Genomic DNA, 118,312 nt, shown 5'->3' on the forward strand with positions numbered 1-118,312 from the left:
TCCTGGGATCAAGCCCCATGTCAGGCTCCCTGCTCAGCGGGGAGCCTGCTTCTCCCTCTCCTCCCTGCTCATGCTTTCTCTCACTATCTCTCTCTCTCTCAAATAAATGAATAAAACCTTAAAAAAAAAAAAACAATAACCCACCCTCAAAGAAGAAGAAGAAGAAAACTAGGGAAGTTAAAGAATATTCCAAACTGAATGGAAACATGAAGGGTTAGAAAGAATTTGGAGGAAGTGGAGCATTTAGTCGTTGTTGGTGGGGATGTAACATGGTACAACTACTTTGGAGAAAGGGGTTGGCATGACTTTATAAAGTTAAACATATAGTTTTCCACATGGTCCTACAATCCCACTCCTAGGTATTTACCCAAGAGATGTAAAAATACATACACACACAAAGACTTGTTCACGAATGTTCACAGCAGCTTTATTCACGACATCCAAAGACTTGAAACAGTCCAAATATTCAACAACAAGTGAACAGATAGATAAATGAATTTTGGTAAATTCATGCAATGGAGTACACTCAGCAATAAAAAGAAGAAAGTCTGGACCCATGCAAGAAAGAAACAGTGACTGGGTGGCTCAGTTGGTTAAGCATCTGACTCTTGTTTTTGGCTCAGGTCTTGATCTCAGGGTTGTGAGATGGAGCCCCATGTTCGGCTCCACCCTCAGCAAGGCGTCTGCTTGTCCCTCTCCCTCTGTTCCTCCCCCTGCTCATGCTCTTCCTCTCTCTCTCTCTCAAAAATATAAATCTTTTTTAAAAAGAAAGAAACAGGACACAAAAAATGAGATAATGTACTAGTCCATTTTAAATCAGGAAAAATCACTCTTTAGTAACAGAATACAGACAAGGGGTTGTCTGAGGTAATGGGTGGGGTTGGGAGACCGATTGCAACAAAGCATGAAGACCCTTTTTAGGGTAATAGAAAAGTTCTGTATTTTGACTGAGGGTTATGGTTATATGGATGTATGTATCTGTCAAAACTCACTTTGACTATACATCATGCACACAAAATGGGCACATATCATAAAATGTGATATGTAAATTTTAGTTCAATAAAGTTGATTAGAAAAATATGGAGAGGACATGGGACACGTGAGTGGCTCAGTTGATTGTCTGACACTCAGTCCGACCTGAGTGTCGGCTCAGGTCATGATCTCAGGGTCGTGAGATCAGGCTCCGTGATCAGCGGGGAGTGTGCTTGAAGAGTCTCTCCCTCTGCTCCTCCTCCCACTCTTTCTCTTTCTCTCTCAAATAAATAAATAAATCTTTTTTTTAAAAAAGAACAATATGGAGAGGACAAAATCAAAGGATAAAAAAATGGCCTTTAAATCCAACTTTATTGAATAACAAAGATAATAATGGCACAGACTTTTTTTTTTTAAGATTTTATTTATTTATTTGACAGAGAGAGAGTGCTCAAGCAAGGGGAGTGGGAGAAGGAGAAGCAGGCTTCCCACTGAGCAGGGAGCCCGATGTGGGACTCGATCCCAGGATCCTGGGATCATGACCTGAGCCAAAGGCAGCCGCTTAACTGACTGAGCCACCCAAGCACCCCAATGGCACAGACTTTTAAATCATGTTGATGTTGATATTAGCTCAGAAGGTTGTTCGGGAATCAAGTGTGTTTATATATAAGGTGATTAGAACTGCTAGTGATACATAAGTGTTAGTAATTATTATTATCAAGTTACATTCTAGTTTTTGCTTTCTGATAAACAATGGGCCAAATTCCCATGGACACCAAAACTTAATTAAATTTATTACACTAACCAAGATTGTGTATGAGATTTTAATACATGTGAGTTGGTGCATGAAAATCACATGAAAAAAAAGCTGAAAGCAGGGACTCGGGGGATAACAGTGACGATGAGAACAAAAATCCACTGTGACTCAGAAATTTAAAGTGCACCAAGAGGGGGGCATCTGGGTGGCTCTGTTGGTTAAGTGTCCGACTCTTGATCACAGCTCAGGTCTTGATCTTGGGGTCATGAGTTCCAGCCCCGTGTTGGGCTCCACACTGGGTGTGCAGCCTACTTAAAAAAAAAAAGTGCAATAAGAGACAGAAAGAGAGAAGAACAAAGGTGGAGTCCAAAGAAAGCCAGGTATAGTCTTAAAATTAAGACCAAGATTTCTGCCCCGCTGTGGGACTGTTTCACATTTTCCCTCTAAGTATGCACACAGTCCATGTGAACACAGAAGTGTCATCAGAAACAAAAATCCCATTCACCATAACATTTTTAAAGTCCCTCAAACTCTTGCAACAGATGGGAATAACCCTCATCACCTTGATCTCTGGGGATAAACTATCCTCCCCTGATCTTCGCTAGAGGCTCCATATGAAAAGGAAATTTCCTTGCTACTTCCAGTTAGAAGAACAACAACCCCCCCCCCAAAAAAACAAACAAACAACAACCACAACAAAAACCTCAGTGGATGATGTTCACTGGTCCAGCACTGGTCGCATGACCACCTAGACCAATTGCTAGAGACAAAATGTGGGGCATTCTGAAGGCTCCTGTTTATTCACAAACCATCATCCCTTTTCAGGAAAGTGGGATCTGTCACCAGCAAAAGGGAAAGGTTGTAGTTGTAGAAACATGGGCACTAAAGGACTTGTGAGCCAGCCAGCCACACAAATCAGTGTCAAAGGCAGGCTGGTTTTTTTCAGACCTCTGCAGCACTGCGCCCTGGTATCCACAGCCTGCTTGGAATCTGGATTGATGCCACGTTGCACATTCTGCTGGACAGGACGGCCATTCCTGTCCAGTCATTAGTTGATTCACAAGTCGATATCAGGTATCAACACTGGCAACCCGCTCTGACCCCGTGGGAGATGTAGAAACAGACAAGATGTTGCACTACGGCATGCTCTCAGGATGCCAGGGGATATCGGCTACCAGGAACTACCATCTCCGAGCTAACAGAGCACAGAGGGTGGGGTCGCAAACATGGCACGGCTTCAGGGAAGGGCCTTTCTACAACTATTTTTTTGATTTTTTTTTTTTTAAGATTTTATTTATCCATTTGTCAGAGAGAGAGAGAGAGAGCACAAGCAGGGGAAGCGGCAGAGGGAGAAGCAGGCTTCCCGCTGAGCAGGGAGCCTGATGCGGGGCTCGATCCCAGGACCCCGGGATCATAGCCTGAGCCGAAGGCAGATGCTTAACCAACTGAGCCACCCAGGCATCCTTATTTTTTTGATCTTTTGATACTCACATAGTTCTGGGAGGTGTGTAAGCTTAAGAAAAGACAATTTTTTATAACAAGAGATGGTGACAGGGGAAGCTGGAAGACAGGAGGTAATTTCAGGAAAGGCACAAAAATTACTCAGGGAGCATAAACAAGGTGCACGTTTCCTCCTCAGGTTAATGCCAATTGATTGGTAGAGTCTATTGAGTGCTGTCTTCAGGGGAATTCTCCAATTCCAGCCACACTCAGTGTGATAGGGTTCTGGGATCCATTAACTATGTCTTTTATGGACAAGGTTTTTTTTTTTTTTTTTTTAAGATTTTATTTATTTATTTGAGAGAGAGAGAATGAGAGAGAACACATGAGAAGGGATAGGGTCAGAGGGCAAAGCAGACTCCCTGCCGAGCAGGGAGCCCGATGCGGGACTCGATCCAGGGACTCCAGGATCATGACCTGAGCTGAAGGCAGTCGCTTAACCAACTGAGCCACCCAGGCACCCTATGGACAAGGTTTTTAAGGATGATGCCAGAAAATAGGAGAGGGATAGTAGTAATAAATGTGGGTGGAAGGGTAAGCAGAAGCCAGAATATTAAATGTCAGAGAGTCTAGAAAGTTGATTAGACATTGTTTTCTCTAGTTGTCAGAGGTACCAAAAAAAAAAAAAATCCTATTCATTTGGGTGACACCAAATTGTGGGACCGGTCCATTCAAGTGTGTGAGACCCTTGCATCTCTAACAAGTAAAATGAAAAGTCAGGACCGTTTTCACAACCACTGTACCCCTCTGGTTATTCTCTCTGCTCCCCCTCCTGGAAAATCAGAGGTTCCGCCTCATAGCAAGTGTGTGAAGAATGACTGTACTTGTCCCACAGCCACATGACCGCAGTCCTGACACCCCAGGAAGGTGTTTTCTTCTCCTTGCCACTCTCTGGGGTACTCCATAAGCAGAGGGTGGAACAGCCCAGCCTCGGGTCCTCGCTGTAAATGTTGACCCACACAACCGCCCTGACAGAGATAGGATCGATTGTTTCAGTCATGCTCCCCTAGGAAGACAACTTGAAACTACCTAAAAAGTCGCAGCCACAACAGTCCTCAGAATAGTACTGACTTGTGCAGAGTCATCCCAGACTGAAGAATACTGTCAACAAATGGCAACTGGCGCCCAAGACTCCTCCCCTCCCTCCATGGTCTCGGCTTCACCCCCCAGGGAACAATACATCCTTCAGATCGCTGGCAGGGCAAACCACTACCATTTTATAAAGACAGATCCACAGTCTTTAGTTGAAACCCTTGGAGCCAAATATGATCCCATATGAAAGATCAAATGTGCCTCCGTGGCAGCTTGGTGAGAGCCCCCTCCCCACCCAAGCAGAGCCCAGCTAAGCCATGCCCTGACTCCTGACCCCCAGAAACTCTGAGACAATAAATGTGTGCTGATTGAAGCCTCTAAATGAGTGGTAATTTGCTATGCAGCAATGGATAGGCTAATTCGACAGGAAACTAGTTATAGGAGTCTGGAACTCAGAGGTTCCAGTGGAGATGGAAATTTGGAAATCATCAGTATATAGATGGCTGTGCTGGGTACTGTCTACGTACCCCCACCTCAACCAGTTCTCCACCCTTCTCCGCCTTTCTCTGTGCCCCTAGGAGGCTCCCTTCCAACACCTGGGCTTCCTTGGTTCAGCCAATAGGAGGCGACCAGCAGGAGATCAGAGAGTGGTTAGAATATGTCTTACCCTGCCACAGCCCTTACACTTGGATCAGAGTGGCCCCGGGTAGGCCAGCCGTGCCATCTGGGTGGAGCTTCACCTTCCAACCTCCTACTCTTACCACACGTGGCTGGCCTTAGTAGGAATAGTGACAGTAGAGAAGGGATGGTTCACCTACAGTAACAGAAGGGAGGAGGAGGTACATAGTTAAAGATTCAGGTGGGTGACAGATATGGAGGTGGAACTTTGGGGAATGTCTCTTCTGATCGTTTCCATTGTCTTTGTTGAGGTCATCAGCTGACAGTGAGGATGATGGCAAAGGTATCAGAGGCTTAAGGAAAGAAGAGGTCGTGGAACAGTCGTGGAGTAGAACCAGAGTTGAATGGACGGGGGAAATGTCCCCAGTCCTGGGGAAATGAGCAGATTCAGAGTTACCTATGGTTGAAGCCTGTCCAGGTGTAGCAGACACTGCTGGTGACCTGTCCAGATCCCTGAAACTCTTTTTGTTGCTTTGGTTCCATCTGTCCGTCCACCAACGGGCACAAGTGCCACTGTTAATAGCTCATATCTGCGACCTTCTCCAGAGGCTGGTCCTTGGGTAAATGGAGCTAGCTCACCCTGAGATGCCTGGTCAAGGGGGATCAAAGTGACAAAAACCCCTCCTTCTTGCCTCAAGCTAGGACGGACTCCACGTTACTTAAGGTCAAGACGAGACTTGATTTTACCTGAAACCATTTCCATGCTTAGCTCTGCCCCTTCCCCATTCCACTCCCCTCACTCTCTCACAGGTTTCTCATGAGAACACTCCATTATCTCATCACTTGTGCAAGAACGCCCAGTTCAGGCTCTGCACCTCAGAACAGCCCAGAGGACACTACCTCTACCAAGGTGAAAAGGAATGAATGAGGAGGAGGGTGTCAGCACGGTGGAGAAGCTCCGTGGAGGCCGTCCTCTGCAGGCTAAAACTGGCAGCAGGAGATGCTATTACGAAGCTGGGCTCTCTGGTTTCAAAAGGGATGATAGCATTCTGGAGTAGTAGAGGCCAGATGGCAGCATTAATCATCAACGACAAGATGACTTTAATCCCCACAATGGGTGACAGTATCAGAATAGCAGCCAGGCGGCCTGACCTGGAGGAATCTGTGGAGATGGAAAGTGGAGCACGGTATTCATCGGGGCAATAAATGTTTGCCGGCATCGATCACTTAATATATATAATCAAGAGACATCAAGAATGAATGAGCCCAAGGTTGAGGTCAGCCATCTCAACAGAGTGTCATGATGCTTTACCCAGTTTCCAGACCTGAGCCAGGTCTCAGACCTAACACCCATCAATCGAAAGGGAGGCTGACAAGCCAGTGCCAGGAGGACATCAGAGCAGGGGGGTGAGGAGACGAGCACAGCAGGATCAGGGCCTGCATGAGGAGGGCGTCCAAGCAGAATGCTGGCCTAGCGTGGTCAGGTTATTGGTCATATGCAGGGGAGGATTCAGCAATAAATATATTGAGCATAATGGGAGCCAGATTTCTCACAGTTGGAAAAGGCAAATACAGGGAAAGCTATATCCAATCCAAACCAATTGTTGGATTGGTGCTGAATTGGAATTAGAGGTATAGGTGTAAGCTAATGGTTTTCAATATGTATATAGATACAGAAATATCTATATTAATGTCTATGTATAAACACACACAGATACATATACATATATACACACATACGTATATTCTAGCTCTGACAACTGGTGGTGTGGGGTCAGGGCTCTAAACAGCAATACTCCAATAGATTTTAGTTTCTACATACCATTCCCCATTTAAAGAAAGGAAGTCTCCTTGAAAAAAATGGCTGATCCCAGGACAGATGCAGGAAAAAAGCCAAAGATGAACTTGGAAAAATTGTATTATTCGAGAAAGTAAGGAAGCACTCAAAGAATGCTGGAGACATAGAAAACAAACACAGATGGGTGCCTGAGTGGCTCAGTCAGTAAGCGTCCAACTCTTGATTTTGGCTCAGGTCATGATCTCTGGGTCGTGATATTGAGCCCTGTGTCGGGCTCCACACTCAGTGGGGAGTCTGCTTGAGATTCTCTCTCTCCCTCTGCCCTTCCCCATGGTCACGCATGTGTGCGCACACTCTCTCTCTCACTCTGAAATAAATAAATAAATCTTAAAAACAAACAAACACAGAAACCAGCTTAAAGGGACTCTTATTGGAAAAATCTGGGACAATATGAGCACCAAAGTAAATGCTGATAGTACCAGATTATAACTCATGAAACAATGGGAATCAGTGAGTCCATGATGACAAAAATGTATAAATGGAAAAATAAATGGGGAACAGAAAAAGTGTTTCCTTATAGTAGAATGCCAACTGAAGATTGATGGAATTAGGAAATCAACATTTGGCAACCATTGAAGTAATAATTAATTCAGGCAAGAAATTTCAATGGATGCTAAAACTAGAGGATTAAAATGAGACGAGGAATTTAATATAGCTTCAAAGTATTTCCCCTACAAAATTCATACTATTTTACAAGGGGGAAAAAAGTAACTATAGTGGAGAACCACGGCAGACACCATCTTGATCAAGTGATCAAATTAATACCGCAAATCCACATTATGTAGGATTGCAATGAGAAGGATGCAGCATTAGCATCATTTCTGTGGTATTCTGACCAAACTGTATAACCCAGGGCTAATCATGAGAAAATCCTGGACACAGCCATGTTGAAGAACATTCTACAACATGACTGGCCAGGTGATCTTCATAGCCATGTACAAGTCATGAAAGTTGCAGATTTTTTTTTAAAGATTTTATTTATTTATTTGACAGATAGATACATAGCGAGAGAGGGAAGACAAGCAGGGGGAGTGGGAGAGGGAGAAGCAGGCTTCCCGCGGAGCAGGGAGCCCGATGCGGGGCTCGATCCCAGGACCCCGGGGTGATGACCTGAGCCGAAGGCAGACGCTTAACGACTGAGCCACCCAGGCACCCCTGAAAGTTGCAGATTGAAGGAGACCACTGAGACACGGCATGTGAACCTGGACCAGATGCCAAAAAGGACATTCTTTTTTTTTTCTTTCTTTTGTAAGAGAGAGAGGGGGGATGGGGCAGAGGGAAGGAGAGAAAATCTTAAGCAGGCTTCATGCTCAGTGTAGAGCCAGCCCAACGTGGAGCTCGATCTCACAACCCTGAGATCATGACCTGAGCTGAAATCAGGAGTCAGATGCTTAACCAACTGAGCCACCCAGGCACCCCTCATAAAGGACATTCTTGATGAAACTTGAATGGGGCTTCTGGGAGAGAGCATACAATATTTTTTTGTGCTATTCTTGCAACTTTTGGTAAGCTTGAAATTTTTCAAAATATAAACCTTTTAATAATTTTTTATTTTTTTTAAAAGATTTTTTATTTTATTTTATTGAGAGAGACAGAGAGAGAGCATGAGAGAGAGGAGGGTCAGAGAGAGAAGCAGACCCTCTGCTGAGCAGGGAGCCCGATGCGGGACTCGATCCAGGGACTCCAGGATCATGACCTGAGCTGAAGGCAGTCACTTAACCAACTGAGCCACCTAGGCGCCCCCAAAATTTTTTATTTTTTAAAGAAAGAAAGACTGAGTCCCCTTGAGGAAGTGCCTTGAAATACCACAGTAAGTATATATAGTAGTGATTTCTCCAGTCCTTCCCCAAAGTATTCGGGTAACTGCCAGGATTTAGGATAATACAATGTCTGGGGAAGGGGAATGCCTAGATCTTTTGAGGGCTATTATATACAAGTCTGAGTTGACCCAGAAACCCAGGGAACCAAAGTGCTATACTTGTCCCCTGAAACTATACCCTTTCTAGACAAAATAATAAATTTTTTAAAAGTTGCATTCCAGGGGAAATGGCAGAGATTGGTACCACCTTCAAAAATTTTAATGATTCAGAAGTGATTGTCTTGATCATATGTGCATTTAATTCATATTTTGCCCCTGTAAAAAGCAGATGAATATGGCAGATGACAGGGGATTACTGACATCTACCAAATGCAGCTGTTGTGCTATATTTCCTATCTTTACCAGAACATAGTAACATGGCCTCTGATATATGGTGTTGCTTTTGATCTGGCAGATGCATTATTTTTAATACCCATCAGGAATTAAAGTCAGAAGAAATTTGCTTCAGGTGGGAAGCACATGAGTGTACAACAATTATGCCCTCTGTTGCAAAATATTCTAAAGAGACATTCCAGAAAATACCATATTGGTCCATTATATTGATGCCATCATATTTATTTGACCTGATGATCAAGAAGTGACAAGTACTCTGGATATCTAGGAGATAAATATTTAAAAATTCAGGGCCCTGCCTGCCTTATCTGTGAAGTTTTAAGGGTTCGGTGGTTTTTACGCATGCTGGCACAAAGAAAAAGATAAGATATTGTAAAAGTAAAAGATAAGATGTTGTAACTTACAATCCTGCTACCAAGAAAGAAGTGCAAGGCTTGTTAAGCCTCTTTGGGTCTTGGAAGCAGCACGTTTCCCCCTGGGGGATACTGCTCAGACCCAGAGTGATGAGGAAGGATGCCAGTTTTGAGGGTAAGAAGCAAGAAAGGACACTGTAGCAATTTCAGTCTGCAGTATGTGTAACCCTGCCACTTGGGCCATATGGCCCACGGATCCCATGGTACTAGAGGTATCTGTGGCAGGAAAAGAGGAACGCTCATGCATTGCTGGAGGGAATGTAAAATGGTGCAGCCACCATGGAAAAGTTTGGCAGTTCCTCCAAATGATAAGCACAGAGTTACCATCTGACCCAGCAATTCCACTCTCAGGTATATACCCAAGAGAAATGAAAATAAATATCTCCTCAAAAACTTGTGCACAAACATTACTCAACAGCAAAAAAATGGAAACAACCTAAACATGCATCAATTGATGAATGGATAAACAAAATGTATATCCATACAGTGGCCTATCATTTGGCAACAAAATTAAGGAAGTACTAAAACATGCTACAACATGGATGAATCTTGAAAATATTACATTCAGTGAAAGAAACCAGACACAAAAGAGCACACATATTCTATGATTCCATTTATGTGAAATGCCCAGAAGAGACAAATTCATAGAGACAGAAAGTAGATGAGTGGTTGCCTGGGGCCAGGGCAGCAGGGAGGGGGAGAAGAACAGAAATGGGGAATAAGAGCTCAAGAGTACAGGGTTTCTTTCTGGGGTGATGAAATGTTCTAAAATTGGATTGTAGTGACATTTGCCCAACTCTGTGAATATACTAAAAACCACTAACTGTATGCTTTGTATCACACATAAATGCCCAGCAGAGGACATCCTCTGCAGAAGTGGCATGAAAACAACCAAGAGGACAGGATCCATTAGATGTCAGCCAGCCCCTGTCCTTGGACACCTTAGTGTTGGTGAAATGGGATCATGAGTGGAACAGCTATGGTGACAGAGATGGGGGGTATGCCTGGGTCCTGCAGCACCGTTTCTTCTCACCAAGATTGATCTGGCTACGGACGCTTCTCATGTCCAACCCGTCAGCAGCAAAGACCAACATTCAGACCCCCAAGGAGGCCAACGAGCAACCTACTGACATGTGAGCTATAACTGGAAGCTTCCATCCTGGAAATGGCAGCAATTCATGCTGACTAAGATTGACACATATTCTAGGTATTTCGGCTTGCCTTTCCTGCCTGGAGTGCCTCCACCAGCGCCGTAATCCGAGGGCTCACAGCGTCAGGGTCAGGACCAAGGTGAGGCAGGTGAGGCATCTGGAGTACCAAAGAGTGAGTGTCATCTTCAAGTCTGCATCCTAGGCACCTCACTCGCCTCACCCCAGTCCCCTCCCTGCACAGTATCTCATTTCCCAACGTGAAACTACAGATAGCATTGCTTTGGACCAAGGAACCTTATCAATGGCGAAAGAGCAAAGCAATGGGCACGTGGACTCCATTGCTCTTATCACATATCACGTTATTCCCAAAGCTGCTACCCTGATAGTGGTGAATGTGCCTCTTAAAGATGTAGCTGAAGAGCCAGGTGTTCTCAAACCAATGGCCACTATAGGTGGAATGTCCTCCATGGGTAGAATACTTGGGTCCGGGAATGAAGAGATTAAAGTAAGAGGGGCCCCACTTACCTTTACTCCCAGTGACCCACTTAGGGAATCTGTGCTTCCCTTGCCTACAACTCTGGACTCTGGGAATCTAGAGGTCCCGGTCCCCAGAAGGAGCATGCTTACACCAGGGAGTAAAATAAGTAGCTCACTGAATTTAAAACGCTGGCTTCCTCCTTAGACATTTCATGCTCTCCGTGCCAGCACACCACCAGTCAAAGAAAGGCACCACCATACTTCCAGGAGTAATTGGTCCTTATCATGAGGACATAGAGTTGCTACCACATATTGGGGGTAGGGAGGAATATGTTTACCATTGGGTAACCTAAAGCAACTGTTGGACCATTGGAGTGTCCCTTCTTACTCTCATGTCAAGTTTAACTGTAAATGGGAAAAAATATAGTAACCATGGCCTAATAAGAACATGATAAAAAGGGGTCCAGACCCCCTGAGTGTCTAGGTCATTCCACCATCAAGCCACCTAGACCAGAAATGCTAGCAGAGGTGAAGAGAAGCTGTCATGGCTGGTACAGAAAGGAGACGATGAGCATCCGCTGCAGCCTTGGGGCCAGCCACAGAACTGGGGGCTGCAACTCATCCCATATCCTTCTCTTATAGCTTTCGCTATAGACCGTGGCCATCCAGAATCCCGGAGAAGCTGAGACAAGGTGGAGTGAATTCAACACGAGAAGCAAGTGGATCTAAGTAGTGCCAGAGCTGGACCAGAGCAGACGCTGTTGGCGCCCCGGGGATCCCTTTCCCCAATCTGCTACACTCACCCCCCGCTGCCAACTGAATTCCTGCTAACAGCTCACACTTGCTACTCCACCAGCAAGTTGTCCTTGGCTGACTGGAGCCACCTCACAGCTTATATCACCCGCAGTCCAGGCTGCCTGTGATGAATGACTGCCCATCATTGGGGGGTGTACAGAAGCCCAGCTCCCTTGGCTCAAGGTGGGACAACTCTGGGCTGCCATTCCCACTCCAGAGCTCCCTGCAAGATCATGCTGAGGCTAGACTTTGCTGACATCATCCTCTGGCTCGGCTGCTTCTTCTTCCCTGTCCGACTTACCCTTGTTCCCTTACAGGTTTCTCCGGAGAGCACGCCTTAGCACATCACATGCACCTGGATCCTCACCTTGGATTCTACTTCGAGAGAACCCGATCTGAAAATGCAAAAGTGATTTCAATTTCAAGGTGAACACAAAATTTAAACGAAACTTAAATTGAATGACAAAGGCAGTTTGAAGTCATCCTCTTGACCAGTGATTCCCAGACCTGGGATTGAAATCACATGGCAGATTTCTTCAAATGCCTTTTGCTAGGTCCTGTACGAGGCCTCCTTCACCAAAACTCCACAGGTGTGACTGAGAAGTCTCACTTTTTGTAAAGTTCTCCTGGTATTACTGGTTATTAAGGTTTCGGAATCCATTAGTTTAGACAATTCATGTGTATTGGATGGTTTTGACATATCTCTATATGAACTTGTAGAATGTGCCAGATGCAAGTGTGAGGCCCCTCCCAATAGTCCAAGTCTGCAATTCGGTAAACTAGTCATTACACATCAATATTCCTTAATTGAAAAAAAATTATCTCGATTTTAAATCAAACTTAGGTTGACTATTCACTACAAATATACCTTAATGTGAAATCTGACAAACATTTCTGAATATTGTACATTTCGTTGATTACATTTTACAAAATGATGATGATTCTTTTTACTTTATAAGTTGATACGTATCGCTGTACTGTTCGCTCGCTGTAGACTAGGAAATGCTGGGGTAACAAGCACCACCAAAATCTCAGTGACATCACAGGGGAAAAGGGTATTTCCCTTTCATACAAAGTCCACAGCATGTCTGGGCCCCTGTTCAGAGCGGCTGCCCTCCAGGCCCAGCCCCCGGCAGTGCAGGAAACTTCCAGCTTAAGGTACTCCCATCTCAACGTGAGGCTTAGAGTTCACTGCTGCTGGGGAGGTTCATGCTGGAAATTGAACGCTGTATCCCTCAGGCTCCATTGACCGCACAGGTCATAACCTATTGGGCAGAATAAGGAATACAAGAAGTGCAAGGGCCACCAAGGGAGAGTAATCCCCAAGAAAGGGGAATCCTGCTGTATGCCCAGAATAAGGGAGGAACGGCATATTGGGAAGACCAGCGATGTCTACAACAGTTATTAAATAAAATGCAGAAGATTCATGAAAGTAGAAAAAAGAAATATATATATATGTATGTATGTATGTACGTGTATATATACATATATGTATATATATGTATATATATATTCCACCACTGCTATCGGATTTTGGTTTATTTCCCTTGAATCATTGAAAATACAAGTTCTTTTGAATAATGTTTATTTTTATTTTACATTTACTCAGTCTTGCTGTGGAATATTTTGAAAGTATATCAATGTATGCCCAAAAAATTAAAACCCTTATGATCCCACCTCTAAAATATAACCACATGTGATTTTTAATCAAAATTGGAATCATAATATTTACTCTTATTTATATTTGTTCTCCTTATCAATTTATACAAATTCAACTTTTAATCCCACTGTGCTAATGATCATTAATTGTGATTTCAGGCCAGGACCTCAGTTACTCTGTCTCTAAAATGGGGGTATTACAGGAGATCACCTCTAAGATGATCTTCCAGCTCTGTTGATTTGTGACTATATGCAACTCCTGGTGTTTGTATACCTTCCTCTTTCTCTTCTCCTCTCATCCACAGGCTCTTCCTCAGACTAATCATACCTGGGAGAATGAAGACCTTAAACCAGCCTCCTTCAGATTCCACTTTCAGGACCCAGAATAGCTTCACGGGGTAGGGCTTCTGTCTGTCAGCGTGATGCCCTGAGACCTCAGTTGTTTTCAGCCTGCTACACTAAATCTCCTTAGGGCCCCCAGTCCCTGACCAAATCATTGTCACAAATTTTTGCCAAACCAGACGACCATTACTTGCAATTGATGAATCTTAGCATCTCTGATTAGAAAAGAATATTGGGGCTTGTTCCCCTCATCAATAAAATGTAAGCTCATAAAACAAGGTCTTTGTTTTGTTCACAACTTGTACACCTGTCACATAGGAAGTTTCTGGAACATAGTAGGTGCTCAGTATTTGAACATTTGAATAAGTGATTCTAACATTATCCCTACCCTTTTCTAGCAGTACAAAGAAGGACTCCTGCAACATGCGTTTCTATCTCTCCAACAGCTGAGAACTGATTATGTTCCTGAATAACCAGTCCCACTGCTGCACTGAGAAGCAGGACTAACTGGAGGATGGCTGTGTGGGGCTCAACACACCCACTACCCCAACTGTTAAGTCAAGAACTGAGGAGCCTTGGGGGTGGACATGTCACATGGGCAAATGTTGGCTCTGGGAGTGGACATACAACCTTCATAAACAATAACTTTCCTATTTGTAGGCTGTATAATACTTATTAGGACTTTTATGCCCTTTCCAAAAATCCTACCTTGAGGGTTAGGCAGAGGCAGGATTTAAATTCAGCATTTGTTGAACTGAGCCTTTCTGCAATTTTTACATTGGTCACGAGGGGGTGCACTTGTTGCTTAAATCGTCTCCATCATCCTTGTGGCTGGGGACCTGCAGTCTGAGGGCAATATGGAATTTGAAGAATTAATTACAGACATTTAGATCCTACAACAAAGGGATGATGCTAAAAGTAAGATTACCCAGTGAGACAGATACTGGGGGCACATCACATCTACTGAGAAGGATAGAAATCCTTCCTTCACCACTGATTAAATAACCAGGGAAGGGGTGGGGGTTACCTAGCTGGCTCAGTCAGAGGAGCATGAGACTCTTGATCTTTGGTCGTGAGTTCGAGCCCCATGTTGGGTGTAGAGATTACTTAAATAAAAACAAACAACAGGGCGCCTGGGTGGCTCAGTTGGTTGAGCGACTGCCTTTGGCTCAGGTCATGATCCGGGAGTCCCGGATCGAGTCCCGCATCGGGCTCCCTGCTCGGCAGGGAGCCTGCTTCTGCCTCTGACCCTCCCCCCTCTCATGTGCTCTCTCTCTCTCATTCTCTCTGTCTCAAATAAATAAATAAAACTCTTTACAAAAAATTAAAATAAAAACAAACAACAAACAAACAAAAAACTTGGAGAGCCAGAGGAGAGAAAGCCAAAGACGTTCTGCTGACTATTATAGTTTCAAGGTGAAGCGATCTCGGGGTCTTGCTGACCCTGAAGGAGAGTCACAGAGACATTACCTGCTGGTGCTACCTTATTCTCTAAATCTCCGGCAGTCTCCTAAAATGTTAGGGCCATAAGGAAATGCAAGAGCATCTAAGCATTTCCTCCAACCTTCCATTTTATAGACGGGGAAACCAAAGCCCAGAGAAAAATAAATTACTTGCCCAAGATGAACCGACCATCTAACGGCAGAGCCAGAATTAAAACTCAAGAGTTCATTTCACTGAGTATTTGATAGTTTGGCTGGGGAGGGGGTGGTCTTTAGAAATAACCCTTTGGATTCAGGGCAGCCTAAACTCTATTGGTAATAAGACTGGTCTTTTTAGAAGAGGTTTTTGATTATGACATCTTTGCTCAAAAGAGAAAAGAGAGAGAGAAGAGAGAGAAGGATGGGGGAAGGGATGGGAAAGGAAAGGAAGGGAGGGAAAGAGAGGGGAGAGGAAGAGAGGGGAGGGGAGGAGAGGGGAGGGGAGGGGAGGAGAGGGGAGGGGAGGGGAGGGGAGGGGAGGGGAGGGGAGGAGAGAGGAAGGGAAGAGAAAGGGAGACTAGAGTTTTCTGCTGGCTTGTCTCCAGGCAGCCTCTGGTACTGCACTCTTCCTAACAACTGCAGCTACACTGCATTGTTTGAAGTACTCATCTTTTTTTCAAAATCAAAAGATGAAGGATAAACTCCCAAAACAAAAGGCATTTTTCTTCCAAGGGCTTAGACAAATCATAATTCAAGGACAAAAGAGTCAAGGGTGAGCAATCCCTCAAAAACCATCTGCAGAACAATTACGCATTGTCAATAGCACGACTCATTTCTGAAGTGCAGACTTGGAGGGCCTTGGAGTCATCGGATTCAAATGCCTCGCTTTAAAAAGAGGAATGTGTGGTTCACAGAGGGGAAGGGGTAGGGTCCTAACTCAAATGCTTTCAGAAGCCAGGGAAATGAAGCAAGCTGGGGACAGATAAGAGATATTTTAGTTATGATACCAAAAATATGTGACTTTGCTCTTTAAGGAAAACAACAGAGCAAGCCTGCTGACAAATGGCAAATAGCACACGCCCCCGGTGACGGGGAAAAGAGTGGGGACTGTGGCAAACTGAACACGTCCCGCTTCAAGGGGACAGCTACTATGCAGCGTCGCTGGTCACTGTCATGTAGGCATGTGAGCCTGAAGTTGCCAGATCTTCTGTTATCTTTTTTTTTAAATATGGATTTGTACTTGAAATGTCCTAATCTTTTTTTTAATGAAGACAACTAGTTTGAATTAGTTGCAGGCCAGACAGAGTCCTTCTGGAGTCTGGCTTCGGCTGCAAGTGTCTGGTGCGTGACCTCTGGACGAGGGTCCTGTAGGATGGTAGGGAAGGGGACTTCCGGGAAGCCCTATGTTCTGGTTTTAGTTCAACCATCCACTTGCTGTGTGACCTTCCAGGAACCACATTTCTCTGGCCTGTTTTCTCATCTGAAATGGGAGGGCGATGAAGTAGGGGGTCTCTCAGGTTTATCTGACAGTTTCTGAGTGTTCCTCAGAGATGGAGACTCTCAATTAGCAAGGCATTCTGGGAAGATCACAGGGTCTGGAGGCAAAAGGTCTACAAACTTCTATATCCCTCCCTGTCGCTGTCGTACTGGAACTTCAAACACCACATGGCCAAAACTGAGCTGTCATCTCCCACACCCAAATGGTTCCTCAGCTAGCCTTCACCCCCAATATAGGGCACCACACCTCACCTAGTTGCCCAAGTCAAAAACCCTGGGCTCATCCTAAAACCCGCCCTCACCCCCCACCCTCGGCCAACCAGCAAGTCCTGTCAATTCCAGTTTTTACCTGTCAACTCTGTTCACTTCCTTCCATCTCCGGTGCCAACATCCTAATCCAGGCAGCCATGCTTTCTCACCTGAATTACCCCACAACTGTCTCCCTACCTTCGTTCTTACCCCTCTAATCCATTTTTCATACTGCAGAGTCATCTTCATAAGGCACACATTCCCAGCTTAAAATCCTTCTGCTGTTGCCCTCAAGACAAAATCCAAGCTCCTTAACACGAGGCCCTTGGTTTTGTTTTGTTTTGTTTTGTTTTGTTTTGTTTCTGGGCCAGCCTCATGTTCTAGACTCTTCTCTTCCCACTGCCACAAACATTCTACCTGGGGTTAGTGAACTCCTGGAGAGAAGAAACTGCAGCTTGTTAACCAATGAATTCCCAGAACCTGACAGCTGCTTGCTGCTTGATAAATGAATGGATGGATGGATGGATGGATGGATGGATGGATGGATGGATGGATGGATGAGTGGCTGAATGAATGAGTGGATGGATGGATGGATGGATGGATGGATGGATGGATGGATGGATGGATGAATGAATGAGTGAATGGATGGATGGATGGATGAGTGGCTGAATGAATGAGTGAATGTATGAATCCAAGGACTCCCCTTCTTACTAACTAGATTCTACAGCATGTGCACGCTCACTTTCTCCACCTGTAAAAATGCCTGTCCTTACAGGTTAAAAATGAGGAGTGAACTAGGCAACAGGTGTAAATGACCTTTGGAATCTGTAAAAGCAGAATCTAGACATTAGTTTCTACATACCTTCTCTGTGCTTCAGTTTCCAAGCTCAGTACCTACTTCAGTATCTGCCTCATAGCCTTAAAGTATGAGTTAGATTAGCTCATATATGTTCCATGCTTTGAATAGTACGTGGCCCACTGTAAATAAGGAAGCGTTCTATGATGATGGTAACAATGATAGTGATGAGTGATCTTTACAACCCCCTGAGGTGCCACAGGTAGTGAGCCTTTGTGGTTGCTCTTTTGGTGACAGAACCCTGGTTTCCTTTTGGATGAAGTCTTGAATGAAGTCTGAATAGGACTGTCAATCAGGGTGTGCCCTCCACTAGCCAATGGGGTGAGTCCACAATCAGAACCCAGCCAATCGGTCTCTCGCTGTCCCAGAACTTTTGAGTCGAGTGGCAGGAAGGAAGAAAACCAAGTTAGGTGCTCATGCATCTCTGTGGGGACACCTGGATGGGACAATGGAGATGCTCCAACTCTGCAAACCCACAAACCTGACTCCCACCTTTCCAAGTATGGTTCTTCAGCCTTCCCTTCCAACCACAAGCTGCCCCCATGACCTGCCAATAAATTCCCTCTTGCCTACGTTAGCCAATAGTCACCCCTGTGGCTTGTTGCCAGACACCCCTGGCCATCAGTGCTCCAGGGTCAGGAGACACCCTGTGGCCTCAGACAAGGCAGTTCTCCTTCTTGCACCTCCGCATACTTCCCCTAAAGTGGGGACCTTGACCACTGGTTGTTCCCAGCCAATCAGCAGCAGCATCTTAAGATAGAGCTTCGCCTTGATCCTACTGAGTCAGACTTTCTGGAGCGTGGGGGGACCCTGAGAATCTATATTTTTTAAATAGTTCCCCCCAATGATTCTGAGATGCAGCCGGCTTAGGAAGCACCAGACGGGACATCTTCTGGGGGCCCTTTGGGAACGGAGGGCTGGGATTCTTGTGCTTCCCTGTTACTGCCGCTCTCTAGGATGCCGTGTTCAAGTCAAGCCCCATCACATTCCCCACAGAGAAACTTCCTATAGCTTCCCAGCACACTAGAAGGAAATCCAAACTCCCCCAGCCTCCTCTCCCACCTCATCTCTCCCCTCCCACCTCATCTCTCCCTGGCCTTCCTGCTCTGCCTAGAGGAGAAAGTTCTGCCTGCTAAGCTCTTCCCTACTCTGCATGGCCATTTTCTTCTTATAACTCAAGTCTCTGCTCAAATGTTACCGCCTCCGAGAGGCCCTCCCTGAACACCCAGGCAGAAGCAGCCTCCCTCCACCTTTACTCTCCATCACCCAGCTCTCTTTTCTTTTCCTTCACTGCACTTACCACTGTCTGAAATTATCCTTTGATTCATTATTTTAACCTGGTTCCTTGGCAGTGTGCCCCCCCTAGAATGTATGTTGCATGAGAGCAGGGAAGCTGACCGTCTTGTTTTTTAATGTGTACCCAGCTTCTGGAACAGTGGCCTGCTCAGAGGAGGCCCTCCATAAAATATTTGTTGAGTGAATCTGCTTCATAGGATCCTAGAGGAGTGATCAAAGTTCTGACTCCCACTCCTCCTGAGACAGTGTTTCAGATGTTTCTCCCTAGGATTGGCAGCCAGGTGCCCTTGGCCTTCACCTTGAGTTGACAGGCTGGTGTCCGTGGCTCTCAGAGGCTTGGCCCAGATCTGAGGCCAGCTCCTACAAAAAGATCACATCACACCCCCAACCCGCATCCACCTGAGCAATTGGTCTCAGCTCAGCTTCTCCTCTGACAAATGTTGTTAATGTCCTTGGCTTTTCACTCTTTAGGCTTACAGCCAGGAAATATGACTCCGGAGGGGAGCTCTTAGGAACACAAAGATGTCCTCTCCTTTTAAGTCAATTATTTCACATAAATGCTCTGCTTTTAATTTTCCCATCTCCATCCCCACAGCATCTGCTCCAAATTCCAAGTGCTTGGAAAAGGTACTTGGACACTATTCCTAGACCCCTAAACTAAATTACCTTTGCCAATTTAGCTGTGGGATAATGCCCAGCTTGTCTTGAGAGACCTCACCAAAATCAGCTTCATGAATCCCATTTATGCATTTGCTATAACAATGACACTAAGGTCACTGGCCACGGGGACCCTAAGAGACTACCATCCAAAAAAGCCTCCTGAAGCTGTGCTCTGAGAGCTAAGTGCTAGAGCTGCCTCAAATTCTTTACGGAAAATTCTTTTTGGATAAACGAAGAAAAGAAAGCAGAAAGGAAAGAAAGAAAATACAAGCTAGCAAAAAAAAGGTGACCTACTTTAGACATATTGGTCTGTTTCTTCCTCGCTGAAATAATCATTTAAGCAAGCAACAAAAATTTATTGAGCACCTACTACATACCAGGCATTGTCTGTGACACCTGGGATATATCCATGATCCAAACGGATGACAATGTCTGCCCGTGTGATTCCTGTATTCTAGTGGGAGAAGACGGACACTGAAACAGTGACCATATCAAACACATAAGTTAATTTAAAATTTACAAATAAAGGTATGAATAAAGAATATGTTAAAGAGGGGCGCCTGGGTGGCTCAGTCATTAAGCGGCTGCCTTCGGCTCAGGTCATGATCCCAGGGTCCTGGGATCGAGCCCCACATCGGGCTCCCTGCTCCGCGGGAAGCCTGTTTCTCCCTCTCCCACTCCCCCTGCTTGTGTTCCCTCTCTCGCTGTGTCTCTCTCTGGCAAATAAATAAATAAAATCTTCAAAAAAAAAAAAAAGAATATGTTAAAGGGTGCCTTATGTTACAACCAATATACAATATAGCTTATATATTACCCGATATGTTAGAAGGTAAAATGTGCCATCATAAAAGAAAAGGTAAAGGGGGACTGGGCAGCAGCAGGGACGAGGCAGAGGCAGCCTCCACTATTAAGAGGAGTAGTCAGGGTGGGCCTCATTGAGGAGGTGACCTTGAGCAAAGACTTGAACGGTGTGAGGGAATGAGTTTCATGTGTTATTTCCCTCTCTTTTTGACATCCAAGAAGATCAGAACTAAATTTGAGGCTCAAGCCCAGTGCTCTGGAGGCCCCTGTGGTCTGCATATTTGTGGTCTTTTGTCCATTGGAGAGGCAGGGCAGGACAGCGGTGAAGGGTGTGAGTTCCAAAACCAAACCAAATATTGATTCTACTCCTCAGCAGCTACGTGACTTTGGGCATCATAGTTCATCTCTCTCGCCCTGGGTTCCCTATGCCTCAAAATGGAAATGATAATAGCACCTACCTCACAGGGCTCTTTTTACGGATTAAATAAAATAATGTACACAAATTCCTTGGCAATCAGGAAGAACTCGATAAAAATCCGCTGTAATTGTCAAGCCTTGGTCTTGTCTCTCAAAGTTTATTTACATCTTCCTTGGTCCTGATTCTCTCCCCTTATTGATATTTTAACATTGTTTTATGGTTTCTGATCCTGTGGTAAGCTACCTCAAATCCTCTGTGGATTGGGGTGGGTTATAAATAAGTAAGTAAATAAATAAAATCTGGATAGGGGAACATTTTCACTGAAGCAGAACATTTCATTATCAGTAGAGTGAATTCCAAGTGAGACCAAAGCAAGAAATATTGACTCTAATCTCTAAGAGCCCATCAAAAACCACCAGCAAGACGCTCTCTGGTTGATCAGGCCCTCTTTCTCTCCCCCGCTCCTCCTCTTTCCCAAACCCCTCTTCCTCCCTTCCTCAAGAAAGGGTACATGAGTCACAGAAAGTGGCCCAGTAAGCCTAAACCCTCCCAACCCCCCAAGGACAACTTCATTGCCATGGGACTCACAGAATTCTCCTTCTTCCCCATCAGAGGAGAGAAAGGAAATTGGGCTCACTCTGCATGCTGACAGGGTGAAGAGATGGGTGCTGCTCAGGGCACTGAGTCAGACACAAGTCAGAATCTCATTCCTGCCGTTCATTAGGGAGTACGGTGGCCATGGGAAAGCCATGGCCACAGTACTGGGCCTCAGTTTCCTCTTCGTTAATAACAGTGCCTCCCTCCTAATGTACCCATGCAGATGAAAGGAGAGAATACAGGGAAGCAACATGGATAGCTTGTTTCTAAAGCCCTTCATAAACGTTAGACTTTCCTTCCTTAACTGCGCCCCACAGTAACACTTACTGGACAATGGGAATCTGAAATTCTTTAATAAGAGGATGTACAGGGCAGAAACCCTATGGGACAGAAATGCCCTACAAGAAGCAAAGGAGACAGATCGTTTTTTGAGCCTCTCCTACTTTGTAGGTATAGTCATGCAGGTATATTACTGTATATATCAGCACAGATCCTTACTGTAACCCTTTGAGATGAACGTTGTTAATCACATCTGACAGCTGGGGCTGGGTTTGGAACCCAGAGCACACAGCTAGGAATGTCTGTGAGGCAGTGCTGGCCTTCTGGTATTTTCACGAAGGGCGACAACTCGCCTCCACCACAGGACGTCCCAGGCATCACTGACAGAAACCTGTGAGGCCCCAGACCCACCGGAGTGCCAAGCCTCTGTGACTCCTGAGCTGGGTTCCAAAAGAATCTGGGCCAGGCTGACCTTGCCCAGGCTCTCTGAGCCCTCCACCCCTCCCCTTCCTCAGCCTCCAGGGCCTTCACCAGTAAGGCACCCCTGCTCTATGAACTCGGGCTTTGGAATTAGCTAGACCTGAATCTGAAACACACACCCCTCGCATATCAACTGTAGGACCTTAAATAAGTCGCTTATTCTTTCTGGTTTCTGTTCTGAAAATGCGGATATCAAAATGCCTGCCTCCCAAAGTTATCATGAAGATGAACTAAAGCAGTGTGTTGAAAATACACGAAACTGTGCCTGAAGCATACTAAATGTTCATTTATGGTCGCTGCTGTTGTTACATTGACGCCATCAGGGAAAATCAACCTTATGCTGAAGGACAGAGATGATGCTCTCCAGGAGGGAGGGCAAGTCCTTGAGCACCAATGGACATATCTACGCATGCTTCTGTGCAGACCAAGCAGCATGGCCTTGTTATCTGATATTGGATCCACAGGCAACTACTTGAGAAGAACAAGACCTACTTGGGCTCTGTGCCCCTCCTAGGGAAAAAAAGACTAATCAAGATCCAGGCCTTCCAAATCACTGCCCTTGATCCATAGGCATGTCCTGATGGTCCCTTCCGTGCTGGAAACTGGGGAGAGATAAGAGACCCAGCCCTACCGCAGGAGTTTATAGTGCACTTGGAAGAAAAAAAAAAAAAGAAAGAAAGAAAGAAAAAAAGAACCTGCTATCACGGCAGACAGAAAGGAATGAGTACTGAGTATCCCCGGGGATATGAGTGAAGACCCCATGGAGAAGGATGTATCTGAACTGGACCTTACAAACGAGGTAAAACATAGGGGCATGGCTTTCCAGGCAGAAAGCACAGGATGAACGAAGGATAGAAATGGGAAAAATACAGTTTGTTTAGAGAACAAAATTTTGGTGAGCCTGGAGGACTGGAATGCCTGAGGACTGAGGTGAGAGCTGATAGAGAAGGGCCAATATGAGGAAACACAAAATAAAGGTCATGATTACCATGGAGAAAATAGGGGGAGTGGGTCTCCAATTTAAAATAGGATGGTCACAGGGGTGCCTGGGCGGTTCAGTTGTTAAGCGTCTGCCTTCAGTTCAGGTCATGATCCGGTCCTGGGATCGAGCCCCACATCGGGCTCCCTGCTCCACGGGGAAGCCTGCTTCTCCTTCTCCCACTCCCCCTGCTTGTGTTCCTTCTCTTGCTGTGTCTCTGTCAAATAAATAAATAAAATCTTTAAAAAATAAAATAGGATGGTCACAGAAGACCTCTTTGAGGTGACACATTTAAGAGGTAAAGGCGTCCGCTAGGCATGTGACTGGGGGAAGTTTCCAGGCAGAGCCTTGCAAAGGTCCTGAGGCCACAGGGTGGCTGCCATGTTGGTGATGCATTAAAAGAGACCAGTGTGACTAGAGTGGTAGGGAGTGAGGTTAGAGAGTTCAAAGGTAGCCAGCTCAGGAGAGGCCTTGCAGGCTGTTATTCGGCTTTAGCTTTCACTTGTCTGAAATGAAGAGCCATTGTAGGATTGCCAGTGAAGAAGACGACTTACGTTTTAAAAGGATCTCTGACTGCTGTATGGAGAATCAACTGCAGGGGGCCAAGGTTGGAAGCAGGGAGACCAGTCTGGTGGCTACTGCAGAAATCCAGGTGAAAGACATGGTGGCTGGAACCAGGGTGGTAGCTGTGTGGTGTTGCGCCTCGGTTGCCCCATGTAACAATGGAGCTCAGGATCCCCGCTGTGTGTGCAGCCTGATGCCTCAAAAAGCCCCCCATCAGGAATATCAGGAACCTCCGGCTAGCAGGGTGCCATCCTGGGAAATGTGGGATTGTGGGGCGCATGGGCAGCTCCTTGCGCGTCTCGGCCCCCAGTGCCCAGGAGAAAGCCAAGACAGGTGCGCGCCCCAGGGCGAGCGTCAGGCAGGAGAGACCTGGCGGAGTGAGGTCTTGCTCCCCAGAAACTGAAGAGCGACGAGTGGGAAGGCGGGTGCCTCCTCCGAGCCCTGGAGCAGGTCCTGGGCACCCGGCACTGTGTGCGCTCGGATATGCAACCACTCCGTGCAGATGTTGGCATCTTGCGGCCAACATCGGGGAGCGGCACAGCACCCTCTCCGTGCACACTCCCCGCCGCCCAGCACTGACCTCTTTGTCTCGCTCTCTCCTCTACCCCCATCTGTCTGCCTGTACGTCCCGCACTGGCTTCGGCGCGCACGGCCCCGCTGGGGTCCCTCTGGCGGTCGCCGTATCGGCGCAGCCCGGGCCCGGGGCTCCCGTGAAGAGAAAATCATGAATGAAATGCATGCGGTTCTCCCGCTCCCCCGCCCTCCCTGGCCAGGCAACCTCCGCGCGGGGGCGGCGCACGCGGGGACTCCGAGCAGAGTAGGGGGGAGGGGGCGCCTGAGATCCGGTCAGGGACTAAGGGTCCGAGATCCAGCCCCGCTCGGGCCCTGCGCGCTGCCGGAGCTCCCGCGCCCCGCCCGCCAGCCCCGCGGGCCCTGCGCAATTCCCGGGGAGCGGCGCCGGGCCGCCCGGGGGCGGGGCGGAGCCGGGGCTGGGGGTGCCGAGCCGACCCGGAGGCTGCGCCCGCGACTCCGCAGCCCAAGCGCATTCGGCGGGGCGGCCGGGCGAGGGAGCGCGCACGGAGCGCGGGACGGAGCGCCGAGCGGACGGACCGACGGACGGACGCCCCCGCACACGCAGACGCACAGAGCTCGGCGCGGCCCCCGTCACACATACACACACACACTCGCGCAGACACACACAGGAACGCACGCAGACACACGCGCACTCGCGCGCGCACATCCTCCCGCCAGCCTGCCTGCCCGCCCGCCCGCCCGCTCGCCGGCGCCCGGAGCCCGCTCTGGCCGGTAAGTGCGGCGCCTCTGTGGGCGCCTTTGTGTGGGGAGCCGGTAGGTGGAAGGCGCGGGGTCCCTCCCGGGGCGGCCCCGCGACTGAGACCTCCTCCAACCCCCGGGGCCGAGAAGCGGGAGCCCGCCACCGCCACGCCCCCATGGGGCTCCCTGCGCCCCCGGACTGGGGGAGGGGGCCCCCGCGCCGGGGAGGGGGCTCGGCGCTGGGTGCCGGGGAGAGAGCAGCAGCCACTCCCCACGAAGCCCGTGCACGGTTCCGGGGAAGGATGGAGACGGTGGTCCCGGGTCCGAGCCTCCGCGAGCGAGGCTGGTGCGCGGCTCTTGGCTGCGTCGCCGCCTTTCCGGGGTCTGAAGCTCCGGAGCGAGGCAGGAGATCGCCGCTAGCCTGCTGGCCTGTAAAACGCGGCTCCCAGCCTTCCCTTCGCTTCGCCTCCCCCGGACCGACCGTGTAGCTTAAACAACCCGCCACCCACCCACCCCCAAAATAAGAGCCCAGCGCATTCCCCTCCCCCAGCATGCCCCTTTTTCCTAGATGAGGCCCAGGCCGCTGCAAAATCCGGAGATTGTCCCGGTCAGAGCCCTGAGGGGCTTACCTTACCAAGGATCACGTGGCTTGGAAGGTCAGGACCAGAGGAGCCCTTGGAACTCATTTAACCCCCTCACTTTACAAATGGGGAAACTGAGGTCCAGTGAGGTGGCTTGACCAAGGTCACCAGAGTTAGTGACAAAGCCTGCATTAGAATCTAGGGTCTCTGGCTTTCCTATTCATTTTTCTCCTACATAATTCGGTCCTATACCCACTGAAGCCCCAGAACCCCCAAATTCATCTGAGTGTACCAGGGAAGTCTGTAATTCCAGCCCTGCCCCCACTTGGAGCGGCAGGTGCCATTCATTTGTTACCATCCTTACTGGGGGCGGGGGGTGGGGGGGTGGAAAGGGTGGCCTTTAGTTTGCCTCAGTCAGCCTCAGAGGAGAGCTCTCTTATGCAAGCAAGCACTCCAGGTTTGGGGATTTAATTTGCAAGAATGAAGCAGCTCTGGGCAGGAGATCAGATTCTAGGGTGTTGGGCTCTCCCAGGAGTCATTGAGCCTGTCCTGTGTCCTCAGTTGGACCAGTTGGTGTGGCTTTCAAGAGTCATCCCCTTCCCTCACCTTGACCTGACTATATGCCTTCCAGGTCATGCTCCCCTCCTCCTTAATGGCCTGGGTCTTCTAATCTAACCAGGCCCCTTGCATCATCCCTTTGTGGAGGTCCCCCAAGTCCTTCATGTCAGGCCAGCCCTTCCTCCTTGATGTATGTTGAGTACAGTCTCTGGCTGTTGCTGACAAAGCTGCTGGGGAAGCTTGAATTACAGCCTCCCCAGGCTCAGGTGGTAGCTCAGGGTAAGGCTCCCTCAAGGGCAGCTGGGTGTCCCCAGAGCTGAGCCCGATGCCTGGCGCAGACAGGGTGCCCCGAGAGGTATGTCAAAGGAGTGCAAGCTGGGTGGTGAATGCATGAAGTCAGTCACTCTTGAGGAGACTCCGTTGGATGAGATAGTAGTTGGCAAGGAGGGCAATGTTCAGTCTCTAGGGGCCTGAGGCTCTTGTCTCAAGAGCTTCCTTCTTGAGTGGGGTGAGCCGCCTGGCAAGGTGACTAGGTGTCATAACTCCAGGGACCACCACTCACACCGTATGTGGTCCACAGAAATGGCATTGCACTCCAGGAGCGCCATTTACATGGACTTCCTGATGCGTAGTGCCCCCTGGCTTTTTGCGGAGCAGAGGCTCCCACACTGAAAGTGAAGAGATCTGGGTTCCAGGCCCAGTCTCCTCCTCACTGGCTGGACAGTTTCAGTGAATGCTCATAACCTCTCTGGGTCTGTTTCTTCATCTGAAAAATAAGATCATTGGATTGGAAATTTTCAGGGTATCTTTCAGGTCTGAACTGTGGGGAGGGGGGAAGGGAGCACTTATTTATATAATTGCTGTGGGTCTGATTTTCCTCTTCTACTACTCTGTGAGGGAATAAAATGAGATGAAATAATTTATATAGGGTACTTAGCCCAGTGCCTGGGGCATAGAAAGAGCTCCAGAATAGGTAACTATTAATACCATTAGAGCCCCAGCTTTGTCGGTATACTCCACGTCTTCCCTCTTCAGATAGCCCAAGAACATGGGATTTTAGGGCCTCGGAGTCCCTCTCCCTCAAAAAATCTCTTTCCCACTGGACTTCGCACTCAGCCGGCATAAGACATCCATGAAGCCTCCCTGGGACAAGGAACGCTTCGGTTTATCAGTTGTTTCACAGCTAATCATGACTGAATTTAGTAACTGATAGAGTGTCAAAATATTTCTTACACTGTCGCTTGCATTTAATTCTCCTAAGACACCCATGATAGCCACAGTGTTATCATTCCCATTTTATAAATGGGGAAGTTAAGACTTGGAGTTGAACTTATCTAAGGGTGCATACTTTAAAAGTCTCAGAGCCAGGGAGCTGTGCCTTGAGCTCAGATCATCTGAATCCAGATTCTGAACTCTTTCTTCTACATCATGTTGCCTGTCCTTTCCCAACGCCTGCCCTAAGAGAGAGACGGATGACCTTTGGGAAAGAGCTGAGAAGAAGGATGGATTTTATTCTTCTGGAAAATCAGGAATCGCTTCTTGGAGAAGCTCTGTAGCATTTGAGTTGGGTCTACATGATTAGTACAGTAGAAGAAAGAAAGGAAATTATTTCAAGTATTAGAGGCAACATGAGCAGAGAACAGGCATTGGGGCCTTCTTGGGCGTGTGTAGAAACTGGGAAGTGTATCATTCCAACTGGAGCAGAAAGGATAACAGAGGAGTTGTGAGAGGGAAGACTAGGTAGGAAGGTGGAGGTAGTTTCTGGGAGCATTGAATGCCAAGCTAAGAGATGGGTCTTTAGTTTCTGAGTAGGGAAGAGACCGATCCAGTCTGGCCAATAGGAAACTCATCCTGGCTGCCCTGTGGAGAACAGATTGGAGGGGAGGACCCACTGGCAGGGAGGCCAGGTGAGAAACAATGACAGAGGTCTAAGTGAGAGAGAAGGAGTGGGGGTGGTCAAAGAACGAAGAGAGAAAGGAGTTGATGCAGGGGGCCAGAGTGTCACCAAAATGGGCAGGGGTTTGGATGTAGGTGCTAGAGGGAGGGAGGAATGAGAAGTGGTGGCAAGGTTTTGAGCCTGAGTGGCTAAGGATGCCATTCACAGAGAGAGCCCAACGGGGGTGGGGGTGGGGAGGCCTGCCAGTGGGGGCCATGGATCTGACAGGGCACCATAATGACTCCTGCAAAGCTGGCTCACTGAGCACCCCGAACTGTCAAGAGCCAGTTTGCTCATTCATTCATTCAATCTCCAGATACATATAAACATCTGTTATGTGCCAGGTTGTTCTGGGCTCTGGGGATACATTGCTGAAAAAGATGAACTTCCTGCCCAAGCTCTACCAAGGGAGACAGAAAATAAAACATAAGCAGAGATATGACATTTCAAGGGGTGAGAAGTGCTCTGGAGAAAAATAAAACAGGGGTGGGGAGCGGGGAGAGTGAAGGAAGAGATTTGCCTTTAAATAGAATTGCCTTTGAGGAGGTGAGAGTTGAGCAAAGACCTAAATGAAGTGAGGAGACCAGAGAGAATAGCATTCTAAGAAGAGGAGACCACCAGTGCAAAGGCCCTGGGGTAAGAATCCCTTGGTGTTTTCAGGGACTAGCAAGTGTGGCTGTAAGAGATAGGCAGAGAAGAATGGTGGTAAGGGAAAAGGTAGGAGAGAGGGGCAGGGCCAGATCATGTAGGTGTTTATAGGCCTAAGGAATAAGAAATCACAGTGTTAATGAGTCCCAAGAGAACCAGAGTCCTATTCTTCTTGTATTCTTAGTGACTAGCAAACCAAACCTGACATTCAGCACTGGCTCACTAAATAGTTGTTGAATGACTGAATGTTAGAAATGACCATTTATGTATGAAGCTGCATACCTTGGAATTATATGAACCACTAAATAAAGATATTACGGCATAGTAAGGTGTCATATGGTCAAAATGGTAAAGCTCAGATGATTTGAATGTGTTGTCATTCAAGTATGAAAAGTCCACAGTTTGCAGATTTGTTAGAGAACAAGGCTCTCGGTGAGAATGTCTAACTTTGGGCTAATGTAAGGGGTAAACCATTCGTGGCCAAAGCTCTCGGTCACTGTGATAGTAAAATGAAGACCCTACATTGTCCTTCCTTTGCATGGTGAGGTGGTTGGTTGAAGTCATTAGAGAGGCTTCAAGTCAAAATGTTCCCCTCTCCCAGAACTCTCTGGAAGTCACTCAGAGGGATTTGTGGACTTCAGTGATGGGCAGCATGTGGGTGTCTAGAGTCAGCTCCAAAGATTGTACATTTCATCATCAGCCAAAGGGTGTTGCCTGGCCTTAAAAAATAAATTGCATTGTAAAAATGACATGACCACACTATAAAGCAAATGTAAGATTAACCATGATATTGAACATCCTGTTCTATTTCTTCTGAAAATCTTTTTTTCTTCCTGCAGTTTTTTTTTAATTTTTTTATTTGAATTCCAGTTAGTTAACATACAGTGTAATGTTAGTTTCAGGTGTACAATATAGTGATTCAACACTTCCATGTATCACCTGGTGCTCATCACAATAAGTGGACTCCTTAATCCCCATCCCCTATCTCCCCCATCCCCCTACCTACCTCCCCTCTGGCAACCATCAATTTGTTCTCTGTATTAAGAGTCTGTTTCTTGGTTGCCTCTAAAAGCTTGTATTTTTTAATGGATGAAATCAGTCCACATCTAGCTTTAGTACCTTGCATTTTTCACTTAACATTTTATTGTGACTTCTGTGTCCCATCATGATCTTTTTATCCTTAGTGGCTTTGCTATATTTTGTTTAACCATTTCTTTGTTGGTGGATATAGTAGTGAACATCCTCAAGCACAGCTTTTACATCTCGGATTCTCAAGGCATCCGTTTTAAGCATCCTCAAGAGGGTATGATGGGGCCATGGAGAGGTTAAAGAGGGGCCCAAGGGACAGAAAGGAGTGACTGTGGACAGAGGCAGGTTGATTTCGTGGACCTAAATGATGTGGCCCTGGGTCCTGGGGGAGAAAGAGAACAGGGGACACTGGAGCAAGAACCAAGGAGAGGATGGACAGAGATCACAGATCAGGAGGCCAGAGGCAAAAGAGCACTAAGGGTATGCCAGAGTGGTGGTAACCAGCTCTGTTCGATTCGGGATGAGGTCCCTCCAGCATTTTCTTGGTTCTGTTGGGGTGCTTTTTTAAAATTGGGAAGTACATGAAATTTGCTATTTTACCCATTTCTAAGGAATACAGTTCAGCGACATTAAGTACGTTCGTAACGTTGCACCACCATCACCACCTTCCACCCATAGAACTCTCTTCTTCCTGCAAAACTGAAACTCTGTATTCATTAAACAATAATCCCTCATTCCCGCCCAGCCTCTGGTAGCCTGTATTCCACTTTCTTTCTCTGTGAATTCACCTGTTCTAGGCCCCTTGTATATACACTATTTGCCTTTTAGTGGCTGGCCTATTTCACTTAGCAGAGTGTTCTTCAAGATGCATCCGTGTTGTTGCATGGGTCAGAAGTCCCTTCCTTTTTCAGGCTGAGTAATACTGCGTTGTCCAAACGACCACATTTGGTTTATCCATTCATCCATTGATGCGCACTTGGGTTGCTTCCAGCTTTGGGCTGTTGTGGACGTTGTTCCTGTGTTACATATTGATGTACATATCTGAGCCCCTGCTTTCAGTTTTTTTGGATCTAGGAGTGGAATTGCTGGATCATAGGGTCATTCTGTGTTTAACGTCATGAGGAACAACTGGGGCTTTTTTTAAAAAAGATTTTTGTGGGCCCAGCATGAAAAAGGCCACTGAATGAAGTCTTCGGAGTTTGGAGTCTGGGAAGAAGCCATTAATTTAAAAAAATAGATGCTCAGGGCACCTGGGTGGCTCAGTCGGTTAAGTGACCAACTCTTGGTTTCAGCTCAGGTCGTAATCTCACGGTCATGAGACCGAGCCCTGCATTGTGCTCCACGCTCAGCACAGAGTCTGTTCCAGATTCTCTCTTCCTCTTCCTCCAGCTCACGTGCTTTCTCTCTCTTGCTCAAATAAATAAAATTTTTTGAAAAATAAAAAAGTAGAAGCTCGTGGCTTCTTCGTGGCCTTGGAGGTAATAGAGAGGAGAGAAGAGAGACCAGAGTAAAAGTGAATCCAGCCTCCATTTCTGAAGAATTATTGTGATTTAGAGGCCTTGTGGGTAGAAAAAGAAAGCTCTCTGGAGAGGTCTTAGTGGATGCAGTTCATTTATGCATGCAAGTGTTTACTGTGCCAGGAAATCCACGTGGCCACAAGGCCCCTGCCCACAAGGAGCTTACGTCTCTTGGGGGTGCCAGACGAGTAACCCAGCAACAGTGCTCCATCCTGACATGTGTTCTGATAATGATAATAACAAGTACTGACTTCTTCTGGGTGCTTATGACATTATCTCCTTATCCTCATGACAGGTCAGTACAGAAGGTGTTTATTGTCCTCAGTTTACAGACTCAGAGGGCTTGAGGAACTTGCCAAGAACACACAGCACGGGAGTGGCAGAGCCAGATTCAGACCTAGGCAGTAACCGTCCTCTGGTGCTGGGCCGAGGGCTGTGGGAACGCAGGAGAGACACCGGCACAGCATGGAAATCCGGGAAGGCTTCCTGCAGGAAGAGGTGGGCCAGCGTTTTAGCATAAGTCAGCTGTGTTCTGCTTTTGCCTGTGGTTTCAGAAAAGGGTTTTCTGTAGCAGCAGCAACAGCCTCCAGCCCTCCTGCTAGGGACTCTGACCTCCCAGGGCCACCCCACCTCACCGAGACTCCATTCAGAGCAGAATAATCATTCATCATCACTGGTGCTCATCATGAGGCCAGGCGGGGGGCGTTTCCTTTTCCCTCTGACTCCCCTACCTGGCCTCCTTCCAGCCTCTCCTGGGGTACCACAGAGGGACATCTAGGGCTCCTCCTGGGTCCGAGCAGCTTCAGGACAGCGGGCTGGAATTGACCGAGGACAAAGCCCAGGAGTGGCCATGGAGGTCCCGTGTCCACCTTCTGCGTCACTTCGCTGCCCCAAGATGCCCGGACCTTGTGGGCTCCCATCATGGCCAAAGCCCCATCTTCCCCAAACCCAGATGTAGCCAGTCCCCTCTGCTCCTTCATCCCCTGGTGTGGCCTGCAGCACTGCTTCCCACCAGGGACCCTCTTAGCCTTTGAGTGGGAGAGCTCTTCGTCGCGAAAGCCTCCCCGGCCCCATCCCCTAAATATGGCCAGCGCACCTTTAGTCGTGACCACCAAGAACGAAGTACCTGCCCTCTGAGGTAACCATGGTTCCTGGTCCTGTCATTCTGGATGTTTCGTCCATTCTTAATCTTCACAGGAATGGCATCAGAACATGGGGTCTTTGTGGCATGAGGCAGTTCGGGGGATCCATCCGTGTTGTGCCCCCAGCCACACTGGCACAGATTTCTACATGCCAGCTAGAGTGAAAGCAGCCTCCAAGTTCAAGGCAGGATGACTTGGCCTGCTGCACCAAGCCGGCTGCCATGCCGCGGGGGTCCCCTCTCCTGCCCCCTCTGCAGCTGCACCCACATGTCCTCTTTCTCCCACTCCCCGGCTCCTTCCTCTCTCTGGCTCTTTGCCCCAGCGCTGTCCTCTGCCTGGAATGCTCTCCCCACTGTCTGCTGAACTCCTGCTTGTCCCAGAGATGCTCATCATCTCTCTGTGCAACTTCCCAGCCCCTCCCATTGTGCCCTCCTAGGCATTCCCATAAGATGGCCTCAGGTGATATTTAGCACATTTCTTTCTTTTTTTATTAGTTTCAGAGGTAGATTTAGTGATTCATCAGTTGCGTATAACACCCAGTGCTCATGACATCACGTGCCCTCCTTAATGTCCATCACCCTGTTACCCCATCCCCGCACCCACCTCCCCTCCAGCAACCCTCTGTTTGTTTCCTAGAGTTCACTGTCTCTCATGGTTTGCCTCCCTCTCAATTTTCGTCTTATTTTATTTTTCCTTCCCTTCCCCTGTGTTCATCTGCTTTGTTTCTTAAATTCCACATATGAGTGAGATCATATGATACTTGTCTTTCTCTGACTTATTTCGCTTCACATAATACCCTCTAGTTCCATCCACGTCGTTGCAAATGGCAAGATTTCATTCTTTTTGATGGCTGAGTAATATTCCTCTGTGTGTGTGTGTGTGTGTATCACCTCTTCTTTATCTACTCATCTCGTTGATGGACATCTGGGCTCTTTCCATATTTTGGCCATTTAGCACATTTCTGACTCTATGCACTAAGCTGGACCCTGGCTGAGGGCAGGGACTGGGTCCTGGGCCCAACGGAGCCTGATAGTAAAGAATCATATAAGATTATAAAACAATAGCAGACCTTGTCTCCAGATTGTCTTGGAAGCAAACGATTTAAAACAACCATTCAAAATAAATCTCACCCACCCTCTGAAACTGATAAAAGAGACAGTGTGAGATATCTCTGACTACAGATGATCAATGTAAAGTGAAACTCGCCGCCAGTGAAGCAGAGACCTCCAGCCCTACCCCAGAGGACCCAGCATCATGGAAATGGCATCAGAGAGTACAGAGTAGTACAGCTCAGGGAGCCAGGGAAGAGACCCGAGTCAATCAGGAAAGGCTGCCTGGAAGAGGTCAAGTTCCAAATGTTTTCAAAGAGGAGTCTATTAAACCAGGGAGTTACATAATCAGGGGGTAATTCACAGAAAGCCTTAACGCATGATCCAAAGCAGCCTGGATCTGTCCTCTTATGACCCTGATCCTGAGTCTCACATGGCTGCCCTTCCCTTTCAATTCTTTTCACTCACTTCTTTCTTCTTTTTTTTTTCCCACTTAGTCACTCCTTCCTATCTTCTTTTCAAATCCGAGGGTACGGGAAAATGCTGGAAGCACATTGCCCTGCCTCCCATCCCTCTTCCTCTGCACGGGGCTCCCTGTTGTGGGCCATATAGGAGGAGGCCCATCCTTTGCCCCTTCTCAGCCTGGGCAGCTCACAGAAGCCCAGGTTATGAACGGGATAGCCAGGGAGCAGCCCAGGGTGCGGTGCAGTCTGTTGCCAGATTCCGAGTCACAAATCAAATGCTGGGAGAAGAATTCAGCCAGAGGTGTGGTCACCGTGCACTGGGCTCACTGGAAAGGCTTCCTGGAGGAGGCATGGTGCTGAGGTAGGGGTCCTGAGGGCAGAAGGGCCCGAGGCCACAGCTCAGAAAGGAGGAACAAGGAGGCCTATGCGGGAAGGAAGAACAGGGGAGCCAAAGGCCGAGAATCAAAAATGAGTGTGGCTGGAAGATGAGGCAGTGTTCATGGTGCAGGAGGGTTTGGGGAATCCCAGGAAGTCAGGTTTCCAGTTCTTTGGCCCACCTTCCTAAGGGCTCCGGGTCTGACGAGGGAGACCTGGAAACAGCCCAGGGCTCTCCAGATGGAAGAAGAGTCTGTTCTGCTGAGGAGGCCCTGCACTGTTCTCATTAGCTCCAGGAACACCTGACTGAGCCTGAGGGAAAAGGAAACAGACCTTTGGAGCTGATGGCCCTGCCTGGTCCAAAGAGCAGAAGCATCTCTGGTGTGGGGTTGACTTCGAGGGAAGCTTTGGGCCAGGTCAGCTGTAAGAAGGAGGAGGCCGTCTGCCTCAGGTTGCCTGGTACTTTCTTTACTGCAGTCACTTCCAGAGCCTGTAAGTTCCATAACCCTGCCATGGGCAGCTGTGTTGCTCCTGCAGCCCAGAGAAAGAAACTGAGGTTCAGAGAGGTCCAGACACTGGCCAGGGACCCCATGGGGACAATGTGGCAAAGCACAGTGTTTCAACCAGGTCTCTCTGCCTCTAAATCCATCCTTTTTCCAGAGTACTATGGTGGCCTTGAGGTGCGTGACCTTAGAATGGTCAGCTGTCATGTTTTGAGGGATTCTGCCCATAACCGAGGACCTCTGTTGACAACCTGCCCTGGGCCCCAGGTTTCCAGCTGTACAGTAGCATGAGGCATTGAGAGGACCATCTGTCCTTGGCCCGGGACCTAGCTCTGTACTGTCTTCTCCATGGGCCACCTGAGCAGGACAAGAGTGACACTTACCTGGGCTCATGCCAGGCTCTAATCCCTCCAAGTGCCTATTAGCTCCTAGACAAAGTGAGCTAATGATGTCTTTTTCACAAGGTTGCCGCAAGGGTCTAATTAAATAAGGCATTGGAAAGCATGGGGCACATAGTAGGTATGCAGCTGATATTACATTTGAATACAGGAGGTCAGACCCATTTAAACCTTGACTCTGGTCCCGTCTGGTTTGTTTGTTTGTTTGTTTTCCTTCCCATTCCATATGACACTCTATTGTGTCTCCTGGCAAAGGAGCCTCAGACCCAACCAAGGTTTCCAAATGTAGCCTCTGTCTTGCCTCTCCCAGGCTCTGCCTGACTCAGTTTGTCTGAGTCTTTCACCAAATCCTAAAGTGCCAGCGTCTTCCCAGCCTATGCTGGCACTGCCTGGGCCAGGCCTGAGCACAGAAGGGTTAAATGAGAGGCAGAGGTTGGGGACTCTGGCCGGGACTAGACCTCATGATGGGTGTGGCAGGAGCTAGAGCTCTCCCTGGCTGCAGGGGGAGCAACCATAGCTCTGAGCCCCGGCTCTCCCCTCTGTAGTGCGTACAAGCCCTATGAGAAGTGGTTTCATAAGCGTGAAGAGCAGAGCAGATGCCAAATGGGACCATCATGGACGATCCAGAGCAAGGCAGAGGCACAGGTAGTCCAGGCCAGCGGGTGGCATCAGGGACATCTAGGGCTGAAACCAGAGACCTATAGACACCAGCAGCATGAAACCATTTGTGATCAGGGTGAGTATGTGACCAACACAGGCCAAGTCAGAATTCTCGTTCCACGTGGATTGGGGAGAGCTGCAAGAGTGGACAAGGCCTCAGTCCTAAAGGCAAATGACCAAGACAGAGACTCTGCCAGGGGCATCAGGCGAAAAGCCAGGTGCTGGGGTTGGGCCAGTGTCGGAGCCAGACAAGCAACAGTGAGACTGAGTGTTGTTACAACTCTCAACAACCGTCATATGAGCTAACTCTTACATAATGTACTCTGGCCAAGCATTCCTCTAGGAGCTGGATGTTTACTCATCCCAACAATGTGATTTTAAAGATGAGAAAACTGAGGCACAGAGAGTTGGAGTAAAACTCCTGATCTCCAAGACAGGCAGCCTGACCCCTCACATTCATAGCTCGAAATCAGCCATCGTGGGACCATTTACACCATGGAAATCGGCAGATGCCACTAATCAGGGCTTTTAAATTTATTTATTTATTGTTCTGAGAACCAATTTATTAGTACATCATAAGAGTCATCCTAGAGTCTCCATGGACCTTATCTGTGTGGGGAAAGAAGAGCTGTATTAACTGAGAAACAGGCAACACCTGACATACAAAATAATGTATGTATACAAAATAACATATGTATACAAGATAAACAGCTAACGTTTTTAGGGTTTTTTTTTTAAGATTTTATCTGAGCACATGTGCATGAGCAGAGGGGGAGGGGCAGAGGGAGAGGGAGAAGATGAGTCCCCGCTGAGCAGGGATCCCAGAATCATGATCTGAGCCAAAGGCAGATGCTTACCGACTGAGCCACCCAGGCTCCTCTCGCTTAATATCCTTAAGAATCCTTTGCTGTGTAGATGGTTATTTTCATTTCACAAGTAAGCAAACTGAGGCATAGAGAATTCAAGTATCTTGTGCAAGATTGGGTAACCACTGGGGGAATCCTTTATTCATACTCGGGCAGCCCAATCCCACAGCCTGTGCTTTGTGGTTTTTAATGAGCCATTTATTCATACTCAGTCTCTAGCCTGCTTTTAATTTGTCTTTTCAAGAAATATGTCTTGAATCTATCTGCCAGGTGTCAGAGTGTAGGCATGGAAAACAGGAAGGTCCATGTCAGAAGCTGTACACTTCGTGGTTTAAATAAAGCCTGAGTTGAAAGCCTGGTTCTGCCACTTACCAACTCTGTGACCTTGAACAATGACTCAGTCCCTCCAAGTCCCAATCTCTGCGTGTGTAGGAGGAGGATGATCACTGTGTTCAGTTGATAGGGTTATAGTGAGAGATGAATGATGGAGAACATGCCCAGCAGTTGGCATGGTCTCCAGCACACAGGCAGCACTCAATCCAAGGGGGCTGCGGGAATTCTAGACCCCAGGTTTGTGTACAGGTGCCCCAAGGGAATTGGGGTTACAGGCATCAATAGATCATTTCTGAACAGAGAGGTAAGAAAGGAAGAGGGAGTACCCAGTTCTTCCCAAGGGAGTCAGGGACGGTTCTGCCGAAGAGGTGACATTTGAATAGGATCTGAAAAGGGTTTTCGAGAGTTTTCCAAGCTGGGAAGGGGAAAGGGGAGCTTTTCCAGCGAAGGGAAAGTATATTCCAAGGTATTCTCGGTAGGAGTGGGCATCTAACCCAAGGGACATACCAGAATACCCTCACAAGAGGTGTGATCATACCTTCACGTTTGTGAGTGTTTTCTCCTCGTACACCAAACTCTGTACCTGGGTCTTGGGGGGCGTGTTGAGAGAGGGAGCAGAACGAGTGTTTTCAGAGTGTTGGAAAACAGGGTTGAACCAGATGACCTTTGAACTCTGAAATCCTGCTCTTCGATTGATCTTATGGGGGGCTAGCCAGACAAGTAGGACTGTCTGCCGCAGATCGTGAACATGGCCTCTGTCAGTAACTGGCTGGGGTGGGAGCCGCCCTACACACTTGAAGATCCAGCGGCCTCTGCCAGGCGGGCTCCGTGGACCAAAGCCTTGGTTCCCTGCCACTCCACCACCATCCGCCTCATGAAATCCACCTTGACCTCCCCGAAGTTGGGGCTTGACCTTAAGGAAAGGCCCTTAAAAGTCATTAAGTTCGATTCCCTTGATTTTAGTTGGCGCTGCTGAGACGCAGGTTAGAGGAAACGGCCGGCCCAAAGTCACAAGATGGCCTGGGACAAAAGTGCTGGGCTGCTGGGTCCTTGGCCTGGGGAGAGCACACAAAGCTAATGGCCGTACAGCAAGGAGGTCCTTCGGGGCCCTGGGCAGGAGGACAGGCACGCTTGAGTCCGCCTCTGGCTCCTTCACCAGTTTGCCCACTGTGTGAGCCTGGCAGAATCCCTTCGCCCCCAAGCCTTAGTTTCTTCATCTGTAAAATGGGATGCAGCCTAATAGACCTAAAACGAGGATTTTTTTTTTTTAAAAGAACAGATACAGCACAGCTGCTGTAGTCTGCTGATTCATTCATGCTCACTCTCTTCCTACCTTCAGAGCACTCTTTTCAACAAAGGTGGAAAGCCAGAAGAGAAGAGGGCTTAGGAGCATGGGCGGTGAGGGGCAGATCTGTCATTACAGGTGTGTGGCGTGGGGCAGGTCACTTCACGTCTCTGAATCTCCATCTTTTCATCTAGAAAACACAGGAAATGAAAGTATGTTCCTCCTAGGGCTATTTGAAGAATAAGGTCTGCCTCACCTTGGGAGGGAGGGGAGGGAGATGGAAAACAAGAAGGAAGAGTGTCACAAACGAGCATCTCCATCAGTGTCCCTGTCCCGCATCATGTTGCCTTTTCACCTTCCCCTCGTCACACTGAATTTCTTCCCATCTCTTGAACGTGCCCTGTTTTCTCTTAGCTTCAGGCCCGTTCACATGCCCTCCTTCTGCCTAGAACAGCCCACCCGCCCCTCTGTCATTCCGTAGCTGCTGAGCCCGGCTCCTCATTCATGGCACATCATAGATTTCCTTCCCGGGAACATTTCCTGAGGTCTCTGCCTCCTTAGGAACCTCAGCGGTGCCCCCACAGCACCCTGCACTTCTCCTTCAGACTGGCAGATCGTGTCACCGTTGCCTTTTGCTGGCCTGCATTCCCCCATTAGGCCGTGAACTAGAGTTCAGCCGTGGCCTGCACATAGGAGCTGTTTAGTAAACACTAGTTGAGCAAACGAATGTTCCAGTCCCTGGGTCTGACTCACATGGAAGATGGGAAACTTTGTGTTGCCTGAAGCCCTCTGCAGGCTGGGCCTCTCCAGCATCTTTCCACCTTCCCTTCCATTGGGTCTCGGCCACATCCACACCCCAGTCTCCCACCAACAGAGCAGGATGGAGAAGTCATCATTTATCTGGGCACATCCCAAGCAGAGAACACTCAGACCCTGTGTCTGGGATCCAGAACACTCCAAGTTTGCAGTCTGCTCAGACGTGGGGACATGGCTGGACAGTGGACAGCTGGGCAGGGAGGGTAGGCAGCTTGGCAAGGTGGAAATAGCTGTGAACTAAGCATTGGGAGCTTGGGGCTCAGAGCCTGTCTGCTCCCCAACTTTGCTGCACACATCAGTCTGAGTTCTCTGGTAACCAGCAACAGAAACAGACTCTGAGTCATTTAGGCAGAAAGGTATAACACAGAGTAACAGGGAATAGACCTGTGGTCTTGGGCCTTCCCTGTGGCAACAGACAAGTTGGGCACCCAGAGAAGAGAGAGTTGACTCCCAAAGGAAATTTGGATTTTGTTAACTGCCTGAAAACCGCTGTCCGTGCTGTGTGACGTGAGGCAAGGCCCACCTGACCTCTCTTGCCTGAGTCTCCCATCTGCGTGTTCTAAAGCTGGCCTCTCTCCATTCACATCTCCAGTGTGCTTTTTGCTGAGAAGCTTCCTGCCCTGGCCCCCGATGGCGCCTTTCCCCATCCGGACACCTTGGGAATGAATTATGAGGGAGCCAGGTGAGTAGTGTGTGTGGGCTTCCCTCCCGCTCACCCCACTGAGGAGGCCAAGCCCTCTCCATGTGCATGCGCAGGGACACATGACTCATTTGCATGAGGTAGTCAGCCTCATCCTTTGTCTTCCATGAAACCAGCATGTCCTTGGCCCCTGCATGCTGAATACGCTGCTGAAAGTTGAGCCGGCATTATGGGCCTCTTTCTGGTCGTGGTCTGGCATCTTCCCTAGGTTGGGAAGCTCCTAGCTAGAGTCTGTCCTCCCAGAGACCCCCAGAGCCACTAACTCTAAGACCCTGCCACTGTCTTCCACTTGAACTCTACCGTGTATCAGCAAGCTCGGGTCTTGAACACCTGGGATGCAGAGGTGGCTGAGGGGGCGGGGATGCTCTCAAGTGACTGGAAACCTGATAGGGGAGGCAGGTGCATAAACAGCTAACTATAGCAGCAGAACAAAGTAAGAGACCGAAGTAGTGAGCCAGGAGTGTGTGGGGAGCCCCGGGATGGGAGAGTTTGATTCTCCCCAGGAGATCAGGGAGTGCTCCACGGAAGAGGAAATGTTGAGGATGAGTAAGATTTGGCAGGAGGGAGAAAGGAAATTTCAGGCTGAGGTAGCAGCGTGAACAAAGGCCTAGAAGTAGGAGTATATGGGTTTGATTCAGGGAATAGTGATGTCTGGTGGGATCAGAGCTCTGGGAGGGTGGTGGGCGCTCCATGGTGACAGTGAGGGGTGTCTCAGTGGCCCCAGAACCCCAGGAGCATGAAGCCCGAGGTAGAGGGCATGTCTGCCTGGGGTTGGGTCAGGAGGTTGCTGGGGGTTCAGGCTCCCACCCAGAGTAAGGCTTCAGTATCCTAGTTCCTCCTAGCCCCTCACCTACCCAGGAAGAGGGTACAGGCTCCTCAGCCTCCCTCCCCAAAGCTGTCAGCTATTTCTCTACACTAGTCCTGGGCAAAACTGGCATTGCCTCCTAACATCACCCACCTGTCCTCCTTCCCACCCCCCAGAGAGCGGTGAGGTGCTCCCAGCCCATCCCAGACAGGCCTCTGCTAGAATGCTGATTCACCCAGCCCACAGCAGGTACCTGTCCTGTGTCTCCTCCACTCGCCATGAGTTCTGGGAAGGTGAGGCAGGCTGGTCCAGGTCTAGTGTCCAGCAGCCAGCAATGCGGGGGTCCCCATTGCCTTCACACCTGTGCACGCGTGCGCACACACACACACACACGTGGACAAGTGATAGTGATGCCATTCAGGCTGCCAGGGGTCTGACCATCTTATCTGATAGATGAGGCTTCAGGGGCCCAGGGTGAGAGAAGAGTACCCAGGCATCAGCAGGTTGGGAGCAGAGTTTAAAGGAGAGGTTTGGTTGGTGCAACACTGTTCATAATCGCCAGAAGGTGGAAGCAACCCAGATGTCCGTGGCTTGATGAATGGCTAAATAAAATGTAGTATATCCACACAGCCGAGTGTTGTTCAGCCATAAAAAGGAACAGAGCACTGCTCTGTGCTCCAGCCTGGATGAGCCTAGAAAACACTGTGCTAAGTGAAAGAAGCCAGACACAAAAGACCACATAATGTATGATTCCATTTATATGAAATAGCTAGAACAGGCGAATCCATGGGGACAGGAAGCAGATTAATGATTGCCAGAGGTGGGGGGGGGAGAATGAGGGGAGGGGAGTTCCCTCATGGGTCCGAGGTTTCCTTTCGGGTGATGAAAGTGCTCTGGGTCCCGAGAGTGGTGGCCGTTGTGCAACATGGTGAATGTGTTAAATGCCACGAGATTGTACACTCTCAAAACGGTTAAAGTAGTGAATTTTTCTCTTAGGTGAATTTTACCACAATTTAGAAAAAGGAGTGGTTTGGGACCAGATCAAATGCCACTGGCCAGGTCTAATGTCCATTCCTCAGACACATGCTCCTGGCCCCCCATCCATTATAGACCTCCCCCGCCCAGGCCAAGGGTGGGGGCACCTGTGACATCTCAGTTCAAGGCCAGCCCCATGGTCAAGTGGAAGAAAGCTGCCCCGCTGAAAAGCCAGGATTCCTGGCAGTGAGGCCTTGCTGACGTGCCTCTGACTGAGGCCTAGTCCCCATCGCTTCCCATCCCGCTGACCAGCCTGCCCCCTCCAGTTGGTGCCAAATACATCTCAGACATCTACATTGCTCTTGCTGTCTGCACCGTGACGGAGGTTCTTTCCCCTGTGACCCGTCATCCGTCTAGAAACATGTTTAAGAACCAGCTCTTATCTTCCCCTTGCAGAAGATTCCCCCCCCCCGCCCCCTCACCACAATCTGAGCTGAGCTCCCCAAGGCATCGCGTGAAGACGTCGATTGAAGCAGGTGTGGGAGCAGTCGTGTTTGTGTGTCTTCCCGAAATGACTGGGAGCTGTGCAGGGAGGGGCCTGGTGGTTCCTCATTGTATTCCTAGGACAGCTCCGTGCCTTGCTCACAGGCGGTGCTCAGCAAACGCTTGTTGAATGAGGCAGTGGCTTTGGGAAGGTTCTGTCCCCGCCCAGATATTCTCCATCAGTGAGGGAGGGACAGGCTGGGTGATCTCCAAGTCCTTTTATCTCTGGGGTTCTCTGGTTCTAAGAGCATCGGGGTGGGGGGGGCGAGGGGACCAGCCCAGCAGGTTGCTGGGTTTTCTGCTCCTGTTGCCCAGCTCCTAGAAATCGAGGAGAAAGAAGGAGCCTGCAGTAACCCACTGCAAGCAGCTATTTCTGCTCTTGGCGGCGAGGAGAGAGGGCAGGGTCCAGAGACTGGGCTTCTCCATCCAGCCTGAATGGACCATCTCTTCTCTTCGGAAATCTAATTAAAACCCTCCCCTGAACAGCCTAGCCATGCAGGTTTTGGCTCAGGTTGCCCAGAGTCCTTCAACTACAAGGCCAAGCAGCGAACTCTTGCTCCATTTTCCTCTACAGATGAGAGGTGCTACTCTTTCTGCTTTTCTGATTATGAAATTAGTCATTTTCTAGGAAGCTTATTTATAGAGTCCGCTGCACACATGCAGCGCTGAGCTATTCTGAACACGGCTTAGGGCCTGGGAGGCTTAAGGTGTGAAAGCAGCTGTGAGTCACACATGGGTCCCCTTCCAGAGGTATCTGGATACCTTGGTTACCTTTCTGCACCCAGCCAGGAGCCAGCCCTCATGGGCTGCCCTCCAGCTAGGGTGCTCTTTACAGTAGAGAGGAAAAGCTCAGCATCCCAATCCCCATGGCTACCAGCTCAACAGAGTACCTGGAGCAGGTCCGATCTCCATTCTGTGCCCCTTTTTCCTCCTCTCCTAATTGAGGGGCGTTCCGGATGTGTGATTCTGTGCCTGCTCTGGACAACAGCTGTGGAGGAGGGTTCCAGGTGGCTTCACAAAGACCTGCCCGTGAGGCAGCTCAGATGGTGGCCATGTTTGAGGTTCCTGATGTTTCTTTCAAGAAGGTCAGGGCCACATTCACGGATTCAACGAGTATTTACTTATTTATTTATTTATTGAACACCTACTATGAACCAGGCACTATGCAAGGCTTTGAAGATACAATGGTGAATAAAACAGAAATGGAGCTTGTAGTCTAATGTTGATCAAACAATGGCATATACGAAAATGAAATTTCAAACTGTGTCGAGTGTGTGAGTAAAAAGTAGTAGGAAGTAGAGCTGGAGGGGCTCTCTAGGCAGAGAGAAAAGCATGTGCAGAGGCACTGTGGAGAAAAGAACCTGTCCAGTGTAGCTAGAGTGCTGAGTGCAAAGGGAAAGGGGTATGAAATAAGGTCGGAGGGATATACTGGGTGAGATCATGCAAGACCTAGTAAAGCATGTTAAAGCATTTCTGTCTTTGTTCTAAGTGCAATAGGATGCCACTTAAAGTATCTTAAAGTATTTTTTTAAGAAGGTTATATGATAAATGTTGAATTTTGAAATAGTCCTCTCTAGCTCAGGCCTGCCCCATCCAGTTGTGCAGGTTATAAACTGCACAACCTATGAAGCCATATGTGTTGGAACCAGATGGAGAATGTTTTAGGGGCAGCCTGAGTGAATGCCAGAGACCAATTAAAAGACTGCCAAAGTAATCTAGGCAAGAGAGGCTGGCGTGGACCAAGATGTAGGTGGCGGAGAGGGAGAAAAGTGGAGGGATTCGGGAGACATTTAAAGGGCCTTGAAGATAGCAGCCTTCTCTCTGCAGGAGAGCTAGGCTCCAAGGTTTGGGATTCTCAGAGCCCCTGCCAGTTGGAGTGAGGAAAAGATAAAATAATGCAATGCCAGCTTAGAGCAGAAGATATCAGAATGAAAAGGGTCACCCTTAACTCCGCCTGTCTATCCTTAACTGTTTCAGGTCTGCAGCTGGGCCTAACACGGGCCTCGGGACCAGTCTGAGAGGTAGGATGGCAGAAATAGTGGGCAGAGAGGTAGTTGACCTCTTGAAGTTCGTGGAAGTATTATGCTGGCAGTGCTGTATTCAGGTTTCTTTCAGCTGCTAATTTCAGAAATCAGATTCCACTGGCTTAAGCTAAAATGTTGGAATTTATTGGAAGGATCCTGGAGCATCTCATGGCTTTGATAGACAGACTCAAGACTCAGGATGGGCAGGAATGAAGCAGACCCAAGGCCCATAGCAGCAGATGTTTTTGGACCTTCTCTCCAGGACACTGTGGCTACCATGATTTAGAGCCAGCAACCGCAGACTGCAGGCCCTCCAGGATGCATTTGAAAAGTGCAGGGGAGAGGATCCGCTTGCCTCAGCCTGGTTGGTGTGTCTAGCCCTTGATCGGTCAGCTACTGCCAGGGGTCAGAACATGAAGGGCAGGCAGAGTCGCTGGAACCCATATTTGCATATCAGGCCATTTCCAGAGTAGGGGAACCCCTGTGAGCTGCACAGTTGCCCCCAGGGTGTGTCTACTCTGCTGACACTTCATGGGGTCTAGCTGATCTCCTGCAACCTTCTTCCAGCTTACAGGGTAAAGGAGAAAAGCTGGACTCCCGTACAGTCCAGGAAAGTGCCCTTATTGGCTAGAGAGGGGGTTTTCTTTCTTTTTTTTTTTTTTTAAAGATTTTATTTATTTATTTGACAGAGAGAGACAGCGAGAGAGGGAACACAAGCAGGGGGAGTGGGAGAGGGAGAAGCAGACTTCCCGCTGAGCAGGGAGCCTGATGCGGGGCTCGATCCCAGGACTCTGGGACCATGACCTGAGCCGAAGGCAGACGCTTAACGACTGAGCCACCCAGGTGCCCCGAGAGGGGGTTTTCTGATGCCAGAAAGAAATAGAACATTTAGAATACACCAAAAATACATATACCTACATTTTCTAACTCTTTCTGGAGGAGAGTTTTGCATGCCACTTTCCACTGCCTGAGGCACAAGGTGCTTGCAGGCCTTGAGGAGCTGGGCATAGACGGTGTGTGACCCAGACCTCTCTTTGCTCACCTGTGATTCAAACCTACAGGAACTAGGAGGCAGAACAATAAACACAACAGTGAGCCTGGAGTCCTAGACTGTAATTTCATACCCAGCTCCACCCTAATGAGCTGTGTGACCTTGGGCAAGTTACTTAACTCCTCTGAGCCTGTTGATCAATCCCTAATTGGGGGGTCACGATGAAGACTTAGTGTGATGAAGTTTGTAAGTGCTTTGCACACAGTAAGCCCTCCCTCCGTGGCAGAGGGGATGGGGGTGACGACGGTTGTAGGGCATTTGCTGCTCATTATTGCACAGTGAAAACGCCTGCAGAATTCTGCTCCCGCCTCTGCAGCTTGACCCTTCTGCAGGTTGGTCCTCCTCCTCGCCCCCTCCCCCACCACGGGGTAGGGTTATTCAAAGGGACACAGTTCGAGCAAGAAGCCTTTTTATCCTTGTTCAGGGTTCTGCCTTGATCCCAGCTGCACGGCGTCATCTGGCATTTTTCATCCGCTGCAGGAGTGCGAGAGAGAAGCACGCGGCCGATGACTCCGAGGGAGGGGCCCTGGACATGTGCTGCAGTGACAGGCTGCCGGGTGAGTCTGCCCGGCACCCAGGGGCCCCAGAGTTTCCTGGGCACGGAGAGCACCCCGGATGGCCCGCGCTGGAGTCGAGCCCGCTTAGCTGTGAACTTGCTCCGGGGGGGCTGACTCAGCTGCTCACAAGTCTTCATTTAAATGAGGATTTGTTTTTCTAATCCCCGATGTCTCTCTGACCTGTTGTCATTTGAAGCTGCTCTGGGCTCCCACGGAGGGAAGAGCGGGCAGCTGGGGGTGTGCCGGGAGGGTGGAGAGAGGGGTGAGGAGCTGGGGAGTCCAGGGCTGCTGGGGCCCTGACCGCTGATCAGCAGTGTGTTGGGCAAGACTTCAAGAGGTAAGGCGAGGGGACATGGACAGCCCGGATGTGGCATGAGCCGAGGGTGGGTGGGCGATGGGGAGAAAGTACCTGCCAGCCCTGTTGAGAGCCTCGCCGTGAGGGTCCGTTTGTGCTGCTGGGGGCTGACGGGCCGCGCTCGCCGCCACCACAGAGACCTTACCGTGACACTCCTGCCCGTGGCCTGTGGGGTGGCAACGTGTCCCAGCTGTAGACCAAGTACCCAGCTCACGGAAGGAATAAAGGAAAGGAGGGTAGGAGACAATTGTAATACTCGTTTTCTTTTCATAAAACTTTTTTTCTTATAACAAATATCTACTGTAGAAATGATAGAAAATAAGACAAATGAAAAAAAAAATTGTCGTACTCCCGTAACACAATATTCGTTTTCATCTTTCTTTCCAATCCTTTTGGTTCAAAAACAGCCTTTTGAATGCTGACTTTGAAGTCCCAAACCTGTAGCTTGTCAGAAACCTCATGATTGGCAAGGAACCTTCGAGTGGCGTTTTCAGTGACACTCTTTAAGACAGACATTGAAAACAACTAGGTATGACTCTAAAGTGATGACTCCTTAAAATAAGTGGTTATTTTACTCCCACCATGAGCCAGTGCCCCAGCTACTGATGAAGCTTCTTCCTCAGGCCTGCAGGTAAGGTTTGAGCCCTTTGGTGCAGTTCACGCCATGTCCAGTAGGAGGTACCATTGCTCAAAAACATTTTGGAAGGCCTGTTGAGCTGGTCTAGGGTGGGTGTCATCTTTCAGGGGCCTTGTGGGGACCCGAAACAGCTAGCTTCAAGAACAGAATTTTCCAAAGGAATGTGAGAACTGTCTGTGAATATATGAAAGGCTGTCCTGTGGGGGGAGCAGCAGATTCGTTCTGTGTATCTTAAGAGGCTGGCATAAACCCGATACACAGAAATTAAAAAGAAGCCTGTTGGCACAAGGGATCCAGAAGTTTTTTTCTTTCTTTTTTTTTAAGATTTTATTTATTTATTTTGAGAGATATATATATATAGAGAGAGAGAGAAAGAGCATGAGTGGGGTGGGGCGGGGCAGACTCTGCGCTGAGCAGGGAGCCCGACATGGGGCTCGATCCCAGGACCCCGGGATCATGACCTGAGCCAAAGGCAGATGCTTAACTGACTGAGCCACACAGGTGCCCCCAGAACCTTCTTTCTGAATCTGAAAGTGGTCTACTCATAGAACTGGATAATTCAAGAGGAAGAAAATGAGTGTTCCATCGCTGGAGGCATTCAAATATTATCTGGATAGACAGTGGAGAGAGGAAATTTCCACAATGGGTGGGAAGTCGAGATGACATCAAAAGTCCCTTTCAACTATTAAACGTTCCGTGATTCAGATATGAGTCATAGAATTCAGAGATGATTCTACGACCGGGGCTGGCCCAGTGGCCAGAAAAAACCCACGGAAAATAGGACGTGATGTATAGGGGTCCAGAGAGTAGCATGGTGTGAAGGAAAGAGGACCGGCTTTGGCATTTGGGTCTGGCTCGTAGGCTCTGTGTTTATGGACAGGTCACTTACCCCTGCTGGGCCTCTGGTCCTCATCTGTAAATGGGAACAACGGCAATATGAGTATTTATCCTCACAAGGATTAAAAATATATAATTACATAGGCATTCATTCCACAAATACTCTTTGAGCGCCTACTATGTGTCAGGTATTATGCTAGGTGCTAGGAATCTAGTGGTAGATAAAACAGACATAGCCCCTGCCCTGCTTTGAGCTGCTTCTGGAAAATGGGGTGAAACCACAGGAGAGAGACTATAGTAATAAGAATAATATATGACATTTCAACCGTCCCCGAAAGCCAGCAACCAGCTTAGAATGGAAGAGGAGTATCGGTCCTCTGCAATGGAACTGGTACGTTGCCCTTCCCTGTGCCAGGCACTGTTCTGAATACTCTCGCATGTACATCTCACGGAATCCTGTCTCCTGCCCTAAGAAGTTGGTATCGTTTCCTGTCCCCATCTTCTAGATGAGAGGACCGAGGCCCAGGGAAGTGAAGGAGTCCGTCCAGGGTCACTTTGCTAGTGTTTGGTAGAGTGAGGATTCAGTTCAGGCCGTCCCTTTCCAGAGCCCATGCTCCTGGTCACCTCCCCATTCTGCCTCCACTGTCACCATGGAGCCACCATCAGTTTCTGGCACTGTGTGTACTGAGGCAAGAAGAGCTAAGGTGTGTCTGTCCCCGGGGAGGAGTCTGGAGGAGATGGGCCATGTCACCATGCCTGTCCCCATCTGGGTCCTTCCTGCCAGGGGCTAGGCCAGCTATACGCCCCTCTAGACTCCCCGGATGCCATCGTCATGTGATCTTGTAATCATGTTTTGCCTGTTTCCTCCACGGGACCGTGACTTCTTTGAAGGCAAGTGCCTATTTCGTCCTCCACGTCCAGTCTTCATTCACTGGATGACTGTTCATTGAGTGAATCCCTGGGCAGGACACTCCTGTAAGCACTGAACCTTGTAAGATTCAGCAGTGAACCGAACTGAGAAAATGTCCACTCTCACAGGGCAGTGTTGTGCGCTGATAAAGAGCAGGAACTCTGGACCTGGGCTTGGTTCCACCATCTACTCCGGAGGTGATCATGCGCAAGCGACTTAATCTTTCTGTGCCTCCCAGTTACAAGATATAAGCATGAATACTACTTACAACCAAGTAGAGTTGTTGGAGAAGCACATGAATTAATGGAAAGCTCAGAACAGTACCTGGCACATAGGTAGTTTGATCTATAGGCATTTGCTATGTAGAGAAAGAGAGACAAGGAATAAAATAAATAAGGAAAATATTTAGGATGGTGATAGTAGTATGTGCTGGGGAGGAAATTAAAACCAAGAAGGAGGGATGAGAAAGGATGGGGTGGTGGGGGGGTAGCATTGTAAATAGGGCGGTCCTGGAAGCTGGTTAGGAGCACGCTTCCATAAATGCTCATCAGCCAGAACCACCGATCTGAGCAGCAACTTGGACATGAAACGGGGTATAAAGGCCGAGAGAATCGGGGAGCCGGGCCTTTAAAATGAACCCAAGAGCACTGCAAGCAATTGCATAAGGATGGTGTAAAACTACAGCCATCAAGAAATTTCTCCCCCTCCCCCGAGCTGTCTTCCCGCTGGGCGAGATGAGGTGGAGTGAGGGCTAGCCTTGCCTGAGTGACTCACACCTTCCCACAAGCACCGCGTCGCCGCGGTCACCTGGACCTGAACCAGCACCAAGCAGGTCACGTAGACCTCCCAGCTTGAGATTTCTGGGTGAAAACCTCCTCCGGCATCGCCAACGCCCCCGGGCAGCTGGGAGGCACGCTCGCTCACATCCCGCTCACATCCCCGGCGCGCTGCTCTTCTGTGCTCACATGCCCGTCTCCGTCCTCACTTGTCCCAGCCCCGTGCGCATGTATGCACATGCACAGACCCACACACAGCTACCCAGGCACACGCCCCGTCTCGCTCTGCTTCATGAAGCCCCATGGGCGCACACCCACTTGAAGCTCATGCACCTGCGCACCTCCTTCCCCCTGTGCACTGGGGATCTCTTTGCTCCACGGTGCCATCATCCAGGCTGATCTGCCTGCTCTGTCATTCCTGCTTCAGGTCTCTCTCTCTTCCGCAGCCAGGCCCCTTCTCACGTACACGTGCAGACCAGCGGGCACACTCCTTCGCTCCCATTCTCTACCCTTTCTGCAGGCCCTCAGCTGCACGTAGTCTCGGTGCATCCCACTCTGTGCACACACAAACATACATTTTCCTTCTCCCTCATGCACACGCTCTCTTACACGGGGTCACTCTCCTTTTCTTCTCTTTCACTCCCCAGTGCTTGCTCATTTACTTGCTCACAGTCACCCAAATACATTTATACATTCAAACTCACACCCCCCGCCTCTGTGTGTAGGTGTTCATATTTGCAAGAAACCAGGCAACCCTGCTGATGCTGGGGCCTCCGCTCCTTCCCCAGCCAGGACCACTACAGGCCCAGCCTCGAACCCGTGGCTTCCTTTGGGGTACAGGTCAGAGGAAGGAGGTAGACAAGACCATAGGAGGTGCTGGTGATGGCATGACATCACCAAGTGTCACTCACACTGTCTCCAGCGGGCAGGCTCAGGGGCTGGCCTGCTCCTAACATTTGCAGGGACCAAGGCCAGCCTGCAAATGAGGCCCCTGGTGGCGCACCACCCTCTGCTGAGTCCTGCACTGGGAGGGCCCTTGTGTACATGCATGTGGGCACGTCAGTCTGTGGGTCCACACGTGCTCCACATCCCACCCCAATTGCTGCTCCTTGGCCACCCCTCAAATCTAAAGGTACCCAAGCAGGAGGCCACATCCACCCTCAGAAAGGCACCCATGCAGGCAGGCTCCAGGACATTTGGGCAGGGAGCTCTGGAGTCCTAGCAGCCAGAGCGTGGCCTGGAAAGGAGAGCGTAGGCACACCTCCTAGCCCTGTGGAACTCCTTGCCCTCCAGGGAGTGGCGTGGCCAGAGGAGAACGAGCTCGGTCCGGGTGTAAGGACAACTCTGGTCTTGGAAACAAGGTGCTCCCATAGCATCCTACAGCGAGAAGCTGGCTGGAGCCATGGGAGTCACCGCCACCCTGAGATGTAAGGGTATCATGATTAGCTGGCTCTATGCAAGGTTGTGAGTAGCTCCTGAAGGCCTGAGTAGGCCATTGCCCATTTGGTAGGAGCCGCTGGTGTCCTGGTGACTCTCCTACTCACTCCCACTTATGTCCCAGTGCCTTCAAGGCTACGCTCTGCCCAGCCCTAGGTTCTAAATCATCATGGATATCAGGCTCACCCTCTTTTCAGGGGGACAAGGTCTAGGTCTCAACAAGAGACCATTGATCATCCTGGGTGGCCTTTTATAAAGGGGATGCCATTTTTAAAAAGATTTTATTTATTTATTTGTCAGAAAGAGAGAGCATGTGCACACAAGCAGGGGGAGTGGCAGGCAGAGAGAGATGCAGGCTCCCCATGGAGCAGGGAGCCCGATCCGGGGCTCGATCCCAGGACCCTGGGATCATGACCCGAGCCGAAGGCAGACGCTTAACCAACTGAGCCACCCAGGCATCCCAAGGGGATGCATTACTGAGGAAATCCTAATCCCGCGGCAACTAACCCTGGCCATGACAGAGGGTCACATCTCAGCTTTCCGGGCTGTCCCTTCATGACACAGACAAGATCTTGGGCCAGAAGCCAGCAAGGACCAATTGCAAAGTCCTTTTATCAATTTGACGAACTTTTATTGAACATCCACTCTGTGCCCACGCCTGGGCCAGGCTGTGGTGACACAGTGAAGAGTAGACCCTGGTTCTTGCTCTCAGGGAGGCCAGAACACCATGGAAGGGTATACCCCTAATGCAGCCTTATCTTGGGGGGGGTCAGGGAAGGCTTCCTGGAAGAAATGGCCTTTCAACTGTGACCTGAAGGATGAATAGGGCTCTGGCTCATGTCTTTAGGAACCAGCTATCAAAGCATTTTAACGAATAGGTTAACATCCTAATGGGCTTTGTCCCCCGTCTACTAACCCTCGTTCTCACAAAGACTCTGGTCAGGGTCTGGCACCTAGACTTGTCAGGGAGCAAGTGCAGGAGCCCAGAGAGACAAACAAAGAAGACAGGCCTATAGTTGTACTGCTGAGGGGTCACTTGTCCCTGTCGACACTCAGCAGCTTAAGTTCTGTTGACTTTCTTTCTTTGTATCATTGGAGTTCTGTTTTCATTCAAAACTTTTAATGCATTTAGGAAGGTTTATTGTGGCTAGCAGTACAGTCAGTTGTCTTTGTCTTGAGTCTTCAGAGTAGAAATTAAAGAAAAACAAAACACCATTTGGTTGTGTTAAGAACCCTAATTGGAGAGCATTCTGTAATGATACCATTGTATTGAGAAGTACCCACCCAGGTATCCACTGATCAGTGATGGTAGAGGTTAACTATTCTCAGATACTAGGGCAGATATGGAGGGATGAACCCATCTAGCTGAGTCTTGGGATGCTGTGAGGAGGCAGACAGATATGGGTTCAAATCCCCCCTCTGCCACTGATCAGCAGCATGACCTCGGGTAACTTATCTGACTGCTTTGAGTTCCACATTCTTCACTCTAAAATGAGGTGGTACCATGATAAGATCTTTACAGAGATTTTGTGAGGATTAAATGAGTTGATGCATGCTCAGTGCTTCTTCTACAATGCTCTGTAAGTGCTAGCTAGTAATGAGGGTGAGGATTGTTCCAGGATGTGGACTGTGAATAGAAAATCCTTCAAATATTCCCAAGGGCCCAGGCATCAAGTTGCAGTCCAGTCCTTCAGCAGTGGAGTGGATGGTATAGCTTTCTGGATGTTTCTTGTCTGCCCACCACAGGCCTGGCACCTCACAGAACCAGCACAGACACAGGCAAGAGTGTTGTCTACGTGCTGAGTCAGGCGGGGAAGCGGGCCAGGGTTGCAGGGGAAGACAGTCACCCATTTTCCTTCACCAGTGTAGAAATGGTTCTGATATTCCAGGGAGTTACCTGGAGGTGTGATATGACCAGAGAGTCTTCACATTGGGAAGAAAGGCCATCTGCCTCCACACAGGTTGATGCTAAAGGTCTTTCAGACAAATGGACATCTGTGGTATCCCTGAGATATGCAATGACAGATGCTGTCCCCTTTCACCTTGCCTGGCCCAGGGACCCTCCAAAAAAAATCTCATTTTGGGGCTCCAGGGTGGCTCAGTCGGTTAAGCATCCGACTCTTGATTTCGGCTCAGGTCATGATTTCAGGATCATGGGATCGAGCCCCACATTGAGCTCCCCGCTCAGCATGGTGTCTGCTTGATCTTCTCTCTCCTCTGCCTCTGTCCCTCCGCATCCCTGCTCTCGCTTCCTCCCTCTCTCTCTCTCAAAATAAATAAATGAATAAATTTTTAAAAAAGAATATTTGAGCCATTAAAAAAAAAATCTCATCTTTCCATTTGAGCTCATTTCTTCCTTTCAAGTCCCAACCACTTCTTTTGGTTAATCTATTTGCTACCTAACAAACGGTCTTAAAACTTAGTGAGTTAAAACAACAACCTTTGATTTGCTCATGATTCAGAGGGTCCTGCAGGTCTCAGCTGGGTGATTCTTCTGTTCATGTGGCTTCCACTGAGGTCACTCACTTAGCTGTATTCACCTGGTGCTGGGCTGGGATAGAAGGCCCAAGAAAGCTTTTCTTACATGGGTGACCCGTCAGTGTGAATATCAGCAGTTGGTGGGGGGCATCATTAGGGCACCTTGGAGGCTGTCTGCCATGCTGCTGAGAAGTTGAACCCTTGAAATCCAAAGAGACATATTCTAAGGATACGTCTATATACAGAATGATTTATGAGGGGAAAAAAATCCACCCACAAAGAAAGAAAAAATACCAGAAAATATGTCAAAAGGAAACCAGTGTCTTTCTCAGCGTGGTAGGATTATGGATGACTTGAGTTTCCTTTATGCCTTTATGAGGGTTTTTTCCCCTCATATTTTCCAAAATCATTTAAAAAATGATTAGCCACCCCAAAATATTCATCAATCCTTGCCAGGCAAGAGTGGTAGTTGGGGGTAGTAGGGGCCTTGTGGGGTGAGTCACGTTCCTCCAGGTTGGGTGGCTCAGGCTGGCAGGCCCAGAATCTCAGGCTGACCCAACCCCCGGGATCTTAATGGGGGTTAGTTAACCCTGTGGGGGCATCTGTGGAGACAGTCACCAAGCCCTGGAATCCACCCCCCAGCCCCCCCGGAGAAAGCCAACACAATGACTCAAATGTCATGTTGGTGAAGTTGCTCAGAAAAGAGGAGACTCGGGGGTCTCCTTGGCAGTTGGCTCTGCTTCAGCCAAGTCCATGAGCGTTTCCCCCTACAGGGGGCGCCAATTCCCAAGCAGCCAGAGCCTGCCCTGGAGAGAGCGATGTCCCTCTCTCCAGCTCTCTCAGGTGTGGGACCCAGACAAAATAACAGGCCTTCCCTTGGTTGTTGTTCTTTCGCCATTTGGAGTTGACCCAACTTACAACTTGGTGGTTTTGTTTCCTGTTTCCTTGGGGGAGCCAGGGTAATGACCATTGTAGGTATTTGCTTGCATGGCCCCATTATCCTCAGTGGTCTACAAGAGGCCCCTCTCTGGTTCTGTTCACTTATTCATTCTCTTTTCTCTCCCACTGCCATATTGCTCCTCCCCATAGTTAATGTGTTCTAAGGTATTTAGTGTATGTGTTTGTGTCTGTGTGCTCTTGCAGAAGGGGTGTGAGATTTTGTGTGCTTGTACTTTTAATTTGTACTTTTAATCCCCCCACTTCTCCCACTGCCGCCACAGAGAGCATAGGCTTCCATGTCCCCTTAGGGACTGTGTGAGAATTCCTTGGAGCAGAACCACTGGTTTCCAGACTTCTGCTTCCCAGGCCAGTTCCAGCAGAGGATCTGGGAGAAGCTGGAACAGAGAGAACTAGGAGTAAGGTGGTGTGCGTGGAGGCTGGGGCGATAAGCAGGGGCCAACACATGCTGGGCCTTTATTATTGACCATGACAAGGAGTTTGGTCTTTATCCTAAGAACAAGGTGAGACCATTGAATTTAATTAAAGCAGGGGCTCAGGTTTGTTTTTTAAAGATACCTATCTTTAGCATCTTTAGCACCGGCAGGGCCCTTAGAGACCCCTGGTCACACTCTGAATTTACAGAAGGCCTCAGAGGCCCACAAGGCAGTGAGAGGCCCAGGGCCCCATCGCCTGGGAGAGGCAGAACTAGGACTGCCATTCCAGTCTCTTGATACTTTACCAACATCTTGAGCCTCCCTGGTTGCAGAGGGCCGACCGAGGATGGCGGCCTCTGAAGGCGTGGGATCTGTGGGCGCTGCTGTCCTGGGGAGTCTCGGGTCGCTCCTGCTCCCTTCCTACCACTGGACTTGCCTATACTTCTGAGGGCACTGACCAGGGCCCACCAAAAAACCCTAAGCCAGGACCCAGGCTTCTGCTGCCCTGGGGCCTTTGGCCTCAGCCCTTCAGATGCCCGCTGGCAGCCCCTGTGAAACTTGCCATGCTGGCATAATGAGCGAGAACTGAGTGGAGGCGTTAAAGACACATATGTCAGTCCTGGTTCTGCCTCTCACCCTTTGAACCTCAGTTTCCTCATCTGTGAAATGGGCGGGTGGACCAAATGCCTCTCAAGTCTGTCCTTTCCTCCCCATGCATTTGCGTTGGTCAAAGTCTCAGGCACTTAGGACCTCTCATACCCCGTTGCCCCAGGGCCTCTCTGTCTGTTGTTTTAGTTCTCAGCGTGGGCAGCTGGCGGGGGGGGGGCGCACCCTCAGAGTTTCATTGACCCTTTGCACCCTTGTACTTCTGGGCCTCCGCTCCGGAGAGGCACGAAGAACTAAGCCATTGTTTGCAGCAACAAAGCTGTTCGCAATTTCAGATAGAACCATTTTATTATATCCCATCCAAAGATTACTTGAGTTGTGTTTTGTTTTGAACGCTTGTTAGCATTCTGGATTTAATTAACTGGCAGAGACAACGCTGCTCCCTCTCCTCCCACCACCCTCAGCCCATGCCCACTCCATCCACTGACCCCGGTTGCCAGCCTACAGCCTCACAGCCTCTGCCCACGTGGAGTCAGGGCACCCATTGTCCTCCTGGGGGGCTCACCTGGCAGATGAAAGGGAAGTCCTTACTGCTGCCTCTCCCTCACTCTCCTCTCCCCTCCCCTCTTCCTCCTCCTCTCTGAATTGTGCTACTATTTATTGAGCGTTCACCATGTGTCGGGCACCAGACTAAGCGCCTTGCATGTCTTACCTTATGGTATCCTCAAAATCCAGCAGACAAGTCTTACCGTATCTGTGGTCCAGAGGAGAGAGTAAGTCACTTACCCAAGGTCACAGAAGTCAGGCCTCAAGCCGAAGTTTGTGTGACTCTTAAACTTTTGCCACAAAGCCTCTACAAAAAGCTACGTCCCTGGAAACAGAGCCACTTTGGGGAATAGGAAGAACTGCTGTTACAGCACACAAGAGTCAGGTCCTGGAGATACTTCCTGTTACTTCATTCGGCCTACTGAGAGCGTTCCCTCGTGGGTCCCATTCTCGCCCCCTGCCAGGCCCCCTTCCCTAGCACAGCTTCTCAGCTGTCTGCAGACAGCCTCCAGCACCCCCGGCCCACCCCACCCCCACCTCGCCCTCTCCAGACCGAGCATCGGACCCCTGAGTTCCCAGACTTCTCATCTTCATCCCGAGCCTTCTTTTCTCTGCCCACCCTGCCCTTAGCAGAGCCTCCCCACCCCCACCCTGCCCCCATGCTGTCCCCTCCATTCGGGGTCGCCCCTGTCCCCTCTGTTCTAGAATGGACTGAAGCTCTTTCCCAAGCTGACTCCCCCGATAGGCAGGAGAAGAAGCAATGGAGACCCAGCCAGGGGTGGGCAGCACAGGGTCTGGTTAGGAAGACAGATGCTGGAGCCCAGCTGCCCGGGTCTGAGGCCTGGCTCTGCCTTCCATGAGCTGTGATGGCCTTGGGCAAGTCACTGAACCTCCTGAACTCTTGTTTCCTGTCGGTGAAAGAGGACAGTCCCTTTACCTACCTCCTGTGGTGGTTGTAAGACCTGAACGCGAGGGTATTGGTAAAGCCGTCACGGGGATGCATGGCCCTGTGCCTCGTAGGCTGGTTAAGAGAATTGGCTTGGAGGAAGCCGAGCTTGTGGAGCCCCAGCCTCACACCCACAGGCTTGCACTCTGCGTCAGTCTGAGAACCAGGGTCCCTAGCTTGAAGCAAGTCACTGAGGAAAGTTCTGGAAAATTCTGCATCAGCCAGAAGGGAGCATAGTAGAGCTGCCCCCCACCTCTTTTGTGGTACGGATTGCTCACCTTGCTTGAGGTGAGCTCCCAGAACATCATAGATCATTTATCCCACGGGGTCTACGGTGCAGGTTCCCTCCTGCTGCATTGACCTGTGTGCTGAATGTCAGGGTTAAGGGCTTCTTTTCAGTATTCAAATTTTCCTGAGCACCTACTATGTTTGATGCATTCATTCTCTCTCAGTCTCGCGCTCTCTCCACTCTCTTCTCTCTTGCTCTCTCCACAAGGCAGCCCCAGGGCAGCTAGATGTTTTTACATGACTCCTGAAGGTTTCCAGAGCACACATCCAAAGAGAAGCAGCAGAAGCTACATGGACTTTTCTAACCTAGTCTCAAGGGTCAGACATCATCTTCTGCCACATTCCCATCTTTAAGGCAATCATCCAGCTGGGGAGGTGGGAGGGGAGCGGGACATTTGTTCTTCTATCCAGCGAGGACGGGAGGAATGTGGAGGAATTCACAGATGCATTTGAAAACCACTATAGGAATCTAGTTATACAGAGGTTAAGCAGCCCACTTAAGTCATGTAGCTGATAAATTGTGAGCACCCATGTCCTAGTCCAGAATCTTCTTTTGCCAAAGTCGGTTTCCTGTTCCCAAGCCATCCTGCCTGGGGAGTGCAGCAGTGAGCAAGACTGGGGTCTTACCCTCAGCCAGTTTACCATCCGAGAGCGCGGGCTCGCGGCCAGCCCGGTTCTTGCCATCGCACTGCCTCATTCTGTGGGTGTGCCGGCCTTCTTTCTCGCTGATCAGCAGGACTGATGAGGTGGGGGGCTGGTAGGCAGCCAGTGCCCACTTCTAGAACCCCACACCCACCATCAGTTTGCCTTTGCCCAGCAGGGCTAGATGTGTGTGTGTACACATGCATGCACGTGCGTACACGCCAGGGCTGTTCTCACGCCGAGGAGTCCTGCCGGTCAGCATTAGGATCAAGACACAAAACATCCCCAGAGCATAGAACAGGTGCTTGATGAATGTTTGTCAAATGAAAACATTATTTTGGTGAATCTTCTCACCTCCCAACGCATACCCTCTGATTCCTAGTTTGCCTGCTACATGCCTCCCAAAAGGTAGCAGAAAATGGAGGCCAGCGCTCTAGCCTCTCCCGGGGAGGCCAGAGTCCTGGCCCATCGAGGCCAGGCTGTCTCTTTCCCCGGGCATGGCTGAGGAGTGTGATAATTGTGGTGGCAGAAATGGCTGATTAGGCCTCTTCCTTCTAGACTCTTCCACCCCTTCTCCATTCCCTGGGGGCACCTACTTCCCTTGGTTCTACATTCAGGCCTTATCCAAGCAAAATTTCAGAATAGGCTTGATTGGCCTGCCCTGCCTTGTCCCCTGGTGGGTTTCCAGAACTTGCTGTGGAATAGCAGAAAGATCATGGACAGTGGAGGCCCACAGACCTGGGACCAAATCCTAGTTCTGCTGCTTCCTGGCTCTGTGACGCTGAGGAAGCCACTTTCCCCTCTCTGGGCCTGAGTTTCCCCCTCTCAAATTGGCAGACCAGACCAGATGCCCCTTGGGGCCTGTCAGGCTCTGACCGTCACTGGTTCTAAGGGTCTGGTCGGGACTGGGTGTGATGTGCCGTGGGTTAGGGCCCCCATGAGGATGCGGGCATGGCTGGGAGGTCACTCCTGGCTATGTTTGGGAAAGGAGAAAAAGCTGAATGGGACAGAAGCTCCTTCATCATGTAAACAGGAACAGGCTGAGCCAGCCTTCTGCTCCAGTTCCGGTGGGCTGGCAGCCCGCGCGCTCTGAGGATGAGTCACTGACAGGAGCCGCCACGGTTCCAGAGCTTGGGTGGCGCCAACCCCAGGGCACACAGTAGCTGCAGAGTTTAATGGTGGGATTCAGGCGCTAGGTGACAGGAGAGGGATCACAGTGCTTCCACATGCCCCAGGTGAAATCTGAAGGCTATTTGCTTGCAGGCCTTACCCAGGGTCCCTAGAGCTTTGGCCCAGGATACCGAGCGCCTGCCTTCCAGGGCTTCTTCCCACCATGCTGTGTAGCCTTTGAGGAGCCATTAACCCCGGGGATCGGGGGGTCAGGCACAAATGCACCACCCCCACCCCCACCCCCTGCAGCTGGGTAGTGTTCAGGATTCCCCCAGACCCAGAGACTTCCTCCCTCCCTCCCTCCCAGGCTCTCACCACCTCCCTCCTTTGCTGCAGTGAGCCCTCCTGATAAGCAATATGGCAAAATGGAAAGATCACTCTGTGTCCGGAAGCCTTGGGTTGGAATCCCAGGTCTTCGCTTACTTGGGCAAGCCATTCGACCTCTCAGCCTCCATTTGCGCGCCTGGAAAATCCCCTTCACCCTGCGCAAGAGGCAAGCCCAGGAGGAGCCCTGCATTACATGGTCGTCAGCAAGCTGCCTCTGAGTCAGGGTTTCATGCGTGGCAAAGCAGCTTCCTCGCTGTGAACTATTGAAAAACCAGCCTTTGACACAAGCAGCCGCCTCTCACCGACAAAACGACAAAACGGGGCTGATGATGCTAATGTCTACCTCACAGGGCTGCCGAGGGAAACAAACGCAAGTGCGTGAGCAGAAGCACTTTGGGAAGTGCGCAGACCCTGCCCGGGGAGGTGGCGGGACCACTCCCACAACAAGATAGCCTGTGGCAGCGTGGGCAGGGCAAGGATGGGAGCTGACATAATCTCAAGTAGCCGGACCGGAAGCCAAAAGGACAAATGGGGCCATGATGGTGGTGGTGCCTGCAGGTGGAGACTGTTTCGTTCACTGTTGTGTCCCCAGAGCCTGGCCCAGGGCTCGGCAAAGTGTATGGTTGGTGCTCAATCAGTGTGTGTTGGACTCGTGCCTGAATGAACAGAGAGGAAAAGAGAGACCACAGGGCACCTGGCAGTCCTGAGAGCCAGATGAATCCAACTGATGGGTATTCACTGAGCACCTGGGAGATGCTTACCTTTCAGAGCAGGGTTTACTGAGAAATTGTTCTGAGCAGAACGCAGACATTTAATTCAGGAAGATATGTTTTCAAAAACACAGTATATTCTGCATGTCATGTTGGAGGGGATCCACAGACGTCAAGTTAAGCACCTGTGATCTCGGGGGTGGGGAGCAGAGGTGTGTGATAGAAAGCAGTGGAAGTAGGGGAGCTGGAGACCAGGCTTGGGAACCGTCTCTCTTTTCGTCTCTGTTCATTCAGGCACGAGTCCAACACACACTGATTGAGCACCGACTGTATACTTTGCCGAGCCCTGGGCCAGGCTGTGGGAACACAACAGTGAACAATGAAAAAAAAACCACCTCTCGTTTCCCCCTCCTCCAAAGAACTGTTAACATCTGGCCTCTGTTCTTCCCATTTACCATGTCCAACATTTATTGAGCACTTACTGTATGCCAGGAGTTGGCCATGCCGCACACTTCACAAGCAGTACCTCACATTAACTTCTCATCTTACGATGGGCATTTACCACCTTTTTATACGCACGTTTATACTCTCCTAATTTTTAAGGCCAAGGAGATTATACTCTTTTGTCACCTTGCCTTTCTCTATACCATCGAAAATTTCCTCCATGATATTAAATATTCATTTACAGAGTCCTTTATAATAGCAGCATGATGTTTTATTGCAGGCAGGTCCCACGCTCCTCAGACTGGGGTGCATGTACCCCTGAGGGCAAAGCCACAGAATAAATTGTAGCACATTTTCCTGAAGGAGAAATTTGACTTGAAGCTTTGGCAGGGGAAAAAGCCCATTATTTTAATATCAAAACAAGTACAGATACACCATAGCATAGAACCCAGAGCACCCATGAATTAAAAAAAAAAAAAAAAAGCAGCAAGGTCCAAAATCATGTGAGCTTGCTGTTATTCTCCTAAAGACCCACGTCCTCTCTTCTGTGAGGATGGCAGAAACATCTGAGAGGCACCAAGTTCTAGTTCAAGCCCCTCTTTTTACAGAGAAGGAAACTGAGACCCAGGGAGAAGGAGGGATTGCCCAAGGTCCACAGTGTGTGCATTGCAGAGCCAAGCCAGGTGACCTCCGGGCCCCAGACCCCTCCCACCCTTCCAAATTTGGCATCACCCTTTGACTGCTTTTTCTGAGGGCGTGGGTGGAGACCTTGCCACTTGAGCAATCAAGCCTCTGTGTCTCCATCGTGGAAACTTCTGGCTTCCTGCAGGATCCATCCTTAGCAGCAGCTTTTTCTTTTTCACCTTGCTGGCCAGGATCTGAGCTGGGTGCTCATATAGGTAACGGGGCCCTACATAGGCAAAAGTGGATAACCTTAAAAAGTGACTCCCCCAGCACTTGGATTTTCCACTGAATGCAGTGGATTATGGGCATGTATCCACTGGTCTGTCTTTCCTATGAGGCTGGGAGCCTTCTGGAGGCAGGAATTCTGTGCTAACATTATTGACATTTATTGAGCACCTACTAGATGCCAGGTGCCATGTTGAGTGTTTCATTTATAGTATTTACAGTCTTCGTCATGGCTTTTCAAGGAATGTATGATCATCCCCAGTTACCTGGTAAGAAAACTGAGTGACTAGTTAACACTGGCCTACCATCATGCACTCATTTGGTGTAAATATTTATCACAGACGTACATGTCAGGACTTTGCTAGATGCTGTGGACAGTCATGATGAACAAAATGGACTCCACTCCTGCCCTCATGGAAATTACAGACAAGTAGGAGAGGTGATATTCAAGAAATAATTTTACAAACCACAGCCAGAGCCCATCTGTCTGCCTCGGTTTGAACCCGCCTCGATGACTTCTTAGCTAACTGACCAGGGGAGAGTCTTGTATCCTCCCTGTACCTCATCTTCCTCTTCTATAAAATGACAATAATTGTCGTACTGACTTCATAGGAGTACTGTGCAGAGGGAAGACATTCACATGTATAAAGCACTCAGAGCGGGGCCTCCCACATTCCAGATGTATGGTTGCTGCTGGTGGTATGGAGAGGCAGGTGGTGCTAGGCGAATGTGACGGGAGGACCAACTTCAGGTGACATCTGATGTGAGTTCTATAAGGTGAAGAGGAGTTAACTTGGCAGAGTGGGGGGGGGTTGGGCAGGGGAGCAGGAGGTTGGAGGGTTCCAGGCAGAGGGAATAGCAGGTACAAAGCATGGGGGGCGGCGTGCAGAGCAAGTAGGTGAGCTCACCTGAGGAACTGCGAGGAGTGTGGCTGGATCACATTACGTGGAGAGCCACACCAGTCAGCATCTAGGAAGAAGAACCTGGGATACACATAGAGCTGTCACCAGGACCTGGGCCCATTGCACCGCACTGGTGATCCAGGCCGTGGGAGATGCTCAGTAAACGTTTGTCCAGTGGGCAAGCAAGCACGTGGACAAAAACCTGTTGGCCTCACGTGGCCTTGGCCACCCAACTAGGAAAGGAGTCCATTGTCCCATTTACGCAGTGCTGTGGGGACAGCCCCATCCCGCTGTCAAGCTGTTACACATCCATTTTGCTACCCCCTCTCTTCTTGGCAGTAGGGTCAACCATACGGGTTCTGATGGGGGACATCCAACACCGGGGACTCACCAAAGTGGATGCCGATAGAATCCCTACGGCCAGGGCCTTAGATCTAAGCCAGTGGTGTTCACACATTTTTACTCGTGGAACCCTGTGTTGACCTAATCTGAGAAGGAACTCAGGGTATGGAACGGGGACAAGCAGTTTCACACCTAGGACTCAGAGCTCTTGGTAACACCCAATGCACCTGAGAAAGCATCAGGGCTCCAGGAAGCAGTATGGGAACCAAGGGTCGAGCTGAACTTCTGTTTCCCAGGTGTGGAAACTGAAGCCCAGAGAGGGGGTGACTCTCCCACAGTCACACAACTAGGGACAGACCCAGAACTAGATCGAGACACTTGATACCAATTCTACTACACCAAGATTTCCCTCCACACCACCCTAGCCACCCCCACAGTGTGGCGCCTTGAGGCAGGGAAGGGGCACACGGCTGGGATCTTGTCCAGGGTCCAGCCTCCGGCCCCAGTCAAGGCACAGACCACAAGAGACAAAAATCTGGAAGGCAGGCGTGGGAAGGCTGTTCGGGGTCACGGCCTGGTTATGCCATGTCTCCCCCCACCCTTAATTGAGTTTGAGGTGGTTGTTTTTTGTTTCCTTAAGAAATGGAAAAGAATGAAACTGCGTAAACACCGCGATGTTAACTCCCTGAAAAACCTCCTGCCATTTTAACTCTGTTACTGGAGAAATAAAAGAGAAATAATTTGTCCACCCACACTTAGCTCTTTCTGACGAAGGTAGGTGAATATTGCTTTGCTAATCGAGGGTGACGGCTGGAAGTGGAGCCGCACTGACTGATCCCAGCCTGAGAAGAAGCCACAGCTACCCCAGAAGGAGCGGCCCGCCGCGGCTGCCGGGCCCGGGTCACCAGCGCGTGTCCGCCCTCCACAGGTGTCCCCCAGCCGGTAGTGATGGAGGCGCTGGACCAGGCCGAAGGGCTCGTGGACGCGCCGAGAGAGATGCCACCGCCCCCACCGCCTCCGCCGCCCTCAGAGCCTGCTCAGGAGCCGCCACCTCGCGGCGCCGGGAGCCACTCCCTCACTGTCAGGAACAGCCTGTGCCTGCTGGCTGCCTCCCAGTTCCTGGTAAGGTGATCTCAGGCCTGCCAAGGGTCTGCAGGGAGGGCAGGTGCAGGGACGGCCCGCCACGCCCCCGCCAAGGTGGCCACCCGGGGATCGTGGGGGATGAGGGGCCTTCCCGGTGCCCCTCGGTGCCTCGAAGCTCTGGGGCCAGTGTGCGGAGGAGGCTGGAGTTCTCAGCTACAGAGCTAAGACCCTCACAGCCTGGCCTTCCCTAACGCGAGGAGCAGGAACTTAGGCCTCCCCAGCAGCCAGGCCTGCGGGGGCCTCTCTGAGGACTTCCCGTCTATGGAGATACCTCGGGGGAAACTTTTCCTTTTATGTATGTACCTGGTGGGGGAGGGGAGGTCCCCCCTGGGAAGGGCTTCATCTTGGCTCCCTCCAGTCAGCCTTTCTGCAGGGACAGTCCTGAGGCCTTCGTGCACACGGTACCTGGGCTCTTCCCTCAGCTGTGCAGTCTGGGGGGCTAGGCTGAGGCTGCAGGTGAGCTCTGCAGGGGGAACGGGGGCAAGGAGCCCAGGCTCCAATCTCAGTCCGCTCCCCCCTGGCTGCCCCAGCTTGCCTGCGGGGTGCTCTGGCTCAGCGGTTATGGGCCCGTCTGGTCACAGAATGCCACAGACCTCATCTCCTCCTTGCTCACGCTCCTGGAACAGCTGGGACCCATGGTGAGTAAACTCCAGGGAGCTTCCAGGTAGGACGGAGCTACTGGGGGCCTCCAATGTCACCAACCCCTGGATGGGGCTTCTCTGAGTTCAGAAGATGCTTCCACACCCTTGAAACCCTTCTCCCTGCTCCCCACCCACTCCTGCTCGGCGGCTTTCAGAGCCTCAGTTTTGTCACCGTAGGAATGGATGAGAACTGCGTCCCCAGCACCCCCCTGACTTGTTTGTCTCATGTTCCCCAGGCCTGGCTGGGTGTTGGGACCTGGGAAGTCCCCAGTCTGCTGCTGGTCACTCTGTCTGTGATCCTCATTACCACCGTGGTAAGGTGCCTCCTGACCTGACCTCAGTGCTCCCCTCCTCTGACCCTGAGGCCCAGTCCCCACCAGCTCCCATTTGCTCTCCAAGCTAGTTGTTTCAGGTAGGGGCAAGGACAGGGTGTCTATCTCCTTCCACCAGTGTGCCCAGCCTGGGATGAGGGGCACCTTCTTGAAAATGGGTTTGCAGTGTTCTAGGCTAAGGGAAGGACTAAGGCCCGAGAAGACTAGGGTAGGAGCCCCACACCCCACCAAGAAGACCTCAGTCCACAAGAAACTGCGGGTTGCCAGGGGAGGGGGCAGGGGGTAAGGTGGGGGCTGGAACCTCCCATCTAGGTGAAGGATAGTGCCATGCAGACCGCTCCCAGGAGGGCAGGGCTGTTTTAGACTCACTGAGGGCAGGGGGCTCAATCTCATGGATACCCTGTTACTCGGGGGCTAGCCAACATGGTCCCAGGTCCATGATACTGTATCTTCCCAACTAGGCGTGGCACCTCCTGAGGACTCCTCCAGAGCCACACACCGCAGTGCCCCCTGAGGATAGGCGCCAGTCAGTGAGCCGCCAGCCCTCCTTCACCTACTCAGAGTGGATGGAAGATAAGGTCGAGGATGACTTCCTGGACCTGGACCCCGTCCCTGAGACTCCTGTGTTTGACTGCGTGATGGACATCAAGCCTGAGGCTGACCCTGCCTCACTGACTGTCAAGTCCATGGGTCTACAGGAAAGGTGGGAAGGGCGGAGGAGGGGTGGGCTGCGTGGGCTCTTGAGCTCTCAGCTCCCCGCCAGAAGGGCAGGTGCCTGACTCTGACTCCAGTGGCCAGGACAGAGCCAGCCTCGTGGTTTAGCCAGTGTAGACACATGCTCCCCAGGTCTGATTCACATAGATCACAAAGCCCCAAGGTAAATACTGTGGCTGCGCACGAGCACACGGCATACCTGTGTGCACACCCACACAAAAACTCCTGTACTCAAGTAAGTTTGGGTAGGTTCCTTTATTACAGGACTTGTCAGGGCCTTTAACATGCTTGTGTTCATTGTAAATCAGCAAGGGGGTAGCATGTGGCATTCCTCAAAGTCTGTTGACCCCAGAACCCTGCTTTTATAGAGTGTCCCATAGGGTTCCCGAGAGCATACTTTGGGAGGTGTCAGCACCTTCTTTTCAGAGCCCCGTTGGGTAAGCCAGATCACACCAGGTTTGCGTTATCTACACAATGTTGTGGAAGAAGCACTAAATGAGGAGTCAGAAAACCTAGCTTTTCGTCCCAGCTCTGCCGTCGCCTTACTGTGTGAGCTTGGGCAATTCTTGTCCTCTCTCTGGGACTCAGTTTCCCTTTCTATATAATGAGGGCTTTTCAACTGTCCTGTGCCTTAGACACTGAATATGGTAGAACTTGTCTAGTGCAGACATCTTTGCAGTTGCTGTGCTGCCCGGGACTCCCTCTTCCCCTGATAGCTGAGGGACCTGGCCTCTCCTGGGTGAGATGTCCGTGACTCCTTGGCAGCCTCACCCAGGACTCGTGGGGCCAAGGCCATGATGCACAGGGTAGAGCCCTGCTTCTCTGCTGTAGGCAGGTGCCCTGTCTCATGACTTCCTGGGGCCACAGGGCTGGGAACTGCCTCCAGCAGTGGCAGAGGAGAGTCCAGGGAGGGCTGTGTTGAGATTGCCTTGGATGGAACCTCTGGAACTGGGGCCCCAAGCCTCCCTCAGTTAGCGACTCTGCGGCAGGAGACAGGGAGTCAGGCCTCAGCCTCGGGGCTGAGCCTCATGCTCCTCACGCAGGGGTGCTGTCCCCCCTCCCACTCCTCTCCTGGGTGCCACCCTGCTCCCACTCTGGATCTCTCCTGCCTCATCTTCCCACCTCTGAGACGCGCTCCCTTTCCCGGTCCTTCCAGGAGGGGCTCCAACGTCTCCCTGACCCTGGACATGTGCACGCCAGGCTGCAGTGAGGAGGGCTTTGGCTATCTCATGTCCCCACGTGAGGAGTCAGCCCGTGAGTACCTGCTCAGCGCCTCCCAGGTCCTGCAGGCCGAGGAGCTTCACGAGAAGGCCCTGGACCCCTTCCTGCTGCAGGCAGAATTCTTTGTGAGTCCCCCTGAGTCAGCCGCCCACAGCGGGCAGACCCTTCGGCTCATATCAGTCACGCACCCAGCCAGGCAGTGGTGCGGGGTGCCCAGAACCCGGCACCTCATAGACTGATGTCATTTCCTTATCCGCTCTCCCGCCGTCCTGGGCAAGCTGCTTCCCCTCTGAGCCTCAGTTTCCTCATCTGGAAAGTGGGGATAAAAATCATTGGAATGTTGCAAGGACTAAGGAGATGGCTGACGTGTGCAGAGCACTCAGTGCGGTGACTGGTGGCCAGTGGCATCCCCAAGTCCTTACTGCCCAGTACTGTGCTTTGAAAGTGATGGAAAGCCTTCCTTCTGACTCTCCTGCTTTCCTCCCCTCCTCCTGCCCCACATCTCTGAGCACTGTTCATCCTCTGACAACTCTCCAGTCACTTCCCCACCCCAGACCCCTGCAAGAGCCTCCAGCTGCCTCCTGTTGGACTCTGAGGGACCCAATAAGTGACCTCTCTGCTTTGCCTGCCTGAGCACTCAGCCAGTCGTTAGCTAAGATGTAGGAGGGGACAATATCACCTTTATTTTTGATGATGAAAGCTAAGCTTGAAATGAGGCTTAGGTGTGTAGCAATAGCGAGCTTCCTGATACCAGGAATTAAGTTTTCTACCCACCCCAGGAGGTGCACCCCTATATTTCTTTCTCTGCAGGAGGGTCCCCAAAAGAGGAGGAAGGAAGGGGCTTGGGCCCAAAAGTGTGTTCCTCACTCGAACTCAGCCATCTGGTAACTCGCCCACCAGTGTGGGCAGGAATGGGCAAGAGGCCATGAGTATTTGGGGAGAGTCTCTCCTGGGAGAAGCCAGGGGGATGGGGCAGCCATGTGCTTCCCTCAACTTCCCTTGCCCAGGCCACCTTGCCTCCTACCTGGACCTGATGGCTATTTCTTCTAAGAAAACCTCTGCCGGGCGCCTGGGTGGCTCAGTTGGTTAAGCGACTGCCTTTGGCTCAGGTCATGATCCTGGAGTCCCGGGATCGGGTCCCGCATCGGGCTCCCTGCTTGGCGGGGAGTCTGCTTCTCCCTCTGACCCTCCCCCTTCTCATGTGCTCTCTCTCATTCTCGCTCTCTCAAATAAATAAATAAATAAATAAAATCTTTAAAAAGAAAAAAAGAAAACCTCTGCCACCCTCCGACCCACTGCTCCACATTCTCCAGGGCTGGGCATGGCCTGTCCTAACCCGAGTTGGGCCAGCCCCCCACCCCTACAGGAACTGTCCACTTCAAACTGGACCACCACCCCAGGCCTTCCTCTTCCCGTGCCTCCACTCACATCATCCCCCCACTGGATGCTTCCAGAAAGCCTTCCTCTGCCACCCCAGCCTCAGCTTTGCTGTGTGGTCCCATCACCCTCACCTCCCCTTGAAGAAAGGGCTTGCATCCTGTTTGGTGTTTCCTGTTCAGTAGATCATTGTTGATTTTGCCCAGAGACAGAGGAACACAGCCTTTACCCTCACTCCATGGGCACTTTGGTACATCTCGGTTTTGCGGAGGGAGGTTCTGGATTCTCATGATAACCCCAGAAATTGAGTGTAGTGACTCTTGAAGCCCATTCTTACTATGTCCTGAAACCGTGGACACCGTGCACCTGTCTGTAGTCAGGCACTGAGCAGTGTGGACAGGTGGCGGGGGGAGCGAAGGAGCCAGAGGCACTGGGGAGTCACCCCAAGAACAGTGGGGAGGGGGTAAGGGGGGATCTTAAAGGCCGGGAACTGTTTGGACAGATGGAGAAGGGTGGGACCAGTGCTCCCGACCCACAGAAGGTCAGAAGGAATGCTGGGAGCTCAGACTTGGAGGCAGGAGGGCGAGGGGCACAGTCACAGCAGGGAAGAGACTGGCCTGTAATTGGAGAGCGGGTCCCCGAGAACAGCCCTGGGGAAAACAAAGACCAGATCCCAGGCCACCTCGCATGCCAGGCAGAGGACTTTGGACCTGGGGCTTTTGACACAGAGCGTGACTGGGAGGCACAAACACATCCCTGGGGACTCAGAAGGAGGCTTCTTTCCTGCTGGAGCATTGGGGAAGGCTTCTTGGAGGAGGCGGCATTTAAGGTGGAGGACAGAGGAACGGGGTGGATGTTCCCACAAAGCGAGCAGCACAAGCCGAGCTCCTGGAGGTGGGAATGCCCAGGGCAGGAACTCGGATCAGCAAAGCCACTCGGGTTGGCCACGGCGCCGGGAGTGTGATAGAAGGCAGTGATGGGCCGGGTCACTTTTTCTCTTGTTCCTCGTTCACCAACCATTTACTGAGCATCTACTAAGTGCCAGGCTGGCCCCGGATCAAGAATCGTAATAACAGTTATTATACACTCACTATGTGCCAGGCACTGTCCTAAGTGTTTTTTGTGTGCACTGACTCGTTTACTAGTAAGTGTTCACTGAAGGAATGTATGCACCCCAGCAAACATGGACGGGACTAGAAGTTCGGGGCCCACCAGTGCCAGAGTCAGACGTCTGTGAGAGGCAGCCCACATCTGCTAACACCCCCATGTCCTCCTCTTGCAGGAAATCCCCATGAACTTTGTGGATCCGAAGGAGTATGACATCCCTGGGCTGGTGCGGAAGAACCGGTACAAAACCATCCTTCCCAGTGAGTACTCACTGCCCCAGGGGGTGGGGACACGCTCACCCTCGCCTCGGTGCTCCTTGCCCTGAGGAAGACCTCAACCCCAGAGCTAGGCCTCCAGGGTCATGAGGAGAAGAGAAAGAGGGCTGTGGGTACCCGGTGAAGGGAAAGGACCGCCCCCCCCCCCCCCCCCGCCTTGTGAGGGCAGGGGTGAGTTCATTCCTTCACCCTTGCCCTGGCTATGCTTGGCTCTGGAAACTCCAAGAGAAAGAATGAGGGTAATAGCAGCTGCTAGACAGGAGTTTAAAGGCCTCTTTATCTCTTCGGAGATAGAGATAAGAGGGGAAGATTTTAAAGAGGGGGGAAATAAGGCTTAGAGAGGTTAAGTGGCTCATCCACAATCACACAGCTAGAAAGCTCAGAACTGAGTTCAGTCTGAGTTTCACTCTTTGACCCCGGAATCGGGCTGTTTTGTCTACCTTGAGTCGAGTTTGGTCAGACTGAGTCCTCTAACAGGAAGAACCACCCCCACAAGGAAATGAGCTCCCCGTCAGATGGTGAGCTTCCCGTCAGTCGGGGTGTTCAAGTGAAGCTGCATGATCAATCCCCTGACAGATCTGAGAGGGGTTTTCCTCCTTCGAGGGCAGTTAGACCAGGTGCCCTAATGTTCCTCTTTCAGCCCTGGGGTGTCATTTTCAGATAGCTTTCATCAAGCCCCTGTCTGCCGATCACCCCTGCCAAGGTCTGGCCCCAGGCTGGCTTAAGGGGTGACTTGTTGAAAGTGAATCCCCACCAACCTACTCCACTCAGTTTGTGGAGTAACGAGGCTTTGAAAAAGCAGTTGGGCCATCAGCATCTCCAACAACATGTAAGATGTCAGGACTTATTTTTAACTTTTAAAATATCGACTTGTGGTTGCTATGGTTACACCATCTCTAGGTAGTTCCGGTTAAACAAAGCACCATTTAAGGCCAGGATGCATTATTCAGGGCTGCTCACCTCTTTCCTCATCTTGTCACCCTCCAACCAACCAGCCCCCTGTGGCGGGAGGGGCTCAGGTCCCCCAGAACCTAGGGCTTTGCTGCTCGCTCAGAATGGTCCCTGGGGGAGGGTGGGAGCCAGGCCACCACTCCTCCTGGTCCCCACTGGATTGCTGAGAGATCTTGAGCCACTTCAGCCATGCTCTGAGCCTCCAGGCCCTGGAGCCCCACAGAACATCCTCCGTGGCCCCAAGAATTGACCCTGTGCCTCAGAGACTGGGACCTCTGTGTGGGACAGAGGACGTGTCAGATGTGACAGAGGCCTGCCAGATCCAGGACACCCTGAAGCTTGTTCTCTCATTCATTTGGCACACATCGGCTGAACCTCCGCCCCAGGGACTGGGGATTGAGGCATGAATGAGAGACGGAGTTCACAGTCTAATGGAAGAATCAGACCCATGGGCAGTTACAGGACAGAATGACCAGTAACCCAGCTGGCAGCACTGAAGACAAGATATGGGGGAGCAATTTCTGTCCATTTGCCACTGTGCCCCAAGTACCAAAATAGGGCCTGGCACATAGTAGACATTCTGCTCCTATTTGAATGAGGGAGGGAGGGAAGGAGGGAGGGAGGGAGGGAGGGGGGGAGGGAGGGAGGGAGGGAGGAAGGAAGGAAGGAAGGAAGGAAGGAAGGAAGGAAGGAAGGAAGGAAGGAAGGAAGGAAGGAAGGAAGGAAGGAAGGAAGGAAGGAAGGAAGGAAGGAATGTCTCTTAGATCAGCTCTCCCTCTCCATCCTCACTGCCATATGACTTTTGGGGGGTCAGGGCATCTATATTGCCCAGTTCCAGGAGCAGATTGGCATAGACTGCATTGACATAAGGCCCCTGGAGTTGTGCCAGGCAGTAATCTCCTGACGGGTCTCCTGAGTCCTGTACTCTCCCTTCCTCTCCTTCATCTACCATTATCACAGAAATGGTGCAAAACAGAAATCCATTTGTGTCCTTCTCCTCCTTAAACACTGTCACTGTCACCCTTGTAATCCTCGGGTTTCGATAAGCATGGTTTATAAGACCCTCTGACAGTTGGTTCCTCTGCAGCTCATGGCTCCATCCCCCACCCTGCCCTGTGCCCTGGAATCGGACAGAATGGTGTTCCCTGCTCCTATTCCTACTGGGCCTTCACACCCAGCCCGGTTGCTGTCAGACCACCCACTGCTTGCCTGCCTGCAGTACTTGGGGGCAGGGACCCGTCTTGTTTGTTGGGGAGTCCCTACGCTCAAGCACAGCACCAGGCACAGAGGCAGTACTCGGGGGTCACCGTGCCCACAGTGGTTCTTTAATGCCAAAGGCCCTGGTGTCTGGCCCGAGGGGGCTGTGCCCACTTCTGGCCCCTAATCTGGGCAGGCACCAGCAAGAAGCGAGCCGGCCCCTCAGCACTCCCTGCTCCTTTCTTCTGCCGGCCACCCAGCGTCCCCTGCCCTTCCCCTCCCTTCTCTGCTGCCTGGCCCCCAGATCAGCTGCCAGGACCTCAGGCCTTGGGGCTGGGCATGAAAGGGCTGGAGAGCAGAGGCTTGTGAGTGTCACCTGCTTTTCCTCCCCGGTTTGGGATCCTCTCTACCTGGGGACTTTCTAGGGAAGCTGGTAATAATGGCAGTCGTAACAGCTCTGTGCTACATGGTGTGTGCTGGGCTCAGTTACCGATCTCGAGTTACCATTCGCTCCTTTCACCTTTACAAGACGAGCAGGGCTAGGATGGAAGGGATGTCCCCAGGTCATAGACGCGGCACGGGGAAACTAAGCTGACATTGCCAGCAAGTCACAGCAAGTCACAGCGTCAGGACTCAAACCCAGCTCTCGGCTCCCCTGTCCTGCCTTGGAGAGCCCCAGCCTGGGTGTTGGAAGCGTCTTCCGTTCGGCCCTCCCTATTTGGGAGAGAAAGGGATAGGACAGGGAGCTGGTGACAGAGCCAGAGCAGGAGCCAGGGCCCGGGGCCCCCAGCCACCTCCCTGCCCACCGCGCGCAGCCTCGCCGTCTCCGTCCCAGCCTCTGCCCCGACAGAAGAGTCCATTCAGGGAGGCTCTAGCTGGAACGAAACAGATTCTACTCCAGCGAGAGGAGCAGGAGGCTGTTGAGACTCTGTAACTGCGGGACTGGACATGTGAATAGATTGGAAAAAAAGATAAAAAGTCGGCGTGCCCACTCCCTCTGCTGCTGGATCACAGGCGTGGAAGGCTCCACGCCCCCCATCCCTGTGCTCTCCCTCGGCTTTCTACCCCCAAATCCCAACAGCCCTTTGTATTTATACTTTACGGTTTACATCACACCTTCCCAGCTGTTTTTTTATTTATCTTCCCAACAACCCTAGGAAGTAGGCAGCTTTAGCCCCGGGTTACAGATAGGAAAATTGAGGCTTAGGAGGGCCGTGTGCTTTTCAAGCGGACCCAGCACGTCAGTGACCGTGCGCGTCCAAACGCTTGCTGCCCCTGCTGCCTGGGATGCGTGCCCTACGTCGTTCTTTTCTTGACTTAGCTCTGTCCTCTCCAGAACATGAGGCACGGGGAGCCCAGGGAAGCCTACGGAACGCAGGCAGGGGGCAGACACTGATGCTACGGAGGTGGAGAGCCAGGGCCACGGAGATGGGCCAGTGTTTTGCTAGTGGGCAGGGGAAGGAGGAACTTCAAGAATCCCAGAAGAAATGCGGGTGGCCTGCAGTGGGCCAGAGAAGATGGGTCCTGCCCTAGAGGGGTTGTCGCACCTGTCAAAATACCGGCCTCACCTGTCTCCCCCCACCCCAGACCCCCACAGCAGAGTGTGTCTGACCTCACCAGACCCTGACGACCCTCTGAGTTCCTACATCAATGCCAACTACATCCGGGTACGTAGCCCCATCCAAGTGACCTCTCCCTGAGAGGGAGGCCCGAGCCCACAGGATCCGTCCTCCCGCTTGTCCCTAAGCCAGCGTGGCTCCCGCCAGCACCCCCGGGAAGGGCCTGAGTGTGGGGACTGGGCCCAGAGAACACGGTGTCCGACCCTGACAGCCTGGGCTTGGCTGGCCGCAGGGCTATGGTGGGGAGGAGAAGGTGTACATCGCCACTCAGGGACCCATCGTCAGCACAGTCGGTGACTTCTGGCGCATGGTGTGGCAAGAGCACACGCCCATCATCGTCATGATCACCAACATCGAGGAGATGAACGAGGTAGGCACCCCTGTGCTGTTCCCAGGTGTCTGCTGCTTTGTGCCCTTTGCTGAGCATCTGCTTCCATATTAGTCCTGACAACAGTCTTGAGAGGTTAGGAGCCTGCGGCCAAGGAGGGGAAATGGGAGGCTAAGCAGGGTTAGGTCATCTGCTCAGGGCCACAGAGATGGGTCGACCTCCGGAAACACGCTGCTCTGCCCCCACCCCCAGCCAGGGCTAGCTCTGGTGGCTCTTGTGCTCATGCCAGGCCAGCCCAGTTAATCGAATCCCCAGAAGAGTCCTTCGAAGTAGGTATTACTTCCATTTTCCAGATGAGGGACCTGAGGCTCAAAAGGGGCATTTGAACCCAGTGCTCTCTGATTGCAAACCTGTTGCCCTTTTGTATCTTGCCCCGCTGGCCCTGGTGGGGCACTAGGGAGACTGGGTGTGGGGGGGCACTGGGAGTGTATGCAGCCTGCTCTGGGCCCCTGCAGAAATGCACTGAGTACTGGCCGGAGAAGCAGGTGATGTACGACGGTGTGGAGATCATCGTGCAGAAAGTCATTCATACTGAGGATTACCGGCTGCGACTCATCTCCCTCAGGGTGAGGCCAGGGGCTGGGCTGGGCTGGGAGGATGAGGGACAGGGTCATGACTGGGGATGCCACAGATCACAGGGTCCAAGAGTTCACTGTAGCTGAAATCCAGGCCCGTGCCTTCTCAGGATATACCGATAAGCAGGGATGAGGGAGGGGTGAAAAGACTTGAGGGCCAGAGGCAGGATGAAACCTCAGTTGCATTTAATACTCTTAGATTCTCTGTCTACACTGTCATTCTGAATGCCTTCCAACTCTGCTTAAGATACACTCAAGTCCAGGACTGCCTGGATAAGGGATCTCCAGCAGCCTCCAGCACTGTCCTTAAAACGGAAGGTCCGTTGGTAACGTTGAGGTCCTGTAGTATGCAATCCGTCCACCAGAGGGCAGGCACTCCTTGCTGCATTTGGGTTTCACAGGGAAGTGATGCTTAACAAAACATCCCAGAAGAAGGGGGGAAGGTATCCTCCCACCCTGAAGTTGTGCTTCTTCCAGGCTCAGCATAATAGAGGAGGTTGTTCCTTTGGAGTCAGGAGGATTAATGGGTTCTGTTTTTGAGAAATAAGACCCATGTTACGGGAAGGTAGAGCCCAGTGTAATAACCCCACAGGTTGGAAGAGGTGAGCCAGGCACCAGGAAGCTGTGCTCTATCCAGAAACAGTCTGAAGTCTACTGACACTGGCAGCTTCGGGGTCAAACTCAAGGCCTGAGACTTGTCCCCTCTGAGCTGCCCTCTCCCACTGGAGAAGGTAGAAGGTGGGGTGTCAAAGCACTCAGCCCCAGAAGGGCAGTGGCCACATGAGCAGCTCTGAGATCTAGGCCTTGCTGGGGGCATGAGAGGGCCAGGAGGTGGGGGCAGAGGCTCTGGTAGCCGTCACAGCCAGATAACCTAGGGGCTCAAGGAACCAGCTTCCTGCTTCCCTGGAAGGAGGCTGAAGTGAGGTGAGGGCTGCCTCATTGTCTCAGTGCCATGGGACAACTTGTCCCTGAGTCTTCACAAGCGCCTGCCCTAAGCCTCATTCTGGGTTGGGTACTGGGAACACAGAGCTGTCCAAAGCCTGGACTCTCTCCTAAAGGAGCACCCATAGATGGTAAGTACCAAGCTAGAGATAGGCAAGAAGACAGAAGACGGACACTCTGTTAGGGTGCTCAAGAAGGGCTTCCTGGAAGTGGTGGTGCTGACTGGGGTTTTGCGGGATGAGTAAGAGTTGACTGGGGGGCAAACAAGTGGGAAGAACATTCCAGGCAGAGGAAAAAAAGAAAGAAAGGCATGGAAGATAGAATAGCCGTGAGAGTGTGGGGGAGGAGGGCAGAGGTTTTATCTACAGACCTTTTGGAATGCAGGAGCATTGAACACGAGTATACAGGGGTAGGAGAAGGGCCTGGAGGGCTAGACTCTGGACAATGGGTCTTATTTGCCAGACTGAAGACTGAGAAGGATGGGTTTTATTTGGAAAGAAGCAGGAGCCCTGAGAGGGTTCTGAGCAGGAGAGCGGCATGTCCAGACTGGTGCTGCAGACAAAGCCCGCTTGACCTCGGTGGGGAGGGAGCAGTCAGGGAGGAGTGAGAGATGGCGGAGATGGTAAAGGCCAAAGTGGAGGTGGTACTGGAGGAGAGGAGAGAAAACTGACAAGACTTGCTGGGAGTGGGCAGGCGGAGCAGGGCGGTCATGGGAGAGGGAGAGTCCTGGTGCTCCGTGTCATGGGACTAACAGGTGACTGGGCAGTTTGTTAAGATAAAGAACCGGAGGACAGGAGTGGATTGGAGAGGGACTCTCTGCCTCTCTTGGCTGATCCTGGAGTTGTTGGGGCAGAACTGACCAGTGAAGACCATTGCCTGTGTTACTGACCAGTTTCCACCACCAAGCTGGATTTGGGTCTCTGATGCCACTGAGCTATATACGCTGTAGACGGCAGAGGCCATGGGTCCCACTCCCTGGGTCCTCCTCGCTGTGTTCTTGCCGGTCCCATTCCATCTCTGGGCTGGTTTGTGGGTTTTAAGCGTTCACATGTACCTGGGGTGGGTCTCTGTCTCCTGGACAGAGCGGGACCGAAGAGCGAGGCCTGAAGCATTACTGGTTCACGTCCTGGCCTGACCAGAAGACCCCCGACCGGGCGCCCCCACTCCTGCACCTGGTGCAGGAGGTGGAGGAGGCAGCCCAGCAGGAGGGGCCCCGCTGTGCGCCCATCATCGTCCACTGCAGGTGGGTCCTCGCAGCCGGCCCCCTGGGCAGGGTGGCCTCCGTACTCCCGAAGCCGCCCCGTTCCTTACCCCGGCGTCCCTTCTGCTCTCAGCGCGGGGATCGGCAGGACGGGCTGCTTCATCGCCACCAGCATCTGCTGCCAGCAGCTGCGCCAGGAGGGCGTGGTGGACATCCTTAAGACCACGTGCCAGCTCCGTCAGGACAGGTCAGCCCGGGCGCACGGGGCGCACGGGGCGCCGGAGTCCGGGGGCGGCAGGGCTGAGGGGCCGGGCACACGCTGCAGGTGGACAGCCTGGCGGGTAGGGCGTGGAGGGGCCGGATGGGGAGAGCTGGATCCGCACAGCTGGGGGCCTGACCGGGAGGGAGAAGCAGCAGTGCTGGTGAGCAGAGGGGAGGGGGGCGGCCTGTCATCCCTGTCCCTGCTCTCCTATCCGGGCAGAGCTGGGAGGGGCAGGAAGGAGCAGAGGGGCGTGGCCGGCAGCGAGGGCAAGACAGGCCCCTCGCGAATGACTGGTAGTCATGGGTTTGGGGGGCCCCCCCACAGCCCATCCGTCCACAGCCCCATGTCCACCGTGTGTCTCTGCCCCCAGGGGCGGCATGATCCAGACATGCGAGCAATACCAGTTTGTGCACCATGTCATGAGCCTCTACGAGAAGCAGCTGTCCCGCCAGTCCCCAGAGTGACCGCACTCCTGCCCTGAGGTCCTCTGGGCACCACCCAACCTGAGTCTGGGCCCCCACCCTGGCCACATGCAGAGCCCTGCCTCGGTCCTGGCCTGCCCCCCCCCACCCCTCCTGCTTCCTTCTCTTCAGTCTGCTCCCTCCCTCCCTCCTTCCCTCCTCTGCCAGCCTTGGCCTGGCCTCTGCCCCCGCAACATAGCTCTTCCTACTGTACATACTGGGGCGGGGGGCGGGGTGGGGGAGTGATGTGCCAGGCCAGGCCTGGGGCCCCGGGGCCTGACCCATGCCATGCAGACCTGGGGCCTCAGTTTTTAACGATGGTTCCATTGCTACCTGATCCAAAACGTTTCTGTGCCGCACTCCAAGCGTCCTGCCGCAGCGTTTCTGTCTGTCCATCCATCTCTGCTGTCTGTACCGGACACTGTGTCTCCTCAGCCCGGGAAAGGGGTAATGAGCTCCAGCCCCAAAGCAGCCCAGGCAGAGGTGCCTGCCTCGGGCCCCCACCCCCACTTCGCACGCAGCAGATTGCATTTTGCCCCAGTTCTGGGGACCGGGATGGGGAGCTCCTGAGGAGTTGGCGGAGAGATCTCAGCTGGGGGCAGAGGTCTCTGGGTTGGGGTTGGGGGGGGGAGGAGTGTCACAACAAGGGTGACCTCGTGGTGTCAGATGCCCTCAGGAGGCAGTGACCAGCCTGTGAGGCATGGGGGGGGCGGGAAGAGGACAGAGGGGGGCTGTGAACCCAGAGGACCTGGGCCCCAGTGGGGGTGGGAGAAGGGGGAGCTCTGAGGGTGGGGTGGGGTTTGGGCCCCAGGTCTGTGTGAAACGTTTCTCTGTGTCCCTGGGGGAAAGCCTTCCCAGCAGTCTCGCTGCGTGTCGCCCTGCGTGCTCCTGTGTCCATGCGTGTGTTGAGAGCCCGGCAGCAGGGCATGCATGACTCTGGGCAACATGTGTTATCTTGGAGACACGTGTTTTTATTGCTGACTTTAAATATTTATTCCACGGCAGACAGAGACATTTGGTGTCTTTTTATAATTTGCTCGTGGTCATTGAAGAGAGCAATAAACGGAGCATTTTGAGCAAAACTAGCCCCCTGGGTCTGTGTGATTGCCTCTCCCCTCCCTGCCTCCCTGTAACCTGGTCTTTGTGTACCCTCTACACACACACACACACACACTCTCTCTCTCTCTCTCTCTCTCTCTCTCTCTCTCTCTCTCTCTCAAGCTCCCTGGTGCCCCCCCGTGCAGACTGGAAATACAGACCAAATCCATTTGATTTTGGCAGGATTCTCCTGCACCATCCCCCTCCCCCCCAACCCATCTGGGAGCCCTGGACCATGAGGAGCCTCAAGGACAGGCGTGGGAGGCTTCCACAGAAGGCCAAGTGTCTAGCAGGCCACGAGCTCTGACAGATGGGCCAGAGAGGCCAAAGCTACGGCAGGGAGACTTTCAGGTCACACCCAGGCCCCTCCCTGTTGGCCCACCCACTTATCCCCCGTGAGCCTTACAGGTCCCAACAGCAGCTGCAACTTGGAAATTTCCCTTGTAAGGCCCGGGGTTGTGAGTAGCCTCTCCCTAGGGGCCCAGAGACTCTGCCCCAGGGCTCAGATCCTGAGTCATCCCGGACACTCCTGCTCTATTCTTACCCCTGCCCTCAGGGAGGCAGCAAAAGTAGCTGTGATGCTGTTGCTGGCAGGTGGGGTCACTCCAGGGCATGGGAGGGTCCAGGGCACGGCTGCTGACCAACCAGTGGGTCCTTAAGAGGTACCAGCATTTTGTGTGGGTTGGTTGAGGGTCCACACACAGCTATGCTATAGACAATGAGGAAACAACAGGGAGAGGCTTGAACAGCTGGGATGCAGGTCCCGGGGCGGTGGGGCGGTGGGGGTTGGGGGGGATACTCTCCAGCCATGGAGGGTGGGCCTCCTACCCTCTACCCAGATGAGGATTGAGCTGTAGGAGTGGGAAGGAGGAGGGGAGCTAACAGTTCTATCTCCTCCCCCAGGGTGGCCCTGGGAGGCCACTCAAGCTGTGCGGGCACCAGACACAGAGTATGACGAGAATGGTGCCCCTGGATTTCTGCAAAATGGCCGACTCCCTCGACCCCCCGCCCCACTGGCCTGTGGGCACATGTACATATGTGTGTGTATGTGTCTGCGTGCGCGCACAAACACAAACACACACACACACACACACACACACACTGCCCTGAGCCCCTCGGCACCAGCAGTGAGAACCAAAACCTCTGCCAAGAGGGAACAGGAAAAGTAACCTGGACCACCGCCCTCAGACTCCTGCCCACACGCCTGGTCCCCAGCATTTCCTCCAGCCTTGGCTCCAGCCTCCCTTCCCCCACTCTCCCCCCCCCCCCCCAAAGCAATGTCTTTGGGGAAGTCTAGCTGGGGCAGCTGTGGAGCCTCAGTAAGGGATCGCTCCCAGGGGGCCGGACATTTAAGGAACCCGTGACTCCTGGTGGCTCCACTGTTGGGGCAAAAGAAGAAGGAGACTGGCCTGCCGATAGCCCGGGCATAGCTGCACCCCCAAAGCCGTGGACACAGCATTAAAGGGTTAGGAGGAACTGGTCGCACAAAGGTAAGGCTCCCCTCTTTCCTTAAGAAGGGGGCAGAGCCTGCTACCTTCGGAGCCCAGAGCAGGATGGCCAGAGTAACCCAACTAACGTGAGTATGCTCCTGGGTGAGTCACAGGTAGAAACTACACCAGGTGAGTTGTCGCACGAAGGAAACTTCATTTGCAGCAAATAAGATCATGGGGAGTAACGTCCAAAGCTGTGACTCCCCGAGCAAGGGCGAGTGCGTTGCTTTTACTGAGGGCTAGGATGAATATTTAGATAGGGGAGCCTTGTCGTCCTGTGTCGGGGCGGGCGTAAGGTCCTTACGGAAACATGCTCATACGTACATTGTATGTCATGTAAAGCAGGCTGGTGCTCCATCTTGGGTGGAGATTTTAGTGTTCCATTGAGGTAAAGGTAACCGTCGGTCACTCCGCGGTCCATCTGCACAGGCGTGAGTCGGGGGGCGGGGGGTGGGGGGGTGAGCTCAGATGGGTCTGGGCCGCCTGAGCTGACAGAGCCCCCGTCCAGGCAATGGTTCCTGCTTGAGGGGTAGTTTCGGTTTCTATCACGGGATGTTAGGCCCCTCGGGTCTTTTGCCTGAGTGAAGAGATAAGCTGGAAAGAAGAGCTTAAGGAAAAATGTGGGACAGTTTGGGTACAAGCAGGTGAGGAGTAAAGATCAGCTCTTGGGGTCTAGCTGGTGACAGTTGCAGAGCTCAGAGGTGGAAGCAGACCAGGCAGAGATCTGTCATAGCGGGGAGGTGAAGCTTAGCCTCGAACTGGCTTAGAGCCAGGCTTTTGGGTCCCTAGGGAGGGCAGTGGACTGGGAGTCAAGAGGCCAGGGTTCTAGTCTGAGTGACCTCGAGCAGGTGATTTCTCTCAGACATCGGTTTCTTTCATATGGAAAAACTGCCATGCTGGTTAAATAAAAATGCAACATCCATCCGTTGAAACACTGTGTAGCTGTTAGCAAGAATGAGGACAGTCTTTATGAACGGGTTTGGAGAGATCTCCAAGATGTATTAAATGAAAAAGAAAGGGCTGAAGAGTGTATATAGGAGGGCTCCCTGAAGTGCAAAAAAGGGATGAGGGTAAAAACATACTCGTATTTGCATGAAGGCGCTCCAGAAGGAGCTGAGAGACCACAGAGGTTACATGTTGGGGGAGGATTAGGAGTTGGGGGTTCAGGAGTGGGAGGGAGCCTCTTCATATAGATGTTTATATTGTTTTATTAACTATGAGATTGAATTACCAATTTTTTAAAAGAAGTATAGGACATGAAAACTCAACCTCTGTCTTTACCCAGTCACAAATGAAAGCAGAGCTGTAGACACATGCCATCATCTGTCTTAGCATTCCACCAATGCCAGGGGTCCCCAGGGCTCAGGAGGAAAATCCCCGGCTTCCTTTTAAGGCCCACTGAAGTATGGCTTAGTCAGGAAGTTCCTTCTTAGGTCTGACTCCATTCCCTCCTGCTGAAATATCCAGCACCACCTCCCTTGTTCCATGTAGCTATCAATATGTATCCTCAGCTCCCCCTGGGCCTAACTTGGTTCCCTGGGTAAATCTAAGCCCTACATTCTCTACCCCTGAGACTTGGAATGGTTTGGGATTACTTGGTGGGGATGACAGGCCCACGGGTCCTTGTAACCATCCTGGGAAGGTGAGACACGAAGGGAAGAAAAGAAAGGCCAGAAAGAAGAGGCTTGCTGTCCTACTTCCCCTCACCCTCCTCTGTGCACAGTCATCTCCCCTTGTGTCCACCTGCCCTGTCCCTTCACACACACACACGCACGTGAGCAGAATAACCTCTCTGAATCTCTCTCCTATTCCCTTCCTTGTCCTTCATGGCCTCATCCTCTCCCTGGTCCTCCCAGGTGAGTGCCCACGCCTGCTGTCACCATGACAACTATTCACCACCAGCAGATGCTGCAGGAGCACGTGTCCATGGAGTTCTCCAGCTCCACCACCCACATGCAGACCTTCTCCCAGACAACCAAGACTGTGGGAGGCAAGTAGAGTGGGTGGGAGGGCTGATCGGGAAAGGGCAGCCTTTCTTCTTCCACATCCACTCCCTGGGTGGCCTCAGGCTTTGTGAGTGCCGGGACCCCTCAGGAGCCCGAGATACAAAGAGCAACCCTCTCCTCATCTGTGCTTTGAGAAAGCTTCAGCCAGTGGGATGTTTACCCACAGATCAGATCTTCTGGAAAACAGCTTAGGAAGAGTCAACCCTGTGAATGTGTATGAGTGATTGATGAGCTTAATTGCTTGAGGAAACAGGGTCACAGGCAGACGGATGTATCTCTGATGGCAGAATTGCAGGCACAGAGGAAGTTAGGGATGTAGCTACCGTCCTAGATCTGAGTAATGCTGACCCTGCTCCACTTCAGAAATAGGAGATTCGGAGCCATCGGTGGAGAGAGGATGAACACATAAACAAGTGACCGAAGCTTCCAGGCTCTCAATCCTTGGGGACCAAACTTGGGGGACAGCAGATCCAAGGGAAAGCTGAGAAATGGTCTCAGAGCAGAACAGATTGTTTTGGTCATGTCTCTAGTGGAAAGTGATTAAAAGATGGCCAGGGGCCAGGCTATCCATTATCTCCTCCCAGTCACTGCCCCTCCCTCAAAGTCCTGGAGGGATAGAGTTCTTCCAACTCCTCTGTGCACAGAGGTCAGGGCCAGATGAAAGCTCTATACCAACTCCTGCTGGTCAGTTGAGGCAACGCAAGGAGAACGGCTGGGACGCGAGACCAGAAGTTGCAAACTTCAGTGATTATAGCAGTGCCTCTCAGCCCTGGCTGCACATTGGAATTATCTTAGTGTAGCAGGCAGAGAGGAAGGGGAATGAAAAAGGAGCAATACAGAAGTCTGACTCAACTGCTAAATCAGGTGTGTTTTTGTTTGTTTGTTTGTTTTTCAAGCTCTCCAGAGAGTCTAGCATGCAGCTAGAGTTTAAAACCACTGGCCAACAGGGTCCAGGCAGGGAATATAAATGCCAGAAGAAAGAGGAGAATGGCAGAGCACATGCCCGACCTAGAGGGGCCCCCTCTAGTCACCGCCCGTTGACCGTTGCCATACGGGAGTATGAGCTCAGGGCTGAGAATCCAGAAATCTGAATTTTTATGTGAAATCTCTCCATTTTTAGATCTAGGGCTCCTTTTTGTTTAACCATTGACGAGGTCAAATACCACACATCTGCAGGTCAGGTTCAGCCAGCACACTCTAAACGCAGAGTTTCTTAAGACATTTTTCGCATCTCAGTCCTTCAGATTAGCGGGGATAATGAAGGCACCTACTTCACTGGGGTATTGTGAGGATGAGATAAAATAATCTCTGAAATGTGTTTAGCACAGTTCCTGACCCAAGGAAGGTGCTCCGTGAATCAGAGCAATTGTTTTTAACTGTCAGCTCACCAGCCAACAAGATTTTCTGTAGTTTATGCTGAAAATACAACTTTTCATTTTCCAAATATAGAGTTACCCTACCACATTGAATATGCTCTCTCAGATAAGGAGATGCCCACATATAGCCCCCCTGGAGGGGGAATGTTTCCTGTCCCTCACTCAAAAATCACTACTACTCCCATAGCAATGAATGCTGAACCACAGAAGGACAGGGGAAAGGCCTACAGCAGAGCTCAACTAAGCTACCAGGCCTCCCAAGCAGAAAGCCCTGGCCCCTCTTAAGGCAACTGGGGGACCAGAACTTCCAGGAGAGAAGTCCAGGAGATCAAGAAAATCCCCCCAAATAAGTCTCCTTTAAAAAAAAAAAAATTAGCTCCCAATATTGTGGTCCAATGAAGGTAAGAGGAGTTGGCTCCCCCTGGTGTTTGAAATTTGCCATAACACAACGACCCACTGACTCTTAAGTCCTCTTCCTGGCCAAAGTCCCCGCGCTGGCCTAAAATGCTCCATTGTCCCGTAAAGAAAAGATCAGCCCTCCAATCCCGGGCTGAGCTCTGCCTGGAGCCCATTCTGACCTCTCACCTGCCACCACAGAGGAAGTCGTGACAAGGAAGTCCTCCAGCACCGTAGAGTTCTTCAGCTTGGTCACTCGAAGTTCTGACATCCCTCCCGGCGAGAGCATCCCAGAGTTCGTGGAGAAACCTCATCCGGTCACCGCATCTGAGGGTGCGTTGCTCCCCGTGTCTCCTCCCCACGCCTCTAACTGCTTCACATTCTTCTCCCAGTGCCCCAACCCGCACCACCATCCCACTGACCCCCAGTTCACGAACATCAGCCGTGCCAGGCTGAGGGTCCCTCCCTGCCCAGGGCGGACGTGAGATCCCTGGCAGGAGGCAGGGTGCAGGCAGAAGGTCCGGCCTGGAGGCTAGGAGGTGAACGTGCGTCCTGTGCCCACTGCAGGGGATAAAGCCGTGTTCCGAGCCCGGGTGCGGGGGAACCCGAAACCCAACATCTCCTGGAAGAGAGAGAGCGGCATCCCCATCAAGGAGTCGGCCAAGATGTTCTACGACAGCGTTAACAAGGAGCATGTGCTGAAGGTGTGGGGACCCGAGCCAGAGATCCAGTTATGGATGAAGCCAGAGGCAGGGACCCCAGGGCATGCTGCAGCCCCCCTCGTGGATAAGAGAGCCACAACAGCGACCCAAGAACTGGGCCATGGGAAAAGAGGCTGTCATTGCCCTAGAGGAGGGGCAGGATAAGAGAAGCTGAATGAGGAGCTGAGGCCTTGCTAGAGTGAGCAGGGGACCAAACTCAGGGGCGAAGTGAAGCAGAACTAGGGCAAAGCCAAGGAGGGGCAGGCCCCACCAGAAGAGACCCAGCTGTTCCAGAGGAGAGAGAGCCGAAAGGGAAGAGAGGCCAAATATGTGGGCGTGGCTAGAAGGGGCGGGGCCGTAGTGGGTGGAGTCAGGCTAAATAGGGGCAGATAGGAACAGAGGGAGGAACCAAGCCTAGTGTCCGGGTGAAGGTCGGGGTTCCTGGGCTCTTCAGGGAGCCTTCCAACAGACTCTCACCAAGGGCTGATCATCTTTAGATCTAACCAGCTTCTGCATCTTTTAGCTCTAGACCCTTGAGGAAAAGGAGGGATGGGTTGTGCGGAGACCTGTCCCAATTGGTCCTGCCAGGACTTACCACTGTGAAGGGCAAAGAGCCTCCCCTCTCCCCCACAGACAGAACTCGGTTCCTTCTTCTCTCATGGTCCCATTACTGACCCTCAGCCCCACATAGCACACACAAGCTGCCCCAGGGTCCCCCTACGGGCCACCCCTTACACAAATTGATTCATTCAGCAAGCACCTTCTGAGGCCCCACTGGGCTGTCCATGCTGCAGGCACCAAGGCAGCCTAATTCACCAGTTTCCTTGGGCTCAGCCCAGTGCCTGGTACAGAGGAGTAAATATGTGTTAAAGGAAGGAATACCATCCCACTGATAGAAACTGCACATAGTTAGAGGAAGTCCCTGTCTTCCAGCTCACAGCCAAGAAGAAGAATCCCATGCAGAATCAGGCTACAAACACACACACTCACACTGACTACTACCTGGAACCTCCAAATCATAGAGGCTGCTCAGTTCTCCACACACATGCCCAACGCTCAACTCCTCTCCCTTCTCACAGAGAGTCTCCCTGGGGTCCCCCCCCCTCACTAATGGCCTGTCTCTGATACAGCTGGAGCCACTGACCTCCGACGACTCTGACAACTACAAGTGCATCGCAAGCAATGACCATGCAGATGCCATCTACACCGTGTCCTTGCTGGTGACAGAATGTGAGTCAGCACCCTCCTCCTGGCCTTTCCTCTTAGGGACCAGACTCCCCCTGTCTGACCCTGTCCATCTCTCTGGTCCTCAGGTCAAGAGAAAATGGATTTCAAAAAGATGTTGAAGAAGAGGTGAGGCTGGGAGGCCCCTCTGCCTGGGGTGCTGTCCCTCCACCCTCCAGGCTAGGGCTTCTTGAAGGTCTTTCAGCAGGGCCCTGAGTTAATGACCCAGGCTCCTAGAACCCATGAAGGTTGGGTTGGCTCCCTCTGTCTTCAGAGGGAGGTGCTGAGTCCAAGCTTGGTACCCACCTCCTCGCAGGGCACCCCCTGCTCCCAAGAAGAAGCAGAAGAAGGGGATAGGTGAGAAAGAGATGTTGGAGATTCTGTCCAAGGTGCCCAAGAAGGACTTTGAGAAGGTCTGCATGGAGTATGGTTTCACTGACTTCCGGGGGCTGCTCAAGAAGCTCAAAGAGATGAAGAAAGTGGAGGTGGAGGTCAGTGCCCATAGTGGGGCAGGGGTCTGCAGGTAGGGGTCTGGGTCTCTCCAGAAGTGCTAGTGCCTGTGTGTCCCCCAGTGGCAAGGCCTCTCCAGCCTGCACACACATGCTCAAGGGTGAGAGCAGGAAAGGAACTTGCCTTCCTTTTACTTCTTCTCTCTCCTCTACCCCCTAATGTGCTTGCATGGACTTTGGAGTCAGACCGCCCTGGGTTCAAATCCCAGTTCTACTGCCTTATTAACTATGTGAACATGGGCATCCCTCTGAACCTCAATTTCTCATTTGCAAAATGAAAATTCTGCTTTCCTCTTTCATTTGTTTTTGCGTTGTCATCATTCATTCACTCAACCAACTCTCAATTATTAAGCATCTACAGTGGAATTAGAAGACTTATGTAATGGGCCCAGGTACATAGTGACTGTTCTGCAAATGGTGGTTCATTTCTCATCGTCTCCCCCTAAGTGCTAGAGGCTTTCAGTGGCAGGAAGTGTGGGGGGGGGAATCATGGCTATCCAATCAGCCTAGTCATTTCTGCCAAGACCTTTAGGGGGTTCCTCCAGCATTGGGTTAACACACTGGTCAGGCTCCAGATGTCCCTGACGCCTGCCATTTTATTATCACAATCTCACAGACCATCCGGATTCTGAAGCCCCTGGAAGACATAGAGACCAAGATTGACACCACTGTGGTCTTTGACTGCATCATGGAGCTGAAGGACCCCAATGTCAAGATGATATGGATGAAGGTGGCCGGGGGGGGGGCACCTAGGCAGGGCCTGCCTTAGCAATATCATTTCCTCTCTGTACCCCCTCCCTTCACAGACCCCCCTCATTATCCATCAACCAGGTCCTCTCTTCCATCCCAGCAAGAGGATGCCTCCTGGTATGACTGAAACTGACTGGGAGCTAGGCTCTAGTCTTAGCTATTCCATCACTTTGCTTTTGGATTTGAGACAGTTACCTTCCTCTCTCTATGCCTCAGTCTAGCCATCTGAAAAGGCTGGGTTAGGTAGTCCTGAAGGTCACATTAAGAGCTCAGGTCTCACAGGAAGCAGGGATCCTGGGTCCCACTGAGCCAGAAGATAAGGCTAAAGAGATCTTAGGGATCTCTGGTATGTCTGAGGATCTTAGAGAGGTAGACATGGCACCCTCCAGCTTAGGCTGGCCTTGGGGAATGAGGACCTCTGGAATTCTCCTCTTAAAGTCCTTCATCAGCTTTTCTACCTTTTTCATGAGGCAGGGTAATGAACCACTGAGGATCCAGTACTCCCTAGGCAAGTATGATGTGAAGCAGATGGGCACCAAGTACATGCTGGTTATTACCAACGTGAACATGAACGATGCAGACACCTACAGCCTGTCCGTGGGTGACAAGCGGATGAGAGCAGAACTCACAGTGCTGGGTATGAATGTGTGGGCATCTGGGGGACAAAGAGGACAGTCAGGGTCAAGGGAGGAATAGCCAGGGATGGGGTCCATGGGGATATGGGAGAGAGGACTGTGGGGCTGTGCAGTTGAGGACTGTATGGGGATGGACATTAATGGAGGAGGGAAACATGGGGAGAGGACTATGAGATAGTAAGTGCCATGGGGCAGTGTGGCATTGTGGTTAAGTGCACAGTCTCCAGAGTGAGACTAGTGGGGCTCGAATCCTAGCTTCACTATGAGCTTGTGAGCTTGTGATTTGGGACAAGTTATTTAACTTCTATTTGCCTCAGTTTCCCCATCTGTAAAATGGGGAATAATAGTAAAATCTACCTATATGGGAATTGGATGCATTAATATGTGCAAATTGGCTAGAAGAGTGTCTGGCACTTATCGAAAACTACATAAGTGCTTTGTAAAATTGCTGTGTTAACATAACTGGGGAGGAGACCATATGAACATCATGGGAAGGGGTCACAAGCAGAATGAAAGGAAGGATGCTTTCCCCAATTGTGGGCTACAGGAGGCCAGTGACCCCTGAATCTCCATGCCCCCTTCATCACCCCACCCCTCAGGAGAGATCAGGGCTGCAGCCCAGTGACTGCCCCTCCTACTCTTCCACAGATGAGCCCCTAAAGTTCTTGGGAGAGATGAAGCCAATGAAAGTGACAGAGCGCCAGACAGCTGTATTCGAGATCCGCCTCTCCAAGAAAGTGCCTAACTTTGTGTGGAAGTTCAACGGGAAGGAGCTGAAGAGGGACGAAAAGTATGAAATCACAGTGTCCGAGGATGGTCTGACCCACACACTTAAGATTAAGGACGCCAGACTCTGTGATGCGGGCGAGTTCTCTGCTGAGGTGGGGGACCTGGTACAGAAGGCCCAGGTCACAATTGACCGTGAGTGGTTGGGCCAGAGCTTGAGGGGTGGGCCTCATGCCACAGCCACCTCCATGTGGGTAATCATCCATCCATCCACCCATCCATCCATCCATCCATCTCTCTTTGCAAAGCCCTGTGATGGGTACTAGAAAGACAGAGGGTTCTCTTCACTAACTCCTAGTATAGTCGGGGAGGCAGGTGTGAATTAGAACATAAGTTCTCAAGCAAGGAGTCAAGACATGCTAGGGTCTTATTATCAGCTGGGAGATAATGGGTCAAGAGATTATTAGCCCTTCTGTCTCTAATCTCATATATTCTAGCATATCCCTCTTAACCACTTGCGTTCTTATATGAGAGCAAGTTTGGAGAGTTACACATGATGGTGGGTACACCCAGAAGCATGACACACATGTGAACCGCACTTGACACATGTGACATGGAATCATCATGGCTGTGACAGAGAGAGGCACAGAGGTCGTGGGAACCCAAAGAAGGGGCACCACTAGGTGATGTCAGAAAGGATGTGATGAGGTGATGGCCAAGCTGCTTCTTTCCCAGAAGAACAAAAAAGGAGTTCAGCTTTCAGCAAATGGGGAAGAAGAGAGGAAATTCTCAGCAGAGAGAACAGCATGTATCAAGGCCCAGACACCAGAAAGACAGTGCAATTATGGCTGGAGTTCCAAAGGGGCATTAGAGATATTGACTGCCATGCTGTGAGGAGGTAAAAGTTGTTATCCCATTTTACATATGAGGAAACTGAGGCTCAGGGAGTGAATGCATTCAAGAGAGAGTCAGCTAGGAAGTAAGGGATAGAGCTGGGACTCTCCCTGCTAGTTACCTCTATGGGTCACATGTTGCACACAAACACATTCCATGTCACAGGTCCCTGTGTTTCTGGGACCAAAAAGAGGAGCAAGGCGGCAGGTAGCTGCAGAAAAGGGATGTCGGGGTTGGGTGCAGATCCAGATCTATCTGTCCACAGGCATCCCCATCAAGTTTGTGAGAACCCTAAAGAACGTACGTGTGAAAGAGAGGAGCCGTGCATGCCTTGAGTGTGAGCTGACGTCCAAGGACGTGACACTGCACTGGAAGAAGGACGGGCATCCTCTGGAGCGCAGCAGCAAGTACAGCATGAGCCATGAGGGCAAGCGAGCAGAGCTGGTCATTGAGGATGCACTGCTCGGTGACAGTGGCGAGTACACGGTGGTGGCCATGCAGGATGGAGACCCCACTGAATACTACAGTACTGCCATGGTCACCGTGGAGGGTATACACCCACCCTGTCAGTCCCCACTGAGCAATCCCCCCCAATCCTGACAGCTCCCTACCATGGACACTGATCAGCCCCCTACTGACTCCAACCCTCCTCAGACCATGATCAGTTTCTACTTCCCCACTCTGACCACTCCCATCTCCCAAATTCTGACCATCTTCGACGTCCCATGCCCTGAACATCTCTACCTCCTAGACCCTGATCATACCCCATCTCTCGAACTCTATCTGAAATCCCTTGACTTTATCCATCCTTCACTTTCAGACTCTGACCATCCCTAGCAGGCCTGATCATTCTATACTCCTTGACCCTGCCCAGCCCCTACTCACTAACCTTGACCATTCCCACTGTCCCTGACCACCCTCAACTCCTAAAAACAGTCTAGCATATCTAGCTCCGCTAACCACCTGCATCCACACCATCTACTCCCCTTCTCCAGCTGAGCATCCCAAGTCCCCACTGACCATCCTCCGATGATAAGCCCCCCATTGGCCATTTCCCAATGCAACTAACTTTTCCCCAACCTCCCACCTACTTGCTCCAGTCCCCCCACTGACCATTCTCCAATCACCCATTGACCATTTCCAAACTTCCTGCTAATCGTAAATTATTTTGATAGATATGGCACCCCTGCTCCTTCCCTTGGCCATGGCCACCAGCAGTCTTCCCATGAGTCCTTTCTGCCCCCAGCACCCTAACCTAGCCCCTGCTCCCTTTCTCCCCAGAGCGTCTGGCCACAGTGAAGAGCAGGCTGTCTGACGTGCACGCGGCTACTGGGAGCCTGGCTGAGCTGTGCATCGTGCTAAATGACGAGAAGGTGGAGGGCGTGTGGCTGAAGGATGGCAAGGAGGTCTGAGGCAAGGGATAGAGAAGGGGTCCAAGGAGGGAAGGGGTCAACTGGGCATACATTCACACACCCACCCCTCGCCCTCGCCCCCCGCCCACCTCCCAGATCACGGACTTGCCCGGCGTGCAGATCGTGAAGCAGGGTGCAGTGCACAAGCTCATCTTCCCCAATATGGGCCCGGAACACGAGGGCAAGTACACATTCCGGGCCAAGGGCGCAGAGAGTGAAGCCTCGGTATTCATTGCAGGTAAGGTCACCACCCCCTAGAGGCAAAACTCAACCAGGCCTGGCCTGCCCACATGCTCAGAGCTCTTCCCCCACCCGCATGGGGTCCTCCTCCACCCCTTGTCGCCCCGCCCCCCATTCCTGCTGGGCGACCCTGCCCTGCCGCCCCACAGATCCTCCTACCATCGACCCGTCCGTGCTGGAGGCACTGGGGGCGCACCCCGTGACTGTGAAGGTGGGCCACACTGTGAACATCAAGGTTCCCTTCCGGGCTAAACCGCTGCCCAAAGTGACATGGTACAAGGACGGCGTGGAGGTGACAGAGGAGGACCGTGTGTCCATGGAGCGCGGGGAGGACCAGGCGCTGCTCACCATTTCCAACTGCGTGCGTGAGGACAGTGGCGTTATTCTGCTCAAGCTCAAGAATGACCACGGCACAGCCACAGCCAGTCTGCACCTCAGTGTGCTGGGTGAGGGCAGGACCCTGCTGGGCTGGACTGGGCTGAGCGTACCTGCTGCTCAGCGCTGAGGGTGGGCATAGCGCTGGAGCTGGGGCTTGAGAAAGGGATCGCAGCCAGAAGCCCACTTTCTAACTTCCTAATTCTGTGGCCTTGGGCAAGTCAATGAACCATCTGAAGCCTCAGTTTCTTACCTGCAACAGGATGACTTGGTCTTTTGTTAGTTTGCTTTTTGTATCTCTTTCAAGTGAATCTAAGGCACATAGCGGAGTGCACGAACACATAATAGACCTTCCAATGTTGTGTTGTCACTGACTTGAAGATGAGGACATGGTTGGAAGGTAGAAATGAAGTGAAAGAGGTGGGATTTAGGGATAGAAGTGAGGTTGGTGGGGAAGTTTCGGGGGTTGAAATGAAATGAAGTCAGGGGAGGTGAGATACGGTTGAGGATAAAATGAGGTTGGAAAGGGCGCCTGGGTGGCTCAGTTGGTTAAGCGACTGCCTTCAGCTCAGGTCATGATCCTGGAGTCCCGGGATCGAGTCCCTCATCGGGCTCCCTGCTCGGCAGGGAGTCTGCTTCTCCCTCTGACCCTCCTCCCTCTCATGCTCTCTGTCTTTCATTCTCTCTGTCTCAAATAAATAAATAAAATCTTTAAAAAAAAATGAGGTTGGAAAAATGGGAGTGGGTAGGAATGGGATTTGGGATGAGTCTAAACATAAGGCTAAGGAAAGAGATGAGCTGGCCTTAGTGAGCTCATAGTCAACACACACACACACACACACACACACACACACACACCCCACGCCATCAAGCTATGGAGTGAGAAGGTTTGGGTTTCAATTCAATTCAGCAGCATGACTGAGCTCTTCTGTGTTCTCAGTGCTGAGGACAGAGATGGAAGTATCCCAGCAGTCTCTCAACCCAAAAGGGATGAAAACTAGCAGACATGTAATTATAACATAAGATAAACTATTAATACCAGAAAGCACTGGAGTTCTGGAAGCTGAGAGGAGGGGCAGATCTTGTCTGGAAGGAGACAAGGAGGGAATACCCTGAGGCAGGGGACCCTCAGGTCCCCAGCCCCCCCATTGCTAGGCAAGTGAGAGTCTCAGGGGGCCAAGGATCCAACTCTTTGGACAAGTCTTACAAGGAGGGGCAGTGAACACAGAGAAGGGCGAGGCATCCACAAAGCTCAGACTCTAACTATCCCCCAGTCTGGCTGGACCTCCAGCAGGTGGGATAAAGCCTTTCTCATCCCTGGCTCCCATTCTGACACTCTCTTCTGTCCTCAGACCGTCCCAAGCCTCCCCAGGGCCGGGTGGAGTTCCTGGAACTCTCGGGGAACCGTGTGCACATGAAGTGGAAGGCTCCGAAGGACAATGGCGGGCGGCCAGTGACACAGTTCATAGTGGAACGGAGGATGGTCGGCAAGAAGGCCTGGATTAAGATAGGCGAGGTGGACAGCAAATTCACGAAATTCTCCACCAACAAGGTAGAAGAGGGGAAAGCCTACCAGTTTCGTATCCTGGCGGTTAATTCAGAAGGAGTGAGCGACCCGCTGGAAACAGATGAAGTGTTTGCAGGAAATCCCATTGGTCAGTGAGATAGCCCCATGCTCAGTGGGAAACTCAGGGGTCAGACAGTGAGGAATGCTAGTCTGTGGGGGAATTCCCTGGGGTCACCTCTGTAGCTATCCTATGAGACAGACAGAATCCAGAGTAAGAGCCGAACATCATCTTGGGTGGGAATTCTTGACTTTTCCCAGTCAGATCTCATGCACAACATACTCCCATGTGTATATCCAGAAGTGCATTCAATTCCAGGGAAATGATTCCACTTGTTTCTCCATTCCAGAAATCATCCCAAATCCCAGTGGGAGTGATGTTACTTTAGAGATAACCTTGAATCTGTTCTAACTTTCCCCCAAAGAAAACCCTTGACAACATTGGCATTTTAATTATGAATGCTAATTAACTGCTTGCTGCACTCCTCCCAGTTGGTCTCCATGTCTCCCTGTGTCCAGAACATTAAGAACTGTGGCATTGAGAATGACACAGGTTGGTAGATTCGAGTTGGTGATTCTCAGTCTTGGCCACACAGTAGAATCACCTGAGGTCTTGGAAAACATGCTGATGACTGGCCGCCACCCGCGGCCAATTAAATTAAACTATCTGGAGGTAAAACCCAGACAGTGTCTTTTGGTGAGGGTATTTTTTTTAACTCTGCACTTGATCTTAATGTGCAACCACAGTTAAGAATCATCAGGGTTTTCTTAAAGGAGGGAGCCAGAGATCAGCATAGGGTGAGCAACCATCTACATGCTCCCCCCGCCAACCTCTGCCCTCTGTCTCCCACAGAGCCCCCTGGTCTTGCCTCCCAGCCTCAAGTGACTGATGTGACCAAAGAGGCCATGACCATCACATGGAATGCCCCTACGCAGGATGGGGGAGCCCCAGTGCTTGGCTACATTGTGGAGCGGAGGAAGAAAGGCAGTAACCTATGGGTGCCAATCAACAAGGACCCCATCCAAGGTGAGGTCCTAGGGAGAGAGGCCCAGGAGGACCAAGGGCGGCTTTGCTGGGTGGACCTATGCACCCCTGCTGCCCTGAACATATTCTGTTCCCCAACTCCTTTGGGGGTTTTAATAGCATCCCATAACCCCCCCTTCCATGTCCTCTCACTCTATGGTCTCCCATCTCATGGACCCCCTGCCTCATGACCCCTCAAATTCCCATTTCAGACACCAAGTGCACTGTGGATGGTCTCCTGGAGGACACAGAATATGAATTCCGAGTTATAGCTGTGAATAAGGCAGGCCCTGGACAGCCCAGTATGGCATCCAGTTCAGTGGTAGCCAAGGACCCTGTCAGTGAGTAGGGGGCTGCCAAGCCCCAACACATAGTAGAATTAGCCCATTCAAGGTAGACAGTGGATTTCTTCTCTGGGAAGGTCTAACAGGGTGACCCTACCACACAGTCTCCACTTTCTGGGGTCTGCCAGCCTAAGAGAGGGACAGGATTCACACCCAAAAGAAAGCCAGCAAATAAAGATTGAGAGTCAGGGACAGCGAGGAGGCAGGGTGGGAAAAAAAAGTTATCAAACTCTGAGTATTTCTGGTTAGGTAAGGTGTTGGATGCATATTTGAGGATTGGGTAGGGCTGTAGGGTAGATGGTTGGGAGGGTCCTGATTTAGGAGGTGAGGTGGGGCTATTGCACATGAATGGATGTGGTAGAGACAGTTGGGCTAAAGGCTGGAGTTTAGAATATAGGGGGATTGAGGGTGTAGGGTACGTTGAATTTGGAGGGTATTGACTTCAAGGGTGAAAGGGTTGATCCAGTGAGAGAATTGAATTTGGAGGTTGTTGAGTGTGCAGGGTTGGTGTGGAAAGTGTTAACTAGGAGTTGGAGGCAGAGGTGGTGGAAGTTAGGTTTCAGGGGTAATGAATGTGGGAACTGGGCATGGGATTGAGTGCAGAGGAGTCGGAAGGCTGACTGGATGTCTGTGCCACCCAGAACCCCCAGGCCTGGTGCAGGGTCTGCACGTGTCTGATTCCTCCAACTCCAGCATCTCCCTGGCCTGGCGGGAGCCTGCAGAGGGAGACCCACCCTCCGGTTACATCCTTGAGATGCGGGCTGAAGACACTAAGGAGTGGTCCAAGTGCACAAAGATCCCCATCTCGGGCACCTGCTACGTGGTGGGAGGCCTCACCGAGAGGCAGAAATACTTCTTCCGAATCCGAGCTGTGAACGAGGCTGGAGTTGGGGAGCCTGTGGAGCTGGATGAGGGGGTCCGTGCCATGCCACCACCAGGTGAGGATGCAGAGAGAGCTGGGGTTTAGGCCCTAACATCCTGGCCCCATACTTTCCTCTCTGGGACCTCATCCCACAGGGAAAAACTGGGTGATGCTATGATTAAGAAGTCATCCATACTTGTGCCTAGACAGAGCTAAGGGTGACCTGTCCCCCCCCAAAAAAATCACCACTCATTGTATGCCAAATAGTACCTACTGTGTGCCAAGGGAGGTGTTAGAAATATAGAAACAAATAAGACACAGGACCTGGCCTGGAGTCTTACATACTAACAGGGGAAGACAGAGGAGGAACAACTAAATGCTTCACAGTGTTGGGGCTGCCTGCTGTAGGTATGACCTGTTGTGAGAGCATGGACGAGAGGTTGGGAAAGGCTCTGGGGGGAGGTTTAAAGCTGAGTCCATGGCCCCACCTCTGTCTCCTCCGTCTCCCTCAGCTGCCCCCAAGTTTGACCTCAGTGCCCGGCTGAAGAGTCACATGGTGGTTCGCGCTGGGACAGCCCTCTGCATCCATGCTGCCTTCTCTGTGAGTCGCTCCAGACCCTGGCCCCCCGGTGCCCCCCACTTAACGAAGATGGCTGCTCTAGCTATCATAATCTCTGTCTCTGCCCCTCGCCAGACGCCTGGCACTAGAGCCTGGCAGGAGACCCCTCGACAGTGGATTGGGAGAGGGCCTGCCCTCAAATATCACCCGGGTGACCCCACTGCCAATCTCCTGTCACCACGCAGGGCTCACCCGCACCGAACGTGATCTGGCAGAAAGATGGCATCCCCACCAAGGGCCGGGAAACCATCACCAAGGGCAAAAACCACTCCCAGTTCCTCATCAACAGCACCAGGCGCTCCGACTCAGGGGTGTACCGCATCTTGCTCCAGAACGAGTTTGGAGAGGCATACTATGACATCCACGTGTGGGTGGCAGGTACGACAGCGGGCGGAGGCCTCGGGGAGGCGTCCTTGCACACACCCCAAAACCGAGCTCCCTCCCCACTGCTGCTCGAGTTCCTGCCACCCTCAAGTCATGCCGGAAGGTAGTGAAGGCTGCTCTGGCGCCACAGGGCAAGACGTTATCGGCCTTTGCCTTGATGGGGAGGTTTGTTTCCACTTTTTCCCAATGTCCAGAAGCCTTAGAGGCATTGAACTAGGACCAAACCCTTGTTTCGGTTTCTGCACTCGTATCTGGTGAGCTTCGGGGGCATATGCAAGGTATGGTTGGCAGAGGGAGAGCAGAAAATGAGTGGGAGGCGGGAGGGACAGGAGGAGATGAGTCCATTCAGAACTGGAGTGACCTCATAGTGAGGGCTAGAAGCTTTATAATCAAGCCTTAAGCCCTCAAGGGATGAAGGGATAAACTTTTATTGAATAGTTACCATGTGCCAGGCACTTTACTCAACATTTCTGTGGGAGTTACTGTTAGCCCTATTTTGCAAATGAGGAGATGGGTCTCAGAGTTTACAGGGCTGGTAAATAGCAGAGCTGCACCTCAGAAAGTTCTTTCTGACTCCAAAACACCAGCGGCCTGAGACTCAAAGAAGAGACGTTCCCCATTCCATCTTCCACAGGGCTTGGCAGGTGGCTGGGGTAGGGCACAAGTCTTCAGGCCCCCAAGGGTGGCTGACGGACCTTGTGGCTGTTCCAGATTTTCCGCGGCCACCCACAAACCTACAGCTGTTTGAGGAGGTCCCCAACACAGTGACTCTGACCTGGAACCACAGCCCTGACGTGCAGGAGGACAGCGAGGCCCACTACGTCATCCTGAAGCGGGATGCCAGTACCGCGGCCTGGTTCACGGCAGCCGACCACGTCTTCAGCAACAAGTACACGGTGACAGGCTTACTCCCCGGCAGGAAGTACTACTTCCGAGTGGTGGCCCGCAACGAAATCGGTGACAGCGACCCGCTCGACTCCAAGGATACTTGGCTCATCAACAAGGACAAAAGTGAGTGTTGGGGGACTCGGGGGTTCAGGTTATATCCCCGATGGCAGGGAGGAGAACCGCTGAGGTGGAAAGGTTAACGTCAGGGATGCTGGGAAGAGAAGTAGCGACCCTGAAGCCCAGAGGAGATACTTTCTGGGTACTCTGAGGGGTGGGACCAACGTGGGGGTGGGGAGGTGCCCTTGCGGGCAGGGATGACAGGGGAAGGCGGGCGGTGTGGAGCTGAGCCGGGGGTCCACGGGGGTGAGGACTGGGGAGGGTCCCCGAGGGTGACATCCAGGAAGGGAAGGGGTTAAGGGTGGGGATAGGGTCGGGGAAACTTGAAATGGGCTAAGTGGAGGCGAGGGGAGACCGTGGAGGCTGAGATGACGCCGCCGGGGAAAGCCTGGGTGGGCAGTTAACAGCCGGGGAACAGCTGGGGCCGGAAGCTGGCAAGAACTTAGGACTCCCGCGTCTGGAAAAGGGTAAAAACCCGCGCCCCTGGCTTTGATCGTGGAACCGTGGAGTGACAAGGGGTGGGAGGGTGGCGGAAGGAGAACCTCGGGCACGCCAGTGTCAGGTCGGGGCCCCAGAGTTGCTAGCGCGTGGGAATGTAGCCCAGGCCCCCGGGGCTCCGGGAGCTGGGTCTCCGGGGCGCCTTCGGAGCTCTCAGCGGGCGGGCGGCGGCTGGGGTCCCGGGCGCGCTCACCGCCCGCCGCGTCCCGCCCCGCGCAGTCGAGGACCTGAGCGCCAAGCCGAAGCCGTACCAGCAGAAGGACTGGCGCCACGCGCCGCGCTTCCTGACCCCGCTCAAGCCACACACGGTGCTGCGCGGCCAGGACTGCACCATGACTTGCGCCTTCCTTGGGAACCCGCGGCCCACGGTGACCCTCTACAAGGGTGACGTCAACATCACGGCCAACTCCAAGTTCTGGTACAACTCCACCAGCGGCGTCTGCACGCTCGTCATCCCCACCTGCACGCTCAAGGACAGCGGCGAGTACAGCGTGCTGGTGGAGAACGAGCTGGGCAAGGCCCGCAGCAGCTGCACGCTCACGGTCTACGGTGAGGGCACCGGGCAGGGCCGGCTGGGGGCGGGGAGGCGTCCCTGCGGCCCACCGGGTCCAGAGGCCCGAGATGGCCGTCTCTTGGCGCCGTTTTTTATTTCCTCTGCCATCCGGTGGTGTAAACATTCACCAAATGGCCATACTTGGTTCCTCTCTCCCATCCGCTGGGTGTCATTTGTTATGTGTCTGGCCCCTGCAGACTTGGGAGTTCAATAGACTGTAGTTTGCAGCCCTTGGTGGGCCTAGACTTGCCTTTGAAAAAGATACTGGTGATAAGGCCTAAACCAGACTCACCAGTCACCATCTCTGTGGCAGGGTTCTGGAAGGAATTTTTATGTTTACAAGATTTGACAAGGGATTCTGATATACAACCAAGACCGAAAACTACTGGTCTAGGATAAGGATAGACAGGAAGTACAAATGGGGGAAAGACCGAAGGGAGCCTAGTGGAGACCCTTCCTCTGCATAGGTGTGTCCATGTAGGGGAACTATCTTATTTCTTCCTACACACTCTACTATCTTCACAACTACACAGCAAGGAGCATGAACTCTCGAAATGCAAAGCTGAGCTGCCCCGCTCCCTTCTTGCTTTAACTTCCTAACTTTTTCATGATCCTTTTGAGAAAACCCCAGCCAGCAAGGCTCCTCCTCACATCTACTTCTCCAGCCTCATCCTCTGCCACTCCCTGAACTCTCCCTGGCAGTCCCTTGGTGTCCTGCTGTAGGTGCCTTTCTTTGGGGCAGGTGCCACGCCCTGTCGCTGTCTCTCTCAAGTACTCGGCTAGACGTCTGGCCCCGAGATGGTGCCTCCATAGTGGCGGCGGAACTGTGTGACAGAAGTAGGCCAGGGAAGGCCCGGTGGGAGACATCCAGCTTTCATTCCACAGCTAGAGAAATCCCTGACAACTTAATTCGGGTTGTAAGCACGTGGGCCAAGAGCCCTGGCTCCACTGCTGTCCAGCCGTGTGACCTTGGCAAACCACGCTGAGCCTGCTCTCTCATCTGTCCCTTAGGGCTGTTCTGAGGCTTAAATGAGATAGTGCGTAGAAGTGCCTGGCGCAATGCTTGGCAAATATTAAGTGCTGAATAACTGGTAGCTCTTGGCCCCATACAATCAACTGATCTTGGGAGACTGGGGCCTTAACTGTAAGTCCAGCAATTTGGAGTTTGCCTTCCTCCTAGCAACATTAACACTGACAAATACTTGTTTTGTTCTTTCAGACAAAGATGACAAGTCCATTCTAGCATCAGTCACTGAAAGTCTGCAGAAGAAGTCAAAGTACCTTATGTGAGCTCCGGCCCAGCCCAAGCATCAGGAGGATGTTGGGATATGTGGTTTCAGGGCCTATCCTGTGTGTGGCCCCAGTGAGGGCAGCCCCGTTACTTCTCTGGTGCTTGTCAATGTAAACAGTCCACGAAGGCATGGGACAATAAATTGACTAAGCTCACCCCTGCCTGTTCCTGAGGGTGATGTGCAGTAGGGACCAAGGACATGGACTTGGGAGTGGATGGGGACACATGGAGCATGGAGTCCAAGAGTTTAGTCCAAATCCACGCACACTGGGAGTGAGCAGCCCCTTCTAGACTGGGCCTTGACATGCCTCCCCCGCCCCCTGCAGCCACACTGCACCCTCCTCTCCCCTCAGGGCAAGGGACAGCAAGTCCTGATAGGCTTCATCCTTCTCCAGGTCCCCCCCTCCCATTTCTTCACCAGGTAGGTCTGTCGTCAGAGTTTTGGGGTTTGAGGGGATCAGGGCCTTGCCTCTTTAGTGCCCAGGGTTCCCACTATTTCAGAATTAGTGCATCTCAGAGCTAGAAGGAATTGGTCCTCCAGCTCACTAGGTTTCAAACTTAGGTTTTACAGCAGAATTCTCCCTTAAAAAAAAAAAAAAATCATAAGAAACTACTGGACATCACACAAGGATAGGGGGATCTCTGAGCCTCCTTCCTCAAATTATTCTTTCACTGTCCCCCACCAGGGGGACAAATCTGTAAAAAATCCTAGTTTGGAAATCACTAATTCACCCATCACCCACATGGGACTGAGCCTCTTCCTCTACAACTCTACAACCTCTCTACTAAGGGCATATTCACCACCACCCAAGGCTTCCTTTTCTGCTTCTGGGTCGGGGCACTGCCCATTAAGATGCAAATGCCCCTGGAGTGGAGTGACTCCACTCCATTGTTTCGCCCGGGGTTCCCATCTAAAGTACAAATCAACCAATCTAATCTCCCTCCTCCCTGCTGTTTAACTGAGCCCACAGGCCAAGGAGAGAGGAGAGGCTTGATGGGAATCTGGATCATTTTGGTGCAGGCAGCAGGTCCGGGAGGAGGTGGGCAGCAGCAGAGGACACTGGGTAACTAAGATTTACCAAAGGTGGCCAGGCACCCGTGCGCAGGGGAATGTATCAAGGAGAAACTTGGATGGTGGTAAATACTACCCATCCCCCATCCTCCTGAACTACATCCTCGCCCATACACGTGACCGGGGAAGTGAGACCCACTCCAACCAGCACCATGTCACCAGAGCCAGGGAGCCAGCCTGGCGCCAAGATGCACTGGCCAGGACTGTGACCCAGGCGGTAAGGACATCCAGGGCCCCTGGCACCATGTCCCACCCCCTCCTCTCCAGGACAGCCACATGCCACACAGGCAGACAAGCAAGACAGTCAATGGTCCTTGGTTTTTATTTTTTTTTCACATGAGCAGCAAAGGATGGAGTTGTCCCATCCTTGCTCCTTTTGCATTGAATATGCCTTAGGTCTTATGACCCTAGAATGTCATTGGAGCCCCCTCCTCTGGCTCCCAGTGCAGAAGGGGCAGAGAGGAAAGCATTGATGGAGGCAGGGTGGGGTCCCAGCTCTCTAAGCCAGGCGCAGCACCCCCTCAGCAACTCCCTGAGGCCCTCTCCCTATAAGACTTAGACAGCAGGACAGAGACAGATGGCAGAGTCGGACATAGACTGGGAGACAGACCACACACACACACGGACTCACATGCACAGACACACATACAGGCTGGCCCCTTCCTTTGGCATGGTTCACCCTAGCCCTGGGGATAGGGTCTAAGGGTGATGGTGGTGGCCCTGCACTCTGGGCTAGCCTCTGAGAAAGATGGGACCAACCTGAATCCTTGGTAATGCAAGCTCCCAGGCCAATGAAGTCCCCAGTCTCACCTACCCGGACAGACACCCCTTCACCTTCCCACCAACACTTAGAAATTGAGATTGTTCAAGTAACAAGGATAGATGAAGGAAAGGGAGACTCCATTCTCGTCCAATCTTCCCAACTAGGGGCCTGCAAAAGGGGCTTCAGGCCCTGGGCTTGGGTCATCTCAGCTCAGACTTCTCCTCTCTTCCCTCAACTCTGTGCAGATCAGAAAGAGTGGGAGTGGGTGAGTCAGACTTTTCTATCTAGAAGAAGTGGGCGGGGGTGACAAGACTCTGAGCACCATCACCCTCCAGAGGGGTTTTGACAGTCCCGATGGGGTAAGAGGTGGGGAGATGTCTAATTTCAGCTCCAGCAAGGAGAATCAGGCTGGCTCTTTTTAGCTCTCAGAATTGTCCCGGACCACTAGCTTTGCTAGAGAGATCCCTTTCCTGCTCACCCCCTCAAACTTGTACATTTCCTGGGTGGTATCTGCTGCCCCAGGTTAGGCCTACAGCCATCCTGACCCAGTCCTTGCAGGTTCTGGACCCCTGCCCCGGGAGGAGAGAGGGGTAACTAGCCTCTGGCCTCTCAGTTAGCCTTGCTCAGTCTGTAGTCTTCCAGTGGCTCCCGGCTCTCAACAGCTGATAGGGCGACAAGCATCTGGGCAGCATAGTAGGTGGACATGATGAGTGCCCGTGAGTAGGGCACAGGGAAGCAGAACTTGTTGAGGGCGATGGTCAGGTCTGAGATGATAAAGAGCAGCGCGCCACTGCCTGCCGCCAGCTCAGTCCAGCGCCAGGCTGCCTTGACCAGCCGTAGTCCTGCCATAGCCCGCCAGCCCATGAAGCCGATGAGGGCCACGTAGACCCCCACCAGACAAGTGAAGACACCTGAGAGGCACGGGTAGAGAAGAGCGTAACACAGGCCCGAAAGCACGGCCATCACCAGACCTGTCCGCAGAGCCAGTGGCCGCATGCCAAAGGCCGAGGCGTAGAGCATGTGGGTCACAGCAAACATCAGCAGACCTAGGAGTGAGAGGGGATGAGGGGATGCTGAGGGCAGGTTCGGGGACTAATGAGTAACAGGGTTGGGGTAGGAGGGGAGTGCTTCGGAAAACCCAGGAGCTTTGTCTGGGGAGTATCAGGAGTGGGAAGAAATCCACAGAGGTAAAGATACACCCTCCCTTCCCCTGAGAAACTCTAGAACTGATCACCAGGTCATCTGCAAGGTAATCCTCCAACAAGGGCCCCACAGTCTTTGGCCTCAGAAACCCTCAGATTCCCCATATTCATGTTCAAAAGCTCCCTCTCCCAAATCCTTGGCCACCTAAGACCCTCTGGCACCCAGCCCCAGGATTCCTCCCAGATAGCTACTGGGGCAACTGACCGTGCACAAAGTAACCCTGGTCCTGCCAGATGAGGAAGGCATCACCTAGAGCGGAGAAGACGAGCCCCGCCAAGATGCGGGTGGCACTGGGATGGGCCAGCAGGAATCCTAGGCCATGGGCCAGAAGGAAGAGCCAGAGGCAGAAGATGGGCAGGCACTTGATGAGGGCGCTGACCCACGATGGGCTGGACAAGGGCAGCCAGAGCACAAAATACACGCAGGTGGCCTTGAAGAAGGGCACCAGCTTGGGTCCCTCACTCTTCACCTGGAGGACACAGGACAAGGGAAGCACTCAGCACTTGGAGCTCAGAAGCACACAGAGGTGTTCCGAGCCAGCACCCTCAACCCAGACACATACCACCCCAGAGCCAGACCCACCTCCCAAGAAGGGAGAACTGACACACAGAAAGCCAGTCTGGCCTGCCGCAACCAGCCAGCAGAGTATGAACATTCCCATCATCACCCTGAGGCTTAACTGATTAGGCAGGGGAAGGGCTCCACTGTTCCTGCTGCCCGTGGGCATTCTTGGCCCAAAGCAGGACCGGAATAGTCACTCGCTGGGCAGAAAACAGATCTTGGGATAAAGTCCCCTCCTGCAGGCAATATTTCTCCCTTTCTGGCTCCTCCCTGTCCCTCCCCAAAACCCCTTTAACCCCTCTCTGCCAGCATCAACCACCAGCTGTCTGGAATGAAGCGGAGTCAGCAGGAAACCACAGACGCCACAACTGGCCAACTCGTGATCCTCCACAGTGGGGCCAGGGCACAGGCTTAGGGCCCTGGCAACACCCGGTGAGTGCCAGGAATGTGTGAGGGTGGGCCCTCAGCCCCCACAGGCTCTCTCCTTGGCCAGTCTGCTCTTCAGCCTTTGTTCCAGCTGCCCTGAAAGGTACCAGCCTCAAGGTACCCTCAAGAGCAAGGAGAGGAGATAGGGATGCTGGCTAGAGAACCATTTCAGGGATTGGGGAGTTGAAGGGGCAGGGTGTCTCTTGGTCAGTCTCATTTCCCAGAGAACAAGAGCAATTCAAAAGCTCATCAAAAAGAGAGGAAGGAAGCAGGGGAGGGGTTCTCTTTCCAGCTTTTGATCTGAAGCCAGCAGACTGGCTGGGAGGAGATGTGGAACTGAGAGGGGGAAGTTAGAGCAGCTGACTCAGCCTCAGCCAGATTAGGAGGGAGGGCAGCTAAAGCAAGGTGTGTCCAAGGCCACTTCAGGTACTCTCCAAGCTGAGGGAGGGGGCTACTGCAGATATTCTGAATCTGTGATCCCCTGAAGCTCCTTTTTTTGGGCTTCAAGGTACAGGGTCTCTGTGGGTGATCCAGAACTGCTGAGGTTCCCTGTATACACACACTCTGCCCAAAATGATTGTGACTCTGGCTGGGTGAGCTGTCCAGCACAAGGCTCTGGGAACACACGGATTCCCAGACTGCCGGTTACCTGAGGACTGATCAGACTGTGATGAAGGAGGTTGGGAAGAGGCAGATGGGTAGGTCCAGGGTCCAAGCCTGCCCTTGCTCTGCCAGGGGTGAGAGCAGGGAGAAAAGATGACTAAGTCCCTTCTTATGCAGATCAGCCCCATCCAGGTTCGTCAGGGTAGAGGCATGGGTAGAGGAGGAGACTGGAGGAGATGAACAACCCCACAGTCCCCAGTTCTCCCCAGCAACCACCTGCCAGTCCTTGGAAGCATCAACGTCTGCTCCATACCCCTCCCCCAGCCCCATATTTCCTATAAGGAGAAACAGGCCGTGAGACTTTGACAGTCATAGAGAATCCAACACTAGAAGAGGAAGGGTGGGGAAGAGACAAAGGTTCGAGCTGAGAAAGTCTGAATAGGGAGAGATGTCAAGAGAGAATGACCCCTCTTCTTCCAGCGCATTACCAACGCTGCCTGGACTTAGGGGCGTCCCCTCCCGCGCCCCAGGCTTGTTTATAGGATGAGGGACGCCAGGAAACAAGTTTGGGCCAGGATTCCCAGGAGGTCCCAGTCACCTTGCTGCCCTTCTCCGCCCTCTCCCACGCCTCCCTGTGGTCTGCCTACGCAGAACCTGGCGGCCAGCTGCTGTCCCCTCTCTCTCCCCGGCAGCCACCCCGCCGACCCCCGTCAGACACCCAGACATCAACAAAGTCACGCTTCCGAGTCACGTGCCCGCTGTCTTCCTCCCTCCCGCGGGCGGGCAGGGGCCGCGTGGAGGAGGGGCGCCACGGGTCCGTCCTGCGGGGGCACTTGACAGCGCCCGCCTCCCGCCCGGGGACGCCGACCGCCGCGGGATCCCTGCCCTTCCTCGGCCCCCGACGGCCTGGCCTGCCGCAGCCCAGTCCCCAGGCCGGTGGGCTCCGGCCGCGCCGGACACTGGCTCGCTCGCTCGCTCACTCACCACAGTGACCGGGGACACCATGGCGGCAGCGGCGGCGGCGGCAGCGGCTGACACTCCGCTCTGGGCTGCAGCGGCCAGGACGTGCCCGCGGCCAGGTGAGCAGGCGAAGACAAAGCCTAGGGTGGCGGACAATACCTCCCGCTCGCCGGGCGCTCCGATTCCTGTCTGCGATCCCCGCCACGTCACAGCACACAGCGCCAATGAGAGGGCTGGAGGCGGGGAGGCGGGGCGTTCGAGGCCCCGCCCCTCCGGGAACCCGGGCCAGCGCACCCCGGACGGAACGTGACTGTGACCCCGGAGTGAGGACCGAGCTTGGGCTGAGAGTCAAACACATTCCTGTCGTGGGCACACGGCTACACACATCTCATAACCCGGGGATAAAAAGCTGATTCCCTTCAGCCTTTAAACACGCAGTTCACACGGACACAGTTACGGTTAGACCCACAACCTTCATTGTGCACAAACACACATCCAAATGGACACACAATGGTCAGCGTACACACCACCTTCAACATGAAAAGAGACACATCAATAGGTCCACAGCAGCCCGTAGACTCATCGTCCCCACGTATATACAAACATGTACAGAATCACAGTTACCCTCAGGCATCACACAAGTACGGAGACCCAAAACCAGCAGCCGCAGGTCGACACACATCCTTCGACATAAAAAGAGACACGGAGACAAGCCCGCAGCAGCTTACAGACCACAAATACTTCATTGCTCTTAGGCACATGCCTCTCATAGCTCAGAGACAACTAACTGTAGCATAAGAACACATCAGGAATGACAGGCAGACCTGAGCATACTTAAGGACCCACACAAGGGGGAACTAACTTTGCCAAAATCCGGTTTAGGCAGCTTGGATGTCGAGATTACAGAGACTAAAGGGACACAGGCACATTTGGAACCGGGCCTCATCAGAATCATGGGAATTAAATGGGTGGACTGGTAAGAGGTCAAATGCATTGCGATCTCTGTCCAGTTTTGCCAGGTCCACATTGGGTGACTGGGTGAATCACCTGCCCTCTCTGGCTTTGATTTCCTCATATATAAAATAAGCACATAATCTCTAAATTTCCTCCCAAGCCCACATGTTGTGTAGGATGGGGAAGGAGCAGACTGCTGGTGTTAGGAAAGTCCAGGAGGCTTCCTGGAGACCGAGATTTCAGATACTTCTTAAAGGATGGCCTGTGGTCTTTGATCTGCAGTAGGAGGGAAGGAGCTGTGTGTCAGGCTTTGGGAACTGGGGTTGGAGGGGATAACCAGCCCTAATTAGCCCTAATTATCAACCAACAAGGAATTTTAAACATCCTGGGGTGACACTAAGGCCCTGTTGCTGCAGCCCAATCTGGTGCTGGGCCAGAAGAAGCCTACAGCTTGCCTTCTGTGAGCCCTTCCCACAATAGGCCTCTTTCTTTTTTCTTTTGGGACCCGCCCAGCTTTCCCCAAAGCCTGTGCGGACCTGACACTCACTTGGAGTGGGGAGCAGCCCTCTCTCGGTAATAGAATTGACAAGCAGAGATTCAGAGTCAGGGGCAATAGGGTGAGAATCAAGACTTGGGATTGGGGGTCACCCACAGCCTTCTCCCATCCCCTCCAAGCCCCTTCTGCACTGAGCCCCAGTGGGCAGTGAATTCTGCCTGTTCTGCTCTCTTCCTAGGCAGGGACTGTGGGCAGACCTACCTTACCAGAACGGGAGACTACAGTTGTTGCCCGGAGGGCTTGGTGCCACACATACACACACACACGCACACGCATGCACACACACACGTGCACGCACGCACGCACACACACCTACCTTCCTACAGTGTCCTGCCCAGAAAAAAGCCTGGATTGAGAGTTAGAACTACTGTACTTGGTGTTAACCTGTCCTTCTCCGGGACTTACTAGCTCTTTTAACTAGGGGCTTCACTCCATCTTTGGAGCCTGGGTTTCCTCATCAGAAAATGGAGAAATGGGGCGAGGAGACATGTGCAAACGTGTCCTTTTTCCAGCCAAATCCTTTAATGTCACCTAAGGGATAGTTCTCGGAGCATGGCCAAGTCAGGGCATTTTTCATTTCTCTGGACGTTAGGCTAGAGATAAAATTGAGAGGATGGGACTATAAAAGTGGTTCTCAACAAGCGAGGCCTATCAAAATTTCTTGGGAAGCTTTTTAAAAACGTAGATACCCTTGCCCCATCCCAGACCTATGAAATAAGCGGCACAGATTTTAATAAGCTGGGCTACACAAATATCCAAATAGAGAAAGCATGAGACGTAGAATTTTCATCTACAGGGCCCGAATCAATGTTTGATTCCTCAACAGGCAATAATCATAGACATAGGTCACCTGCAAAGCAGAGGCATCTCCCCCCAGTGCTGGTTGTTCTCTGCCCTCTCACTACCCAGTTCCATTCCCAGGCCTTCTTTCCCCTGCCCCTGGAGGCTGACCTCTATGGCTATAACCTGGGCTCACTTGCCCTCTGGCTCCTGATTGCATTTGGCTAACAAGAGTCAGAGGCAGATCTGAAGGTGGAAGGAGGGCATGATTGGGGATTCTCCCACCCCCACCTGCACCACCAGCTTGCTGGGCTGAGCTCAAGTTCTGGCAGTGGCTGTGCTCCTCCATGGCCACAGCTCTAGGCTCCCACCCTGGACCTCAGGCCCAGAGAGGACGACTTCTTCTTCCTGTCGTTAGTCTTCAGGTAGGTGCCTCTTCAGTCCCGACTGGTTTCTTTTTTTTTTTTTTTAAAGATTTTATTTTTTTTATTTATTCATGAGAGACAGAGAGAGACAGAGGCAGAGGGAGAAGCAGGCTCCCAAGGAGCAGGGAGCCCGATGTGGGACTTGATCCCAGGACCCTGGGATCATGACCTGAGCCGAAGGCAGACGCTTAACCGACTGAGCCACCCAGGCGTCCCGCGGCTGGTTTCTTTAACCCACCCACATCTCTGCCAAGAGTCATGATATTCTCTTCTGTTAAATTCTTGAGGATGCCAGAGCCCTGACTGCTACAGTCACCAACAAAGCAGAGGTACTGCCCCCTTCCCAAAAAGAAAGAGCTTATGTCATTTCCTGTCTATGGATAAGATTTCTTGTTTGTTTCAAAAATTTTATTTTACTGTTTAGTGCTTCTATGTTGAATTACGTATTGCAGGGAGCAGAAAGGGGGATAGGGCTGCCTGAAATCAGGCATTCCTTCCTCTCTGTACCCAAAATGACCTGTTAGCATGGCCTTTTCCTCATAGCTTTGTAATTCTTTTCTTTACTTGTCTGTTTCTTTACTTGTTTACCAACTATGGGCTATCTACCATGTTAGATGTGGGGATTTAAACATGGCAGTAAGAGATAGGCTCTGTCTTCATGGGGCACACAGTTCAGTTCAGGCAGGCAAGGAAACAGTTATCATGAGTGCAGCAATTGAAATAATTGAGATATAAACTTATGTTTCTGTTGACATCAGAAGGACGTCAGAATCGTTCGTTATGCCTGGAGGAGTTGAGGAAGCTGGGGCTAACTCCAAAAGGATGAGTTGGTCTTTACTGAGTAAACACCAGTGGAAATAATGTTCTGGGCAGAGGGAATTGTGTGTGCCCATAGGAGCACAAGAGACACGCTGAATTCAGGGAAATGCCTGCAGTATTGGCATGAGCTGGAAAGTGAAAAGAGTGAACCTGTAGAAGTAAGCATGATCCAGGTCAGAGGGGATCTGAATGTTCTGGCTAAGGAGTTTGGACTTGATCTATCGATGACAGTAAGCTATTATTCCCTAGCTTCTCTGATTGTTCCCAGATCTCACGCGCCAGATACACGTATAATGTGTAAAATGATGATCAACCATCATTCTGGGCTAGCCTCACTTTCTCCAATGGCGCTTCATCTAACCCAGTAGCTCCTCCATCTCTGACCCCCGTGGTTTTGCCACAGGATGCCTTGTTCTCATCTGGTTTGCTCCATTTGGCATTGTAATCCAGCTCTAAATTGTTTACCTTATTCTTGTGAGATCAGAAAAGATCCGGCGCGTTCAGGGTGGTATGGCCGTAGACAATTGTTTACCTTGTTCCTGACCCATTGCTGGATCCCAGCTAATTTCTCCATGTTTGTTCCAGGCCTCCAGAACACTTTTAAACAACTCTCAGAGCCACCCCACCATATCCCATCCCACCCCTGCCCCACCTGTAAATCTGGGGAGGAAAATCAGACATTAGTGAAGAGGTATTCAAGAGGGTGTGGCAAGTTCAGATATTCTGATAATAATGTGGGGAAGTTGGTGAGTTCTTAGGAGCAAGCTGAATGTGTGTCAGCCAAACTGAGGTGTTTGGGAGGACCTGGACACAAATCTGGGGCTCAGGACCAAGGTGAAGACAGGGATATAGATTTGGAATTCATAGCCATACTGAGGCTATGTGATGAAATTAACCAGGGAAAGGTCTTGAGGGAATAGAGAAGAGGGGCCAGACCCCTGGGGGATATGATATTTAAGAGGGAGAAAAAAAAGGAGAACCGGGAAGGAAACACAAGATAAATAGATATATCTGGCTGTATCCAAATATACCCAGGGTGAAGTACACTCACAAGGAAAGAGACAGACACACCCAGAGAAGTATATGCTTACACAGATGATCTGCAGTCTCTGTGCTTGGTTGCCTCCTTCTAGAACAGATGACAGATGGTGGTTCTGCTTCCCCATTATAGTAGGTCAGAAGCTTTGAAGACAGAGGACAATGACCCATCTCCATTCCTGACTGTGTGCTCCATCAGCTCATGGTCTGGGTGAGGTTCAGCTCCCCCAACCCCAGCCCAGGACATTCCTACAGGTCCCTCTCTGCTTACAGGAGTCAGCCTAGGAATACGAATTCTGAGTATCACCCATCCTCTGAAGACATCCATTCCAGAATGCCTCTGTCATGCTGGAGCCCACATGGGCCTGGCAGGTGAGCCCTGGAGTGCCTGACGTAGCCTGTGATACAAGGTCTGCTCCTGGAGCCTTTAGGAAAGAGACAAAGATTTTAGCAGAACTCTTTCCAGACACCCAGGGCTAAATTTTAATGCTCTCTTGAGATAGTATGTGGGTCAGTGTCCCTAAGGACATTCTAGGCTCTTTGGTTGACTTCTGGGCTTGTAGCCAGACACACCTGGGTTTTTACTCCTCTTTCCTTTCCATTGTCTACTGACAGGGGCATCAGGGGGCCTTGAGACCCAAGTGGATTTCTCTGACTAGAAAACTACTAAACCAAGGGTCTCCTAATGGGGTTCAATACCAGAGATGCCCCAGGCGGGATCCCTGATTTCAATGCGCTGTGTGGGAGTAGATAACCTCTAATGCCCAAGCTTTTAGAGTCCCTGGCTCTGTGAAGTCCAAGTGTTTGAGTCAGTCATCATGTGGGGGTCACTCAGGTTCAGCTGTCTCACCAACCTCAGGCCCACTCCATCTTCCCTTTTCATCCAAACCCAAACTCTTTGGGTTATGCTTTTGAGTTGTGCCTTCCTCAGTGCTTGGATGTTAATATGAGGAAGTAGAAACAAGAAAGGAAAACTATCTGGGGTTTGGGCAAAAGGATGGTTTTGGAGGGGAAAAAAACAAACAAACAAACCCTAGATGATCCCACTCATCAAGGACCCTGCATGACTAATTATCTCCTTAACAACACCAGTGCCTGAAGACCAGTCTTGGGGTAACAGGCCAGAGCCCACACCCTCCTGTCTCTTCCTCTGAAAGACCCCATTTTTTTTTAATTTATTTATTTGAGAGAGAGAGAGAGCACAAGAGGGGGGAGCAGGAGAGGGAGAAGCAGACTCCCTGCTGAGCAGGTAGCCCGATGCGGGACTCGATCCAGGGACTCCAGGATCATGACCTGAGCCAAAGGCAGTCGCTTAACCAACTGAGCCACCCAGGCGCCCACCCCATCTTTGGCCCCTGCCAAGGCCCTTCTTCTAGTTGTCTCACTCAGATACGACCATTCGTGTAGCGGGTACTTATTAACCACTTGTAATGGGCCAGGCTGTATCTGGGACACAGATATGAAGCAAACACACCTTCCCTGTCCTCATGGAGCCCACAGTCTAGTGGGAATGGCCAACGCAACGACCATGGCCTCAGCTTCCCACCTCCATCCTGTCTCCTCTCCTCAGATCTTCCAAGACCAGAAAATTAGGCAGGGACCATGAGAACTGGCTGGACCTTCTCCAGGACATTCCTCCCTGACGGGACAGTGAGGCTGAGGCGCCTTTGCAGGGGCCAGGAGAATTATACGTGTCACTTCAGTCCTGTCCAAACCCTTCCCTATTCCAGCTTGGCTTCCTGCCTCCCATCCGGAGAAGAGAGGGCTTTGGGAGCATGATGTGCTCAAATATTACAATAGGGTTTAAACTGCAAAAGAGAAAGAGCTAGAATTGTGACCATACCCCTCGCCCGGCCCCCAGCTGTAATGGCTGCCCGCTTAGCCAGGCTCAGAAGGGGAGGGATGCTGAGCAGTTCTCCCATCCCTGAAAAAATGGCCCCTTCTTCTTCGTTACCACCACACACACACACTCCGCAATAATATCCAAAACTCCACTGTGCCGAGAAGTGTTATGAGTGATCTCTACTTGCTGCAGGATGAGTCAAGGAAACAGGCTCACGCTATAGAAAGAAGATTGCATTAAAATCAGCGGTACCGCATTTTAGGATTTCCAGAACAAGTCTAATTTAAGAAAAAAGGACAGTGAACAGGGGTTGCCAATTTTTTTTTAAGGATTTTATTTGAGAGAGAGAGAGAGAACACGAGCAGGGGGAAGGGCAGAGGGAGAGGGAGAAGCAGACTCCCCGCTGAGCAGCGCCCCTCCCTTCCCCACCCTCCCCCACCCCCGTGGGATCATGACCTGAGCCAAAGGCAGTCGATTAACCGACTGAGCCACCCAGGCACCCCGCCAATTTTTTATTTTGCCACATAAAGACTAAAAAAGGGAAAGCAATCAACTACCATCACCATCACTTTGTAAAGGTAAAAAAACATTTTTAACCCTAAAAACGAAAAACGGTCTCAGAATTGAGGCCAATCCTGTAAATAGACTGGAACCTAGCACAGAGTTGTATGACCTTGATTTTTCCCATTTCTTCTAGGCCAGCAGCAGGCATGGGGCCCTGTGAAGAACGAGACACGCAGAGAGCGCGCTGGCTCTCACAGGCCCGCGGCTCCAGGTTAGAGTCCCAGCACCACCACTTTCTCTTGGGTGCAGGATTGAATCTTTCCGAGTCTCAGTTTCCTTTGTGGAGTAGTTCCCTCAGAGAGTTTTTGGTGGGAGTTTCATGAGAAAAGTACGGAAGGCGCCTACACATAAATGCACCGATTATGAACTAAGCGCTCCGTAGAGAATGCTCACCTTCCTCTCGGAGTGGGCGTTTGTCTGCCTGGAATGAGTTAGGCACGGTCTCTTCTGCAGACGAGTGGGACTTAACCTTCACAAACTTCCAAGTGCATCAGAGTCCCTTGGGAAGCTTGTTGAACCTCCAGCTGACCGAACTTCACCCAGGAGTTCTGCCTCAGTCGCTTTAGGGTGGGGCTCTGGCATCTGTGTTTTAACAAGCTCCCCCCCAAAGGATTCGTATGCATGCTGAAGTTTGAGAACCTTTGTACTGGATACAAGCATACAAATCAGTAACTAGCCACAGGGACTTGTGATGAAAAGGGCACCAAAGAAAGGGTAGCCGAAGGGTAACCAGATGTCTGGAGAGGCTTCTCAGGACTGGGGGCATCAGACAGCTTGAAGAGCAGGCCAGGTTTACCAGGCAGAGCAGTGTGGACGTGTGGAAAGACATCAAAGTGGGACAGAGTGTGAGTAGGTATGTCTGGAGCATAGGGTGCCAGGGCAAGTGGTGGGACATGAAGCGGGAGGTGGTTTGCTTTGGACACTGGATTGCGGTGGGCCCGCATGGCTAAGGAGTCAGACTGATGACCAAATGAAACAAGACGAAACCAGAGAGGCAGACAAACCATAAGAGACTCCTAATCATAGGAAACAAACTGAGGGTTGCTGGAGGGGAGGGGGGTGGAAGGATGGGGTAACTGGGTGATGGACATTAAGGAGGGCATGTATTGTAATGAGCACTGGATATTATATGTAAGACTGATGAATCACAGACCTGTACCCCTGAAAGAAATAATACATTATATGTTAATTAATTGAATTTAAATTATATATATTCAATTAATATAGTCAATTATAATATTCAATTAATATATAGTATTAATATATTAATTGAATAATTCAATTATGTGTGTGTATATAAATATAGATATATAAATATATATATAAATATATAATCATTCAGTTGGAAGAGATCTAAAAAAAAAAACTGATGACTAAGCCCATGGGGAGCCAGGAAGATTTGCAGATGGGGCGAACAAACAGATTTTCACTGTCGAAAGCTCACTTTTGACGGCAACTGATTTGGAGAGTGGGATGGCACAGTCAGTACTGGGGGCAAGGAGAACAATTAGGAAGCTGTTGCAGGGCGCCTGGGTGGCTCAGTTGGTTAAGCGACTGCCTTCGGCTCAGGCCATGATCCTGGAGTCCCGGGATCGAGTCCCGCATCGGGACGCATCGGGCTCCCTGCTCGGCAGGGAGTCTGCTTCTCCCTCTGACCCTCCCCCCTCTCATGCTCTCTCTCTCTATTTCATTCTCTCAAATAAATAAATAAAATCTTTAAAAAAAAAAAAAAAGGAAGCTGTTGCAGTCATCCAGGAGGAGGCTGGGAAAGATTCGATCTGGAGGAATGGCAGCAGAGGGTGGAGAGATGATTTTTCTGTAGTTCTTTCCTACTTTGGGATTCTGCCATCCCAGTGTGGTGTTTTAAAAAGCTTAGGGAAAAAAAATTTGTCTATGAGGCTATTAAAAAGAACATTTTTCCTTGTGAAAGTAACACATATTCATTATGAAAAATTTGGAAAATATGCACATGTGTAAATAATAGAATAGGAATCACCTAGCATGCTACAGTCCGGAGAGAATTATAGTTGAATGTTTTGGTATATTTCCTTCCAATTGCTTTACATGCATGTTTCAAGTTTTAAAATCTAAATTCACCACAATTTAATTTTCCCACATTGTTGAATATGTACATTGTTTTGCTATTATAAATAATGCTGCAGTGAACATATTCCATATAATCTTTGTCTACATCTTTGATTATTTTCTTAGGAAACATTCTTGGAAGTAGGATGATTAGACCAAAGGGAATTATTATACTCATGATTCACAAATTGCTCTCCAGATAAATCGCCGAAAAGAGTTTCTGCTTTTGTGACAGCTATAAAGAACATTAGTTCCTCTGTTAAATAAACATGTAAATTCTTTACTGAAGCATGACATAAAGATCACATTTCTGTTTCAGTAAATTTCCTGGAAGCTCTACTTTCGGGGTTAATAACAACAGATGTTTTCTAGTGTTTGCCGTATGCCAGGCACTGTGCTAGGTGTTGTGCTTGTATTTTCTTTTTTAATTCTCACAATACCTTTGTGATATAGGCCCTATTATTGTTCCATTTTACAGATGGGGAACTTGAGGCTCAGAGAGGCTAAGGGACTTGACCTACTGCACATATAAGGAAACAGGTAATGATTAACCCCCCAAAATTCTTTCATTGGACTTGGCCAGAAGTTATATCTGAAGCCAGAAGTCACAAGCCTTAGTTCCCCAATTATTGAGGAGTCCTGCATAAGACTGTTGACACAGGTGTTTGGAGATAACGTTATCAGCGGGCCTTGTATCATGGATAATGAGTCGAGAATATTTACATACAGGTTACCATAAAATTTATGTTAAATCTGTATTTATTTATATCCTGTCATTATAAAGTTTTAAAGTTTGTGGACTAAGAGTATCAAATGACTTCCTTATAACAGGACAGGTTGGTTTTAATGGTTTCAAGGATTGCTGACTAACAACCTTGAGGCCATAAATATATTCACAGGAAACTTTTGTTTGTGTTGTGAAATTGTGTTGTTTAAGATTAGGTGTTTATCAGGGCGCCTGGGTGGCTCAATTGTTCAGCGTCTGCCTTCGGCTCAGGTCATGATCCCAGGATCCTGGGATCAAGACCTGCATCGGGCTCCCTGCTCAGAGGGAAGGCTGCTTCTCCCTCTCCCACTCCCCCTGCTTGTGTTCCCTCTCTCGCTGTCTCTCTCTCTCTCTGTCAAACAAATAAATGGAATCTTAAAAAAAAAAAAAAGATTATGTGTTTATCATAAAACATTGAAGTCACCTACCCACTTGTAAAAATTATCTCCCTATGACTTTCTGGACTTGATTATGTAACTTTACCGATAAAGGTCACCTAGCTTGTTTGTCGGAAGCACCACAACCACTGCCTTTGCTATCTGTCCTTTTGGTGGCTATATCCATTAGCTCTTTCCTAGATGTCATTTCAATTTATAATCGTGTGCGTAACTAATTGGATTTGATTATCTTCCCCCCAGTTGGATTAGAAGCCCCATAAGAGATGAGCCCATGCCGGTTTCTGGTCATTTTATCACCAGTGTTTAAAGCAGAGTCGGGCACATAGTAGCTTCTCCTGACGACTTGCTGAATAAGCGAGTGACTGTCTGAGTCTACCTGCCATTCAGCCTGCAAGGGCCCCCAGGGAGGGAGGAGAACTAGAAATGGTAAAGAGGGAGAAGCGGAAGGACTGGATATTGTGGCCAGACACTGGTAACGAGGCACTTGTCGACAAGAATGGAGAAGATTGTACAGTAAAGTAGTGGTTCTCAAACAATGTTCCTGCAGGACCTCAGTGGTTCCTTAATGTTCTGTGAGCTGGCCTGAAAGTGGCTTTGTACCACTAAAATAAAATAAACCTAGGCTTGTTCTCAATTTTAGTTTTCTCCGTCTTCGTTATTTCATGTATTTTTCTTAAATTTTAATTCCTGCTATTATCCATACAAAGGCCTCCTGTATTGTGGCACATTATGTAACATATGGTTCAGTTAAAAATTAATACATTGATACTTTAGAGAGCCCACAAATAACAAGCTGAAGGTCTGTTTGAAAATACCTGGGGAAGGGGCACCAGGGTGGCTCAGTTGGTTGAGCATCCAACTCTTGGTTTGGGCTCAGGTCGTGATCTCAGGGTTATGAGATCGAGCTTCTGCCCCAACCCCCACATCGGGCTCCATGCTCAGTACGGAGTCTCCTTGGGATTCTCTCTCTCTCTGCCCCACCCCCCCCACACACACTGTCTCTCAAAAAAAAAAAAAAAAACTTAAGAAAGAAAATAGCTGAGGAAAAGGGTTGCAGATGGAAAGATGTGTTTTGAGGTGGTTGGGGCAGGGAGACCCCAAAGGAAAGGACACCTTTGGACTGTGTTGTAGGGGCGCCCAAATATAATGTTGGCCCAGGAATGATGCATCTGACCAGAGAAGTGTCCGTTCTTTTGGTGACCACATTGTCCCAACTGCTTGGACTGAGCTTATAGTTAACTAAATCCAAAATTTTTTCCTCCATCCCCTGACTTTGCAATTTTTTAGATCAAATTCAGGGATTGGCACTTTTCCTATTACGTTTAATCTCTGTTAGATTCCTGCCCATGAAAGCTTTGTGGATTTAGATTCTGGCAATAAGTTCCATAGGTCCTGTCCATCCCCTCTGCTATGGGCTGGATTGTGCCCCTCTCCAAATTCGTATACTGAAGCCCTAACCCTCAGTGTGATGAGGCCTTTGGGAGGTAATTAGGGTTAGGTGAGGTCATGAGGGTAAGGCTCTCGTGATGGGATTAGTGCCTTCATAAGAAGAGACACCAGAGAGCTTGCTCTCTCTCTCTCTCTCTCTCTTTCTATGTTGAGGACACACCTGGAAGACAACAGTCTGCAAGCCAGGAAGAGGGTACTCACCAGAACCCAACCATACTGGCACCCTGATCTCAGACTTCCAGCCTCCAGAACTGTGAAAAAAGAAATGTCTATTGTTTAAGTGACCCAACCTATGATATTTAGTTATAGCAACTTAAGCTAAATGAAGACACCCTCTTCATCCAAGTATTTCATTACTCCATTGTCCTCAACTGTCACCTTTTTTATCATCTAGTTGCATCACCAGGTTACATGGTTATTCAACTTCCAGATGCCCTTGCTCTTGCTTCACAAGCTGCCCTAGGTCCCACCTGGCCTCTGTCTGCTGCCCGCACCCCCCCCCCCCCGCCAACAAAATTGAATGCACCCTACTCTGGGTCCCTCCGTCTCCCATAAATCAAGTTATGAAAGGCAGAGAGAGACACTATCATTTAGCAAATCAAATAAAAACATAGGCTTTGAGGTCAGAATGTTGGGGTTCATGTTCTAATTCTACCATCTGTTAACTACCTGACCTTAGGCAAGTAATACAACCCACCGGTGCCTCAGCTCATCTGTAAAACGAGGTGATTACATGAGTTAATGTCTCTATACTACTTGGAACAGTGTCTATTACATAACAAGGACTCAACGATGAATACTCTGTCTCACGTACAGTGCCGAGTGCTTCATATGTTACATCTTATGTAATCTTTAGATCAACCCTGTGAAGTAGGAATTACCATCTCCTTTTACAGATAAGTGGCACCCCTCGTCACTCTATCATTTACCCTATTTTATTGTCTTCACAACACCTACTACCATCCCCATGTAACATTATATATTAGTTTTCCTGTTTATTGTCTTTCTTTCCAACAACCCTCCACATCTGCTAGAAGGAAAGCTCTTAGAGATAAGGGACTTTGTTTTGTTCACCACATAATTCTATGCCTGGAAAGCTCTCAGTAAATATTTTTAAATAAACACGTGATTGAAAGAATGAATGAACCAATGAATGAATGAATGAAAATAAGGAGCTCAGGTACAGACAGGCAAAGTTGCTAGGCTAAGATCACACAGCAAGTAACTGGTAGAGCCCGGATTTGATATCGGGTCTAGAGGGTTCTAAAAATCCATACTGTCTCTACTGTTGCTTCCCAGAACAGCAGAAATGAGCACAGTTGGAGGAGGAAGCTGGGGGAAGGGGGTTAGATAGCATTCAGCTCCTTAAGCCAGAGCTTCCCCTCTCTCCTCCCAGTGGTAAAGTCACACAGCACACCCACATCCAAGGTGACTTCTGGACCTGCAAGCCTGCTCCACCTTGCAGGTGTGACTGGAATGTATGGGAACCGTACAGGATCTCACAAAGTAGAGAGAGAAAATGGCAAGCTATAGGAATGGCCCCCGTCTAGGTGTCCAGAGGCCGAGGCTCCAGTCCAGGCTTAGCAAGTCAACTCACCACTGTTTGTCATTTGTGCCGATGGCATGATTTTATTGACACAAATAAGTAAACAAACTCATAAAAAGGGAAACCTACTTTAGGACCAATTAATTGTCAGAAAGGCTGCCTTCATGTTAATTGTGCCTAATTTTTAAAATGCTGCGTTTGGCAGGAATTCTCCAAAATTTAAGTGGAAAACATTATGCTTAACGGTCAACTAATTCAGCTCCCCTGAGTACACTTGGGAGTGCATTTTTTGGAAGAAACATAAAATAATCTTTTCTGATAATTATACCAAAGCACGGGTCTAGTAAAAAAAAAAAAAGTATTTTATGGTTAAAGTAACTGGTTGGTAATATTTTCACTCAACATGTTGGATATTCTCTTTTAAACTTTATATGCACAATAGTGGTTTTCAGCACTTGTGTTGAACTTTAGTTTCTTCCCCTGCAAAATGGGGTTGATAATTCCTACCTCACAC

General features: G+C 51.1%; 3 protein-coding genes across 4 annotated transcripts; 2 read left to right on the forward strand and 1 right to left on the reverse strand.

The window, feature by feature from the left end:
- The first annotated feature begins 39,977 nt into the window (after positions 1-39,977).
- PTPN5 (protein tyrosine phosphatase non-receptor type 5) lies at positions 39,978-77,014 on the forward strand. The gene is made up of 14 exons (XM_045892653.1): positions 39,978-39,997; positions 45,894-45,970; positions 63,534-63,727; positions 64,279-64,386; positions 64,626-64,703; positions 65,183-65,424; positions 66,592-66,781; positions 69,316-69,400; positions 73,151-73,230; positions 73,415-73,552; positions 74,026-74,136; positions 76,170-76,330; positions 76,422-76,535; positions 76,921-77,014. Exons 1-14 carry the CDS (start codon positions 39,978-39,980, stop codon positions 77,012-77,014), a joined length of 1,692 nt encoding a protein of 563 aa, XP_045748609.1.
- Positions 77,015-79,494: 2,480 nt separating this feature from the next.
- Positions 79,495-99,142, forward strand: IGSF22 (immunoglobulin superfamily member 22). The gene is made up of 23 exons (XM_045894025.2): positions 79,495-79,599; positions 81,456-81,589; positions 83,579-83,710; positions 83,945-84,081; positions 85,209-85,308; positions 85,392-85,431; positions 85,619-85,793; positions 86,428-86,541; positions 87,036-87,198; positions 87,845-88,117; positions 89,082-89,366; positions 90,098-90,222; positions 90,325-90,466; positions 90,618-90,914; positions 92,196-92,498; positions 93,261-93,434; positions 93,644-93,772; positions 94,417-94,713; positions 95,150-95,238; positions 95,442-95,634; positions 96,352-96,651; positions 97,363-97,692; positions 98,916-99,142. The coding sequence occupies exons 2-23, from the start codon at positions 81,481-81,483 to the stop codon at positions 98,984-98,986; spliced, it is 3,978 nt and encodes a 1,325-aa protein (XP_045749981.1). The 5' UTR covers positions 79,495-79,599; positions 81,456-81,480; the 3' UTR covers positions 98,987-99,142.
- A 1,016-nt stretch (positions 99,143-100,158) lies between these two features.
- TMEM86A (transmembrane protein 86A) lies at positions 100,159-104,726 on the reverse strand. Of its 2 annotated transcripts, none has more exons than XM_064576746.1 (3): positions 104,600-104,726; positions 102,275-102,494; positions 100,159-101,868 (listed from the first exon to the last, which is right to left on the reverse strand). In XM_064576746.1, the coding sequence occupies exons 1-3, from the start codon at positions 104,618-104,620 to the stop codon at positions 101,432-101,434; spliced, it is 678 nt and encodes a 225-aa protein (XP_064432816.1). In that variant the 5' UTR covers positions 104,621-104,726; the 3' UTR covers positions 100,159-101,431. The 2 variants fall into 2 exon arrangements, with proteins under 2 accessions (XP_064432816.1, XP_045749982.1); XM_045894026.3 differs by having other exon boundaries at positions 100,166-101,868; positions 102,230-102,494.
- Between the last annotated feature and the right edge of the window lie 13,586 nt (positions 104,727-118,312).

The sequence above is a fragment of the Mirounga angustirostris genome, unplaced genomic scaffold (assembly GCF_029215605.1).
Source record: "Mirounga angustirostris isolate CCGP_5_RB_7025 unplaced genomic scaffold, mMirAng1.0.hap1 SCAF_13, whole genome shotgun sequence".
In the NCBI taxonomy this organism is placed as follows: domain Eukaryota; kingdom Metazoa; phylum Chordata; class Mammalia; order Carnivora; family Phocidae; genus Mirounga; species Mirounga angustirostris.

Bases quoted from the DNA above. Each gene is read 5' to 3' on its own strand.
- IGSF22 (XM_045894025.2), top strand. From the start codon at position 81,481: ATGACAACTATTCACCACCAGCAGATGCTGCAGGAGCACGTGTCCATG. The intron at 81,590-83,578 runs GCAAGTAGAGTG...CTGCCACCACAG, and splicing joins GACAACCAAGACTGTGGGAG to AGGAAGTCGTGACAAGGAAG. The intron at 87,199-87,844 runs GTATGAATGTGT...ACTCTTCCACAG, and splicing joins AGCAGAACTCACAGTGCTGG to ATGAGCCCCTAAAGTTCTTG.
- PTPN5 (XM_045892653.1), top strand. From the start codon at position 39,978: ATGAATTATGAGGGAGCCAG. The intron at 64,704-65,182 runs GTAAGGTGCCTC...CTTCCCAACTAG, and splicing joins TGATCCTCATTACCACCGTG to GCGTGGCACCTCCTGAGGAC. The intron at 73,553-74,025 runs GTAGGCACCCCT...GGGCCCCTGCAG, and splicing joins ACATCGAGGAGATGAACGAG to AAATGCACTGAGTACTGGCC.
- TMEM86A (XM_045894026.3), bottom strand. From the start codon at position 104,620: ATGGTGTCCCCGGTCACTGTG. The intron at 102,495-104,599 runs GTGAGTGAGCGA...TGTGTCCTCCAG, and splicing joins TGGTGTCCCCGGTCACTGTG to GTGAAGAGTGAGGGACCCAA. The intron at 101,869-102,229 runs GTCAGTTGCCCC...TCTCACTCCTAG, and splicing joins CCAGGGTTACTTTGTGCACG to GTCTGCTGATGTTTGCTGTG.